Here is a 142,817-nt window from a genome sequence, read left to right on the forward strand (position 1 = left end):
TGGCTCAGAAGCTCCCCCACTGAGCACCTTGTGACCCCCGCACCTGCCTGCAAGAGAAATACCCCCTTTGACTGTAATTTTCCACTACCCACCCAAATCCTATAAAACGGCCCCACCCCTATCTCCCTTCACTGACTCTCTTTTCAGACTCAGCCCAGACTCAGCCCGCCAGTACCCAAGTGAAATAAACAGCTTTATTGCTTACACAAAGCCTGTTTGGTGGTCTCTTCATACGGATGCCCGTGACATTTGGTGCTGTGACTCGGATCAGGGGACCTCTCCTGGGAGATCAATACCCTGTCCTCCTGCTCTTTGCTCCATCAGAAAGATCCACCTACGACCTCGGCTCCTCAGACCAACCAGCCCAAGGAACATCTCACCAATTATAAATCAGGTAAGTGGCCTCTTTTTAGTCTCTTCTCCAACCTCTCTCACTATCCCTCAGTCTCTTTCTCCTTTCAATCTTGGCACCATCCTTCAATCTCTCCCTTCTTTTAATTTCACTTTCTTTCCTTTTCTGGTAGAGACAGAGGAGATACGTTTTATCCGTGAACCCAAGACTCCGGCGCCAGTCACGGACTCAGGAAGACAGTCTTCCCTTGGTGTTTAATCACTGTGCAAATGCTTGCTTGATTATTCACCCACGTTTCAGAGGTGTCTGGTCACTGCGGGGATGCCTGCCTTGATCCTTCACCCTTAGTGGCAAGCACCACTTTCCTGGGGGGGGCAAGCACCCCCACGCTTTCTCTTCATGTCTCTACCCTCTCTTTTCTCTGGGTTTGCCTCCTTCGCTATGGGCAACCTTCCACCCTCCATTCCTCCCTCTTCTCCTTTAGCCTGTGTTCTCAAAAACCTAAAACCTCTTCAACTCACACCTGACCTAAAACCTAAACACCTTATTTTCTTCTGCAACACCACTTGGCTCCAATACAAACTTGATAATGGCTCTAAATGGCCAGAAAATGGCACTTTTGATTTCTCCATCCTACAAGACCTAGATAATTTTTGTCGAAAAATGGGCAAATGGTCTGAGGTGCATTACATCCAGGCATTTTTCACACTTTGTTCCCTCCCTAGTCTCTGTTCCCAATGCAATTCCTCCCAAATCCTCCTTCTTCCCCTCCCGCCTGTCCCCAGTCCCAACCCCAAGCGTCACTGAGTCTTTACAATCTTCATTTTCTACAGACCCATCTGACCTCTCCCCTGCTCCCCAGGCTGCTCCTCGCCAGGCTGAGCCAGGTCCCAGTTCTTCCTCAGCCTCTTCTCCTCCACCTTATAATCCTATCACATCTCCTCCTCACACCTGGTCTGGCTTACAGTTTCATTCCGTGACTAGCTCTTCCCCATCTGCCCAACAATTTCCTCTTAGAGAGGTGGCTGGAGCTGAAGGCATAGTCAGGGTACATGTTCCTCTTTCTCTATCAGACCTCTCTCAGATGAGTCAGTGTTTAGGCTCTTTCTCAACAGACCCCACTAAATACATACAGGAATTCCGATATCTAACTCTGTCCTACAATTTAACCTGGAGTGATTTAAATGTCATCCTAACTTCTACTGTCTCCCCAGATGAACGGGAAAAAGTTTTTTCTCTGGCCCAATCTCATGCTGACAACCGCCGGCTCCATGAGCCAGACCTCCAGGAAGGCATTAGAGCAGTTCCCCGAGAGGATCCCCAATGGAACTATCAGGCAGATTCCCCAGGTATAGCTAGGCAAGATTACATGATTTCCTGCCTAGTTGAAGGGCTTAAAAAGGCAGCTTACAAAACTGTTAATTATGACAAACTTAAAGAAACTACCCAAGGTGGCCAGGCGCGGTGGCTCAAGCCTGTAATCCCAGCACTTTGGGAGGCCGAGACGGGCGGATCACGAGGTCAGGAGATCGAGACCATCCTGGCCAATACGGTGAAACCCCGTCTCTACTAAAAAATACAAAAAAACTAGCCGGGCGAGGTGGTGGGCGCCTGTAGTCCCAGCTACTCCGGAGGCTGAGGCAGGAGAATAGCGTGAACCTGGGAGGCGGAGCTTGCAGTGAGCTGAGATCCGGCCACTGCACTCCAGCCTGGGCGACAGAGCAAGACTCCGTCTCAAAAAAAAAAAAAAAAGAAACTACCCAAGGTAAAGACAAAAACCCAGCCCAGTTCATGGCCCGTTTGGCAACAACCCTTAGACGCTTTACAGCCCTAGACCCTGAAGGGTCAGAAGGCCGTCTTATTCTCAGCATGCATTTTATTACCCAATCCGCTCCCAACATTAAATAAAGCTCCAAAAATTAAATTCCAGCCCTCAAACCCCACAAAAGGACTTAATTAACCTCGCCTTCAAGGTGTACAATAACACAGTAGAGGCAAGCTAGTAGCAACATATTTCTGAGTTGCAATTGCTTGCCTCCACTGTGAGAGAAACCCCAGCCACATCTCCAGCACACAAGAGCTTCAAAATGCCTAAGCCACAGCGGTCAGGCATTCCTTCAGGACTTCCTCCCCCAGGATCTTACTTTGAGTGCCAGAAATCTGGCCACTGGGCCAAGGAATGCCCGCAGCCTGGGATTCCTCCTAAGCCATGTTCCATCTGTGTGGGACCCCACTGGAAATCAGACTGTCCAACTCACCCGGCTGCCACTCCCAGAGCCACTGGAACTCTGGCCCAAGGCTTTCTGACTAAATCCTTTCCAGATATTCTCGGCTTAGTGGCTGAAGACCGATGCTGCCCGATTGCCTTGGAAGCCTCCTGGACCATCATAGACGCTTTCGGTAACTCTTACAGTAGAGGCAAGTCCATCCCCTTCTTGATCAACACAGAGGCTACCCACTCCACATTACCTTCCTTTCAAAGGCCTGTTTCCTTTGCCTCCATAACTGTTGTGGGTATTGATGGCCAGGCTTCTAAACTCCCCAACTCTGGTGCCAACTTGGACAATATTCTTTTATGCACTGCTAAAAAGTTATCCCCACCTGCCCAGTTCCCTGATTAGGTCTAGGCATTTTAATTAAATTATCTGCTTCCCTGACTATTCCTATGCTACAGTCACACCTCATTGCCACCCTTTTCCCCAGTTCAAAGCCTCCTTGGCATCCTCCCCTTGTATCTCCCCACTGTAATCCACAAGTATGGGACACCTCTACTCCCTCCTTGGCAACAGATCATGCATCCCTTACCATCCCATTAAATCCTAATCACCCTTACCCTGCTCCTCAATGCCAATATCCCATCCCACAGCATGCTTTAAAAGGATTAAAGCCTGTTATCACTCGTTACAGCATGGCCTTTTAAAGGCTATAAACTCTCCTTGCAATTCTCCCGTTTTACCTGTCCAAAAACTGGACAAGTCTTACAAGTTAGTTCAGGATCTGCACCTTATCAACCAAATTATTTTGCTTTTCCATCCCATGGTGCCAAACCCATATACTCTCCTATCCTCAATACCTCCCTCCACAACCCCTCCACAACCCATTATTCTGTTCTGGATCTCAGACATGCTTCCTTTACTATTCCTTTGCACTCTTCATCCCAGCCTCTCTTCACTTTCACTTGGACTGATCCTGACACCCATCAGGCTCAGGAAATTACCTGGGCTGTACTGCCGCAAGACTTCATGGACAGCCCCCATTACTTCAGTCAAGCCCAAATTTCTTCCTTATTCTATAAGTATTTTGGCATAATTCTTCATAAAAACACACGAACTCTCCCTGCTGATCATGTCTGGCTAATCTCCCAAACCCCAACTCCTTCTACAAAACAACAGCTCCTTTCCTTCCTGGGCATGGTTAGCTACTCTGCCTTTGGATACCTAGTTTTACCATCCTGACTAACCATTATATAAACTCACAAAAGAAACCTAGCTGACCCCCATAAATCCTAAATCTTTTCCCCGCTCCCCTTTCCATTCCTTAAAAAACAGCCCTAAAGCTGCTCCCACACTAGGTCTCCCCAACTCATCTCAACCCTTTTTCATTACATACAGCCGAAGTGCAGGGCTGTGTGGTCAAAATTCTTACACAAGAGCCGGACTGTGTCCTGTAGCCTTTCTGTCCAAACAACTTGGACTTCCTGTTTTAGGCTGGCCATCATGTCTCCATGCAGTGGCTGCTGCTGCTTTAATGCTTTTAGAGACCCTCAAAATCACCAACTATACTCAACTCACTCTCTACAGTTCTCATAACTTCCAAAATCTATTTTCTTCCTCACATCTGATGCATATACTTTCTGCTCCCTGGCTCTTTCAGCTGTAATCACTCTTTGTTAAGTCTCCAACAATTACCATTGTTCCTGGCCCGGACTTCAATCCAGCCTTCCACATTATTCCTGATACCAAACCTGACCCCCAAGACTGTATCTCTCTGACCCACCTAACATTCACTCCATTTCCCCATATTTCCTTCTTTTCTGTTCCTCACCCTGATCATACTGGGTTTATTGATGGCAGTTCCACCAGGCCTAATCGTCACTCACCAGGAAAGGCAGGCTATGCTATAGTATCTTCCACATCTATCATTGAGGCTACCACTCTGCCCCCTCCACTACCTCTCAGCAAGCCAAACTCATTGCCTTAACTCGAGCCCTCACTCTTGCAAAGGGACTATGTGTCAATATTTATACTGACTCTAAATATGCCTTTCATACCCTGCACCAGCATGCTGTTATATGGGCTGAAAGAGGTTTCCTCACTACGCAAGGGTCCTCCATCATTAATGCCTCTTTAATAAAAACTCTCCTCAAGGACGCTTTACTTCCAAAGGAAGCTGGAGTCATTCACTGCAAGGGCCATCAAAAGGCATCAGATCCTACTGCTTAGGGCAATGCTTATGCTGATAAGGTAGCTAAAGAAGCAGCTAGCTTCCAACTTCTGTCCCTCATGGCCAGTTTTTCTCCTTCTCATTGGTCACTCTTACCTACTCCCCCACTAAAACGTCCATCTATCAATCTCTTCCCACACAAGGCAAATGGTTCTTATACCAAGGAAAATATCTCCTTCCAGCTTCACAGGCCCATTCTATTCTGTAGTCATTTCATAACCTCTTCCATGTAGGTTACAAGCCACTAGCCTGCCTCTTAGAACCTCTCATTTCCTTTCCACTGTGGAACTCTATCCTCAAGAAAAATCACTTCTCAGTGTTCCATCTGCTATTTTACTACTCCTCAGGGATTGTTCAGGCCCCCTCCCTTCCCTACACATCAAGCTTGGGGATTTGCCCCTGCCCAGGACTGGCAAATTGACTTTAGTCACATGCCCCGAGTCAGGAAACTAAAATATCTCTTGGTCTGGGTAGACACTTTCACTGGATGTGTAGAGGCCTTTCCCACAGGGTCTGAGAAGGCCACCACGGTCATTTCTTCCCTTCTGTCAGACATAATTCCTCAGTTTGGCCTTCCCACCTCTATACAGTTCTATAACGGACCAGCCTTTACTAGTCAAATCACCCAAGCAGTTTCTCAGGCTCTTGGTATTCAGTGGAACCTTCATACCCCTTACCATCCTTAATCTTCAGGAAATGTAGAATGGACTAATGGCCTTTTAAAGGCATACCTCACCAAGATCAGCCTCCAACTTAAAAAGTACTGGACAGTACTTTTACCTCTTGCCCTTCTCATAATTAGAGCCTGTCCTCGAGATGCTATAGGGTACAGTCCTTTTGAACTTTTATGTGGACACACTTTCTTGCTCTGCCCCAACCTTGTCCTAGACACCAGCCCTCTAGGTGACTATCTTCCAATCCTCCAGCAAGCTAGACAGGAAATTCACCAGGCTGCTAATCTTCTCTTATCTACTCCAGATTCCCAGCCATGTGAAGACCCCTTAGCTGGACGATCAGTTTTTGTTAAGAACCTGACTCCTCAGACTCTACAACCTCGAAGGACTGGACCCTACTTAGTCATCTATAGTACCCCAACTACCATCCGCCTGCAGGATCCCCCCCACTGGGTTCACCGTTCCAGAATAAAGCTGTGTCCGTTGGACAGCCAGCCTAATCTCTCTTCTTCTTCCTGGAAGTCGCAAGTACTCTCCCCTACTTCCCTTAAACTTACTCGCATTTCTGAAGAACAGTAATAACCCTCATGAGTCTAATACATCCCTGCATTCTATTAAGTCTATTCATGCTTACTCTACTTTTTGCAACAGGGCTTTACACAGTTACCCCCACTACTTGAACTGTGCCCCAAAAACTTGTCATCCCTACTAACTTCTGTCTAGTCATACTCCTATTCACCATTCTCAACTACTCATAAATGCCCTGCTCTTGTTTACACTGCTGGTTTACATTGTTTCTCCAAGCCATCAAGCTGATATCTCCTGGTGCTATCCCCAAAATGCCACTCTTAACTCCCTCTTAGAGTGAACAGACGATCTTTGCTGGTAGGGCACCCTCCAATACTTTCACCTGATGAAGTTCTATTCTTTACTTTTATACTCACTCTTATTCTCATTCCCATTTTTATGCCACCCTCTATCTCTCCCCAGCTATCTCCACCACACTGTCAATCTTACTCACTCTCTCTGAGCTGTTTCTAATCCCTCCTTAGTGAACAATTGCTGGCTTTGCATTTCCCTTTCTTCCTGCACCTACACAGCTGTCCCGCCTTACATACAGACTGGGCAACATCTCCTGTCTCCCTCCACCTCCAAACTTCTTTTAATAGTCCTCACCTTTACCCTCCTGAAGAACTTCTTTACTTTCTAGACAGGTCCAGCAGGACCTCTCCAGACATTTCACATCAGCAAGCTGCTGCCCTCCTCCGCACTTACTTAAAAAACCTTTCTTCTTATATCAACTCTACTCCCCCCACATTTGGACCCCTCACAACACAAACTACTATTCCTGTGGCCGCTCCTTTATGTATCTCTAGGCAAAGACCCACTGAAATTCCCTTGGATAACCTTTCACCTTCTTGATGTTCTTTCACTCTTCATCTCCAAAGCCCAACTACACACGCCACTGAAATAGTTGGAGCCTTCCAGCTCTGTAGTACAGATAAGTCCTCTATCAATACAGGCAAACTTAAAAACATTAGCAGTAATTATTGCTTAGGAAGACACTTACCCTGTATTTCACTCCATCCTTGGCTACCTTCCCCTTGCTCATCAGACTCTCCTCCCAGGCCCTCTTGTTTATTTATACCCAGAACCATAAATAGCAGTGAAAGGTTGCTCGTAGACACTCAATGTTTTCTCATACACCGTGAAAATCAAACCTCTCCCTCTACGCAGTTACCCCATCAGTCCCCATTACAAGCTCTGATGTCTGCCGCCCTGGCTGAATCCCTAGGAGTCTGGGAACAAGACACCTCTTTTAGTACTCTTTCTCATCTTTTTACTTTGCATTTCCAGTTGTGCCTCGCATAAGGTCTCTTTTTCCTCTGTGGATCCTCTGCCTACATGTGTCTACCTGCTAATTGGACGGGCACATGCACACTAGTTTTCCTTACTCCCCAAATTCAATTTGCAGTGGGACCGAAGAGCTTCCTGTTCCCCTCATGGCACTGACATGACAAAAAAGAGTTATTCCACTAATTCCCTTGCTGATCAGTTTAGGACTTTCTGCCTCCATTATTGCTCTCGGTACTGGAATAGCAGGCATTTCAACATCTGTCACGACCTTCCGTAGCCTCTCTAATGACTTCTCTGCTAGCATCACAGACATATCACAAACTTTATCAGTCCTTTAGGCCCAAGTTGACTCTTTAGCTGCAGCTGTCCTCCGAAACTGCTGAGGCCTTTACTTACTCTCTGTTGAAAATGGAGGACTCTGTATTTTTTTTTTTTTTTTTTTTTTTTTTTTTTTTTGAGACAGAGTCGCTCTGTCGCCCAGGCTGGAGTGCAGTGGCCAGATCTCAGCTCACTGCAAGCTCCACCCCCCGGGTTTACGCCATTCTCCTGCCTCAGCCTCCAAAGTAGCTGGGACTACAGGCGCCCGCCACCTCGCCCGGCTAGTTTTTTGTATGTTTTAGTAGAGACGGGGTTTCACCGTATTGGCCAGGATGGTCTCGATCTCCTGACCTCGTGATCCGCCCGTCTCGGCCTCCCAAAGTGCTGGGATTACAGGCTTGAGCCACCGCGCCTGGCCGACTCTGTATATTTTTAAATGAAGAGTGTTGTTTTTACCTAAATCAAACTGGCCTGGTGTATGACAACATAAAAAAACTCAAGGATAGAGCCCAAAAACTCTCCAACCAAGCAAGTAATTATGTCAAACCTCCTTGGACACTCTCTAATTGGATGTTCTGGGTCCTCCCAATTCTTAGTCTTTTGATACCTGTTTTTCTCCTTCTCTTATTCGGACCTTGTGTCTTCTGTTTAGTTTCTCAGTTCATCCAAAACTGTATCCAGGCCATCACCAATCATTCTATACAACAAATGCTCCTTCTAACAACCCCATAATATCACTCCTTACCACAAAATCTTCTTTTAGTTTAATCTCTCCCACTCTAGGTTCCCACGCTGCCCCTAATCCACTAGAAGCAGCTCTGAGAAACATCCCTCATTATCTCTCCATACCACCCCCAAAAATTTTCGCTGCCCCAACATTTCACCACTATTTTGTTTTCTTCTTATTAATATAAGAAGACTGGAACGTCAGGCCTCTGAGCCCAAGCTAAGCCATCATATCTCCTGTGACCTGCACTTATACATCCAGATGGCCTGAAGCAATTGAAGATCCACAAAAGAAGTGAAAATAGCCTTAACTGATGACATTACACCATTGTGATTTGTTCCTGCTCCACCCTAACTGATACATATATTCTCCCCCACCCTTAAGAAGGTATTTAGTAATATTCTCCCCCTCCCTTAAGAAGGTACTTTGTAATATTCTTCCCCACCCTTAAGAATGTACTTTGTTGCCTATCCCAAACCTATAAGAACTAATGATAATCCCACCACCCTTTGCTGACTCTCTTTTCAGACTCAGTCCGCCTGCACCTAGGTGAAATAAACAACTTTATCACTTGCACAAAGCCTGTTTGGTGGTCTCTTCACAGGGATGCCCATGATGCCTCCCACCTCAGCCTCCCAAGTAGCTAGGACTACAAGTGTGCACTACCACACCCGGTTAATTTTTGTATTTTTAGTAGAGATGAGGTTTCACCATGTTGGCCAGGCTTATCTCAAACTCCTGAGCTCAAGTGATCTGTGTGCCTTGGCCTCCCAATGTGCTGGGATTACAGGTGTGAGTCATCATCGCACCTGGCCATTGGCTCCAGTTCTATTTTGCAATGGTTCTCATCTTTTCCTATCCTTAGACTAAGTTTTTGAGGGCAAAAGATATTATGGAACCACCCACTATAGCTTATGTAGGCTTACTTGGTATTTTTATGACCAGGGAATGGGGTTTTCAATGTGGGCTAAAGAGCTAGGAGCTAGATCAATAATATCTTCAATCCTTCTCTCCATTCTTTCTTTTTTTCTTTATTACCTCTGCTTTACTCTCAAAACCAGTGGAAGGCATTCTTTGTCTTTTGTCTTTTTATTTTTGTTGAGATGGAGTCTTGCTCTATCACCAGGCTGGAGTGCAATGGCACAATCTTGGCTCACTGCAACCTCCACCTCCCGGGTTCGAGCAATTCTCCTGCCTCAGACTCCTGAGTAGCTGGGATTACAGGTGCCCACCACCACGCCCGGCTAATTTTTGTATTTTTTAGTAGAGACAGGGTTTCACCATATTGGCCAGGATGGTCTCAATCTCTTGCCTTGTGATCCACCCGCCTTGGCATCCCAAAATGTTGGAATTACAGGCATGAGCCACCGTGCCCCGGCAGCATTCTTTGTCTTGTCCACAGCTGAAGTTTCCATTATTTATTAAACCAACCTTCATTAAACTCCTTTTAATGTAGCACATACCATGCTCAAACTTGGGAGTATGCATTTGGATGATTCAAAATTGTTGCCTTCAAAAAGCTGTAGTGAGAGAAATTACCTCATAAACAATAAGATCACAGTGTGAGGACTGCTAATTGAGCCATGTGTAACAGAGCTTGGGGCTAAGCAGGAAAATTAGGGCAGGCTTCTCAGAAGAGGTGACAACTTGAGTTGGCCCTTGGAGAGCAAGTAGGAGTTTCTAAGGAAAACAAAAAGAAGCAGAAGGATGGTATTCCAGACATGCCCAGTAGTAAATTGTGCTATTAGTTTGATGCAAATGTCTGTGGTTTTGGCCGTTACTTTAATTACATTTGCACCAACCCAATACTTATCTGAAACTGCGTGACAAATGACCCTAAGCTTAGAAGTTTAAAACAACAGTAATCATTTCTTATCTCCCATGATTTCTTTTCTTAAATTTAAAAAAATTTTTGGCCTGGTGCAGTGGCTCACATCTGTAATCCCAGCACCACAGTAGTAAAAATAACTGCAGTGGTTCCAGGTTTTAGATCACACTGGGAAGAGAAAAAGAATCTTTGTCCTGAGATTCACTTTGATTAGTCGCATGCCCACACTTGAACCAACCACTTATGTCAGGGCGATAGAATACTTGGATTGTCTTAGTGTAGTTCACATGCTCCACCCTCAGACCTGGGGGCAAAGTCAGTTCTTCCTGTTTGGATGAACGGAGGCAAGATGGCACACTTCCGGGTTCTTCATCACCAACTTTTCCCGCATGTGTGAAAATGCAGCCGGTGCCCGGGAAGGTGCAGATCAACCGGGCATGCGCCAGGTGACATCAATCCGAAGAGACCAAGATTTACCTGGTCGCACCTACGGAACGCCCCCCCCCCACGACACGCCCGTGCCCCGCCTATTGCCCTCCCACTCCCAGAAAAGCTGCTCTCGGCCAGCGCGCCACGCGGACTTCCTCAGCCCCTACTCCTGTCCGGATTGCATCAGGAACTCCGCCCGAGAGCTCCACCAGGCGACTCTCTCGGCCTCCTTTGCCGGAGGCCGACAGACCTCACCCTCCACACCTTCTTCCCTGAAGCTAGGTGACCAAAAAATAAATTTGCAGTTTTGTTCCTAGCCTTGCCTACTCGCTGGTTCTTTAGTACTCACTCTGGTGGTCTTAGAAAAACAAATCACTTCCCCCAACACGTAGTGCTCCAAGTGGAAATTGAGAGTCACTAGGAAGGGGGAAACTGGATGCTAGGGAGATAACCACAAGTGTCCAACACAAAATCAATTGTGATATGGTTCATCTAAATAACATTCAGTGAGCCCCAGCCAGAGAAGGTATTGGGTCCTGGGATAAAGCCATGAGCAGGACATAGTCACTGCTCTAGGGAAAGCCATTTTTTATCACCTCCCAAGAATGTAAGCTCCTTAAAAGTAGGGAGGTTTCCTCTCTTGTTCGCATCCATTTCCCCAAGCCTGGAGCAGCACCTGGCACATAGCTATTACCTGTTGAATGAACAGTCTAGTGGAAAGATGGGCATAATCTCCAAGTCATCACACCATATACAGTTTAATGGTAGCTCTAGGTACTTTGAGGGGCCAGGGGTGCGATCCACTCTTTTACTTCTCCTTCTCCTCTTTCTTCTGTTTGTGGCTTCCCCACTGTGAGAGATTGAGAGGAAATAATTGGAGGGATGGCAGGGGTTCCACATGCCTGGTGCCAATTTGTGGTTGGAAATGCCCTGACTCTCCCTAGACTCCAAGCTGGGTACATCTTTTGCTTGTGGTCCCCAGCAGCTGAAGTACAGCTGAGGTGTTCCTGGGGGTGCTATTTAGCTTTACCATGGCTCTCTCCTCTGCTGAGGGCCACTTGGAGTGAGGGATGCCTGCCTCTCCTCAGGGCTTTGCCTTCACCCTTTCTCCAACCTCTGTGTTCCTTCCTGTGGAACTAGGAAGCCCCTTTCTCCCTCAATTTCACCACCTTATTTAAGGCACATAAAACTTTTCTGGAGGAAAGCTCTTGTTGAATCTGCGGCCTCTCCCCAAATCCTGAGGCCTGTAAAGCTCTGAATAGAGAGACCCTGAGCTGAGTGTGACAGTAATGATACTTATATCAGGTCAAGGATGCCTAAGGACCATGGTTACTTTGTCAAATTGTACAAGATGTTTCATCCAGAGCATGTTTAGAGTAATGGTAATGATGTTGTGGCAGAGAGAGCTGGTTGCCCCCATGTGCTTTTCTCTTCTTCTTTTAGTAATGCAACCCCATTAATTAGCACGTAGATACTTAGGATGACACTACATTTCCCAGTTGCCATTGCAGTTATGTGTGGCCATGTGACTAATTCCTGTGAGATGTGAGAGGAAATGATGCGTGTAACATTTGGTTTCACCTTTAAAGGAAAGGGGCCTTCCCACCATTTTTTTTCTTTGTTATGAGACAGAGTCTCACTCTGTCACCCAGGCTGGAGTGCGGTGGCATGCTCTTGGCTCACTGCAACCTCTGCCTCCCAGGTTCAAGTGATTCTCCTGCCTCAGTCTCCTGAGTAGCTGGGACTACAAGCGCCCACCACAATGGCTGACTAATTTTTGTATTTTTAGTAGAGGTGGGGTTTCACCATATTGGCCAGGCTGGTCTTGAACTCCTGACCTCATGTGATCCACCCACCTTGGCCTCCCAAAATGCTGGGATTACAGATGTGAGCCACTGTGCCCTGCTTTTTTTTTTTTTTTTCCCCGATACAGATTCTTGCTCTGTCACCCAGGCTGGAGTAAAGTGGTGCAATCATGGTTCACTGCAGCCTTGACCTCCCAGGCTCAGGTGATCCTCCCACCTCAGCCTCCCAAGTAGCAGGGACCACAGGCACACATCATCATGCCCAGTTAATTTTTTTTTAAATAATTTTTATAGAGACAAGGTTTTGCCATGTTGGTGGGCTGGTATTGAACTCCTGGGCTCAAGTGATCTGCCTGCCTCAGCCTTCTAAAGTGCTGGGATTACAGATGTAAGCCACCGTGCTTGGCCTCAATTCTTTCTTTCTTTTTCTTTTTCTTTTTTTTTTTTTTGAGTACAGTGGCTTGATCTCAGCTCACTGCAACCTCTGCCTCCTGGGTTCAAGTGATTCTTCTGCCTCAGCCTCCTGACTAGCTGGGATTGCAGGCATGTGCCACCACACCCAGAAAATTTTTGTATTTTTAGTAGAGACAGGGTTTCACCATGTTGGTCAGGCTGGTCTTGAACTCCTGACCTCAGGTAATCTGCCTGCCTTGGCCTCCCAAAGTGCTGGGATTATAGGTGTGAGCCACCATCCCTGCTAGGCACCACTTCTTTTTATCCTTCCTGTCAGCCCGAGGGTGGACTTGACGGTGGGCTGTCTTTGACTAGGCAGATGAGGACAAAACCCTCAGGATGACAGAGCAACCTGCTGGAGGGAGCCTGGATCTCCAACACCACGGAGCCTCTGTAAACTCCAAATGCTGATGCTGGGGCTGTCACAGGACAGTCTAGGCTAAGCCTCTGTGATTTTGGGTCTTATTACAGCAGTTGAACCTTACTCTCCACCAATACAAATAATCATCTTTGTGGGGAGGGGGCACATCTTACATGCCTGGCACTGTGCTAAGCTTTTCACATGCATTATTTAATTTAACCCTTACAAAAACTCTTAAGTCACACATCAGTTAGGGCCTTTTGGGGACAAACAACAGAACAAGTAGAACATGAGATTTACTGAGTACCAAGTGGCCTAATCCAGGAATTAGCGGTTTTGTTTCCTGCCCTGCTCGGGTCAGGCCCTGAGCAACTTCTGCTTTCAAGGTTTGGAGGCAAGAGCAACTGTTTTAGAGATTGTGAAATGGCTGTCCCTGCCCTGCAAGTCACCTCTGGCCAACCGTGCTCTTTGTGTGACCTCGGTGGAAACACCTGGTACTCACAAAGCCTGTGGCAGAGCAATTTCCTTGGCCTGCCAGACGTTTGGCCCACTGCGTGTGCAACTGAGGCGGCAGGGGAAGCATCCAGAATGCTTCCATCCATCAACCCAGCGCGGTTGGTAGAATGATTACAGAGAATGTTGACTACATGCACTTTGACATCTACTATTATCTCATTTAACTATCACAATCACCCCAAGATGTTAGTACAATTATTGCCCCATTTTCCAGATGAGGACAGTGAGGTTCAGAGAGTAAGTTGTTCAAGGGCATACTTACAGAATTAGGGTATTTTTATTTATTTATTTATTTATTTTTTTGAGACGAGACCTTGCTTTGTTGCCCAGGCTGGAGGGCAGTGGCGTGATCTTGGCTCATTGCAATCTCCGCCTCCTGGGTTCAAGTGATTCTCTTGCCTCAGCCTCTTGAGTAGCTGGGATTACAGGCATGTCCACCATGCCCAGCTAATTTTTGTATTTTTAGTAGAGACAGGGTTTCACTATATTGTCCAGGCTGGTTTCAAACTTCTGACTTCAGGTGATCTACCTGCCTTGGCCTCCCAAAGTGCTGGGATTACAGGTGTGAGCCACCGCGCCCAGCATAGACCTAGGATTTTAGTGCCCTTAGTCTGACTCCAGACCCAAAGACTTAACCAGATGGCTGAGGATGACATTCAGGTGGAACTTTTCTTCCTTTTTTTTTTTTTTTAAGACAGTATCTCTCCCTGGGTTGCCCATGCTGGAGTGCAGTGGTGCAATCATAGCTCACTGCAGCCTCAGTCTCCTGGGCTCAAGTGATTCTCCCACCTCAGCCTCCTGGGTAGCTGGGATTGTCTCACGTGTCCATGTGAAGAGACTACCAAATAGGCTTTGTGTGAGCAACAAAGCTGTTTATTTCACCTGGGTGCAAACGGGCTGAGTCCGAAAAGAGAGTCAGCAAAGGGTGGTGGATTATCCTTAGTTCTTATAGGTTTTGGGATAGGTGGTGGAGTTAGGAGTAATGTTTTGTGGGCAGGGGGCGGATCTCACAAAATACATTCTCAAGGGTGGGAAGAATTACAAAGAACCTTCTTAAGGGTGGAGGAGATTACAAAGTACATTGATCAGTTAGGGTGGGGCAGGAACAAATCACAATGGTGGGATGTCATCAGTTAAGGCTATTTTCACTTGTTTTGTGGATCTTCAGTTGCTTCAGGCCATCTGGATGTATATGTACAGGTCACAGGGGATATGATGGCTTAGCTTGGGCTCTGAGGCCTGAAGGATCACAGGAATTTTTCTTGACAGTCCAGTGGCATGGAAAAACAATATTTTGTTCTTGTTGTTGCCACAACTTTCTCAGGAGGGCGGATCCTGTAGCAAGTTTCTTCGAGTGTGATGAGCGAAGCAAATTGGAGGAGCTCGGACAGAGATAAGTTGTCTGTGTAGACAAGGAAAGCAATTTGGAGAGGTGGGACTGGGAGATTTTGTTGGGAAGAAAGAAACTGTGACCCTGGGTGCTGTGCAGGAAAGGTGAAGATGAAGGCCTGATACTTTCATTCCCTTGAGAGCAAAGCTGGAAAATGTTGAGGAACGTGGCAAAGAAGGTTTGCGAAGTTGAGTATACAGAGTCATGTGATGCAAAACCCACTTGTTTGAAGGAGCTGGGGCAGTGAGCCTGCAGGTCCCTGAGGGAAGAGTGATCCCATCAGAGGGAACAATCAGTGCCATGGCCTTCAGGTGGCGGCGTGCCTGGCAGGTTTCAGGAATGGCAAGGAGGCCAGGGTGACTGCTGTCCCAGAAAATGAGATAAGCTCAGAGAGTTAAGGGTTGGGGTTGTGATGACAGGTCATGCAGGTCCTTGTAGGTTGTAGAAAGGACTGGCTTTTACTATCAGTAATATGGAAGCCTTCTCAAGGTTTTGAGCAGAGGAGTGGCATGATATGTCTAATCCCTCTGGCTGCTGTACTGAAAATTGACTTTGGCTGGGCGCGGTGGCTCACGCCTGTAATCCCAGCACTTTGAGAAGCTGAGGTGGGAGGACAGCTTGAGGCTAGGAGTTTGAGACCAGGCTGGGCAACTTGGTGAGACAATCTCTACAAAAAGATTGAAAAATTAGCTGGACATGGTGGTGTGTGCCTGTGGTACCAGCTGTTTAGGAGGCTGAGGTGGGAGGATCATTTGAACCCAAGAGTTGGAAAAAAAAAAGGCAGTCAAAGGACTGAGCTCTGAGATCCTTCTGAAGAGGTTGGGAGAAGAGGAGAATCAGTAAGAGAAAATGGGAAGGAAGGTCCAGGGCAGTAGGCGGGAACCAGGAGCGTGTGGGGTCAGAGGACAGATGTAGAAATTGGTTCCAGGAAGCGAGGGCTGAGTGTCAGAAGCTGCTGCTGAGTCACTCAACATGAAGACAGAACTGATCACTGGAGTCACACAGGCAGCCTTGGTGACCTTGATAAAAATAGCTTAGGTGGAGTAGGTGCCAGGCTGTGGCACAGGCTTGGTCGGAATGGGGTTAAGGGAGGATATGAGTAGTAGAATAGGGTGCAGCCAACACAGACAACTATTTTGGAGAAGTTTTGCAAAAGGGAAGTAAAAAATGGGTGGTGGCTGATGAGGGGAGCGGAATCAAAGAAAGTCTTGTTTGCTTTTTCAGTAGGAGAAATGTATTGTTTCTGATGGAACACCAGATTTCTATATATGTATTTCGTATTCTTTCTGAGGGTCTTATGTACTTATTCCAGAGCCAACGCTGTACTTTTACCTACTGTGGCTTTAGAATATTGCTTTGATAGGGCACTGGTTATGGAATAACATGACATCGTAAGGTATGTCCCATTGCTTTATAGGCTGTTGCTGTGTGTTTTCTAGTCCAGTCAATTTTTGAATCAGCATGTCAAATTCTAGAAAAATTCTACTGGGTGAGATTACAATGAATCTGAGTAATTAAATGGAGAACCAACATCTGTACTGACATCTGTGGTCTTGTCATCCATGAAGATGACATCTCTCTCTCTCTCTCTTTTTTTTTTTTTGGGATGGAGTGTTGCTCTGTTGCCCAGGCTAGAGTGCAGTGGCATAATCTCAGTTCACTGAAACCTCTGCTTCCCGGGCACAAGCAATTCTCATGCCTCAGCCTCCCAAGTAGCTGGGATTATAGGCATGCACCATGAAGCCCAGCTAATTTTTGTATTTTTTGTAGAGATGGGATTTCACCATGTTGGCCAGGCTGGTCTTAAACTCCTGGCCTCAAGTGATCCACCCACTTCGGACTTCCAAAATGCTGGGATTACAGGCATGAGTCACCGTACCTGGTCAATTATCTTTTTTTTTTTTTTGGACGAACTCTCGCTCTGTTGCCCAGATTGGAGTGCAGTGGCGTGATCTCAGCTCACTGCAACCTTTACCTCCTGGGTTCAAGCAATTCTCCTGTCTCAGCCACCCGCGTAGCTAGGACTATAGGTGCACGCCACCATGCCTGGCTAAGTTTTGTATTTTTTAGCAGAGACAGGGTTTCACCATATTGGTCAGTCTGGTCTTGAACTCCTGGCCTTAGGTGATCCACCTGCCTCGGCCTCCCAAAGTGCTAGGATTACAGGTGACAGCCACCATGCCCAGCTGGCCAATTATCATTAATGATACCAACTAACTCACGGCTTAAGTGTGGGTATCAGAAGAGATCATACCTATGACAGTGAATTCTAAAGCACTAGGCAAATGGTGTTGCTTTTACCCTTGAATACCCCACAAGTTGCATTTTGTTCTATTTAAGTTGATTTGATGTTAGGAACACTGGTTCACTTAAAATCATTTCAAGTTAGGGATATTTTGCTGTTAGGATTTGATGATAGGCTTCACCACTTCATGATTGTACTTTCTGCCCCCTAAAGTTAGATGTGGACTGGTGACTTCTTTGGCTGATTAAATGTGAGCAGAATGGTATGTGTCACATCAGGTAGAGACATTTAAGAGGCTGAGTGTGGTCGCTCGTGCTTGTAATCCCAGCACTTTGGGAGGCTGAGGTGGGAGGATCACCTGAGGTCAGGAGTTTAAGACCAGTCTGGCCAACATGGTGAAACTCCTTCTCTACTAAAAATACAAAAAAATTAGCCAGGTGTGGTGGGGTGAGCCTGTAATCCCAGCTACTTGGAAAGCTGAGGCAGGAGAATCTCTTGAACCCGGGAGGCAGAGGTTGCACTGAAGTGAGATTGTGCCGTTGAACTACAGCCTGGGCAACAAGAGTGAAAACTCTGTCTCAAAAAAAAAAAAAAAAAAAAAAAAAAAAAAAGAAACATTTAAGAGCCTCATTGCATGGCTTTCTGTGTCATTGCTCTTCCAGAAGATTGGAGGCCAGCACAGAGGCTCACACTTGTAATCCTAGACTTTGGGAGGCCAAAGCAGGAGGATCACTAGAGCCTCATTTTGAGACCAGCCTGGGCAACAAAGTGAGACTCTGTCTCTAAAATTAACAAAAAAAAAAAAAAAAAAAAAAAGACTGGAATTCTGAGATAACACATGGAGGATAGCTGCCTAGAAATTTCTCAGACCTGCAGTGAATTTTGGACAAAGGAGAAGTGAACTTTTGTATTAGGTACTGAGACTTTGGTATTGCTTGTTACTGCAGTATAACCTAGCCTATCCTTACTGATATGGAAATCCACAATCCAGATTGAAAACTCATGTGAATCAGAGGCAGCTGCAGGTCACCTTTGTGCGTCTCTCTTCTGGGGATTATACTGTCTGTCACGCTGAGTGTCTTCATCTCTGCAAGTAGAGTCTGATCTTTTCTCACTAATAACTAGCTTCTCCTGCTTATAATTTTAGTTTATACAAATCCTCTCCAGCCCCAAATCCGCATCCCAAGATTTTAGCCTTAGTTCCCACTGCTAACTGGGTGTCTTCCTTTCAGTCTTGGTTTTCAGTCCAGATTCCTAAAGTAGGAAACCTGAATGGGTCCAGTTTATCTTTTTCATTCCATGTCACCTCATTCCTTCATTCAATTACTATTTTTTTCCAAATTTTGTTGTAGCAAAATATATATAACATACAATTTACCCTTTCAACCATTTTTTTTTCTTCTGTTTTTGAGACAGAGTCTTGCTGTGTCATCCAGGCTGGAGTGCAGTGGCATGATCTTGGCTCACTGCAACTTCAGCCACCCGGGTTCAAGCAATTCTCCTGCCTCAGCCTCCCAAGTAACTGGGATTACAGGACCACACCACCACACCCAGCTAATTTTTATATTTTTAGTAGAGACGAGGTTTCACCATGTTGGTCAGGCTGGTCATGAACTCCTGACCTCAAATGATCAGCCTGCCTCGGCCTCCCGAAGTGCTGGGATTACAGGTGTGAGCCAGCATGTCTGACCCATTTCAACCTTTTTTTTTTTTTTTTTTTTTTTTTCAGATGAGTCTCTCTCTGTCTCCAGGCTGGAGTGCAATGGCACCATCTCGGCTCACTGCAACCTCCACCTCCTGGGTTCAAGTGATTCTCCTGCCTCAGCCTCCTGAGTAGCTGGGACTACAGGCACACACCACCACACCCAGCTGATTTTTGTATTTTTAGTAGAGATGGAGTTTCACCATGTTGGCCAGGATGATCTTGATCTCTTGACCTCATTATCCACCTGCCTCGGCCTCCCAAAGGGCTGGGATTACAGGCATAAGCCACCGTGTCTGGTCTCAACCACTTTTATATTGAGATAGGGTCTTGTTCTGTCACTCAGGCTGGAGTGCAGTGGTGCAAGCAAGGTTCACTGCAGCCTTAACCTCCCAGGCTCAAGCAGTTCTCCTGCCTTAGCCTCCCAAGTAGCTGAGACTACAGGTGTGCACCACCATGCTTAGCTAATTTTTAAAGTTTTTGTAGAGATGGGGTCTCACTATGTTGCACACGATGACCTCCAACTCCAGGGCTCAAGTAGTCCTCCTGCTTCAGCCTCCCAAAATGCTGAGATTACAGGCATAAGCCACCATGCCCTGTCTTGTCTTAAGTATTTGCAAGTGTATAGTTAGTGGAATTAAGTTTAAGTATATTTAGTGGAATTAAGTACATTAATATTGTTGTGTAACAATCACTATCATCTATCTCCAGAACTGTTTTTATTTTGCAAAACTAAAACTTGATGCCCATTAAACCATAATTTTGCATTCTCTCCTCCTTCTAGCCCCTGGCAAACACCATTCTACTTTTGATCTCCAAGAATATAACTACGCTAGGTACCTCATTAAGTGGAATCATATGGTTATTTGTCTTTTGGTAAATGGCTTCACTTAGCATAATGTTCACTCATGCCTTCTTTAATGTCTTTCAGAAATGTTTTTGTAGTTTTAATTATATAAGACTTTAACATTCTGGTGGAGGTTAGCTCCTAAGTATTTTATTGTTTTTGATATTCTTGTAAGTGAAATGATTTTCATTTACTTTCTTTACTTTTTTTTTTTAGAGACATGTTTTTGTTCTGTCACCCAGGCTGGAGTGCAGTGGTGTGATCATACTTCACTCCTGCCTTGAACTCCTAGGCTCAAGTGATCCTCCCACTTCACCCTCCCCAGTAGCTGAAATTACAGGTGTTCCTTTATATATGTGTGTCCAAAAACATAAACTAATAATTTTAAAAAGTGTTTGTCTCTTAAATCATGTATTAAAAAAAGCGGAGTTATACACCATTATTGCAATAGTAGTAGCTTTTATAATTGCCCTTATATTTACCTTTATTGCAATTTTTTTACTTCAAATGACTTTGACGCTGTCTGGTGTCCTTTCATTTAAATCTGCCAGACTCCCTTTACCATTTCTTGCAGAGTAGGTCTAGTGGTAATGGATTATCTTAGCTTTTGCTTATCTGTAAAGTCTTAATTTCTCCTTCACTTTTGAAGGGCAATCGTGCCAGATACAGGATTCTTGGTTGACAGTTTTTTTTTTTTTTTTTTTTTTTTTTTTTTAGCACTTTGAATATATCAGCCTACTGTTTTCTAGTCTTCAAAGTTTCTGATAATCTTATTGAGTCTCTCTAGTAGGTGACAAGTTGCCTCTCTCTTGCTTCTTTCAAGATTCTCTGCCTTTCAACAGTTTGATTATAATGTATCTCAGTGAGGGTCTCTTTGAATTCATCTTACTTGTGGGTACATTGAGTTTCTTGGATGTTTACCTTCATGACTATCAAATTTGGGTTTTTTGGCCATTATTGTTTCAAATATCTTCTTTGCCCCTTTCTCTCCTCCTCTGAGACACTCACAATGCATATGCTGGTCTCTCCAATAGTGTCCCACAGGTCCTTTTAAGAGGTGAAGCCAGCTGGACTTCTGGGTCGGGTGGGGACTTGGAGAAATTTTCTGTCTAGCTAGAGGATTGTAAACGCACCAATCAGCACTCTGTAAAAATGCACCAATGAGCACTCTGTGTCTAGCTAAAAGATTGTAAACGCACCAATCAGCACTCTGTAAAAACACAGCAATCAGTGCTCTGTGTCTAGCTAAGGATTGTAAACGCACCAATCAGCACTCTGTAAAAGGGACCAATCAGCACTCTGTAAAATGGACCAATCAGTGCTCTGTAAAATGGATCAATCAGGAGGATGTGGGCAGGGCCAGATAAGGGAATAAAAACTGGTCACCCCAGCCAGCAGCGGCAACCTGCTCAGGTCCCCTTCCACCCTGTGGAAGCTTAGTTCTTTTGCTCTTCACAATAAATCTTGCTTCTGCTCACTTTGGGTCCACACTGCCTTTATGAGCTGTAATACTCACTGCAAGGGTCTGCGGCTTCACTCCCGAAGTCAGCGAGACCATGAACCCACCAGAAGGAAGAAACTCTGGACACATCTGAACATGTGAGGGAACAAACTCTGGACACACCATCTTTAAGAGCTGTAACACTCACGGTGAAGGTCCACAGTTTCATTCTTGAAGTCAGTGAGACCAAGAACCCACCGGAAAGAATAAATTCCGGACATACTTTAGGTTCTGTTCACTTTTTTCTAATCTTTTTCTCTTTTTGTTCTTCAGATGTAATAATTTCTATGGTCTTATCTTCAAGTTTGCTGATTTGTTCTTCTGCCTACTCAAATCTACCTTTGAATCTCTTTAGTGAGTTTTTCGTTTCAGTTGTACTTTTTAGCTCCAGAAATCTCTTTTGGTTTCCTTTTAGGTTTTATACCTCTTTATTGCAATTTCTATTTTGTTCACACATTGTTTTATTGACTTTCTGTATGTCTTCCTTTAGTTCTTTGGGTATCTTTAGGACTGTCATTTTAAAGTCTTTGTTGAGTAGGTCTACTATCTGGTATTTTTCCTATCAGTTTATTGTTTTCCTTTGAATGGGCACAGTTTTCTTTTAACTTGTATGCCTTATGATTTTGTTGTTGTTGTTTAAAACTAGGCACTTGAATCTAAGAATATGGTAACTCTGGAAATCAGAGTCTCCCCCTTCCTGAGAGTTTTCTGTTATTTTCTGGTCTTATTGTATTTCTTGATTGTGGTAAACTGTCTCTGTGCCAGGAATCAGCCTAGCTATAAACTTAAGGTCTTCTCAGGTCTTTTTTGTGCCTTTCCCTGGGCTTGTGTGGTGACTTTCTAAGTTTCTCTGTAAATTCAGTTGCTTTTGAATGTCCTAGTCTTTAAATATTTGGCTACCAAATGGGGAAAAAGAGAAAAATGAAGGAAGAAAAAGGCTCTGGCCCTTTAAGTCCTCTGGACAGTTGCTTCAGCCAGAGGAGGAAGGGCTTGCAATGATGGGGAGGGGCTGGTCCAGCAATGGCCGGCGCCTCCGTGTCTGCACCTGTGATATCAGAGGCAGCAATCAACAATCAGGGCACCCATCTCTGATATTTGGAGGATGGCATCTGATTGCACATCCTGGCTCCTGTAAGCCATATAAGCTGCTCCTGGAACGCATGCACAGCTGCCTGCCAAGGGCTGGGGGCTGGGGGATGGGTAACCGTTACTGTTCTGAGAGCTGAGATGGACGAAAATCAGCCACAATTTACCATTCGAGTCTTCCTCAGGAAGTTGTGAGCCTTGAATAGAATCCAGAAATCTAGAATAGTTACATTGGACAGATTCTGTCACTGTAATTGCAGTCCAGGTGAGGAGATGGAATCCTGGTGCCTCCTACTTTGCCATCTTCCCAGAATTCTCTCTCTCATCCAATTAATTTGTATTGACTGTCTACTATGAACCAGGTACTATCTGTCCCCTGGGGATAGATTTATGAGCAAGACAGACAAGAATCTCTTCTCTCACAGATCTTATTTTGGGGAGTCAGATAACAGACAACTAAGGCTGGGCAAGGTGGCTCACACCTGTAATCCTCATGCTTTGGGAGGCTGAGGTAGGAGATCTGCTTAAGGACAGGAGTTCAAGACCAGCCTGGCCAACATAGTGAGACCCCTGCCTCAAAAAAATAGACAACTAAAATAGATAATATAATTTCATGTAATGATAAGTGCTATAAAAAAAATTTGAGTATCTGTAGCAGACACTGCAGTTGTTCCATCCATGTCCTGTCAGCATTTAACACTCTCATGTGAGCTGGCTTGGTTCCTGCTGGCAGCACCTGCAACTACTCACCTGAGGGCTCTCTCTTGCTTCTCAGAGATGAGGATGGCAGAGTAGGAGGCACCAGGATTTCATCTCCCCACCTAGACCACAATTGTAGTGGCAGAAACTGTCTAATGTAACTATTTTGAATTTCTGGAGTCTATTCAAAAGCTCACAACTTCCTGAGGAAGACCTGGATGGTAAATTGTGGTTAATTTTGGTCAATCTCAGCTCTCAGCACTGTTACTCAGCCCCCCAGCCCCCAGCCCTTGGCAGGCAGCTGTACATGCGTTCCAGGACCTGCTCGTGTGGCTTTCAGGAGCCAGGATGTGCAGTCAGACTCCTGGGTGCAGGACAAGCTGGCAGCATCAGAGAATTGAGACAGCCCTAGAGAGCTGAAATAACACGTACTGATATGAGTTGTGGATAAGAATCTCGTTTCCTTCCTCCGCAGGCAGGTAGCTCTGAGGCACGTTCTGCACCGGCTTCCAGAGTTCCTCAGTGTCTTGAGTGCCAGTTATCTACAGTGGTAATTTATTTATGTTTTTGATGGAGCTGGAGTACAGTAGTGCAATCTCAGCTCACTGCAACCTCCACCTCCCGGGTTCGAGCAATTCTTCTGCCTCAGCCTCCCGAGTAGCTGGGACTACAGGGGTGCGCCACCACGCCCGGCTAATTTTTGTACTTTTAGCAGAGATGGGTTTTGCCATGTTGGCCAGGCTGGTCTCAAACTCCTGACCTCAGGTGATCCACCTGTCTCAGTCTCCCAAAGTACTGGGATTTCAAACGTGAGCCACCATGCCCAGCCAGTAATTTGTTTAATTACATATATTTTATAATCTCACTCTGTTGCCCAGGCTGGAGTGCAGTAGTATGATCATGGCTCACTGCAGCCTCCAACACTTGGGCTCAAAATGTCCAAGGGACATTTTACAAAGTGTGTTTTCAGGGAGATAGTTTGATCTCCCATGCCTGTTTGATACATATTAATGTTTAATTAATTAATTAAAAAAATTTAAGAGATGGGGTCTTATTATGTTGCCCAGGCTAGAGTACAGTGTATAGTGGCATGATTGTAGCTCACTGCAACCTCGACCCCTTGGGTGCAAGTGATCCTCCTGCCTCAGCTTCCTGAGTAGTTGGGTCTACAGGTGCACACCATCACACTAGCTAATTAAAAAACATTTTTTTAAGAGACGGAATCTTTCTATGTTGCCTAGGCTGGTCTTGAACTCCTGGGCTCAAGCGATCCTCCCACCGTGGACTCCCAAAGTGCTGGGATTACAGGCAATGAACCATTATACCTGGCATTCGCTCCTTTTCCTCACTTTCCTGCCAGTGTTTCCGGGATCACCTTCCAGATAAATTACTTACACGTGAAGCCTTGTCTCAGAGTCCACTTATAGGGGAAACCAAGCTAAGATTTTATCAAGAGTGGGGATGGGGGACAGGTGGGAGGGAACAGCCAACAGCTCTATAGATATGTCCCCACCCACAGTCACCAGGTCAGGTGCACACGGTGGTGGCTCATTGAGAAAGGCTCTGCAGGTTGGACAGCCAGTCTGAGATCTTGCTTATATTTTTACAGAGAGTGGACCCTTGGCCACTGTTCAGGGCAAGGAGGGGCCTCCCTGTCTGAGTTCGAGCAGCCCCCATCGTGGCCAGAGTGTGAAAACTTTTCCCAAAGCAAACCCAGCTGATCAACTAAACTCCTCCCCCAGCACCCTGGTTGGTATCTTTTCATCTTGGACTCATGACTTAGTTCTTCCTTTCCTCGGCCTCTATACCTGCTAACAAATACAGGTAACCTGTTGTTTTAAATTATCTATTTTTTTTTTATGATTATAAAAGTCATTTTTTTTTTTGTATAAAGGTCTTTTTTTTTTTTTTTTCCTCTTTGAGACAGGGTCTTGCTCTGTTGCCCAGGCTGGAGTGCAGTGTTGAGGTCATAGCTCACTGCAGCCTCAAACTCCTGGGCTCAGGTGATCCTCTTGTCTTGGCCTCCCAAAGCACTGGGATCACAGGCATGAGCCACTGCACCTGGCCTGTATAAATGTTTTAAGTACAAATAATATAGAAAAGAAAATTAAAGTCGTCTTATAGAAGATTGAATACAACCACAGATTCCTCCCATTGGGAGGTGGGATCTGTGTCCCCTTTGCTTGAACGTGGATGAGCTCTGTGACTGCCTGATCAATGGAATGTGGTACAGATGACTTGGTGCCAGTTTCCAGATCAAGACCTTAGTAGTCTGGAAATTTCTGCTTCCTGTCTGTTGAAACACTTGCTCTTGAAGCCCAGCCACCATGCTGCGAGAAGCCCAACCCACATGGAGAGGGCACATGGGGGTGCCCAGGTGATAGCCCCAACTGAGCTCCTAGCCCACAGCCAACTGCCAGCTGTGGGAGTGACCCATTTTGGAAGCCCAGCCCAAATGAGCTTTGGATTACTCTAGCCCTGGTCATGATCCGACTGCAATCATGTGAGACCCTGCTGAGAACTGCTGAGGCCAGGCGATTCACAGATACGGGAGAGATTATAATACGCTGCTGTTTTTAACTACTAAGTTTTGGAGTAACTCACTCTGCAGCAATAGATACTGGAACATACCTGTAATCCTTCCATCTTGGAGATAACGACTATTAACATTTGGTTTTCCTGCATATATATATATATATATGATTTATTTTTGTATATATATACTTATTTATTTAATTTTAATTTTTTATTTTTCGAAATTGAGTCAAGCTGTATTGCCCAGGCTGGAGTGCAATGGTACAATCTCAGCTCACTGCAACCTCCGCCTCCCAGGTTCAAGAGATTCTCCTGCCTCAGCCTCCCAAGTAACTAGGATTACAGGTGCCCGCCACCACACTTGGCTAATTTTTGTATTTTTAGTAGAGATGGGGTTTCACCATGTTGAGCAGGCTGGTGTTGAACTCCTGACCTCTGGTGATCCTCCCACCTCGGCCTCCCAAAGTGCTGGGATTACAGGCGTGAGCCACCATGCCCTGCCTATATATATTTTAGAGACAGGGTCTGGTTCTGTTTTCCAGGCTGGAGTGCAGTGGTGCAATCATAGCTCACTGCAGCCTTGACCTCCTTGGCTCAAGCGATCCTCCCACCTCAGCCTCTTGAGTAGCTGGGACCACAGGTTGCACCATTACAACCAGCTAATTTTTAAATTTTTTTTGTAAAGTCAGGGTCTTGCTGTGTTGCCCAGGCTGGTCTTGAGTTCCTGAGCTCAAATGATCCCCCTGCCTGGGCCTACCAAAGTACTGAGATCACAAGCAGGAGTCATCATACCTGGCTAGATATAAAAATTATAAACATAATTTTTAACCAAATGTACATAATTTTAATTGCTTTTTTTTTTTTCCAGCCAGCAAGCATTTTTTCCCATCTAGTTATCAAGAAAGTAGAACTAGAGGCAAAAGAAAATGTGTTGAATGGTGAAAACCTGTCTCCACTGAAAATGCAAAAAATTAGCTGGGTGTGGTGGCACATGCCTGTTGTAATCCCAGCTACTTGGGAGGCTGAGGCAGGAGAATCACTTGAACCCGGGAGGCAGAGGTTGCAGCGAGCTGAGATCACGCCACTGCACTCCAGCCTGGGTGACAGAGGAAGACTCTGTCTCAAAAAAAAAAAAGTGTTGAGAAAGAGTGAAAAAATCGTTGGCTTGAGAATCACATTGGCGGTCACATAAAGGTGAGGTCTGTGTTCCATGTATGTGTGGAAGGATACCTATTTTCCTGTGCCTTTGAAAACAGAATTAAAAGTGACAGACACAGGGGAGGGTAAGGATATATGACAGAGTGAAGTATCATTGAACCATATATATCTTGCTTTTTTTTTTGGAGATAGAGTCTTGCTCTGTTGCCTAGGCTGGAGTGCAGTGGCACAATCTCTGCTTACTGCAACTCCACCTCCAGGGTTCAAGCGATTCTCCTGCCTCAGCCTCCCAGGTGGGATTATAGGTGCCTGCCACCACGCCTGGCTAATTTTTTTGTCCTTTTAGTAGAGGTGAGGTTTCACGATGTTGGGCAGACTGGTTTCAATTGCTGACCTCAAGTAATCTACCCGTCTTGGCCTCCCAAAATGCTAGGATTATAGGCATGAGCCACCGAGCTCAGCCAAGCTTGTACATATACTTTTGACTATACTTCTTAACTATTTCTTAGGATACATTACTAGTAGTGAAAATTCTTGGGTGAAGAGCTTGAGCCTTTTTTAAAAAAAAACAAAAACAAAAAAAACACACACACAAAATAAGCTGGATGCAGTCGCTCACACCTGTAATCTCAGCACTTTGGGAGGCTGAGGAAGGAGAATCACTTGAGTCCAGGAGGTTGAGAACAGCCTGAACAACATAGCAAGATCTTGTCTCTACAAAAAAAAAAAAAAAAAAAAAAATTAGTTGGCCATGGCATGTGCCTGTAGTCCCAGCTACTCAGAAGGCTGAGGTAGGAGGATCACTTGAGCCCAGGAGGTTAATTGAAGCTGCAGTGAGCTGTGATTATACCACTGCACTCCAGCCTGGGCAGCAGAGCTACACTCTGTTTCTAAAAAAAGCACAAAATACAAAATAATATTTAAAAAGCACAAGGTATGCCTGTACTTGAGTTGTCCTTGTTGATGGCTACAAATGAGGACAGCTCTGGCTGAAGGGCGCTCCCATTTCCATGGGCTGAAGGAGGGACATTTTGCAAAGTGTGTTTCCAGGAAGACACAGAGTTTGACCTCCTACACTTGTTTGATCTGTATTAATGTTTGCTTATTTATTTATTTATTTATTTTGAGACAAGGTCTCACTCTGTCACCTGGGCTGGAGTGCAGTGGCATTATTGAGGCTCATTGCAGTCTCAAACTCCTGGGCTCAAACAATCCTCCTGCCTCAGCCTCCTGAGTAGCTAGGACTACAGACGTGTGCCACCATGCCTAGCTAATTTTTTAAATGTATTTTTTTGTAGAGACGGGGTCTCCCTATGTTGCCCAGGCTGGAGTTCAGTGGTATGATCATAGCTCACTGCAGCCTGGACCTCAGGCTCAAGTGATTCTCCCACCTCAGCCTCTCGAGTAGCAGAGAATACAGGTGCGCACTACCGTGCCCAGCTAATTAAAAATATTTTTTTGTAGAGACAGGGTCTCTCTATATTGCCCAGGCTGGTTTCAAACTCCCAGGCTTAAGCAATCCTCCTGCCTTGGCCTCCCAAAATGCTGGCATTACAGGCGTGAGCCACTGCACCTGGCCCGTATTAATGTTTAGAACATGAATTCCAGGAGGCAGGCTAAGTCTATTCAGCTTGTTCATATGCTTTGGCCAACTAAAGAAACGAGTGTGTGACAAATGGCACCTTTTGGACAGTGGTAGTGACTTTGATGGTTTGAGCCAGGAAGCTGGGGAGGAAGGGTGGGCAGGCTGTGGGCAGTCCTGGGAGGACTGGGAGGAAGACCAGGCAGGGCTGTGTGCTCACTGAGCCTCCGCCCTCTTCCTTTGAATCTCTAATAGACTTCTGCCTCCTACTTCTCCTTTTCTGCCCTTCCTTGCTTCGGTGGCTTCCTTGGGGTTCCTCAGTGGCGCCTGCAACCCCTGGTTCACCTCCTTCCAGGTTCTGACTCCTTCCAGCCATGGCTCTCAGAGTCCTTCTGTTAACAGGTGCATGGGGGTGGGGCGGGGGACTCTGGGTGGGGAGGAGGGGAACTTTTGGGTCTGTCATAAAGAGACGGCCCAGAGTATGTAGGATTCAGTCTGGGGAGAGGCAAAGGGGATTTGGGGAAGGAGAAAGTGTTCAAGAAGAAGCAGGGAGAACAGCTAGACCCAGACAGGCTGGCCAGGGAAGCCTTGATGAATGACCACATTCATGGACTGTGCAAGGCTGCTTGGTTGGTCCCCTTGCTTCACAGATGAGGAGACGGAGGCCCAGAGAGGAGAAGTGACATGGCCTAGGGTGCACAGCAGGTGTGAGACCCCTTTCCTGAGTACTTCCTCCTGGATCCCCTCTCACCATCTCCAATTTGCCTCCGGTTCCCTTTTCCAAGGAGCCGGGTGCAAGTGTTTGTTGAATGACTGATGAATCAAAACGATTTGAGTTTGTTTCCTTTTATGCTTATATGTTGTGGAAAATGAAATTCTCCACAAAAGGGAAGGAAATGCTTGAGAGCTGCATAGGAAGGAAATTATCGAATTGAGAATGCATAGAAACTTCACTGTTGGGCAAACCATCATTGTGGTGACACTGGGGGAAGAGACCATTTGGGTGCTCAGAAGGGAGGCTGGAATTCAGAGCGGGACTGGATGTACCCCATGACGGCGGTTCTTAGGTCAGGAGTCAGCAAACAGTGGCCTGGGGGCCCGATATGGCCCACCACCTGTTTCTGCACAACCTGCCAGCCAGAGGTTGAAGATGAACACTGACAATCAATTTGATGATAGAATTCTATTTGTCCCATTCATAAACCTGTATTACAAACAAATTGTACTTAATCATTACGTTTGGAATTTCCCTAATGACAAATTTGTGGAAAAGTATTTTCTGTCTTGTTGTATGAGTACTTGTGCAACATATTCTATCAGCCTCTTGGCCTGCAAAACCTAAAATTTACTATCTGGCTGTTATAGAAAAAGTGTGTTAATCCCTGCCCCAGGCTATCAGAGCTGTACCGGAGAGGCAGACATCTGGATGCTGGGTTAGTTAGGGTGACCGAATGGACGGGAAAGGGAATGGAGCAGGAAGACATGCTGCTATCTCTTTTTTTTTTTTTTTTTTTTTTTTTGATACAGGGTTTTGCTCTGTTGCCCAGGCTGGAGTTCAGTGGCATGATCATGGTTCACTGCAGCCTTGACCTCCTGGGTTCAAGCAATCCTCCCACCTCAGCCTCCTAAGTAGCTGGGACTACACGCACGTACCACTACACCTGGCTAATTTTTTATTTTTTGTAGAGATGGGGGTCTCACTGTATTGCCTAGGCTGGTGTTAAACTCCTGAGCCCAGGTGATGCTTCCATATCAGCCTCTTAAATTATTGGGATAGCAAGCGTGAGCCACCACGGCCAGCCATTGCTTTCTTTTAAATTATTATTATTATTTTGTGTGTGTGTGTGTGTGTGTGTGTGTGTGTGTGTGTGTGTGTGTGTGTATGTGTTTTATTTTGAGATAGGATTATCTCTCTGTTGCCCAGGCTGGAGTGCAGTGGCACAATCAGGGCTCACTGCAGCCTCAAGTTCCTGGGCTCAAGTGATCCTCCTGCCTCAGCCTTCCAAAGTGCTAGGACTACAGACGTGTGCCCCTGTCCCCGGCTGGCATGCTACTTTCCTCTGCTTCACTTTTCCCCCATTCTCCCTTTAGCCTTGACCTTATGTCATGGGTTCAACCTGGACACTGAAAACGCAATGACCTTCCAAGAGAACGCAAAGGGCTTCGGGCAGAGCGTGGTCCAGCTTCAGGGATCCAGGTGAGACCCTCAGATGGAGCCCCCTTTCTCAGTGCTTTCTCTCCAAGACTTACATACCTGAAAAAAATCAGTGATTTCATTGAGTGATTTTTTTGAATAGATAAATCAATTCAAAAGATACAATAAATTTATCTTTTGAATTTACAGTGTTCTAAATTCAAAAGATGCAAAAGAGTATAAGAGTAAAACTCTCTTCCTCACTCCCTTCCCCCAGTTCCCTTCCCAGGAGGGACCTCACAAATGGTTTCTTGTGTGTTCCTTCGGGGAGACCCTGTGTGTACATAACACATACACATTCCCTCCCTCAGCCAACACACCATGTACTGCAATTAAGGCCTGCCTGCAGACTGCTGCCTATTTTTGTGAAAAAATTTTATTGAAAACAACCCCGTTCACTTGTCACTTACTGTTTATTGCCCCCCGCCTCCCTCCCTCCCTTCCTTCCTACCTCCCTCCCGCCCTCTCTCATTCCCTGCTTCCCTCTTTCCCTCTTTCCCTCCTTCCCTCCCTTCCCTACCGCCCTTCTCTCCCTTCCTTCCCTCCCTCCCTACTTTCCTTCCTTCCTTCCTTCCTTCCTTCCTTCCTTCCTTCCTTCCTTCCTTCCTTCCTTCCTTCCTTCCTTCCTTCCTTCCTCCTTCCCTCCTTCCCTCCTTCCCTCCTTCCCTCCTTCCCTCCTTCTTTCCTTTATTTCTTTCCTTTCTGACATGGTCTTGCTCTGTCACTCAGCCTGGAGTGCACTGGTGCAGTCATAGCTCACTGTAGACTCAAACTCCTGGGCTCAAGCAATCCTCCCAGCTTACCCTACCGAGTAGCTGGGACTACAGGCATGTGCCACCACACCTAGCGAATTTTTTGATTTTTTTGTATAGACGAGGTCTCACTCTGTTGCCCAATCTGGTCTCAAACTCCTGGCCTCAAGTCATCCTCTTGCTTGGGCCTCCCAACTTGCTGGGATGATAGGCATAAACCACTGTGCCTGGCTATGGCCACTTTTGAGCTGTAATAGCAGAATTCAGGAGCTGTGATAGAGACTGTATGCACCCCGAAGCCTAAAACATTTACCTTTACAGAAATAGTATTTGTGGAGGTGATAGTACCTTTCCAGAAGGAGGGGGCTGTTCTCTGCTCTTTGCTTTATCTCCCATAATGCAGCCTGGCAATTTGACCAGATAAGTCCATTAATTCCATGTTATGCTTGCATTGCATGCCATACATTTGGAGGTACTATAATTGACTGTTTTATTTATTTATTTATTTATTTATTTATTTATTTATTTATTTTAGAGACTCGCTCTGTCGCCCAGGCTGGAGTGCAGTGGCACGATCTTGGCTCACTGCAACTTCCGCCTCCTGGGTTCAAGCAATTCTCCTGCCTCAGCCTCCTGAGTAGCTGGGATTACAGGCTCCTGCCACCATGCCCAGCTAATTTTTGTATTTTTGTAGAGACGGGGTTTCACCATGTTGGCCAGGTTGATCTTGAACTCCTGAGCTCAGGTGATTCACCTGCCTTGGCCTCCCAAAGTGCTGGGATTACAGGCATGAGCCATGGTGCCCAGCTTGAATTGACCTATTTTTACTTTTAAAATTTATTCATTTATTTTTTGGGACAGAGTCTTGCCCTGTCGCCCAGGCTGGAGTGCAGTGGTGCTATTTCGGCTCACTGCAACCTCTGCCTCCCGGGCTCAAGCAATTCTCTTGCCTCAGCCTCCCGTTTAGCTGGGATCACAGGTACGCACCACCACACCTGGCTAATTTTTTGTATTTTTAGTAAAGACGGAGTTTCACCATGTTGCCCAGGCTGATCTTGAACTCCTGAGCTCAGGCAATCTGCTCCCCTCGGCCTCCCAAAGTGCTGGGATTACAAGCATGAGCCACCGCGCCTGGCCCTATTTTTACATGACTTCTGGTTTTTGTGTCATTCTTAGGAAGACCTTTTCTCATTCTGAGTCTTAACATTTTCCCATTTTTTTTCTTTTCTAATTCTTCCTCCTAGTCATGGGAATTCAGGAATCCAGGTACGGGCCCCCACCTTCCTCTGGGTGGCAGAACTTCTTCTGTGGTCTCCTTCTCTCCCCACATGGCGGAGTTTTCTCTATTTCCACTTCTCCCCACAGGGTGGTGGTTGGAGCCCCCCAGGAGATAGTGGCTGCCAACCAAACGGGCAGCCTCTACCAGTGTGATTACAGCATAGGCTTATGCGAGCCCATCCGCCTGCAGAGTGAGTCACCGCCCCGCCGGGCTGGGACTGGGATTCCCCCTGTGAACACATAGGGACTTGCCAGGCACTCCTGTGTCCTGGAGGATCTGTGGTGGGGGCACAGGTGGCTGCCTCCCTACCCTCTCCTCTGCCTGCAGTCTCTCCCCTAGACACCCCCAGGCAATCCCTCCATGTTCCTTTCTTTCCCAAGATCTAGGATCCCCCTTCACTGTCAGACCTCCTTGTCTCCCGCATGGAGGTGATCCCTGCCCAGCTCTTCCACAGCCTTCTCTGTCCCCCCTGAGGGTAACCTTGCCCATATCTGTCCCCGCAGTCCCCGTGGAGGCCGTGAACATGTCCCTGGGCCTGTCTCTGGCAGCCACCACCAGCCCCCCCCAGCTGCTGGTGAGTGGCCCTGGATCAGAGGAGCATCCTAATGGGGGTGTTTGGGGGCCCATGCATGGTGGGGCAGCGGGTCTTGTGGAGGGTGGAGGTGCTGGGGTACAAGGACAGGAGGCAGGGGCAGCCCCTTCCACTGGCTCCTGCCCCCTAGGCCTGTGGCCCCACCATGCACCAGATTTGCAGTGAGAACACGTATGTGAAAGGGCTCTGCTTCCTGTTCGGATCCAACCTACGGCAGCAGCCCCAGAAGTTCCCAGGGACCCTCCGAGGTGGGTTGCATTTGGCAGAGGGAACAGATGGGCAGCAAAAGACCAGGGGAGGGGGCAGGACTGAGGTGACATCTGCTCAAGGTCTAGGCTCTGGGTGCAGAAGGGTAGGGGAAGTGGGTCCCATTGGAGAGGGAGGCTAAGGAGGTGCTAGGGTCTTGTACTTCAGGAAAACTCCTTGGCTAGGCACAGTGGCTCACACCTGCAATCCCAACACTTTGGGAGCCCAGGAGTTTGAGATCAGCCCGGGCAATGTAGCGAGACCCTGTCGCTAAAAAAAAGAAAAAAAATTAGCTGAGTGTGGTGATGACCACCTGTAGTCTTAGCTATTTGGAGGCCAAGATGGGAAGATTGCTTGAGGCCAGGAGTTCAAGACAAGCCTGGACAACATAGGGAGACTCCTGTCTCTACAAAAAAAAAAAATAAATAAATAAATAAAAAAATTAGCTAGGTGTGGTGGCACACACCTGTAGTTCCAGCTACTCAGGAGGGTCACTCGAGCCTGGGAAGTTGAAGCTGCAGTAAGCTATGATTGCACCATTGTACGCCAGCCTGGCTGACAGAGCAAGACCCTATCTTTAAAAAATAAGTCCAGGTCACACTGCAGAGGAGGGAATGGCGCAAGGTGTCATTGGCAGGAGGTGGGAATTTTGGGAACCATCTTGGGGGGCTGCCTTCCAGACCCCTGTTCCCCAAACCTCCATTGATTGAGATTCTGAGCGACTGTATGGACCTTTTTTTTTTTTTTTTTTGAGGCAGAATCTCGCTCTGTCACCCAGGCTGGAGTGCAGTGGCACTATCTCGGCTTACTGCAACCTCTGTCTCCAGGGTTCAAGCGATTCTCCTGCCCCATCTTCCCAAGTAGCTGGGATTACAGGTGCCCGCCACCACGCCGGACTAATTTTTGTTATTTTTAGCAGACATGGGATTTCACCATGTTGGCCAGGCTGGTCTTGAACTCCTGAGCTCCAGTGATCTGCCCACCTCGGCTTCCCAAAGTGCTGGGAATGAGCCAGGGAATGAATGGTGGGCATGAGCCACCGTGCCTGGTCAGGGTGCATGGATCTTTCCAGCTGCTTTTTCCCACTGCTTTGTCCAATGGCTCTGCCATCTTTTTGCTTGTCTTCATGTTGATTCTGGCACCATAGGCGAATGTTTCTCCCTTGCATGTTTTTCTTTTTTTTCTTTCTCAAGCCCTGTTACTCTATCCTTCACCCTCCACAGATAATCCTCCTTTCTCCACAGAGAAAACAAAAGCTTCAGGCATGGACTCCCTCCACTTTCCCCTTCTCTTATTTTATTTTAATAAACAGTTTTCCAGTCTTCACTGGAATTTGTTAGACAAATTCTGAAGGAGCTATAACACTGCACTTTCTCCTTTTTCTCAAATTTCCATAATGACAGCACTCCTGGCAGTGACTCAGTGGTTTTAGAGGAAGACCTGTGTCTCCTCCGTTCTATGACTAAATTCTTCCATCTGGACTTTTGAGAGTCTCTCATGTACCAACTAAGGTGATCACCTGTCTTCCTTTTTTCTTTTTCTTTCCTTTTTCTTTTTGAGACAGGGTCTTGCTCTGTCACCCAAGCTGGAGTGCAGTGGCACAATCTCAGCTCACTGCAGCCTCTGCCTCCCAGGCTCAAGAAATTCTTGTGCCTCAGCCTCTGGAGTAGCTGGGATCACAGGTGTGCATACACTGATTTTTGTATTTTTTGTAGAGATAGGGTTTCACCTTGTTGCCCAGGCTAGTCTCAAATTCCTGGGCTCAAGAGATCTTCCCATCTCAGCCTCCCACAGTGCTGGGATCACAGGTGTGAGCCACTGTGCCTGGCCCAGCATCTCTTGAATCACTCTAGGACATTTAACTTCTCCCTTCCTCTGACTGTAAACATTCTCATTCTACCTGTATCTGAAAAACGATCAACCACCACAATTGATAGCCATGAAAATGATCTTCTCTCTTCCAATCTCCTCCTCATCTCCTGCCATCTCTCCCCACCTTCACCACCCAAACTTCCTGAGTGCATTCTCTTCACCCCCGGCTGGCCTCCACCTCCCTCTCCACCTAGGGGCACTGGGTTCTGGGTTCTCTTTTCACTCACGTGTTCTTCTTTCCTGAAATCACCCAGTTCTGTGGCTTCAGCTAACACCTCTACCTCTTTAGACCTCACTCTCAGGGTTCAAGACTACTTATTTAAAAATGTTTTCATTTATTAAAAAATATATAACACATTCACTTGGTTCAAAATTCGAAAGGGTGTGGTAGCTCACACCTGTAGTCCCAGCACTTTGGGAGGCCAAGTTAGGAGCATTGTTTGAGGCCAGGAGTTTGAGACCAGCCTAGACAACATAATAAGACACTATCTCTACAAAAAAAAAAAAAAAAAACAAAACAAACAAAAAAAAAAAAAACAAAAAAACAAAAAAAACAATCAGCCAGGTATGGTGGCATGTGCTTGTGGTCTTAATTATTCAGGAGGCCTCCCAAAGTGCTGGGGTTACAGGCATGAGCCACTGTGCCCCGCCAGTCTTTCTAAAATACAAAACAAATCATCTCACTTCCTTTTCTAAGAACCTTCCATGGCTCCCCATTGCCTACAGATAAAGTCAAACTCCTTATTGGAGTAGAGAGGCCCTTGCCTGCTGTTCTTTGCTTGATGCCACTGCTGGGTTTCCATTGCCATCACATATGTTTGCCCCTGTAGTGCTGTTTCTATCGAACGGCATTCCTGGATTCTGCCAGAATCCTTTTTAGGCCCTTGTCCCATGTATCAGTAGGAGTCTCAGCTGGGACCAAAAGCACATTCCAGTAATGTAACTGCCTAAGGGGTTCTCCTAGCCTGCTGCCTAGACAGAGCCGATTCATCAAGACAGCAGAATTGCAATAGAGAAAGAATAATTCACACAGAGCCGGCTGTGCAGGGGACCAGAGTTTTATTATCAACTGAAATCAGTCTCCCTGAACATTTGGGGAGCAGAGTTTTTAAGGATAACTTGGTGGGTGCGGGGAGCCAGTGAGCCAGGAGTACTGATTGGTCAGGGATGAAATCATTGGGAATTGGAGCTGTCTTCTTGCGTTCAGTCGGTTCCTGGATGGGGGGCACATGATCACATGAGCCAGTTTATTGATCTGGGCGGTGCCAGCTGATCCATCAAGTCCAAGGTCTGCAAAATATCTCAAGTGCTGATTTTAGGAGCAGTTTAGGGAGGGTCAGAATCTTGTAGCCTCCAGCTGCATGACTCCTAAACCATAATTTCTAATCTTGTGACTAATGTTAGTCCTACAAAGGCAGTCTAGTCCCCAGGCAAGAAAAGAAGGAGGTCTGCTTTGGAAAAGGGCTGTTATGATCTTTGTTTAAACTATAAACTATAAACTAAGTTTCTCCCAAAGTTAGTTCAGCCTACACCCAGGAATGAACACGGACAGCTTGGAGGTTAGAAACAACATGGAGTCGGTTAGTTTAGATCTCTTCCACTGTCTCAGCCATAATTTTGCAAAGGCAGTTTCAGTAAGATTTATTTACAAAGAGGGGGGTTTATTTATAAAGGGAGTAATTATAAAACTGTGAGAGTTCTAAGGGAGCCATCAGGGACTTTGCAAGCCTTGGGCAAGCAGGTCTGTTTTCACCCCTGGGCTTATGGGTTGAGGGGAGGAAGAGCTCACGAGGGTCCGGAGAGAGTCATGTGGGGCTGGCCTCCTTCTGAGGAACAGTTGGTCTTTTGTGAAGGACATAGCTGTCCCCAAGCAACCTCAATGGGAGAACACCCGGACCTCACTGTCCTCCTCCCTCCAGTCTTCTGTTGAGCCCCCTCATCCACCAAATCCAATGGGAATCCAGAGGGCAACAGAGTCCTGGTGATGGGGTCCCTGCAGGTTGACCTCCCAGGCCACAGAGCTGAGTGGCGATGGGTAGAAAGTGGATTTGGGGATGGGGTAGAAGGCAGAGGAGCACATTCCACATCGCTTTATGTGTGTGTGCCATTCTCTTTTCTAGAATCTATTCCTTTTGTATATCTGGCAAATCCTTCCTTCCTTCCTTCTTCCTTTCTTCCTTTCTTTTTTCCTTTCTTTCTTCTTTCTTTTCTTTCTTTCTTGTCTTGCTCTGTGACCCAGGCTGGAGTGCAGTGGTGCGATCTCAGCAACTTTTTGTATTTTTAATAGAGATGGGGTTTCACCATGTCAGCCAGGCTGGTCTCGAATTCCTGATCTCAAGTGATCCACCTGCCTCAGCCTCCCAAAGTGCTGGGATTACAGGTGTGAGCCACTGTGCCCAGCTGGGCAAGTTATTTTCTGTTCTTCAAGATCCAGTCAAACATCACCACGTACCCTGATTCCCTTGGGCAGAATTAACAAAAAATTTCCATACTACTTTGTCCTTGTTTGTTTACTTACTTATTTATTTTTTAGAGACAGGGTCTTTCTCTGTGGCCCAGGCTGGAGTGCAATGGCGTGATCATAGCTCACTGCAGCCTCAACCTTTTGGGCTGAAGTGATGCCCCAGTCTCAGCCTCCTGAGGAGCTGGGACTACAGGTGTGTGCCACTGTGCCCGGCTAATTTTTAACATATATGTTATATTATATATATATTATAGAGACCCCATCTCTATAATATATATGTTTATGTATATATTATATAACATATATATGTATTTTATAGAGACGGGGGCCTATATTCTCATTGTTCAGCAGAGAGCTGACATACAAAAAAGCCCAAAACACCAAGTGTCAAATTACTTGATTCATACTCTTTTTCCCCTTCCTCAGGGTGTCCTGAACAGGACATCGCCTTCTTGATTGACGGCTCTGGTAGCATCAACCCACATGAATTTCAGCAGATGAAGGAGTTTGTCTCGATCATGATGGAGCAATTAAAAAAGTCCAAAACCTTGGTGAGGGCCCATGGGTAGGTTAGGGAAGAGCCCACACAGGGCTGGAAGATACATGGCAACTGGGCCACCACGTTCTCCTCCCAGTTCAACTGCAGACATTGCCAAATTGACAATCGATTGTGGTTTGCCTTCCTGAGTCTCTTTTCTGCTCTGTTGGATGCAGTCTCAGCATTCTTTCAGCCTTTTATAAAGCGGGCAGCTCTAATTGTTAAGGGTTGGCATGGCAGATGAAGCCCACATGTCATTGCTGGCTGAGTTCTATTTTCATTTTTATTTCTTATTTTTTTGAGACAGAGTCTTGCTCCATCTCTCAGGCTAGAGTGCAGCGGCGCAATCTCGGCTCACTGCAACCTCCGCCTCCCGGGTTCAAGCAATTCTCTTGTCTCAGCCTCCCAAGTAGCAGGGATTACAGGCACTTGCCACCACGCCTGGCTAGTTTTTGTATTTTTAGTAGAAATGGGGTTTCACCATGTTGGCCAGGCTGGTCTCGAACTCCTGACCCCAGGTGATCCACCCATCTCGGCCTCCCAAAGTGCTGGGATTACAGGTGTGAGCCACTGCTCCTGGCCGCTGGCCATCTTCTAGTATTGAGGAGAGATGGGAGCTGCTGGCAGCTCTCTGTCCTGGTGAGGCAGGGGATTAGGGGCAGTACAGAGGAGGAATTTGGAGACTGGAGTGTTTAAGATCTTTGTGGAGCTTGCTGGGAGATGTCTGAGAGGTGGGGGCACCTTCTCCAGCATCACACCAGCCACCCCCTCCGCAGTTCTCTTTGATGCAGTACTCCGAAGAATTCTGGACTCATTTTACCTTCAAAGAGTTCCAGGGCAACCCTAACCCGAGATCACTGGTGAAGTCAATAACGCAGCTGTTTGGGCGGACACACACGGCCACGGCCATCCGCAAAGTGGTGTAAGCTTCCCTTTTTCGCTTAGGATGGAGGGAGGAGGAGACACTTTTAGTTGGGCTTTAATGGATGAAGGGAGCCGTTCAGACAGGCGTGGTAGAGGATGCTTCCCCACGGGCAGAGGTGGGGAGGAGGGGCTGTGCGTGGTGTATTCATCAAAGAACAAGTCATGAGTGAAAGGTGGGAGTGGAGTGGGGAAGTGAGAAAAAGTGTCTGGAGGGAGGGTAGAAAGATCGGCTCAGGCCAGGGAACCAAAGGCGGCTTTATAGCCCGTGGTGAGACATCACCATGTCTCATTTTGGGAAGTTCGCTCTGATTTTGGGGTGTGTGTAGAGGCAAGGATGGGGTTGGGACAGAAGTACAAGAAGCACTGTAGAGTCCTAGAGGGGCTGGGGAGCTGGTGCAGCGCTCTGGGAGAGGTTTCCTGAAGGTCAATTAAGTGTGTGTGTGTATATATGTATGTGTGTGTGTGTGTGTGTGTGTGTGTGTGTGTATATTTATTTATTTATTTTTTGAGACGGAGTAGGCTGGAGTGCAGTGGCCTGATCTCAGCTCAGTGCAACTTCCACCTCCTGGATTCAAGCAATTCTCCTGCCTCAGCCTCCCGAGTAGCTGGGATTACAGGCGCCCACCACCACCATCAGCTAATTTTTGTATTTTTAGTAGAGATGAGGTTTCACCATGTTGACCAAGCGGGTCTTGAACTCCTGACCTCAGGTGATTCACCCAACTCGGCCTCCCATAGTGCTGGGATTACAGGCGTCAGCCATAAATATATATGTTTTTTAAAATTCAAAAGTAATAATACTCAGTTGAAAAATCCAAATTATGCGAAAGTATAAAAACAAAAACTGTGAAGGCTTCCTTTCCCTTCCCTGCTGCTTTTCCAGGTCCTGGGGCAGTTGCATCTCAGTGCTAAGTCTCAGGGGAGATGGAGCCCCTCCGAGGCCTCACCCAGCTGTATCTGTGTCTGGGACTCTGCTGACATTTCCTTTCTGACGTTAATAGCATCTCTGGCTAGGTGCGGGGGCTCACACCTGTAATGTCAGCACTTTGGGAGGCTGAGGTGGGAGGATCACATGAGTCCAAGAGTTTGAGACCAATTGGCAACATAGTGAGACTCTATCTCTAAAAAGCTAAAAAAATAAACCAGGTGTGGTGGTACATGCCTGTAGTTCCAGCTACTCAGGAGGCTGAGGCAGGAGAATCGCTTGAACCCAGGAGTCCAAGTCTGCAGTGAGCTATGATTGTGTCTCTGCACTCCAGCCTGGACAACAGAGTGAGTGTCTATTTCTTAAAAAAAAAAAAAAAAAAAAAAAATTAGCATGTCATCTGCTTGCATTTGACTTTGTCCCTCCTCTTTCCTGCACAGACGAGAACTGTTTAACGTCAATCAGGGAGCCCGAAAGAATGCCCTTAAGATCCTGGTTGTCATCACAGATGGAGAAAAGTTTGGCGATCCCTTGGGATATGAGGACGTCATCCCTGAGGCAGACAGAGAGGGAGTCATTCGCTACGTCATTGGGGTATGGAATGCCGCTCTCAGGGTGATGCTTCTGTGGAGGGTTTCTACGTGGATCCATCCTCCCTTCAATTTGCAAATATTAATAAAATCAAAGTGACATGAGAGCTATTGCTAGCTCGTATACACCGTATCAGCTATCTGTTGCCACATCAATGCTGTGTAATAAACTATCCCAAAATTCAGCAGCTTAAAATAATAAGTAAGCCTGTGGGTCAGCCGGCCAAGAGTTCTGGTTTCAATGGCCTTCCTCAGTCATTAGCTGCAGGTTGGTAGGCTGCCCTGCTGATCTTGGCCAGGCTCTCTCTGCTTCTGAGGGTTGCCAGCTATGTCATCTGCTGGACCTGATGGCCTTGGGTGGAACCACTGGGGTGACTTGGCCCTTTGGCAACCTGGCTCTCATTCTCCAGGGCTAGCCTGGGCATGTCCTCATGGTGAAAATGGGAGCAAGAGAACAGTGGAGATGTTGCAAGTGCTTTTTCATGCCTCTGCATCATGTTTGATAACATCCATGGGTGTCATGAGCGGTGCAAGGTTAGAGATAACCAGGTCCGTGCAGGTTTGTGTCTTTCTGCAACATCAGCCTTTCGTTGATCCTATTTCAATCACAAACGCCACGAGCTGCATGGAATTCCCAAGGAGGCAGTTCTCCTTAGTGCATCCTGTTCACTTGGACACTCTGGCTCAAGCCACCCACGAATCAGTCAATACTGCAAACCGTATATAATAGTATACTTAATCAATATATAAAAGTTATAGGTTAAACATTCCACAGCAAACAAAGTAACGTTTGACATCAGAAGAAAAAGAGGAGAAAGGATGAATGAAAAGGACTCCTGGTCTGGGCCCAAAGGTCCTAGTCACATTATTCTTGCAAGGCAGAATCTTTGATGCGGCAGAGTCCTTGGTGGCAAATGCCAGGCTCTCATCATGAGCAGCTGCGAGGTGTGAGTTCCAGCGGCTGCTTTGAGCTGGTGAAGGCTAGATTTCTTCTAGTCACAGAGCCCTCTGGTGAGAACAGACAGGGAAGAATGTGCTTTTTTGTGTCCTTATCTGGTTGGATGTAGTCTTTATTTGTTTATTTTATTTATTTATTTGTTTGTTTATTTATTTATTTATTTTGAGACTGAGTCTCACTCTATCGCTCAGGCTGGGGTGCAGTGTCATGATCTTGGCTCACTGCAACCTCCACCTCCCGAGTTCAAGCAATTCTTGTGTCTCAGCCTCCTGAGTAGCTGGGACTACAGACATGCACCACCATGCCTAGCAAATTTTTTTTTTTTTTTTTTTGTATTCTTAGTAGAGATGGGGTTTCACTATGTTGACCAGGTTGGTCTTGAACTTCTGACCTCAAGTGATTCGACCGCCTCAGCCTTCCAAAGTGTGCGATTATAGGAATAAGCCACCGTACCTGGCCTATTTAAAAAATTTGTTTAAAACAACCTTATTCTTGTTGGCAAAGTGCCCTGTGAAATATACAATGGAGCCTTTTTCTAAGATGAAGTCAGTTATGTCAAGGGTGCTCTATATACAATGGGCTAAAGCAAGACTCATGCCTGAGCCCAGAGGTAATGAAGTGGGCATATGACTCCACCAAGAGCAGGAGGGCACAGCAGAGCGCTAGGGGAAAAGGCTGGATACAGGAAGAGGCAAGGAGTCAGGATCATCAGTGTAACCAAACTACGACAGCACCTGCGTGACCCAGAAAGCGATATAACCATGGATACATGCCTTGGCATGTAGGAAATACCTTCATATAAAGAAAAAGCCTCCCCTTCCTCTAGGGGGAGGTCAATTCCACACCAGGAGACGTGGCACAGCACATGGATCAGCAGCTGGGTTTCTGCCCCAACTTGCTTCCTTAGCACAGTGCCTTGTGCAATGTACAACCTGCCCAACTATACCTGGCAACCCTGTCCCAAGGACTTTCTGATGCATTTCTTCACTTGATAAATAATAGTTCAGACTAGTTTCCTGCAGAATTGTCTTTGTCAGATGATACTGCTACCCTCAGACCATGACTTGGCCTCTGTTCCTTGGTAACAGGTGGGAGACGCCTTCCGCAGTTTGAAATCCCGCCAAGAGCTTAATACCATTGCATCCAAGCCACCTCGTGATCACGTGTTCCAAGTGAATAACTTTGAGGCTCTGAAGACCATTCAGAACCAGCTTCAGGAGAAGATCTTTGCAATTGAGGGTGAGTCAGGCATCTGTGTTCCCAGAGCAGCTCCTTAGGCAGCCTCCCACCCCAGAACACATAGTCCCCTCTAGAATCCAGACCTTCCTAACCCTTGGTATCCCCCAGTATCAACTCTCTCCACTTCCTTCAGCTCTCAGTCCCAGACTCACTTGGTCAATTCCTTTGAAGTCAAAGAATCCATACTTTTACCTCTAATTTTGCAAATCTTGGCTATAGACTGGTAAATTGGAGTATGGGGGAGTCAAATCCCACCCAGTATTTTAACAGAAATTTGGATGTGTTGCCAGCAGTCGTCTGTTTGGTTCACTATTATATCCCAATGGCCTAGAATAGTGCCTGGTACTCAGAAGGTACTCAGAAGGTGCTCAATAAATGTTTGTTGAATAAAAGGAATTTAGAAATTGGGGGATTTCATATACAGTCTGGGTTTATGGCTTATCTTGAAAAGCTGGAAGATTAGACACTTTGAAGACCTTGAAGACCACATTCCCACTTGGCAGGAAGTGGCTGGAGGTGAATGGCTGCCACCCTTCTAAGAGGGACATATGCTGTCCAGCTTGACACAGATCCTGTCGGGGTCTCCTTTTGTCTGGCCACAAAAGCATTTGGGTTTTCAGTACCTATTCTAGGTTCTTCTGCTTTCTTTTCTTTTCTTTTTCTTTTTTTAGAGACTGAGTCTTGCTCTATTGCCCAGGTTGCAGTGGAGTGGTGCGATCTCGGCTCACCGCAACCTCTGCCTCCCAGGTTCAAGTTAATTCTCCTGCCTCTGCCTCCCGAATAGCTGGGATTACGGGTGCATACCACCACGCCCAGTTAATTTTTGTATTTTTAGTAGAGACGGGGTTTCAACATGTTGGCCAGACTGGTCTCTAACTCCTGATCTCAAGTGATCTGCCCATCTCAGCCTCCCATTATAGGCGTGAGCCACCGTGCCCAGCCTTCTGCTTTCTTCAATGTAGAAAGTTCTCCTCTTCACAGGTACTCAGACAGGAAGTACCAGCTCCTTTGAGCATGAGATGTCTCAGGAAGGCTTCAGTGCTGCCATCACCTCTGTAAGTGGCCCTTCATTAAATTGCGGGGGTGGGGCAGGGGGTAGCAAAAAGAAGAGATAGGAGAGATGCAGGGGTTTGGGGACTCTTCTCTGTGATAGGTACTTGGGAGGTAGCTCTGTGAGGGGCAGCGGTGGTCCCTTCTTCCTTCCTCATCAACCCTGTTCTACCCCTTTCCCAGAACGGCCCCTTGCTGAGCACTGTAGGGAGCTATGACTGGGCTGGTGGAGCCTTTCTATATACATCAAAGGAGAAAAGCACCTTCATCAACATGACCAGAGTGGATTCAGACATGAATGATGCTTACTTGGGTAAGTGGGGAGGGCAAGGGTTGCTCTAAGAAGGGGTCAGGATTTGGCATAAGTCAACTAGCATAGATGTCTGGGTCTTTCATAGGTTCTTGGGATAGCTTTAAAGACAGAAACTTCAATTTTTTGTTTGTTTGTTTTCGAGGTGGAGTTTCTTTCTTGTCGCCCAGGCTGTAGTGCAATGGCACAATCTTGGCTCACTACAACCTCTGCCTCCCGGGCTCAAGCGATTCTCCTACCTCAGCCTCCTGAGTAGCTGGTGTTACAAGAATGCACCACCACCCCTGGCTAATTTTTTTTTTTTTTTGAGATGTGGTTTCGCTCTTGTTGCCCAGGCTGGAGTGCAATGGCACGATCTTGGCTCACCACAACCTCCGCCTCCCAGGTTCAAGCGATTCTCCTGCCTCAGCCTCCTGAGTAGCTGGAATTACAGGCATGTGCCACCATGCCTGGCTAATTTTGTATTTTCAGTAGAGACGGAATTTCTCCATGTTGGTCAGCCTGGTTGCAAACTCCCAACCTCAGGTGATCCACCTGCTTTGGCCTCCCAAAGTGCTGGAATTACAGGTGTGAGCCACTGTGCCCGGCCTTTTTTTGTATTTTTAGTAGAGACCGGGTTTCACCATGTTGGCCAGGCTGGTCTGGAACTCCTGACCTCAGGTGATCCGCCTACCTCAGACTCCCAAAATGCTGGGATTACAGGTGTGAGCCATCTCATCCGGCCAGAAACTTCTAAATTGAATTGTAATTATGTTCATAAAGAGAAATATAGTGTAGGGATCAGTTACCCCAACACAGCGAGCATGGGGCTGCCCCAGTGCCTACTCAAGGAGTGGGTCTGCATGGTGGATGAGGGGTCAGGGAATGCACTTCACTTCTCAGACCCCCACCTTCAGGTTATGCTGCCACCGTCATCTTGCGGAACCGGGTGCAAAACCTGGTTCTGGGGGCACCTCGATATCAGCACGTCGGCCTGGTGGCAATGTTCAGGCAGAACACTGGCATGTGGGAGTCCAACGCCAATGTCAAGGGCACCCAGGTGAGTGTGGTTTGTGGAGCATGAATGTGCAAACAGAAGCGCCCTGGGGGCTTAGAGATTCCAGGAGGGGCATTCAGATGACGTGCATGGCCCTCTTGTAAAGGAGCCTTTGGAGGCTGTGAGCTGGGAAATTGTGGGATCAGCTTAGCATTTGAGAAAGCTGTGTCTTCAGCTTTTTAACAACGATAAATAACAATGCTTGCCTGTACAGAGCTCTCTATGGGTCTTCCTGTACTCAGAGCTGGTATTCCACCCATATATAACCAGGATAGCCCTGTTAGTTAATAAAATATTGAACTAATTACGTATTCATTGATGAATGGTGGATTCTCCCTCACCCATGCACTCTGGTGCTTCCCCAGTCTCTGTGGGCTTCCCCATGATCCAGCAACTATGAGGTCAGGAAGAACACTTCACAGACCCTCTAGGATCTGCTCCAGCTATGCCCCTGCTCAGTATCTGTGCAGCCCCAGATGTTCATTATTTTGAATATCACCCCTGCAAAAGCAGCATGGTCACATATTATGTGAGAACTGGTGAGTGAGGCAAAACTCTGTAGTCAAAATCATTCTTGCAAATTCCTGAAATAGGACTGCACCCATGATATGATGCCTATAGTTTTTTATTTTATTTTTTAAATTATACTTTAAGTTCTAGGGTACCTGTGCACAACGTGCAGGTTTGTTACATATGTATACATGTGCCATGTTGGTGTGCTGCACCCATTAACTTGTCATTTACGTTAGGTATATCTCCTAATGCTATCCCTCCCCAGTCTCCCCACCCCACGACAGGCCCCGGTGTGTGATGTTCCCCACCCTGTATCCAAGTGTTCTCATTGTTCAATTCCCACCTATGAATAAGAACACTTGTGCCAGTTTTCAAAGGGAATGTGGTGTTTGGTTTTCTGTCCTTGTAATAGTTTGCTCATAATGATGGTTTCCAGCTTCATCCATGTCCCTACAAAGGACATGAACCATCCTTTTTTATGGCTGCATAGTATTCCATGGTTTATATGTGCCATGTTTTCTTAATCCAGTCTATCACTGATGGACATTTGGGTTGGTTCCAAGTCTTTGCTATTGTGAATAGCACCACAATAAACATATGTGTGCATGTGTCTTTATAGCAGCATGATTTATAATCCTTTGGGTATATACCCAGTAATGGGATGGCTGGGTCAAATGGTATTTTTAGTTCTAGATCCTTTAGGAATCGCCACACTGTTTTCCACAATGGTTGAACTAGTTTACAGTCCCACCAACAGTGTAAAAGCATTCCTATTTCTCCACATCCTCTCCAGCACCTGTTGTTTCTTGACTTTTTAATGATTGCCATTCTAACTGGTGTGAGACAGTATCTCATTGTGGTTTTGATTTGCATTTCTCTGATGGCCAGTGATAATGAGCATTTTTTCATGTGTCTATTGGTTGCATAAATGTCTTCTTTTGAGAAGTGTCTGTTCATATCCTTTGCTCACTTTTTGGTGGGGTTGTTTGATTTTTTTCTTCTGAATTTGTTTAAGTTCTTTGTAGATTCTGGATATTAGCCCTTTGTCAGATGGGTAGATTGTAAAAGTTTTCTCCCATTCTGTAGGTTGCCTGTTCACTCTGATGATAGTTTCTTTTGCTGTGCAGAAGCTCTTTAGCTTAATTAGATCCCATTTGTCAATTTTGGCTTTTGTTGCCATTGTTTTTGGTGTTTTAGTCATGAATTCTTTGCCCATGCCTGTGTCCTAAATGGTATTGCCTAGGTTTCCTTCTAGGGTTTTTATGGTTTTAGGTCTAACATTTAAGTCTTTAATCCATCTTGAATTAATTTTTGTATAAGGTGTAAGGAAGGGGTCCAGTTTTGGCTTTCCACATATGGCTAGCAAGTTTTCCCAGCACCATTTATTAAATAGGGAATCTTTCCCCATTGCTTGTTTTTGTCAGGTTTGTCAAAGATCAGATGGTTGTAGATGTGTGGTATTATTTCTGAGGGCTCTGTTCTGTTCCATGGTCTATATCTCTGTTTTGGTACCAGTACCATGCTGTTTTGGTTATTGTAGCCTTATAGTATAGTTTGAAGTCAGGTAGCATGATGCCTCCAGCTTTGTTCTTTTGGCTGAGGATTGTCTTGGCAATGCAGGCTCTTTTTTGGTTCCATATGAACTTTAAAGTAGTTTTTTCCAATTCTGTGAAGAAAGTCATTGGTAGCTTAATGAGGATGGCATTGAATCTATAAATTACCTTGGGCAGTATGGTCATTTTCACAATATTGATTCTTCCTATTCATGAGCATGGAATGTTCTTCCATTTGTTTGTGTCCTCTTTTATTTTGTTGAGCTGTGGTTTGTAGTTCTCCTTGAAGAGGTCCTTCACATCCCTTGTAAGTTGGATTCCTAGGTATTTTATTCTCTTTGAAGCAATTGTGAATGGGAGTTCACTCATGATTTGGCTCTCTGTTTGTCTGTTATTGGTGTATAGGAATGCTTGTGATTTTTGGACATTGATTTTATATCCTGAGACTTTGCTGAAGTTGTTTATCAGCTTAAGGAAATTTTGGGCTGAGATGATGGGGTTTTCTAAATATACAATCATGTCATCTGCAAACAGGGACTATTTGACTTCCTCTTTTCCTAATTGAATACCCTTTATTTCTTTCTCCTGCCTGATTGCCCTGGCCAGAACTTCCAACACTATGTTGAATAGGAGTGGTGAGAGAGGGCATCTCTGTCTTGTGCCAGTTTTCAAAGGGAATGCTTCCAGTTTTTGCCCATTCAGTATGATATTGGCTGTAGGTTTGTCATAAATAGCTGTTATTATTTTGAGATACATCCCATTCATACCTAGTTTATTGAGAGTTTTTAGCATGAAGGGCTGTTGAATTTTGTCGAAGGCCTTTTCTGCATCTATTGATATAATCATGTGGTTTTTGCCTTTGGTTCTGTTTATATGGTGGATTATGTTTATTGATTTTCGTATGTTGAACCAGCCTTGCATTCCAGGGATGAAGCCAACTTGATCATAGTGGATAAGCTTTTTGATGTGCTGCTGGATTCAGTTTGCCAGTAATTTATTGAGGAATTTTGCATCGATGTTCTTCAGGGATATTGGTCTAAAATTCTCTTTTGCGTGTGTGTGTGTCTCTGCCAGGCTTTGGTATCAGGATGATGCTGGCCTCAAAAAAAGTGAATTAGGGAGGATTCCCTCTTTTTCTATTGATTGGAATAGTTTCAGAAGGAATGGAACCAGTTCCTCTTTGTACCTCTGGTAGAATTCAGCTGTGAATCCATCTGGTCCTGGAATTTTTTTGGTTGGTAGGCTATTAATTATTGCCTCAATTTCAGAGCCTGTTATTGGTCTATTCAGGGATTCAACTTCTTTCTGGTTTAGTCTTGGGAGGGTGTATGTGTCCAGGAATTTATCAATTTCTTCCAGATTTTCTAGTTTATTTGCATAGAGGTGTTTATTGTATTCTCTGATGGTAGTTTGTATTTCTGTGGGGTTGGTGGTAATATCCCCTTTATCATTTTTTATTGCATCTATTTGATTATTCTCTCTTTTCTTCTTTATTGGTTTTACTAGTGGTCTATCAATTTTGTTGATCTTTTCAAAAAACCAGCTCCTGGGTTCATTGATGTTTTGAAGGTTTTTTTGTGTCTCTATCTCCTTTAGTTCTGTTCTGATCTTAGTTATTTCTTGCCATTTGCTAGGTTTTGAATATGTTTGCTCTTGCTTCTCTAGTTCTTTTAATTGTGATGTTAGCATGTCAATTTTAGATCTTTCCTGCTTTCTCTTGTGGGCATTTATTGCTATAAATTTCCTTCCACACACTGCTTTAAATGTGTCCCAGAGATTCTGGTATGTTGTGTCTTTGTTCTCATTTTCAAAGAACATGTTTATTTCTGCCTTCATTTAGTTATGTATCTAGTAGTAATTCAGGAGCAGGTTGCTCAGTTTCCATGTAGTTGAGCGATTTTGAGTGAGTTTCTTAATCCTGAGTTCTAGTTTGATTGCACTGTGGTCTGAGAGACAGTTTGTTATAATTTCTGTTTTTTTACATTTGCTGAGGAATGCTTTACTTCCAACTATGTGGTCAATTTTGGAATAAGTGTGATGTGGTGCTGAGAAGAATGTATATTCTGTTGATTTGGGGTGGAGAGTTCTGTAGATGTCTATTAGGTCTGCTTGGTGCAGAGCTGAGTTCAATTCCTGGATATCCTTGTTAACTTTCTGTCTCATTGATCTGTCTAATGTTGACAGTGGGGTGTTAAAAGTCTCCCATTATTATTGTGTGGGAGTCTAAGTCTCTTTGTAGGTCTCTAAGGACTTGCTTTATGAATCTGGGTGCTCCTGTATTGGGTGCATATATATATATAGGATAGTTAACTCTTCTTGTTGAATTGATCCGTTTACCATTATGTGATGGTCTTCTTTGTCTCTTTTGATCCTTGTTGGTTTAAAGTCTGTTTTATCAGAGACTAGGATTGCAACCCCTGCTTTTTTTTGTTTTCCGTTTGCTTGGTAGATCTTCCTCCATCCCTTTATTTTGAGCCTATGTGTGTCTCTGCATGTGAGATAGGTCTCCTGAATACAACACACTGATGGGTCTTGATTCTTTATTCAATTTGCCAGTCTGTGTCCTTTAATTGGAGCATTTAGCCCATTTACATTTAAGATTAGTATTGTTATGTGTGAATTTGATCCTGTCATTATGATGTTAGCTGGTTATTTTGCTCATTAGTTGATGCAGTTTCTTCCTAGCATCGATGGTCTTTACAATTTGGCGTGTTTTTGCAGTGGCTGGTACTGGTTTTTCCTTTCCATGTTTAGTGCTTCCTTCAGGAGCTCTTGTAAGGCAGGCGTGGTGGTGACAAACTCTCTCAGCATTTGCTTGTCTGTAAAGGATTTTATTTCTCCTTCACTTGTGAAGCTTAGTTTGGCTGGATATGAAATTCTGGGTTGAAAATTCTTTTCTTTAAGAATGCTGAATATTGGCCCCCTCTCTCTTCTGGCTTGTAGAGTTTCTGCCAAGAGATCCGCTGTTAGTCTGATGGACTTCCTTTTGTGGGTAACCCAACCTTTCTCTCTGGCTGCCCTTAAGATTTTTTCCTTCATTTCAACTTTGGTGAATCTGACAATTATGTGTCTTGGAGTTGCTCTTCTCAAGGAGTATCTTTGTGGCATTCTCTGTATTTCCTGAATTTGTATGTTGGCCTGCCTTGCTAGGCTGGGGAAGGTCTCCTGGGTAATATCCTGAAGAGTGTTTTCCAACTTGGTTCCATTCTCCCCGTCACTTTCAGGTACACCGATCAGACGTAGATTTGGTCTTTTCACATAGTCCCATATTTCTTGGAGGCTTTGTTCATTTCTTTTTACTCTTTTTTCTCTAAACTTCTCTTCTCACTTCATTTCATTCATTTGATCTTGAATCACTGATACCCTTTCTTCCACTTGATTGAATCGGCTACTAAAGCTTGTGCATGTATCACGTAGTTCTTGTGCCAAGGCTTTCAGCTCCATCAGGTCATGTAAGGTCTTCTCTATGCTGTTTATTCTAGTTAGCCTTTCGTCTAATCTTTTTTCAAGGGTTTTTGCTTCTTTACGATGGGTTTGAACATCTTCCTTTAGCTCGGAGAAATTTGTTATTACTGATCGTCTGAAGGCTTCTTCTCTCAACTCATCAAAGTCGTTCTCTGTCCAGCTTTGTTCCATTGCTGGTGAGGAGCTGCGTTCCTTTGGAGGAGAAGAGGCACTATGATTTTTAAAATTTTCAGATTTTCTGCTCTGGTTTCTCCCCATCTTTGTAGTTTTATCTACCTTTGGTCTTTGATGATGGTGACGTACAGATGGGATTTTGGTGTGGATGTCCTTTCTGTTTGTTAGTTTTCCTTCTAACAGTCAGGACCCTCAGCTGCAGGTCTGTTGGAGTTTGCTGGAGATCCACTCCAGACTCTGTTTTCCTGGGTTTCACCAGCAGAGGCTGCAGAAGCAGCAAATATTGCAGAATGGCAGATGTTGCTCCCTGATCCTTCCTCTGGAAGCTGTGTCTTAGAGGGGCACCCAGCCGTATGAGGTGTAAGTCGGCCCCTACTGGGAGCCTCCCAGTTAGGCTACTCAGGGGTCAGGGACCCACTTGAGGAGGCAGTCTGTCCATTCTCAGATCTCAAACTCCATCCTGGGAGAACCGCTACTCTCTTCAAAGCTGTCAGACAGGGACTTTTAAGTCTGCAGAAGTTTCTGCTGCCTTTTGTTCAGCTATGCCCCGCCCTTAGAGGTGGAGTCTACAGAAGCAGGCAGGCCTCCTTGAGCTGTGGTGGGCTCCACCCAGTTCGAGCTCCAAGGCTGCTTTGTTTACCTACTCAAGCCTCAGCAATGGCAGACGCCCCTTCCCCAGCCTCACTGCCACCTTGCAGTTCAATCTCAGACTGCTGTGCTAGCTGTGAGTGAAGCTCCATGGGCATGGGACCCTCTGAGCCAGGTGCAGGATATAGTCTCCTGGTGTGCTGTTTGCTAAGACCATTGGAATAGTGACACTTCCCCATTGGGGGAGTGTCCTGATTTTCTGCATGCCATCTGTCATGGCTTCCCTTGGCTAGGAAAGAGAATTCCCTGACCCCTTGGACTTCCCGGGTGAGGCGATGCCCTCCCTTCCTTTGGCTCACGCTCCATGGGTTGCACCCACTGTCTGACAAGCCCCGGTGAGATGAGATGAACCCAGTACCTCAGTTGGAAATGCAGAAATCACTCATCTTCTGCGTCGCTCATGCTGTCAGCTGTAGACTGGAGCTGTTCCTATTCAGCCATCTGGGAACCTCCTCTTCCTGTAGTTCTTAAAAAAAAAAAAATTGCAGGCGGGGCATGGTGGCTTATGCCTGTAATCCTAGTGTAGCAGGACAAGCCATAGACAAAACCCCTCAAACACCGAGTTAAAGAAAGAAGGGCTTTATTCAGCTGGGAGCTTCATCAAGACTCATGTCTCCAAAAACTGAGCTCCCCGAGTGAGCAATTTCTCTTCCTTTTAAGGGCTCACAACTCTAAGGGGGTCCACGTGAGGGGGTTGTGATCAATTGAGCAAGCGGGGGTACGTGACTGGGGGCTGCACGTACCAGTGATCAAAATGGAACAGAACAGGACAGGGATTTTCACAACACTTTTCCATACCATGTCTGGAATCTATAGATAACATAACTGGTTAGGTCAGGGGTCGAACTTTAACCAGACCTAGGACCCAGTGCTGAGCTGTCTACCTGTGGATTTCATTTCTGCCTTTTAGTTTTTACTTATTCTTTCTTTGGAGGAAGAAATTGGGCATAAGACAATATGAGGGGTGGTCTCCTCCCTTATTCCCCTCCTTTGAGACTCTCACTCAATAGTGGGAGTTCTCACTTTTATTCTCACTACCCATGTCTTCTTGCAAGACAGATCGATAGTGATTTATATAGTACACTTGTGCTGAAGCATTTTGGTGAACTAAGGTAGTGATGAAGCTTTTTATCATTTGAAGAAGTACAGGTAGCAAACAAGGGAGCAGTAAGCAGGTTTCTATTACTATTATAACTCCTATTATAAGAGTTTTAAATCTTATTAGCAATGGGAGTAATTTTCTAAACATGGCCCCAGGATCAAATCCATGCCACACTTGCACGGGTACATGTGCCAGTTTTATCATATTTCTAACTATGTCTTCAACTACTTGCCCTTGATCATCTATATGTAGACAGCAATTAGTAAGCTTAAATTTCCTACAGACCCCTCCTTCAGCTGCTAGCAAGTAGTCGAGAGCCAATCTATTTTGATAGATAACATTTCTCATCTGAGTTTCTTGCCAGGCCAGAATAGTCAAGGCTCTGCCAGTCTTATTAGTGATTATTCTTAAGAGAGCTTGTAATTGTATGATTCAGTTGAGCATGTAAATGGGGGTTCGGTATCCCCATAAGCTGTCTTGTGCCTGAGTAGCAGGCCCATAATATTGTATCATTAGGGGGGCCATTCATTATTTTTCCAATTTCCTATAGCTATGCTTTTCTTTTCATGGGAAGCATAGACAGGGAAGCTCAGGAGTTCTCCTGTGGGCAGTAGGAAGAAAGATGGTTTAATAGTGCCAATAACAATTAGCTGCCCACTGGTCAGGTAATTTGGTATAAACTCTATGCCCACATACCCTGTATAATCCAGTGGGGGCTGTCCAGTCCCAGTGGGACCCCGGGTGGGTCCACATGGTTTGCAACTTTAGGAATTTACTAAATGGGTTTTTCTTAGTGTGGTTTGAACTCCACTAGGTGGCTGTTTTTGTCATACTATTACACAGTTTTTGCCCAAGACAGCTGAGTCTTCCCACAGGAAGGGTGAAGTCCTTCCCCACTCTTGCTATAGAGTATTGTGTAGTGACTGAGGCTTTTAGGACCCAGAAGTTATCAGGGTGATTCTTTTGAGCTGGGAATTTGTCAGGAACTGGATCTTTAGGTACTAATTCTCGGGCTTCCCATGGCCATTGATCTCCCATTACAGTTCCTCCACATACATAACATGAAGTGATATTGAGAGACTGGGCTACATGCCCAGCTAATTGCAAAAACAAATTTCTTGTTTTTCCTGGAATTTCTGGTACTGGCACATTCAGTTCATAATAGAAGGTTTGAAATACTGGCTCAGGAGAGTGTTTATAAACTTCTCCTTAAACAATGATACTTACTCAAGAATCCAGTCCAGCCCCATAGATTCCTAGGGTTACATGCTCCCCCTTTTTCCAGTGAGAATCAAGGGGGTTGGTTATTACTAGTTATAAAGGGTTACACTGATTACTGGTACAGGAAGGACCACTTTTCCCTTTCTGAAGGTAGACATGATTCTTTTTAATTTTGTATCCAAGTAGCCTAAATGACACAAGACCAGTATCCACATTTATTTCCACACAGTCCTAATTCATGACAAATATACTTATTTTCTGCCATATAGCCTCTTTCTTAATTAAGAGAACCACATCCTATTCCCAACTTATTACTATTAATGACAGTGCAGGCAAAATCAAATTTCAAGGTCACTTGTTTGGGCACCCCTTTTTCTTCTGTTTTAGCTAACACTTTACTCGTGTCATTTATGAGCCCCCATCAGTCCTCAGTCCTTAATCTCATTTTAAAAACTGTGGTCATGGGAGGTTCAGATGGGTCATAACACACATCAGGTTGGTCATTTCCTGGGCTACATACCTTGTATAGAATAGCATTATACAAGCAAGTTCTTTTTAGAGTCCCTGTACACTTATAATAACCATAAAATAATAGGACCGTAGCAACTTTTGTCCTACCTCAGTGATTTGATGTATACGCTGGGAACAGTGCTCAGTCTGAGGAAGGTCATTTGAAGTCCTTACTGTACAAGTCCAAATTTTAAGGAAAATGAGTCCCGTGATGAGTTTCCTCATGCTTTGGCCATGTGTGGACCAGTCAGCTTCTGGGTGTGACTGGAGCAGGGCTTGTCGTCTTTTTCAGAATCACTTTGCAGGAGTTGGTGAAGCTGCTCCCGTCCACGTACAACTCACAGTCTACTGATGTTCAAGGATGGTCTTGGAGGTTGGGCCCACTGGAATAAACTGAGTCCAATACCTCTACACAGTTATGTTCAACTGGGCTCTCTGATACTGGGAGCAAGGTGGTGGGGTTTAGGGTGTTGCAGACTTCAATGGTTATGTGGGAATTTTCACATAACAAGCTTTGGTACTTGGTTAATCTAGCCTTTGTTAGCCAGTGATGTCCTTTGGCATTCATCAAAGTTACCACAGCAAGGGGAGCCTTTATATTCAGGTTTTGCCCAAGGGTTATTTTATCTGCTTCTTGTGCTAACAGGGCTGTTGCTGCCAGGGCCCTTAGACTTGGGGGCCAGCCTTTGGAAACCCTGTCTAGTTGTTTTGAGAGATAGGCCACGGGCCTTGGCCAGGGCCCCACAGTCTGGGTTAAAACTCCAACTGCCATTTTTTCTCTGTCTGACACATAGAGTGTAAAGGGTTTTGTCAGATCAGGTAGCCCCAGGGCTGGGGCTGACATGAGTTTTTGTTTTAACTCACGAAAAGCTTGTTGCTGTTAGTTGTAATAAATGTAGTTTATCCAATCTACATTTTTATTAACTGTCACCCACCAAAATATTGACTCAAATCCTGCAGCTATTTGATTTCAAGCTTTAAATTGATCTGGTATTCCCCTTGGGACTCCAATTGTGTCTAAATAGATGTGAGAGTCGAAAGACCCATAAGGGGCTTCTCTCACTTTATGATGGCTTATTTTTCCTCCCTCTGGTTGATGAAATGCCAGGGTGAAAGGAATAGACAATTGGACTAAGGTACAAGTGCCACTCCAGTTATTTGGGAGAGTGCCCAGTAAAGGTCCACCACAATACCACCACACATCTGCTCGGGGATGAACAAGGGCTGACTAATTGATAAGCTCTTGAAAATACTTAAGCTCACTGCATCCCTTCAGGTCTCCAAGGAAAGCTAAGTTTCCTCCCTGTTGTGAGAGACACGAAATGAACTTAGTGTTGGGGGATGGAAGTTGGATGCCCCTCGGGGGCTGACCCGCAGGGTGCTGGACTTTGGGATATAGCCAAGAGAACTTGACACGACTTATTTTTTTTTTTTTTTTTTTTTTTTTGAGACGGAGTCTCGCTCTGTCGCCCAGGCTGGAGTGCAGTGGCCGGATCTCAGCTCACTGCAAGCTCCGCCTCCCGGGTTTACACCATTCTCCTGCCTCAGCCTCCCAAGTAGCTGGGACTACAGGCACCCGCCAACTCGCCCGGCTAGTTTTTTGTATTTTTTAGTAGAGACGGGGTTTCGCCGTGTTAGCCAGGATGGTCTCGATCTCCTGACCTCGCGATCCACCCGTCTCGGCCTCCCAAAGTGCTGGGATTACAGGCTTGAGCCACCGCGCCCGGCCGACACGACTTATTGCTACAGGTTGTAGAATCCTGGAAAAAAGCTACCATGCAGCCCACGCCTGGTCGACTGGAGGACCACCTTAGTGGAAAGAGGACAATCTGGGCCTCTGGCCTGCCATGTGCACAAGCATAACAATTGCTTTTGTTTAACGTGCCAATGGAATATTTGATCGATTCCATCCAGGCATTTGCATCTTGGTATCCTGTCTTAATTGCCAAAGTTTAAGTCTTTAATTTCTATGATCCTTTAGAAAAATGAATGTATGATTTTAGGAAATTACAAAAACCAGTTGGGGCAGTCCATCCTTGCTCTTTCGTGGTCCACAGAACTTTGGACCAACTACAGCATAAAAGCTCTACATTGCAGGGCAAGACTCCTGGTTGACACTGGAGTCTTTACCAAAATTTCCCCAGATTAAATGGTCTTAATTTACTAATGCCCAGTCTGAGGAGAGTCAGGAGTGACAGAGGTACTTTTTTGAAGTAGAGAGCTGTCTTTGACTTGGCGTGTCCCTACGGGGTATAACAAGGCAAGCATTAATTGCAGTAGTTTGAGGCGAAATTGGCTTGGTTATGTTAACAACTAGATGGTGAGCAATAGAGCGAGGAAAGAAGAAAGAGTAATAGAATGGATGAAAGAGTTAAATTTTTCTTAGCTTTAGTTTGGTAGGGTTTTCCCCTGGGACTATGGCCCACAGCTCTGGAGAGGATGGCACTTTCTTGACTCGGTTGTGATGAGTCCATCCTTTCTTCGTTGTACGAACAGCAGCCTCGGTGGTTAGCAGCACAAGGTAGGGTCCTTCCTAGGCTGGCTCGAGTTTCCATTTTTTTCAGCTTTTGATGAGAATGTGATCTTTAGGCTGGTGGTGGTTTACCAGAAATTCTAGGGGTGGTACATGTGCTAAAAGATTTTTGGTTTTGAGGGAAAGGAAAGTGGAAGATAAACCAAGTATATAATTTTTAAGAAATTAACCTTTTGTTTTAAATATGGGGACATCAGCAGTGGACTTCATAGTCCTCAGTGCCTTTCTACTGAGAAATTTCCTTTAGCACCTATTTTTATTAGTTTTTAGACCAAAGAAGCCAAACACCATTTTATATTCGACAATGCTTCCTATATGATTTTTATACCAGATAAGCTGAATTTCACCTTTATATTAGTATGTTTTTAATGTTAAACTTAGTTTTAATAAAACTTTGTAGACATATTTATTCAATTTTTAAAGTCTGACCATAAGGTAAGATTTTTGTAGACTTTTTTTTAACCTTTTATAACCTTTGTTACAGAGCAGGTTAGTGCTTTAAGAAAAACCCATTGTGTTTTTATTTTAATGTTCAGTTCACAGAAAAACTGGATGATACCCCTTTAACTTTAGCTAATATGTTTACACACAGCGTTTTCTTTACAATTAACATTTTAAAACTTGCTTAAGCCTTCAAAACAAAAAAAATTTTTAACCTTTTAATGTAGGTAAAAATTTACATTCTTATGCCTCTTTATAATCTTTTTACCAAAGATATATTTTACTTTCCTTATACACTTTGGACATAAACTGTTTTTTAAATAGTACTCAGGAGTACTGTTTAAATTATACAACATTTCCTGCATAAATTTTTTATAACTTTTTTTTCTCTTTCATGACTTTCATAAACAATTCTTTGACTTGCCTCAACTTTCAGACTTATTACAAACATTTCTTTCTTTAAACAACCAGTTAATTTATTTCAGGACAAGAATTTACCATATAACATTCTTTTTACATAAATTCTGCCCCCTCCTCCAGTTCCCCCCCTCCGTTTTTTTTTTTTCGAAGATAACCATTCTTTTCCAAAGCGAACTTCTTTTATGTCTGTGGACTAGACTGTCTAGGGCCACAAGATTAGAAGTTACTATAATACATGTTAAACTTTAACTTTTAGCAAACTTTGCTTTTGTTGAAAACCTTGTAAGTTTGGGATTTCAATTATCCTTTGCTATTAATAAGACCTTGTTTAGTTCAAATTAACTTAGAATTGGTATAGATGGCTTTTTTTTTTTTCTTCAGTTACCCAGGAGGAACCATCTACAGTTCTGTCCTGAAGGAAGTTCCTCCTAGGTCTTGTCGGACCTTTGTATGGTAATTAAGATTTAGATCCCCTGTTAGGAAACCTGCTGGGTTGAGGGAATTTTCAGTGCTTAATGTTAAATCATCTTTTTTTTTTTTTTCCTTAGGATACTTCTGAACTGGTGAGCTGTGCTCACAATGAGGTTTCCTCTAAAAGTTATTTTTTTTACTTTCTTCTGTTAGCAAAGCAGTTGCCACTACAGATTGAATGCATTTGGGCCATATGTGGGTTACTGGGTTAAGGATTTTTGATATGAAGGCCTCAGTGCTTTTGGGATACGCCCTTGTTTACACTGACAACAAAGTGGTGTGGCGTGTTATAGGGTTACTGAGAATACCTTTAATTATCAATTATAGGTTTTAAATTTACCTTGGCTTTTAAAGGAATAGGGTACACTGTTTTATTCTTAACTACTTACATCTCTCTCTCTTTCTTTCTTCCTTTCTCTCTTTGACTTTCTATCTCTCTCTCTTTGACTTTCCTTTTGCCTCTGTCTCTTCCTTTCTCTCTCTGCCTCTGTCCTTCTCTCTCTCCCTCCTTGACTCCCTCTTTGTCTCTCTGTCTCTTCCTTCTATCTCTTCCTCTCTCTCTTTGCCTCTTTTCCTCTCTGTCTCTTTCCTTTCTGTTCTCTGCTGGTCTTTCCTTGCCTCTTCCAGCTGCTTATGCTGCTGTTCTCTCAACCATTGTGGTGGGGGTAGGGGGAGGTCTAAAACTAGCTGTAACCAAGTGTCTGTGTATGGGAACTGGTCTGGATGCCCTGGTTTACAGGTTATCTTGTGCCATACCTTTGAAACAAGGGGCCTGTCCAGGCTTCCTTCTGATGGCCAACCCACCTCTAATGCTGGCCAGTCTGTCTTACACAAAGTTTTAAGTTTTCCTGGTGTCATAGTACTCCATATGATTTGTTTTTCTAAGACCACCAGAGCGGGCACAAAAGAACCAGTGACTAGGCAAGTGTAGGAGCAAAACTGCAAGTTTATTTTGGTCACCTAGCTTCAGGGGAAGAAGGTGGGTAGGGAGAGGTCTGTCGGCTTCCGGCAAATGAGGCCCACAGAGTCGCCCGTGGAGCTCTCGGACGGAGTTCCGACACTCCCGACCGCAGTGGGGAAGCTGGGAAGTCCGTGCGTGGCATTCGTCCGGAGCGACTTTTCTAGGAGTGGGAGGGCGATAGGCGGGGCACGGGCGTGTCGGGGGGCGTTCTGCAGGTGCGACGAGGTAAATCTTGGTCTCTTCAGATTGACATCACCTGGCGCATGCCTAGTTGGTCTGCACCTTCCCGGGTCGCCGGCTGCATTTTCGCGCGTGCGGGAAAAGTTGGGGGGATGAAGAACCCGGAAGTGCACCATCTTGCCTCCGTTCATCCAAACAGTCCAACCTTTTATTGATAATAGTGATAAAGGGGCGCCGTGGTCTGTCTGGCTACTTCCTGCTGTTAAGGGGCGCTGTTAAGGTCGGGGCCCATGGTTGGCATTTGGACGTACAGATGAAGAATAAAATAAGGCACAGTATTAGTATAGGAACGAGGTATGGAAGCATTTGTTGGAATATGGGCAAAACCCAGAAGGAAGGTCCTGGCAAGGTTGGGGTATTAAGGTTCTGTATCTCAGTTTTTTCTTTTATTGAGGGTTTGAATGTTAGTGTCTACTAGGCCTGACTTGCTAACATAATAGCAGCACTCTTCTCCAAGGAAGAGACAAGTGCCTCCTTTTTCAGCTGTAAACAAGCCTAGGGCTCGCCTGTTTTGGGCAGCTACTTGGGCTATTGAGGTAGTTCGGTGCTGCAGGGAGGCCAGGCTTTCAGCTGATTCCAATAACTAGAGGGAGGAAAACAGCCCGTTTTTGACGGAAGTGGCGTAGTGACACGGAAAGTTGCTGGAAAAGCTCTGCTACTTCTGCCTGGCTGTATAAAGTTAGACTGGGGACCAAGGACACGGGGACATAGAGGGATCAGTTAATGGCTGTATGGTTAAGAGTTTTAGAGAGAGACCAGTTGCACCAGAAATAGCCTCCAATGGGGGCTGTTTGGCCTCCACTGGGTGCCTGAGTATGATTACCTCAGGATGAATTTGGAGTTGAATAATGGAAAGGAAGGATTGGGCTATTTGGATTTTGGTATAGTGGCGCCTGGAGTGTGAGTGAATTGTGGGATGTTTGACCAGTTGTGTTGAAGGCCCTGGGCAGGGGGCTGCCACTAGGCGGGGGCCTTCTAAAGCCTCACAGAGGAAGCAGTGGGAGAGATTGGTTATATTCACAGTGTAGGTTAAGTTTAGCCTTTGGCGGATAAGTGTGAGCCATGAGAAAGGGGTCTCTATTGTGCGGAGAGAAGTTTGATAGCCTTAAGGAAGACAACTGGCAGAACTATGTACTACTGAGTGTGTTCGGCTGTCTTGTGGCCAAGTTTCAGTGATGAGAAAAAAATTGCCATACAGTAGGCGGACTAGCAAAGGTCTGAGTGTATGAGTGAAACAGCAATATAAGTATAAAATGAGACTTCATTTTCAGTGTAGTCACGGAGTGTCCCTTGCCACTGGAGATGTTCGATGAAGGTTAGGAGACGGGAGAACCACTGCTCTGGACTATTGTCTGGAGGTAGATATGGGTCTGGGGTTATGTATTGAAAGTCTGATAGGTTTATGTAGAGGATGGTTAGAAAGCGAGCTAAGCACCAGGGGTCAGGGAGCATGAACTAGTTAAGAAAGTTTAGTAAGTTTGAGGCGAGTGGGGGAAAGTTGAACTGATGTCCACTGATTGTTCCCAGTGGGGGCCCTTTTTAGCTGGGAAGTATGAATCCAATGCGTGTGTCCTAGGAGTTTTGCTGCTGTATGTGTAGACAGGAGGACAATGTATGGGCCTTTCCACCTGGGCTGTAAGTCTTTGGCTTGGATATCTTTTATGTATACTTGGTCTCCGGGACTGAGGGAGAGATGTGGGTTGTAGGCGTCTGTTGGAGGAGGGTGTGCTAACTCAGCGTGTTGTCTTAGGAGTTGTCTGAGAAGAGTGAGATATGGGAGGTAGTTCGCCAAAGGGGCTGGCAGGGAAGGTATTTGTTGGAGGGTTAGGGGCCGTCCGTAGACTAATTCGAACGGACTGAGGCCTGTTGGGCTTCGAGGTGCTGCCCGCAGCCGGGTCAGGGCTAAGGGAAGGAGAGTTACCCACGACTGCCGGGTTTCAACTGAGAGTTTGGTGAGCTGCTGTTTGATGAGTCCTTTTGCCTTTTCTACCTTACCAGAAGACTGAGGCCTATAAGGGATGTGGAGTTTCCAGGTGATGTGTAGGAGGGCTGCCACCTGTTGGACTACCTTAGAGATGAATGCTGGACCATTGTCGGATTGAAGAGTGACCGGGAGGCCAAACCTAGGAATAATATGTTCAGTGAGTATAGAGGCAACAATGTTAGCGGTTTCTCCTGTGGTAGGATAGGCCTCGATCCACCCTGAAAAGGTGTCCACAAGGGTTAAGAGGTATCTGAATTTTTTATGTCTTGGCATATGTGTGAAATCAATTTGCCAATCTTCACCTGGTTGGTGTCCTCTGAGTTGATGGCTGGGATGGGGATTACACAATGCGCCTTGAGGATTTGCCTTTAGGCAGGTAGAGCACTGCTGGTTGATTGTAAGTAAGTGTTTTTGTAGTGTTGGACAGTGGAGGAGGGGATTTAGGAAATCATATAAGGCTTTGGGTCCTATATGTAAAGAATTATGTATGTCTGTTAGAATGGTATGGAGTTGTGTTTCAGGAATAACTAGTTTGTTATCAATATATATCCAGTCACCTGTAGTTAGTTTGGCTGTTGGATTTTGTAATAGCTTAGCCTTTTCTTCCTGAGTGTAATTAGGGGCATACTGAGGGGAGAGAAAACAGGCAGAAGGAGGCTTAGGGGTGGAAAATCCGGTGGCTGACTTGGCAGTGACGTCAGCGAAATTGTTGCCAGCTGCTACCGGGTTAGATGAAGTTTGGTGCCCTTTACAATGTATAATGGCTACCTTGGAAGGTGCCGACAGTGCATCTAGTAGTTTGAGTATTTGGTTTTTGTTAATAATAGGGGTACCGCCGGTGGTTAAAAACCCTCTCTCTTTCCAGATGACTGAATGGGTGTGTGCGATTAGAAAAGCATATTTAGAATCTGTGTATATGTTTACTGTTTTTCCTTTTGATAGTAGGAGTGCCTTGGTTAGTGCAGTGAGTTATGCCTGCTGTGATGTGGTTCCTTGTGGTAGGGGTTTTGTCTCTAAAACTGTGGAAGAGGTAACTACTGCATATCCTGCCTGTCTGTTTCCTTGAGGGTTGATAAAGGAGCTGCCATCCACAAATAGGGTTAGTTGTGCATTCTGAAGGGGCTGGTCATGCAAGTGTAGGTGGCTGGGGGGTTGAGCCTCCAGAACCTTAGGACAAGAATGTTTAGTATGGGGTGGTTTAAGAGAGTCTGGCAGTAAAGTGGCTGGATTTAGAGAGGAGCAAACTTCTAAAGTAACAGTGGGGTCTTCTATGAATAAGAGATGGAAAAGTTGGAGCTGGGTTGGAGTTAAGTGGCTAATACTTTTATGAGAGATGAGATCCTGAAGACGGTGTGTGGAGAGGACTGTTAGATTACTGCCTCTAATGAGCTTTTTTGCTTCCTGGGTCAGGCAGGCTGCCGCTGCTAGCGCACGCAGACAGGGTTGCCAGCCTTGTACAGTTGGGTCTAGCTGTTTGGATAGATAGGCCACAGGACGGTGGGTGTTACCGACAGGCTGGGCTAAGAGACCAACTGCCACTTTCTGCCTTTCATCTGTAAAGAGTTGGAAGGGACGCTGGAAATCAGGCAGTGAGAGAGTGGGTTGTGAGAGAAGGCAAGCTTTTAAGCGGGTGAAATGAGTCGAGATTAACTTGGGGTTGGACAAAGGCCCATGTGGGGTTTCTTTAACTGCGGCGTATAAAGGTTTGGCTAGGATTCCAAAATTGGGGATCCAATGTCTGAAGAAACCTATTAGACCTAGGAAGGATTGAATTTCTTTTGCATCTTGAGGGGGAAGAAGGTTATGTATTAGGGCCATGCGGTCGGTAGTTAGAGACCGGGTTGTTGGGGTGATTTCAATTCCTAAGTATATGACGGTTTGGCAAGAAATTTGGGCCTTGTGTTTAGATACTTTATAACCTAATGAGCCTAAATGGTTGAGGAGAGTTGCAGTGTCTAGAAGAGAGTCTTGCTTGGTAGGGCTACAGATTAGGAGATCATCTACATACTGCAGAACTTTGCTATTAGTGAGAGGGCAGGAGGCAAGGTCTTTTGCTAAGGCCTGACCAAAGAAATGGGGGCTGTCCCGGAACCCTTGTGGGAGGACTGTCCACGTCAGTTGAGTGGAGGTATGTGTGTCTGGGTCCTCCCATGTGAAAGCAAAAAGGAACTGGCAGTCTGTGTGTAGGGGTATGGTAAAGAAAGCATCCTTAAGGTCTAGCACAGTAAAATAAGTAGAATTGGTGGGGATATGGGACAGAAGGGTGTAAGGGTTGGGAACTACAGGGTGCGTGGGACGGGTGCCTTCATTGACTAGCCGAAGATCCTGTACTAACCTATACGTTCCATCTGCCTTTTTAACTGGAAGTATTGGAGTGTTACAGGGGGAATGTGTGTGGACAAGAATATGTTGGCTAAGTAGTCGCGTGATAATTGGCTTTAAACCTTGTAGATGTGTCGGAGAGAGAGAGAATTGGGGGCGGTTTGGGAAACGAGTGGGATCTTTGAGCTTGACGAGAACTGGTGGGTGGTGGGCAGCTATGACCAGGGTGGAAGTGTCCCACACTTGAGGGTGTACAGAAATAGGGAAGATGGGGGGTGGGGGTGACATAGGAGGAGCGTGTGCGCTTGCACAAAGCATGAGCAACAGGTCATGAGGGGGTTGAAGGGGAGTGGATGGGTTGGTGGGAATGTATATGGAGGCCTTTAAGGTGCTCAGGATGTCTCGGCCTAGTAAGGGGGTAGGGCATGAGGGTATGATGAGGAACGAGTGCGCAAAGTAGTTGTTGGCCAGGCAGCAACTGAGGAGTGGAGTTTTTCGTGGGGTGGATGGCTTTCCGTCTACTCCTACTACAGAGATATTGGATGGAAGGCTAGGTCCAGAGAAGGACGGCAAAACAGAATAGGTAGCCCCACTATCTATTAAAAAATTAATTGTCTTACCTGCTACCAGGAGAGTTACCCGCGGCTCGGCGAGGGTGATGGGGGTCCCCGAGTCTCGGCACCTTCAGTTGTAGTTGTCGTCCAGATGTAGGAGCTGGAAGGAGCTCCCAGGATCCTGGGAAAGGGGGTCACGTGGAGACGCAGCACCTATTCTCAGGGTGGGGCAATCAGACTTCCAGTGTCCTCCCTGCTGGCAAGCAGGGCAGGGGGCTGCTGGTGGACGAGGGTTAGGACATTCATTGGCCCAATGTCCTGACACCTTGCACTTATAGCAAGGCTGCGTTGGGACTCGGGGACCTTGCAGACACCTGTTGGCATAGTGTCCTGCCTTGCCGCACTTATAGCAGGCTCCTTTCGTGGCCTTGGAGTCTGTGGGGTGTGTGCTCTCTGGTCTGGGGTTACAACTGGGCTGTAAAGCCGCTGCTAGGAGCTGGACCTTCTGTTTGAGGCGTGCCTGTCGCACTGCCTCAGCCGTCTGCTCTCTGGAGTTATAGACCTTAAAGGCTAATTTAACCAGGTCTTGTATTGGTGCCTGAGGACCATCCTCTACCTTTTGAAGTTTCTTACGAATGTCAGGAGCTGATTGAGAAATGAAATAAGACGCCAAAATGGTGGCCCCTGTGGGGGAGGCCGGATCTAACTGGGTATATTGGATTAGAACCTCAGTCAGCCTATTTAAGAATGCGGCTGGATTTTCTTCTGGATTTTGAATAATTTCTTTTAATTTGTTAAAATTTACAGTTTTGTTTGAGGCTGTTTGCATACCAGCCAACAAACACTGAACCATTATGTCTCACCTACGGCGCCCAGGCTGGTTTGCTTGATAGTTCCAGTCCGGGTCTGCCGAGGGGACTGCTTGCTCCCCTAGTGGGATGGCGGCATCAGTTAAATGTAGTTGGTTGGCGTGCTGCCTGGCGGCTGCTAGGATGCGCTCTTGCTCCTCAGGGTTTAGGGTGGAGGTTAGGATAACCTGGAGGTCATGCCAAGTTAAGTCATAGGCCTGACAAAGGTATCTAAATTCCTTTATGTAGATGGTGGGATTAGCTGAGAAATCCCCTAAACGCTTCTCAATTTTGGAAAGATCGGCCAATGAAAAAGGGACATGTACTCTGACTACCCCCTCCGCCCCAGCCACCTCTCGCAAAGGCGCTAACACTGTGGGAGGGTGTGGGGCAGGAGTGGAGGCATCAGCAGGGCACTTAGAGCGGGTGTGTGCAGAGATAGGAGACTCAAGACAGCCAGTTGGGGGCCCTGAAGGAAGCACGGGACTGAGTGGATTACTAGTAGGTAAGGAAGAGGAAGGAGGAGTCCAGGCGGAGGGAGGAGAAGTATAGGGCGGAAGTGAGGGAAACCCTAGATCCTCCGGCTGCACAGAAAGGAATGAAGACTCCTCTTTTTTGGGTTCCTGTGAGCCGGCGTCCTTGGCTAGCATAACTTGGGCCGAAGAGCACTGGCTACACAGGTCGGGACGAGAGCATAAGGCCCAAAAGCCTTGTATGTACGTAATTTCAGACCACTTGCCTAACCGCTGGCAGAAATTGCTGAGGTCGGTCAGAAAATTGCGATCTAGGGTGCCCTCTGGTGGCCACTGAGACTGATTGTCTAGTTTGTATCGGGGCCACGCCACAGTGGAAAGGAAAATTAACCGCTTCCTCCTAAGGCCTTGTTCGAGCTGTAAGGTTTTTAAATTGGCTAGGAGGCACCCCAAGGGGGTGCTCTTTGGAAATTTGGACTGGGGGTTTCCCATTTGTTTCCTCTTTACTTACACAATGGACACAGTGGAAATGGAAGTGGATCTCTGCCTGGCTTCAAAGCGTCCTTTGGAACCAGCAGAGACAGACTGGAGGCTCATGGAGCCAAAGTGGAGATTACCTTCAGGCGGACGTCTCCATCCTGAATGGGTCTCCCAAGCCACTTGGTGGCTCAAAAGTGGGCCTCAGACCTGCGCAGGATTTTTGGCTGAGGGAGGTAAAGAGGAGACAAGGGCACTTACCCCAGAGAGGCCGGTGCTCTTTGGAAATTTGGACTGGGGGTTTCCCGTTTGTTTCCTCTTTACTTACACAATGGACACAATGGAAATGGAAGTGGATCTCTGCCTGGCTTCAAAGCGTCCTTTGGAACCAGCAGAGACAGACTGGAGGCTCTTGAAGCCAAAGTGGAGATTACCTTCAGGTGGACGTCTCCGTCCTGAACGGGTCTCCCGAGCCACGTGGTGGCTCCAAATGGACCTCGGACCTGTGCAGGATTTTGGCCGAGGGAGGTAAAGAGGAGACAAGGGCACTTACCCCAGAGAGGCCGTGAGAGTGAGGGAAGCGGGTCTCAGGTCCTGGTCCGTCTGTGGCGTGGAACGAGGAGGAGGAGGAGGCTCCCCAGACCCTGGGGGCCCTGAGGAGGGGTCTCCTCCGGGGTTCGGCACCAACTGATTTGTTTTTCTAAGACCACCAGAGCGGGCACAAAAGAACCAGCGACTAGGCAAGTGTAGGAGCAAAACTGCAAGTTTATTTTGGTCACCTAGCTTCAGGGGAAGAAGGTGGGTAGGGAGAGGTCTGTCGGCCTCTGGCAAATGAGGCCCACAGAGTCACCTGTGGAGCTCTTGGACAGAGTTCTGACAGTCCCGACCGCAGTGGGGAAGCTGGGAAGTCCGTGCGTGGCATTCGTCCGGAGCGGCTTTTCTAGGAGTGGGAGGGCGATAGGTGGGGCACGGGCGTGTCGGGGGGCATTCCGCAGGTGCGACCAGGTAAATCTTGGTCTCTTCGGATTGACATCACCTGGCGCATGCCTAGTTGATCTGCACCTTCCCGGGTCGCCGGCTGCATTTTCGCGCGCGCGGGAAAAGTTGGGGGATGAAGAACCCGGAAGTGCACCATCTTGCCTCCGTTCATCCAAACACCATAGTCTCCCTTAAATCCTTTCTTGAAAATTTTCAACATAGTTCCTAGTGGGGTGGGCTTACTTTGTGCCTCGCCCATGCTTCCTTGAGACAAAACACCACGCTCACAACACACACACACCACAAAACAAAGAACGAGTAAAAAGGGCACACACACACACTTTTACAGTTTACACCAAACCAGAATCAAAACCAAAATCAGAGTATCAAGAAATCCAAGCCAGGTCAAAACCAAAACCAAAGTATCAAGCAATCCAAGTCAAGTTAAAAACAAAAACCAAAATGCCAGTACAGGCACATCATGGGTGATCAGGCCACGCTTCCACTCAAATGGAGTGGGCAAGTTCCAAAGACCAGTCTTACCAAGTTTCAGATGTCTGGACTCCAAGTGCCAATTCCTTCCTGGTGTTCAGCCACTGCGTTGATCCTCTGTGGGGGCCTGCCACACAGTGCTCTGGCAAAGCATTCCACCAGGGCAGTTGCCTACCCAGGAGTGCTGTCAGCATCTGCATTGCTCAAGCTGGCCAGAGTCCCCGCAGGGATGCTCCACAGGGCAAGCCTAAAGGGCCGCCCTGACTGTCCATTAATCACCTCACTTCATGGTCAGGGAACCAAGAAATATAGCAGGACAAGCAATAGACAAAACCCCTCAGACACTGAGTTAAAGAAGGAAGGGCTTTATTCGGCGGGGAGCTTCAGCAATACTCAGGTCTCCAAAAACCGAGCTCCCAGAGTGAGAAATTCCTGTCCCTTTTAAGGGCTCACAACTCTAAGGGGGTCCACATGAGGGTGTCATGATTGATTGAGCAAGCAGCGGGTACGTGACTGGGGGTTGCATGCACTGGTAATGAGAATGGAACAGAACAGGACAGGGATTTTCACAATGCTTTTCCATACCATATCTGGAGTCTATAGATAACATAACCGGTTAGGTCAGGGGTCAATCTTTAACCAGACCCAGACCGTGGTCCCGGACTGTCTGCCTGTGGATTTCATTTCTGCCTTTTAGTTTTTACTTCTTTCTTTGGAGGCAGAAATTGGGCATAAGACAACATGAGGGTTGGTCTACTCCCTTACTAGCACTTTGGAAGGCTGAGGCAGGCGGATCACCTGAGGTCAGGAGTTTGAGACCAGCCTGGCCAATATGGTGAAACTCCGTCTCTACTAAAAATAAAAAATAAAAAAATAAAAAAATAGCCAAGCATAGTGGCGTGTGCCTGTCCCAGCTATTCAGGAGGCTGAGGCAGGAGAATCGCTTGAACCCGGGAGGCAGAGGTTGCAGTGAACTGGGATCATACCACTGCACTCCAGCCTGGGCGACAGGGCAAGACTTTGTCTCAATTAAAAAAAAATAATTTCAATGTTTAGATTCAGGAGTACGCGTACAGGCTTGTTACATGCAGCATTGCATGTTGCTGAGGTTTGGGCTACAGATCCCATCACCCAGGTAGTGAGCATAGTACCTGTGGTGTTTTTTCTTTTTTCTTTTTCTTTTCTTTCTTCCTTTTTGTTTTTTTTTTTTTTTTTTTTTAGAGACAGGGTCTCACTATGTTGCCCAGGCTGGTTTTGAACTCCTGAGCTCAAGCAATCCTCCTGCCTTGGCCTCCCAAAATGCTGAGATTACAGGCGTGAGCCACTGAGCCTGGACCAATAGGTGGTTTTTCAACCCACCTCCTGCTCCCCCATCTGGTAGTCTGCAGTATCTATTGTTCCTATCTTTATGTCTATGTATACCCAATGTTTAGCTCCCACTTATAAGTGAGAACATGCAGTAATTGATTTTCTGTTCCTGTGTCAATTCACTTAGGATTATAGCCTCCAGCTGCATCCATGTTGTCACAAATCATGTGATTCATTCTTTTTTGTGGTGGCGTAGTATTCCATGGTGTATATGTACCACATTTTCTTATCCAATCCACCATCGATGGACACCTAGGTTGATTCCATGTCTTTCTATTGTGAATAGTGCTGTGATGAATATATAAGCATGTATCGTTTTGGTAGAACAGCTTATATTCTTTTGGATATATGGCCAGTAATGAGATTGCTGGGTTGAATAGTAGCCCTGTTTTATATTCGTTGAGAAATCTTCAAACTGCTTTCCACAGTGGCTGGACTAATTTACATTCCCACCAGCCAAAAATGTATAAGCATTCCTTTTTCTGCATAGCCTCACCGGCATCTGTTACTGTCTTTTTAATAATAGCATTCTGACTGGTGTGAGATGGTATCTCATTGTGGTTTATGATTTGCATTTCTCTGGTGATTAGTGATAATGAACTTTTGTTTCAAATGTTTTTTGACTACTTGTATGTCTTCTTTTGAGAAGTGTCTGTTTATGTCCTTTACCTACTTTTTAATGGGGTTATTTGTTTTTTGCTTGTTGATTTGTTGAAGTTCCTTATAGATTCTGGATTTCAGACCTTTGTCAGATGTGGTTTGCAAATATTTTCTCCCATTCTGTAAGTGTTCTGTTTACTCTGTTGATAGTTTCTTTTGCTCTACAGAAACTTTTGAGTTTAATTAGTTCCCACTTGTTGCTTTTGTTTTTGTTGTAGTTGCTTTTGAGGACTTAGCCAAAAGTTTTTTGCCAAGGCTGATGTTGAAAAAGTATTTCCTAGGTTTTCTTCTATGATTTTAATAGTTTGAGGGCTCACATTTAAATCTTTAATCCATGTGATTTAAGTCTTTAATCACATTTAAATGTTTAGTACACCTTGAGTTGATTTTTGTATAAGGTGTAAGGAAGGGATTCAGTTTCATTCTTCTGCGTATGGATAGCCAGTTATCTCCACAGTATTTATTGAATAGGGAGTTCTTTCCTCATTGCTTGCTTCATAGTCTTTATTGAAGATCAGGTGGTTGTAGGTGGGTGGCTTTATTTCTGGGCTCTCTGTTCTATTCCATTGGTCTATGTGTCTGTCTTTGTACCTATAGCCTCATACTATAGGTACAAATACCTATAGTTTTGGTTACTATAGCCTCATATTTGGGTGGTGTGATGCCTCCAGCTTCGTTATTTTTGCTTAGGATTGCTTTGGCTATTCAGGCTCTTTTTTTTGTTCCATATTAATTTTAGAATAGTTTTTTTCTAATTCTGTGAACAATGGCATTGGTAGTTTGATACAAATAGCATCGAATCTGTAAATTGCTTTGAGCAGTGTGGTCATTTTAACTATATTGATTCTTCCAATCCATGAGCATGGAATACTTTTCCATTCATTTGTGTCATCTCTGATTATTTCAATGGTGTTTTGTATTTCTCTTTGTAGAGAGCTTTCACCTCCTTGGTTAGCTGTGTTCCCAGGTACTTCATTTTTCGTGTCTGCCTGTAGTTCTGTGTGTTTTTAAAATTTTTGTCAGTGGTTCTCTTTGACCTGTAATTAACACATTGTATGAAGATGAAATCAGTTTGTCCTGATACCTGAACAACTTGCCATAATTCTTTGCCAATAGTCAAATTCTTCACGTGTCTCTCTATGTGTCTCAATATGTCTCTCAATATGTCTCTCTAAACACATATTGGTCATTGATGGTGTCAATGCCTGATATGTATAAGGGATGGGGTGGGGAAGAAAGTGTAGAGGAATTATGGGAAGTCAAGTGTGGATTGGATGCCATTTCTCTGTTTTGGGTGTGTGGTCAGGACCACGTGAGGAAGGCTGGCTGGTCAACTCCCCCACCCCACACAAGTACACGCACATTACCATCAAGAGTAATAGATGCTTAAACTGGGTCAGTCTGGGAGTTATGAGAACAAGTGGGAGGGACACCCACAGAAAGGCAGTAGGGAAGTCTTCTTGGAGGAAGTGGCAGCTAAGCCAAGGCCTGAGACAGAAGCAAAAGAAAAGTGAAAGGGATGTGGGGAAGCAAGGGGCCAGAGGAGGGAGACAGAATGGAACGGAGGGACAGAATATGGGTGTATGGAGGTGGGAGGAGTGGTGGGAGAAAACGGGAAGAGGGGTAGGTGTGGTTTATCCCAGACATGCAGGGCTTGTTCAACATCCCAAATATCAATATTGCAGAAATGGACAAGCTGATCCTGAAGTTCATATGGAAACAGAAGGGACCCATATGTTAGACTTATACCTAAATATTTCATGGCCTTTGGCACTATTGTAAATTGTACTGGTTTTTAAATTTAAATTTTCAATTGTTCAATGATATAGAAATACAACTGGCTGGGCCCAGTGACTCACGCCTGTAATCCCAGCACTTTGGGAGGCTGAAGCAGGTGGATCACCTGAGGTCGGGATTTTGAGACCAGCCTGACCAACATGGAGAAACCGTGTCGCTACTAAAAATACAAAATTAGCCGGGTGTGGTGACACATGCCTGTAATCCCAGTTACTTGGGAGGCTGAGGCAGGAGAATTGCTTGAACCTGGGAGGCAGAGGTTATGGTGAGCCGAGATCATGCCATTGCACTCCAGCCTGGGCAACAAGTGCGAAACTCCATCAAAAAAAAAAAAAAAAAAAAAAAAAGAAGAAGAGATACAACTGATTCTTACATATTGATCTTGTATTCAAAACAATCTTAGAAAAGGGGAACAAAGTTGGAGGGTTCACACTTTACAATTCAAAACTTACAAAGCCATAGAGCCAGAAAATAAATTAGTGGTTTCCAGGGGCTGGGGGTTGGATTGGGGATTGGAAGTACTGCTAACAGATACAAAATTTCTTTCTGGTAAGATGGAAATGTTCTGGAGGTAGTGGTGATGATTACACAACATTGTGAATGTACTAAAACCCAGTGAACCTTATACTTTAAAATGGTAAAGTTTATGGTCTGTACATTTAATCTAAATTATAAAAGCTACTTTGAAGAAAACAATGTGATTCACCATAACAGCAGATTAAAGAAGAAAAAACATGTAACCACCTGAACAGTTATAGAACTAGAATTTGACAACATACAACATCCTTTCATGATTAAAAATACTCTCAGCGAACTAGGAACTGAAGGGAACTGCCTCAACCTGAAAAAAGAGCATTTACAAAAATTCTCTAGCAAGGATTATACTTAAAGTGAAAGAGAATGCTTTTCACCTAAAATTGGAAACGAGGCAAGAATATCTACTTTTGTAATTCCTATTCAACATTGTACTGGAAGACCTAGCCAATGCAATAAAGCAAGACAAAAAAATACAGAGAGGAAAGGAAGAAATAAAACCATCTCTATTTGCAGATGATACAATTGCATGGAAAATTCCAAAGAATCTATAAAAAAGCTATGATAATTCAGTAAGTTCTCAGGATATAAGAGCAACATATAAAAATCAGTTGTATTTCCATAATATAATTGAACAATTGGAAATTTAAATGAAAAAGTACCATTTACAATAGCATCAAATACCATGAAATATTTAGGTATAAATCAAATGAAACATGTATGATAACTTTATGCTGAAAACTACAAAACACTAATGAGAGAAATAAAAGACCTAAATAAATGGAGAGATACACTGTGGCCATGCATTCGAATATTGGAGTTCCAATATTGTTAAGGTGTCAGTTCTTCCTGAGTTGATCTACAGATTCAATGCAATAAAAATCCTGGATAATATTCCATTGTGCACATGTACTACATTTTCTTTATCCATTCATTTGTTGATGGACACTTAGGTTGATTCTATATCTCGACTATTGTGAATAGTGCTGTGATAAACATGGGAGTGCAGTTTATCTCTTCAGTATACTGATTTCCTTTCCTTTGGCAATATACCCAGCACTAGGATTGCTGGATCATATGGTAGTTCCATTTTTAGTTTTCTTGAGGAGCCTCCATACTGTTCTCTATAGTGGCTTTACTAATTTACATTCCCACCAACAGTGCATGAGGGTTCCTCTTTCTCTGCATCTTTGCCAGCATCCATCATTATTTGTCTTTTCGATAAAAGCCCTTTTAACTGGAATGAGATGATATTTCATTGTGGTTTTCATTTGCATTTTTCTAGTACACAAAGGAATATTATTCAGCCATAAGATGAATGATGCCTTGTGATCTGCCATAACAGGATTGGAACTCGAGGACATTATGTTAAGTAAAACAACCCGGGCACAGAAAAACAAATATTGCATGTTCTCATTCATGTGTAGGAGCTAAAAAAAAAAATGGATCTCATGAAGGTAGAGAGTAGAATGATGGTACTAGAGACTGGGAAGGGTAGTGAGGAGGATGGGTTAAAGTGGGGATGGTTAATGTGTACAAAAATACAGTTAGGAAAAATAAGACCTAGTGTTTGGTAGCACAGTAGGGTGACTACAGTTAACAATAATTTATTGTATATTTCAAAATAACTACAAGAGTGGAATTGGAATGTTCCCAGCAAAAGATATGATAAATAATTGAGGTGATGGATATCCCAGTTACCCTGATTTGATCATCACACATTGTATGCTTGTATCAAAATATCACATGTTCCCTATAAATATGTGCAATTATTATGCATACATGAAAAAGTAAAAATCCTGAAAGTATAATCTGAAGAATTTAGCCAATTCTAAAATGCATATAAAAATAAAAAAGTTGAGTATCCAAAAGAATTTTGAAAAGAATCTTGATACATACCATTAAGTAGCTGTCACTTTTTATTTATTTATTTAATTTAAAAAAATTAGATTTATATTTTATTATTTTTTAACTTTTACTTTAGGTTTGAGGGTACACGTGAAAGTTTGTTACGTAGGTAAACACGTGTCATGGGAGTTTGCTGTACAGAGTATTTAATCACCCAGGTATTAAGCCTAGTACCCAATGGTTATTTTTTCTGCTCCTGCCTCCTCCCAACTTCCACCCTCAAGTAGACCCCAGTGTCTGTTGTTTCCTTCTTTGTGTTCATAAGTTCTTATTGTTTAGCTCCCACTAATAAGTGAGAACATGCAGTATTTGTTTTTCTGTTCCTGTGTTAATTTGCTAAGGATAATGGCCTCCAGCTCCATCCATGTTCCCACAAAAGACATGATCTCGCTATTTTTTATGGCTGCATAGTATTCCATGGTGTACATGTATCACATTTTTAAAAATCCTGTTTGCCATTGGTGGGCATTTAGGTTGATTGCATGTTTTGCTGTTGTGACTAGAACTGCAATAAATATTCAGGTGCATGTGTTTTTAATGGTAGGATCATTTATATTCCTGTGGGTATATCCCCAGTAATGGGATTGCTGGGTGGAATGGTAGTTCTGCTTTTAGCTCTTTGAGGAGTTGCCATACTGCTTTCCCCAAGTGGTTGAGCTAATTTACCACTCTCACTAACAGTATAAGTGTTCCCTTTTCTCCACAACCTCACCAGTATCTATTTTTTTTACTTTTACTACTAGCCATTCTAACTGGTGTGAGATGGTATCTCATTGTGGTTTTGATTTACATTTCTCTAATGATAATGATATTGAGCTTTTTTTATATATGCTTGTTGGCTGCATGTATGTCTTCTTTTGAAAAGTGTCTGTTCGTTTCCTTTTCCCACATTTTAATGGGGATGTTTTTCTCTTGTAAATTTGTTTAAGTTCCCTCTAGATGCTGGATATTAGACCTTTGTTGGATGCATAGTTTGTGAATATTTTCTCTCATTCTGTAGGTTGTCTGTTTACTCTGTTGATAGTTTCTTTTGCTGTGCAGAAGCTCTTACATTTAATTAGATCCCATTTGTCAATTTTTGATTTTGTTGAGATTGCTTTTGGTGTCTTTGTCAGGAAATCTTTTCCTATTCCTGTGTCTAGGATGGTATTGCCTAGGTTGTCTTTCAGGGTTCTTATAGTTTTGGGTTTTACATTTAAGTCTTTAGTCTATCTTGAGTTTATTTTTGTATATGGTGTAAGGAAGGGGTCCAGCTTCAGTCTTCTGCATATGGCTAGCCAGTTATCCTAGCACCATTTGTTGAACAGGAAGTCTTTTCCCCATTGCTTATTTTTGTCAAAGATCAGATGGTCATAGGTGTATGGCCTTATTTCTGGGCTCTATATTCTGTTCCATTGGTCTATGGGCCTGTTTTTGTACCAGTACCATGCTGTTTTGGTTACTGTAGCCCTGTAGTATAGTTTGAAGTCAGGTAATGTTATGCCTCCTTCTGTGTTCTTTTTACTTAGGATTGCCTTGGTTATTCAGGTTCTTTTTTGATTCCATATGAATTTTAAAATAGTTTTTCCTGGTTCTGTGAAGAATATCATTGGTAGCTTAATAGTAATAGCACTGAATCTATAAATTGCTTTGGGAAGTGTGTCCATTTTAATGATATTGATTCTTCCTATCCATGAGCATGAGATGTTTTACCATTTTTTTGGTGTCATCTCTGATTTCTTTGAACAGTGTTTTGTAACTCTCACTGTACAGATCTTTCACTTCCCTGGTTAGCTGTATTCCTAGTTATTTTATTCTTTTTTGGGCAACCGTGAATAGGATTGCCTTCCTGATTTGGCTGTCAGCTCTTGTTGTTGTATAGGAGTGCTAGTGATTTTTGTACATTGATTTTGTATCCTGAAACTTTGTTGAAGCTATTTGTCAGCTGAAGGAGCTCCTGGGCCAAGACTATGGGGTTTTCTAAATATAGAATCATGTTGTCTGCAAACAGGGATAGTTTGACTTCCTTTCTTCCTATTTATATGCCCTTTTTTCTTTCTCTTGCCTGTTTGCTCTGGCTTGAACTTCCAATACTATGTTGAATAGGACTAGTGAGCAAAGGCATCTTTGTTTTGTGATGGCTTTCAAGGGGAATGCTTTTGTCCATCCAGTATGATATTGGCTGTGGGTTTGTTGTAGATGGCTCTTATCATTTTGAGGTATGTTCCTTCAATACTTAGTTTATTGAGAATTTTTAATATAAAGGGGTGTTGAATTTTATTAAAGCCTTTTCTTCATCTATTGAGGTAATCATGTGGTTTTTGTCTTTAGTTCTGTTTATGTGATGAATCATATTTATTGATTTGCATATGTTGAACTAACTTTGCACCCTGGGGATGAAGCCTACCTGATCACAGTGGATTAGATTTTTGATGTGCTGCTGGATTTGGTTTGCAGGTATTGTGTTGAGGATTTTTGCATTAGTGTTCATCAAGAATATTGGCCTGAAATTTTCTTCCGTTGTTAAGCTGACACTTTTTAGTTTGATGCCACCCCATTTGTCTGGTTTGCTTTTGTTGCCTGTGCTTTTGGGGTCATATCCAAAATATCATTGCTCAAAAGCTTGATGGTCAAGAAGCTTTTCCCTTTGTTTTCTTCTAGTAGTTTTATAGTTTCAGGTCTTGTGTTTAAGTCTTTAATCCATTTTGAGTTGATTTTGTATATGATTTGGGATAAAGATCCAATTTAATCCTTTTGAATATGAATATCCAGTTCTCCCCACACCATTTGTTGAAGAGACTGTCCTTTCTCCTTTGCATATTCTTGGCATCATTATTGAGGATCAATTGACCACAAATGCATAGTTTTATTTCTAACCTCCCTGTTCTGTTCTGTTGGTTGATGTGTCTGTTTTTATGCCACCACCTTGCGGTTATGATTACTAGAGCTTTCTTGACACAGTATGTTTTGAGATCAGGAATTGTGATGCCTCCAGTATTTTTTTCCTGAGGATTGCTTTGGGTATTTGGGGTCTTTTGTGGTTCTATATAAATTTTAATATTTTTTTCTATTTTTGTTAAAAAATGCCATTGGGATGCTGATACGGATTGTACTGAATCAGAATATTGCATTAATATTCCAATCCATGAACATAAGATATCTTTCCATTTATTTTTGCCTTGTTTAACTTCCTTCATCAATGTTTTATCGTTTCAGTGTATATGTTTTTCACTTCTCTGGTTAAATTTACTCTTAGGTATTTTTTTTTTGATGCTATTGTAAATGAGATTGTTTCTTGATTTCTTTTTCAGACAGTTCATTGTTAGTGTATAGAAGCACTATTGATTTTTGACATTGATTTTGTAACCTGTAACTTTACTGAATTTATTCATTAGTTCTAGTAGTTCTTTTTTGGGGGAGTCTTTAGGGTTATATATATATATATATTTATATGTATATCATTTTAAGTGTAAACAGATACAAATTTCCTTTTTTATATCTGATTTGGGTCTCTTTCATTTATTTTTCTTGCCTAATTGCTGTGACCAGGACTTCCAGTACTGTATTACATAGAAGTAGTGAGAGTAGGCATCCTTGCCTTTTTCCTCATTTTAGTGGTAAAACTTTCAATTTTTCACCATTGAATATGATGTTTGTTGTGGGCTTGTCATATATGGCCTTTATCATATTGAGGTACATTCCTTCTGTAGTGAATTTATTGAGAGTTTGTATCATAAAATAATGTTGAATTTTGTCAAATGCTTTTTTTTTTTTGGTGTGTGTATATTGAGATGATCATGTGGTTTTTGTCCTTCATTCTGTTACTGTGATATGTCACATTAATTGATTTGCATATGTGGAATCATCCTTGCATCTTGCATCCCAGAGATCAATCACACTTGATCATGGTTATTATCTTTTTTTTTTTTTTTTAACAAAGTCTCGCTCTGTCGCCCAGGCTGGAGTGCAGTGGTGCGATCTCGGCTCACTGCAAGTTCCACCTCCTGGGTTCACACAATTCTCCTGCCTCAGCCTCTTGAGTAACTGGGACTACAGGCGCCCACCACCATGGCTGGCTAATTTTTTTTCTTTTTTTGTATTTTTAGTAGAGATGGGATTTCACTGTGTTAGCCAGGATGGTCTTGATCTCCTGACCTCATGATCCACTCATCTCAGCATCCCAAAGTGCTGGGATTACAGGTGTGAGCCACCGCGCCTGGCCAGTTATTATCTTTTTAATGTGCTATCAAATTCAGTTTGCTAGTATTTTGTTGAAGATTTGTCCGTCTATGTTCATCAGGGACATTGACCTATAACTACGTCTTGTAGAATTTTTGTCTGGCTTTGGTATCAGGGTAATGCTGGACTCATAAAATAAATTTGGAAGTGTTCCTTGCTCTTCAATTTTTTTTTTTACATGAGTTTGAAAAGGATTGACATTAATTCATTTTTTTTTTTTTTTTTTTTTTTTTTGAGATGGAGTTTTGCTCTTGTAGCCCAAGCTGGAGTGCAGTGGCACAATCTTGGCTCACTGCAACCTCTGCCTACTAGGTTCAAGTGATTCTCCTGCCTCAGCCTCCCAAGTAACTGGTATTACAGGTGCTCACCACCATGCCTGACTAATTTTTGTATTTTTAGTACAGACAAGGTTTCACCATGTTGGCCAGGCTAATCTCGAACTCCTGACCTTAAGTTATCCACCCACCTTGACCTCCCAAAGTGCTGGGATTGCAGGCATGAGCCACTGCGCCTGGCAACGTTAATTCTTTAAATGTTTGCATTCACCTATGAAGCATCAGGTCCTAGGCTTTTCTTTGTTGGGAGGTTTTTTATTACTGGTTCAATCTCTTCATTTATTACTGGTCTTTTCAGATTTTTAAATTTCTTCTTGACTCAGTCCTGGTAGGTTGTATTTTTCTAGAATTTTATCCATTTCTTCCAGTTTATTTAATTTTTTGGTATTAATTTGTTCATAGTTATCTCCCATGATCCTTTGTATTTTGGTGGCATCAGTTGTAACGCCTCCTCTTTCATTTCTGATTTTATTTACTTGAGGTTTTTTTTCTTTAGTTTAGCTAAAAGTTTGTCAATTTCATTTATCTTTTTAAAAAAGCAACTCTGGCTGGGTGTTGTGGCTGACATCTGTAATCCCAGCACTTTGGAGGCTGAGGTGGGGGGATCGCTTGAACCCAGGAGTTTGAGACTAGCCTGGGCAACATAATGAGACTGCACCTTTATAAAAAATAAATAAAAAAGTAACGCTCTGTTTTATTGATATTTTCTATTATTTTTCTAGCCACTATTTGATTTATTTCTGGTTTGATCTGTATCATTTATTTCTTATGCTGACTTTGAGTTTAGTTTTTTTTCTTTTTCTATTTCCTTGATGTGTAAAGTTGTTTCCTTCCTTCCTCCCTCCCTCCCTCCCTCCCTCCCTCCCTCCCTCCCTCCCTTCCTTCCTTCCTTCCTTCCTTCCTTCCTTCCTTCCTTCCTTCTTCCTTCCTTCCTTCCTTCTTTCCTTCCTTCCTTCCTTCCTATCAAAATTAAAGTAAAAGTGTGTTTTTTATTTTTATTATAAATGGAGTGCAACATCATGTAGAAATCAGAAAACACAAACATGTTATAAGAATAAAACAAAAAATTTCCATACCACCAGAAACGACCAATCAATATTTAGGTGATTTTTAATGTAGGTGTTTAACTCTATGAACTTCCCTCTTAAATCTGCTTCTTCTGCATCCAATAAGTTTTGGTATGTTGTGTTTTCATCATCATTTTTCTTAAGATATTTCTTGATTTATCTTTTGATTTCTTCTTTGACCCACTGGATGTTCAGCAATGTGTTGTTTAATTTTCACCTATTTTTGACTTTTAAAATTTTCCTCTTGTTGATTTCAAGTGTCATAACCATTGGGTCAGAAAAAAATACTTGATATGATTTTTTTATCTATTTATTTTTTTAAATTTATTTTTGATAGAGTCTTGCTCTGTCACCCAGGCTGGAGTGCAGTGGCAAAATCTTGGCTCACTGCAACCTCTGCCTCCCGGGTTCAAGTTATTCTCCTGCTTCAGCCTCCTGAATAGCTGGAATTACAGATGGCCACCACCAAGCTTGGCTAATTTTTGTATTTTTAGTAGAGACAGGGTTTCACCATATTGGTCAGGCTGGACACCTGACCTCAGGTGATCTGTCCACCTTGGCCTTCCAGAGTGCTGGGATTGCAGGCATGAGCCACTGTGCCTGGCCAATACTTGATATGATTTAAATCTTGAATTTCTTAAGACTTGTTTTGTGGCCTAACATATGATCTACTTAGAAAATGTTCCACATGTGCTTGAAAAGACTGTGTATTCTGCTGCTACTGAATGGAGTGTTCTATAAATGTCTGTTAGATCCATCTGGTCTATAGTATTGTCCAAGTCTGTTGTTTCTTTATTGATTTTCTGTCTGTCTGAACTATTGTTGAAAGTGGGATATTGAAGTTCCCTACTATTATTAGAATATAATAATGATAATACTATTATTGTATTGCTGCCTACTTCTCCCTTCAGTTCTGGTAATATAGCTTTATGTATTTAGGTGCCCTGATGTTGAGTACATATATATTCACAATTGTTACATTCTCTTGATTAATTGACTTATTTATCATTATATGATGACTTTCTTTGTCTCTTGTGGCAGTTTTAAGATAAGATCTATTTTTTCTGATATAAGCATAGTTCTCCCTGATCTCCCTTGGTTATCATTTGCATGGAATATCTTTTGCCATCCTTCCACTTTCAGCCTATGTGTGATCTTAAATCTAAATTGAGTTTCTTATAGGCAACATATAGTTGGATTTTACAAGATCCATTCAGCCACTCTGTGTCTTTCGACTGGAGAATCTAATCCATTTACATATAAATTAATGATTGGCAGGTAGGGACTATTATTACTATTTTGTTTATTGTTTTCTGACTGCTTTGTAGTTCCTTTGCTCCATTCTTCCTTCCTCTCTTGCTGTCTTCCTTTGTGATTTGATTTTTTGTTGTTGTTGTGATATGTTTTGATTCCTTTTTCATTTGGTGTATCTACCACAGTTTTTTTTTTTCTTTGTGGATACCATGAGGCTTACATAAAACATCTTACAGTTATAACAGTCTATGCCAAGCTAATAACAACTTTGACCACATACAAAAATTCGACCCTTTAACTTCTCCTCCCCACACATTTTACATTAATGTCACACTTTACCAATTAATTTGCAATAAAGGTGCAAAGATAGTTTAAGAGTTTTTCACCAAATGGTTCTCGAACAATTGGACATTCATAGTAAAAAAATAAAAATAAACCTCTATTCACACGTCACGCAATATAAAAATTAATTCAAAATAAGCAATTTCTTTAAAAGTTTAACATATGGTTATCATACCAGCAACTCCCCTCCTAATGATTTTTTTTTTTTTTGAGACAGAGTCTCACTCTGTTGCCCAGGCTGGAGTGCAGTGGCATGATCTTGGCTCACTGCAAGCTCCGCCTCCTGGGTTCACACCATTCTCCTGTCTCAGCCTTCCAAGTATCTGGGACTACAGGCGCCCGCCACCATGCCTGGCTAATTTTTCTATATTTGTTAGAGACAGAGTTTCACTGTATTAGCCTGGATGGTCTCAATCTCCTGACCTCGTGGTCAGCCTCCCAAAGTGCTGGGATTACAGGTATGAGCCACTGCACCCAGCCTCCTAAGCCTTTAGTTAAGAGAAATGAAAACAGATGTCCACGTGAAAACCTGTATGCAAACGTTTCTGGTCGCTCTATTAATAATCACCCCTTAGAATAAACCAAAATGTCCTTCAAATAAGAAATGGATAAACCAACTGTGGCACACCTATACAATGGGAATACTAATCAGCAATAAGAGAGAGCAAATTACTAATACATGCAACAACACAGATGAATCTTAAATGCATTATTGTAGGTGAAAGAAGCCAAATTAAAAAGGCCACATACAATATAATTCCCTTTATATGACATTCCAGAAAAGCCAATAAGGGCAGAAAACAGTTGAGTGATTGCCAGATGTTGGTAGTTGGAGGGGAGAGATCGACTATGATGGGGCAGCAGGGAATATTTTGGGGATGAAGAAGCTATTGTCTGTTTTGACTGTGGTGTTGGTTACATGACTTTATTGTTTTTGAGACAGAGTCTTGCTCTGTCACCCAGGCTGGAGTGCAACCTTCACCTCCTGGGTTCAAGCAATTCTCCTGCCTCAGCCTCCCAAGTAGCTGGATTACAGTCACCATGCCCAGCTAATTTTTGTATTTTTAGTAGAGACGGGGTTTCACCATGATTTCCAGGCTAGTCTCAAACTCCTGACCTCAGGTGATCCACCCGCTGGCCTCTCAAAGTGCTGGGAGGCATCCGGCCAGTTATATGACTTTGTATGTTTGTCAAAACAGATAAAACTATGTACTAAAAGCCTGAATTTTATTGTATGTAAACTCTTCCCCAATAAATCTGACCTAAAAAACAATCAAAATTCCATTGACTTTAGGATAAAGCTTAAATGCCTGTATTGAATTATCAGTGAGTCATCCCTCAATGGTGTATGAGGCAGAAATCACGTTGCAGAGCCGTGGCATGATGTCCCCTGCACATCCCCTTCCTAGAACTTGTCCCAGTTTGAAATTGCTGCACACATCTCCCTGTTAATCCATCGATTACTCTCCTCCCCTCCACCTGGCTGCACTGAGCTCAAGCCCTGGCAGGCGCTGTTTCTCTATTACCCAGCTGTGTGCTTAGCAATAAGAAACACGTTTGTTGAATGAATGAATAAATGAATGAATGAATGGGTGATTAAATAGGTGAATTTTATGGATGAATTCTACATATTGACCTTGAAGATATTCGAAACATCTTTTTACTTGTAGGTAAACAGCATTTCTTAATATCACAACAAATATTCCTGGCTAGCAATAGTTATTTTTAATCTAAGCCAGTTATTAGCCTTATTAGAGTGCCAACTTTGACTTTTTACCCCCCTAAAGATTCCTAATATATTGAAAGGGTGGTATTCTGTCTGCTCTTCTAGAATTTTCTATCTGTATTTTCCAACCCAAATCCTTCTTTGCTGCCTTAATAATCTCCCAGGAATACCATCTGGGGTAAATCCTCACACATTGCTCATTGACTCTACTATAGGCTTCTTTATTCTTTATCTTTTAAATTATTAAAAACATATGTATATATATATACACACTTAGAGACTGGGGTCTTGCTCTGTTGCCCAGGCTGGAGTGCAGTGGTGACAAAGCTCACTACAGCCTTAAACTCCTTGGCTCAAGGGATCCTCCCACTTCAGCCTCCCAAGTAGCTGGGATTACAGGCAGAAACCACTCTGCCAGGCTTATTATATAGGTTCCTTTAGCTGGTAGCACATTCAAATGATAATTTATCATGAACCATATAGAAGATCACATCTTCTCCAGAGGGATTCTCCAGCAGACATAACTTTTCTTCACAGAGAGAAAACCCCCACATCTGCTTTAGGTGGGAAGAGGTGTGTGATTATGGCCCTGTCTCTTTCAGATCGGCGCCTACTTCGGGGCCTCCCTCTGCTCCGTGGATGTGGACAGCAACGGCAACACCGACCTGGTCCTCATCGGGGCCCCCCATTACTACGAGCAGACCCGAGGGGGCCAGGTGTCTGTGTGCCCCTTGCCCCGGGGGGTGAGTGGCGATGGGACCTGGGCTGGGTGGGGCCCGGTGTGGGTGGCAGGGTCGCCTGGGTTTGGGCCTGATACTGTTTGTGTTTAGCAGAGGGGTCGGTGGCAGTGTGATGCTGTTCTCTACGGGGAGCAGGGCCAACTCTGGGGCCGCTTTGGAGCAGCCCTAACAGTGCTGGGGGACGTGAATGGGGACAAGCTGACGGATGTGGCCATTGGGGCCCCAGGAGAGGAGGACAACCAGGGTGCTGTTTATCTGTTTCATGGAACCTCAGGATTTGGCATCAGCCCCTCCCATAGCCAGGTGAGACCCGATCACTGTCCTTGTCATGACGGTAGCCTCTTTGTTGATCTTTCTCCTTCTCATTCAGTGTGCCCGCAGCTGCTGGGTAAGTCCTCACAGTGCGCCTTTCAGAACCTCCAAAAATAATAACATGTGACTGGGCCTGGTGGCTCATGCCTGTAATCCCAGCACTTTGGAAGGCTGAGTTGGGAGGATTGTTTAAGCCCAGGAGTTCAAGACCAGTCAGGGCAACATAGTGAGAACCCATCTCTCCAAAAAAAAAAAAAAAAAAAAAAATTAGCCAGGAGTGGTAGCACACACCCATGGTCCCAGCTACTCTGGAGGCTGAGGCCAGAGGATTGCTTAAGCCTGGGAGGTTAAGGCTGCAGTGAGCCCTGGTCACACCACTGTACTCCAGCAGCCAGAGTGACAGAGTCAGACTTGCACGTGCATGCACGCGTGCATGCACACACACACACACACACTTCACAAAAATCTCTTAGTTCCAGATTGATTATTTCTACAGCAATAGGAGGTGCATGATAGCCTCATCACTCCCACTTTGCAGATGAGTAGAGCAAGGCCCAGCGATGGCACATAGCAAGCTAGCAGTATTGGGATGCAGGCATTCCTTTCTTCTGAATCTTGGTCGTGGTAAGGTGACCAAGAGCTCTAGTTTGCCTAGCTCTGTCCCAGATTTAGTGCTGAAATCTCACATCCTGGGAAACCTATGAGGTTGGCCACCTTACAGTATTGCACACTTCACAGATGTGGAGTTGTGCAGTCACACGTGCCGCTCTTTCAGAAGGGCCCTGTGCTTGGCTTCATGCTCTGCTATTGCCATCTTCAATTCTTAATAATTTTTCAACAAGGGGTCCTACATTTTTTTGCACTGAGTCTTGCAAGGCATGGAGCCCATTCTGATGACTTGTCACCCTATATTCTGGCCCTAACAACTGTTTTCTTCTGTAAGTTGGCTTTCTGTCTCCTGCCAGGTGGAGCTCACTGTCTAGAGGGACCCTTACAGTCTGGTTCCATCTTCCCTGTGTCATACTCTTTCCCACCATAGCCACCTGAGACCGTCTAGTCTTCTGGCCTCTGGTCTCTGAGTTTTTACCAGCCTCACGTTTTTCTTTCTTTATGTTTAAAAATTTTTTTATTTAAAATCTTAGCAGATTTTAAAATGTGCAATGTAATACTGTCATCTATTGGTGCAATGTTGTACAGCAGACCTCTTGAACTTCATCTTGCATACTGAAAATGTATACCCATTGATCAGCAACTCCTCATTGTTCTCCAGCCCCTGGCAGCCACCATTATATTCTTTGCTTCAATGAGTTTGGTTGTCTTATTTTTTTATTTTTTGAGATGAAGTTTCACTCTGTCACCCAGGTTGGAGTGCAGTGGCACAATCTCGGCTCACTGCAACCTCTACCTCCTGGGTTCAAGCGATTCTTCTGTCTCAGCCTCCCGAGTAGCTGGGATTATAAGCATACACCACCATGCCTGGCTAGTTTTTGTATATTTTGTAGAGACTAGGTTTTGCCATGTTGTCCAGGCTGGTCTTGAGCTCCCGGGCTCAAGTGATCCACCTGCCTTGGCCTCCCAAAGTGTTGGGATTATAGGCGTGAGCCACTGCACCCGGCCAGTTTGGCTATTTTAAATAACTCATATAAGTGAAACCATGCCATATTTATCCTTCTGTGACTGGCTTATTTCACTTAGAATAATGTCCTCCGGGTTCATCCATGTCATCGCAAATGAAAGAATATCTTTCTTCTTTTTCTTCTCCTCCTCCTTTTTTTTTTTTTTTTTTTTTTTTGAGACAAAGTCTTGTTCTGTCATGCAGGTTGGAGTGCAGCAGTGCAAACACGGCTCCCTGAAGCCTCAACCTCCTGGGCTCAAGCGATCCTCCCACCTCAGTCTCCTGAGTAGCTGGGACTGTGGGCCCATGCCACCATGCCTGTCTAATTTATTTTTATTTTTTTGTAGAGATGGGGTCTTCCTATGTTGCCCAGGCTGATGTCTTTCTTTTTTAATGCTGAATAGTATCCCACTGTATGTATATACCACATTAAAAAAATCCATCATTTCCTGGTAGAGAGGGAAGGAAAAAATCCCTCATCTATTGATAGTCATTTAGGTTGTTTTCACATCCTGGTTATTGTGAATAGTGCTGCAATGAACATGGGCATGTTCATATCTCTTTGAGATCATAATCCCAATTCCTTTGGATAAATAACCAGAAGGAAGATTGTTAAATCATATGGTAGTTCTATTTCTAATTTTTTGAGGAACTTACATACTGTTTTCCCTAGAGGCTGCACCATTTTGCCTTCTCACCAACAGTGTGCAAAGATGCCGATTTTTCCATGTATTTACTAACACTTGTCTTTTTTTTTTTGACAATAGCCAGCTAGCAGGTGTGCAAGTGATATTTCATTGTGGCTTTGATTTGCATTTCCCTGATGATTACTGATGTTGAGGATCTTTTCACATATCTATTGGGCATTTTTGTGTCTGAAAAAAATGTCTCTTCAAGCTCTTAAGCCTATTTTTAAATCAAGTTATTAAGGCCAGGCGCGGTGGCTTATGCCTGTAATCCCAGCACTTTGGGAAGCCGAGGCGGGCGGATCACCTGAGGTCAGGAGTTTGAGACCAGCCTGGCCAACATGGTGAAACCTCATCTCCACTGAAAATACAAAAATTAGCCGGGCTGTGGTGCTGTGTGCCTGTAATCCCAGCTACTCAGAAGGCTGAGGCAGGAGAATCACTTGAACCCGGGAGGCGGAGGTTGCAGTGAGCCGAGATTGTGCCACTGCACTCGAGCCTGGGAGACAGAGGGAGATCCTGTCTCAAAAAAAAAAGTTATTAGATATTTTGCTATTGAGTTGTATGAGTTCACTATATATTTTGGATACATAGTTTGCAAATACTCTTTCCCATTCTGTAGGTTATCAGATACATAGTTTCCCATACTGTACCTTTATCAGATACATAGTTTGCAAATACTCTTTCCCATTCTGTAGGTTATATTTTACTTTGCTTATTGTTGCCTTTGCTCTGTAGAAGTCTCACTTGGTTTGATGCAGTCAGATTTGCTTATTTTTGTTGCCTGTACTTTTGGTATCATAGCCATAAACTCATTGCTCAAACCACCATCTTTACAGCTTCTCCTCTGAGTTTTATTCTAGATGTTTTACATTTTCATTGAAGTCTTTAATCCATTTTTAATTGATTTTTGTGTATGATATAAGAGTCAAGTTGCATTCTCTTGCATTCGTATATCCAGTTTCCCAGTACCATTTGTCTAAGAGAGTATCTTTTACCCATTGTGTATTCTTGGTATTATTTTGGAGAATCAGTTGGACCCATATGGATGGGTTTATTTCTGGGCTCTCTATTCTGTTCCATTGGTCTATATGTCTATCTTTGTGCTAGTACCATACTATTTTAAGTACTATAACTTTGTCATTTATATATAAAAATCTTGCATTTTATTAGAGTCAAATAACATTAAATGAAAGACACTTACATTAGTTTTAGAAAATCCGTTGATGTTGCCCAATTTGGCACATACTTGTAAAAGCAAGGTTTATTAACTCATATATTTGGAACTAAAAAGTATTTGAAGTTGATCACAGCATAATGAATCCTCAATTTCCAGAGTACTAGAGATGATTATGTACAAAAATCCAGTAAAACTTATTTTACTAATTTACCAGTTCCATATCACTCCTAAATATCCCTAAAAATATGGTTTTATAAAAAGTAGTGTTCTATAATTCACAATTATGAAGAGCTTTATTATAATCCGAGTATGAACTGTGTATCACCCATATCATGGCTTCAGAAAACTATTGCTTTTCTTACTAACTTATTTAAGGTTTCAGTACATTAGTCAGTATGCAGAACTCACTATGTCGTGACTGTGATCTGTAATGATAAAAATATAGAACCTCTTTGACTTTAATCTAAAAAAGTCACCTTGTCATAAAACAGTGTTAACATAATCAAGAATTAACCCTGACAAATAAACAAATCACTTCTTATGGCTTTTAAAAATAGCTCATGCTCATGGTTCTTTCAAAATGATGTTGTAGCTACTGTCTTTTCTAACAAAGGAATATTTTCATCATAGCAACTATTTCTGAGCCAAAAATAAACCACACTAAAAACAGAAGAAAATTCTCAGTGTAGAAAGGAAAATGCTCATCTGTTGTGCAATAACAGGCACTGCACTCTGTGAGCGCTTTTCAGACATCCTCAATCAACCCAACTAGAGGCACTATTGAGTTTATCCAGTAAGTGCACTGTGTAATCTAGTGCTGTGAGGGCATTACTTAATTAGCCAAAGGAAGAACAGTCTTTTCTTTTCTTTCTTTTCTCCTTTCCTTTCCTTTCCTTTCTTCTTTTCTTTCTTTCTTAAAAGAAGAACAATCTTTTCTTTCTTTCTCTCTTTCTCTCTCTTTCTTTCTTAAGAAAGAACAATCTTTTCTTTCTTTTTCTCTTTCTCTTTCTTAAGGAAGAACAATCTTTTCTTTCTCTTTCTTTCTCTCTCTTTCTTTCTTTCTTTCTCTTCTTTCTTTCTTTCTTTCTTTCTTTCTTTCTTTCTTTCTTTCTTTCTTTCTTTCTTTCTTTCTTTCTTTCTTTCTTTCTTTCTTTCTTTCTTTCTTTCTTTCTTTCTTTCTTTCTTTCCTTCTTTCTCTCTCTCTCTCTCTCTTTCTTCTTTTTTTTTTTTTGAGACGGAGTCTCGCTCTGTCGCCCAGGCTGGAGTGCAGTGGCCGGATCTCAGCTCACTGCAAGCTCCGCCTCCCGGGCTCACGCCATTCTCCTGCCTCAGCCTCCCGAGTAGCTGGGACTACAGGCGCCTGCCACCTCGCCCGGCTAGTTTTTTGTAGTTTTTAGTAGAGACAGGGTTTCACCGTGTTAGCCAGGATGGTCTTGATCTCCTGACCTCGTGATCCGCCCGTCTCGGCCTCCCAAAGTGCTGGGATTACAGGCTTGAGCCACCGCGCCCGGCCTCTCTTTCTTTCTTTTTCTCTCTCTCTCTTTCTCTCTGTCTCTGTCTCTGTGGCTTTCTTTTTATTTTTTTGAGACAGGGTCTCCCTCTGTTGGCCAGGCTGGAGTGCAGTGACGAGATCACAGCTCACTGCAGCCTTGACACCTGGGCTCAAGCAATTCTCCCTTCTCAGCCACCCAAGTAGTTGAGAATATAGGTGTGCACCCCCACGCTTGGCTAATTTTTCAATTTTTTGTAGAGATGAAGTCTCACTATGTTGGCCAGCCTGGTCTTCTGGTCTTAAGCCATCCTCCTGCCTCGGCCTCTCAGAGTGTTAGGATTATAGATGTGAGCCACTGCGCCCAGCCAGAGCAATCTTCAAGTTATGTACCAGTAATTTATATAGCTTTTCTAAAATTTAAGCAAGTACTGAATGGACTATAGTTATTATCTAAAATTTAAGCAAGTACTGAGTGAACTATAGTCATTATATGATTTTTTAAAAAAATGCAGTAGCTTTTGGTAGTACAAGTGTTTTTTGGTTACATGGATGAATTCTATAGTGGTGAATTCTGAGATTTTAGTGCACCTGCTATCAAAGCAGTGTACACTGTACCAAATATATAGTCTTTTGTCTCTTACCTCTTCCCAGACTCCCCTTCTCCAAGTCCTCAAAGTCCGTTATATCACTCTTGTCTTTGCATCCTTATAGCTTAGCTCCCATTTTTAAATGAAAACATATATTTAGTTTTCCATTCCTGAGTTACTTCAATAATGGCCTCCAGTTCCATCCAAGTTGCTGCAAAATACATTATTTCGTTCCTTTTTATGGCTGAGTAGTACTCCATGGTGTGTGTGTGTGTGTGTGTGTGTGTGTATTTATGTATATATATAGAAAATGTTTTCTTTATCCACTCATTGGTCGATGGGTACCACAGGTTGGTTGGTTCCATATCTTTGCAGTTGTGAATTGTGCTGCTATAAACATTCATGTTCATGTATCTTTTTCATATAATGACTTCTTTTCCTTTGGGCAGATACCCAGTAGTGGGATTACTGAATCAAATGGTAGATCTACTATTAGTTCTTTAAGGAATCTCCTTACTGTTTTCCATAGAGGTTGTGCTAATTTACATTCCCACTGGCAGTGTAAAAGTGTCCCCTTTTCACCACGTCCAGGCCAGATCTATTGTTTTTTGACTTTTTAGTTGTGGCCATTCTTGCAGGAGTGAGGTGGGACTGCGTTGTGGCTTTGATTTGCATTTCCCTGATCATTAGTGAGGTTGAGCATTGTTTTCATATGTTTGTCGGCCATTTGTATATCTTCTTTTGAGAATTGCCTATTCATATCCTTTGCCCACTTTTTGATGGGATTATTTGTTTTTCCTTGCTGATTTGTTTGAGCTTCTTATAGATTCTGGATAGTAGTCCTTTGTTAGATGCGTAGTTGGCAAATATTTTCTTGCATTCTGTGGGTTGTCTGTTTACTCTGATGATTATTTCTTTGCTGTGCAGAGCTTTTTAGTTTAATTAGGTCCTATTTATTTATTTTTGGTTTTGTTGCATTTGCTTTTGGGGTCTTAGTCATGAATTCTTTGCCTAGACCAATGTTCAGAAGAGTTTTTTCAATGTTATCTTCTAGAATTGTTATGGTTTCAAGTCTTAGATTTCAGTCTTCGATCCATCTTGAGTTGATTTTTGTATAAGTTGAGAGAAGGGGATCCAGTTTCATTCTTCTACATGTGATTTGCCTGTTTTCCCAGCAGCATTTACTGAATAGGGTGTCCTTTTCCCAATTTCTGTTTTTGTATGCTTTGTAAAAGATCAGTTGGCTGAAAGTATTTGGCTTTATTTCTGGGGTCTTTATTTTGTTCCATGGATCTAAGTGCCTATTTTTATACCAGTACTATGCTGTTTTGGTAACTATAACCTTGTAGTATAATTTGAAGTCTGGTACTGTGATGCCTCCAGATTTGTTCTTTTTGCTTCATATTGCTTTAGCTATTTGGGCTCTTTTTTTGTTCCATATGAGTTTTAGGATTGTTTTATTCTAGTTATGTGAAAAATGATGTTGTTATTTTGATGGGAATTGCATTGAATCTGTAGATTGGGCAATATGGTCATTTTCACAATATTGATTCTTCCTATCCATGAGCATGTGTCCATTTGTTTGTGTCATCTATAATTTATTTCAGCTGTGTTTTGTAGTTTTCCTTGTATGGAGCTTCATCTCCTTGGTTAACTATATTCCTAGGTATTTTATTTTATTTTTGTAGCTGTTATAAAAGAGATTGAGTTCTTGATTTGATTCTCAGCTTTGTTGTTGGTGTATAGCAGTGCTACTGATTTGCATACATTGATTTTGTAACCTGAGACTACTGAAATTGTTTATCAGATCTAGGAATCTTTTGGATGAGCCCTTAGGATTTTCTAGGTAAACGATCATATAATTGACAAACAGCTCTAGTTTGACTTCCTCTTTTCCAGTTTGGACCCCTTTGTTTCTTTCTCTTGCCTGATTGGTTTGGCTGGGACTTTCAGTACTGTGTCGAATAGAAGTGCTGAAAGTGGGCATCCTTGTCTTGTTCCAGTTCTTAGGGGGAATGCTTTCAACTTTTCCCCCTTCAATCTGAAGTTGGCTGTGGGTTTTTCAGATATGGCTTTTATTATTTTGGGATAAGTCCCCTCTATGTCTAATTTACTGAAAGCTTTATTTTTTATCATAAAGGGATTTTATCAAATGCTTGTTCTGCATTTGTTGAGATGATTACATAGTTTTTGTCTTTAATTCTGTTTATGTGATATGTCACATTTATTGACTTGCATATGTTAAACCATTCCTGCATCCTTGGGATGAAACCGACTTGATCATGATGTATTATCTTTTTCATGTACTGTTGGATTTGGTTAGCTAGTATTTTGTTGAGGATTTTTGCTTCTATGTTCATCAGGGATATTGTTCTGTAGTTTTTTTTTGTTATGTCCTTTTCTGTTTTTGGTATTAGTGTGATACTGGCTTTATAGAATGATTTAGGGTGGATTCCCTCTTTTTCTGTCTTTTGGAATAGCATCAATAGCATTGGTACCAATTCTTTGAATGTCTGTTAAAATGCAGCTGTGAAACCTTCTGGTCCTGGGCTCTTTCTGATTCAATCTCTCTGCTTGTTATTGGTCTGTTCATGGTATCTATTTCTTGCTATAGCTATTATACGACTAATCCAAGGTACCAAAAAGCATTTTGCATGATTTAGCAGGCCATCCTTTTTCCTTGTGTCCTAATGAGGAAGTTTTTTGACCCTTCATAATTCTCTTAACAAGGATTTTTAGCTCCTCCTCCATCATTTTGTAAAATAATGATGATAATTTAAAACTTCCATCAACGTATTAAATTTTCAAAATGAACCAACTAAAAACTACAAAAATCTCAAAGTTTGAGTTTTAAACTGAATATTTGAAGCTAATATAGAAATTTTTGATAAGAATATCGGTGCGGACATATAAAACTCAAACCTTCACAGCTAATAGTGATGTCTATTAGCATTTTTAAGAGTGCTAATGCAAGGTAAGCTCTCTTTTTTTTTTTTTTGAGATGGGAATTTTTGCCCTGTTGCCCACACTGGAGTACAGTGGCATGGTCTTGGCTTACTGCAGCTTCTGCCTCCTGGGCAAGAGATTCTTTTGCCTCAGCCGCCTGAGTAGCTGGGATTACAGGCATGTGCCACCATGCCCAGCTAATTTTTGTATTTTTAGTACAGATGGGGTTTCACCATATTGGCCAGTCTCGTCTAGAACTACTGACTTTGTGATCTGCCTGTCTCAGCATCCCAAAGTGCTGGGATTACAGGTGTGAGCCACCATGCCTGGCTGCAAGGTACTGTTAATGGCTTTTAAATAATATTTAACAGAGAGTTCACACAAGTTAGTCCAATGTAGTTAGTGTTAGTGTCCAATAATATATGAACATACTTCAAGACAATTGCTGCTACATTTTCAATGTAATTATTAATTGTGGTCTGAAAAAAACACATAAATGCAAGTGAGACTAAAAGTTGTGTCACAAAAAGAAAAAAAAAAAGAAAATAAATCCAATGGATCAATTAATGCTGTCAACAGAACAGGCAAGAATGTAACATTACATGTAATTTTTGTTTTCAAAAAAGACACTAAAATGCCACTGGATTAAAATGTATTTATGATGATTATTATTATTTTTGAGACAGGGTCTTGGTCTGTCACGCAGGCTGGAGTGAAGTGGTGCAATCATGGCTCACTGCAGCCTTGAACTCCTAGGCTCATGTGATTCTCCTGCCTCAGCCTCCTGCCTCAGCCTCCTGCCTCAGCCTCCTGACTGTGACTGCAGGTGTATGCCGCCATGCCTGACTGATTTTTAAATTTCTTTTGCGGTGACAGGGTCTCCCTATGTTTCCCAGGCTGGTCTCCAACTCCTCGGCTCAAGTGATCTTCCCACCTTGGCCTCCCAAAGTGCTGGGATTCCAGGTGTGAGCCACTGCACTCCACCAGACTGTAATTTATTCAGAACATCTTTAGTGTTCATTCGCAGAGATCTTGATCTGCTCAGTAATGCCTTCACAAGATCGATTATAGCCATCTTTTGCAGTGAATGGGTAGGCTGGTCTTCCTATGGTAGTAGGGGGCAGTCTTTTTTTTTTTTTTTAAATCTTCACGTTTTATTTACTTATTATTTGCTTTTTAAGTTATACATTGAACCAGGAGCGGTGGCTCATGCCTGTAATCCCAGCACTTTGGGAGGCCGAGGCAGTCGGATCATGAGGTCAAGAGTTCAAGACCAGCCTGGCCAACATGGTGAAACCCCATCTCTACTAAAAATACAAAAATAAGCTGGGCTTGGTGGCACGTGCCTGTAATACCAGCCAATTGGGAGGCTGAGGCAGGGGAATTGCTTGAACCCAGGAGGCGGAGGTTGCCATGAGCCAAGACTGGGCCACTGCACTCCAGCCCGGCAACAGAGCGATACTCCGTCTCAAAAAAAAAAAAAAAAAAAAAAAAATTAAATTATACGTTAAGCTCTGTGATACATGTGCAGAACGTGCAGGTTTGTTACCTAGGTATACAAGTGCCATGGTGGTTTGCTGCACCCATCAACCCGTCATCTAGGTTTTAAGCCTCACATGCATTAGGTATTCGTCCTAATGCTCTCCCTCCCCCTTGATCCCCACCCCACAACAGGCTCCAGTGATGTTCCCCTCCCTGTGTCCATGTGTTCCCTTTGTTCAGCTCCCACTTATGAGTGAAAGCATGTGGTGTTTGGTTTTCTGTTCCTGTGTTAGTTTGCTGAGAATGATGGTTTCCAGTTTCATCTATGTCCCTGCAAAGGACATGAACTCATTCTCTTTTATGACTGCATAGCATTCCATGGTGTATATGTGCCACATTTTCTTTATACAGTCTATCATTGATGGACATTTGGGTTGGTTCCAAGTCTTTGCTATTGTAAATAGTGCTTCAATAAACATACGTGTGCATGTGTCTTTATAGCAGGATGATTTATAATCCTTTGGGTATATACTCAGTAATGGGATTGATGGGTCAAATGGTATTTCTGGTTCTAGATCCTTGAGGAATCACCACACTGTCTTCCATTATGGTTGAACTGATTTACACTTCCACTGACAGCGTAAAAGCATTCCTATTTCTCCACATCCTCTCCAGCATTTGTTGTTTTCTGACTTTTTAATGATCACCATTCTAACTGGCGTGAGATGGTATCTCATTGTGGTTTTGATTTGCATTTCTCTAATGGCCAGTGATGATGAGCTTTTTTTTTTTTTTTTATATGTTTGTTGGCTGCATAAATGTCTTCTTTTGAGAAGTGTCTGTTCGTATCCTTTGCCCACTTTTTGATGGGGTTGCTTGTTTTTTTTCTTGTAAATTTAAGTTCCTTGTGGATTCTGGATTTAGACCTTTGTCAGATGGATAGGTTGCAAAAATTTTCTCTCATTCTGTAGGTTGCCTGTTCACTCTGAAGATAGTTTCTTTTGCTGTGCAGAAGCTCTTTAGTTTAATTAGATCTCATTTATCAATTTTGGCTTTTGTTGCCATTGCTTTTGGTGTTTTAGACATGAAGTCCTTGCCCATGTCTATGCCGTGAATGGTATTGCCTAGGTTTTCTTCTAGGGTTTTTATGGTTTTAGGTTTTACATTTAAGTCTTTAATCCATCTTGAGTTAATTTTTGTATAAGGTGTAAGGAAGGAACCCAGGTTCAGCTTTCTGCATATGGCTAGCCAGTTTTTCCAGCACCATTTATAAAATAGGGAATCCTTTCCCCATTGCTTGTTTTTGTCAGGTTTGTTGAAGATCAGATGGTTGTAGATGTGTGGTGTTATTTCTGAGGCCTCTGTTCTGTTCCATTGGTCTATATATCTGTTTTGGTATCAGCACCATGCTGTTTTGGTTACTGTAGCCTTGTAGTATAGTTTGAAGTCAGATAGTGTGATGCCTTCAGCTTTGTTCTTTTGCTTAGGATTGTCTTGGCTATATGGGCTCTTTTTCAGTTGCATATGAAATTTATAGTAGTTTTCACAAGATAAATTACAGCCAACTTTTGCAGCAAATGGTTAGGCTGGTCCTCCTGTGGTAGTAGGGGGCAGTTTTGTTTTTCTTTTATTTTGAGACAGTCTCACTCTATCACCCAGGCTGGAGTGCAGTGACATGAACTTGGCTCACTGCAACCTCTGCCTCTGGATTCAGGTGATTCTCCTGCCTCAGCCTCCTGAGTAGCCAGGATTATAGGTGCCCACCACCACACCCAGCTAATTTTTGTATTTTTAGTAGAGATGGCATTTCACGATGTTGGCCAGGCTGGTCTCAAACTCCTGACCTCAAGTGATTCACCTGCTTCAGCCTCCCAAAGTCCTGGGATTAGAGGCGTGAGTCACCGAACCCGACCCTCTTTGCCCATTTTTAAATTGGGTTATTTATTATCTTGCTACTGAGTTGTTTATATGTTATGGATATTAACCATTTATCAGTTGTATGGTTTGCAAATATTTTCTTCCAGTCTGTAGGTTGTCTCTTCACTCTGTTAATTATTCCTTTATTGTGCAGAAGCTTTTTAGTTTGATGCAATTCCACTTGTCTGTTTTCGTTTTTGCTGCTTGTGCTTTCAGGATCATATAAAAAAATAATTGCCCAGACCAATGTCACAAAGCTTTTCCTCTATGTTTGCTTCTAATAGTTTATAGTGTTGGCTCTTACATTTAAGCCTTTAACTCACTTTTTAATTTTTTTTTAATTTTTAATTTTTATTTTATTTTAGACAGAGTCTAGCTCTATTGCCCAGGCTGGAGTGCAATGGTGCAATTTCGACTCACTGCAACCTCTGCCTGCCAGGTTCAAGAGATTCTCCTGCCTCAGCTTCCCGAGTAGCTGGAATTACAGGCATCTGCCACCACGTCCAGCTAATTTTTTGTATTTTTAATAGAGACGGGGTTTCACCATGATGGTCAGGCTGGTCTCGAACTCCTGATCTAAGGTAATCCACCCACCTCAGTCTCCCAAAGTGCTGGGATTACAGGCATGAGCCACTGCTCCCAGCCCAACGCTTTTGATTTTTGTATTTGGTTTGAGATAAAGGCTCATTTATTCTTCTGCCTGTGGATATCCAGTGTTCTTAACACCATTTGTTAAAAAGACTGTCCTTTCCCCATTGTGTGCTCTTGGCACCGTTATTGAAAATTTGTTGATTGTAAATGCATGGGGTCATTTCTGAGCTCTCTATACTGTTCCATTGGTCAATATCTCTGCTTTTATGCCAGTGTCATGCTGTTTTGCTGACTATACCTTTGTAGTGTATTTTGATGTCAGGTAGTGTGATACCTCTACTTTTATTGTTTATGCTCAAGATTGTCTTGGCTGTTTCAGGTCTTTCGTGACTTCATAATTTTAGTATTGCTTTTCCTATTTCTGTAAGAAATGCCATTGGGATTTTGGTAGGAATTACATTGACTCTATAGATCACTTTGAGTAGTATGGACCTTTAAAAAATATTCTTTCAATCTATAATATGAGATATCTTTCCCTTGATTTTTGTCTTAATTTTCTTTCATCAATGTTTTATAGTTTTAGTGAGCATATTTTTCACCTTCTTGGTTATATTAACCTGTAAGTATTTTATTTTTTGATGCCATTGTAAATGGGATTAATTTCTTTTTCAGATAGTTTGTCATTAGTGTATAGAAATACAACTAATTTTTATATGTTCATTTTGTATTCCGTAACTTTACTAAATTTGTTTATTAAATTTAATAACTTTTTTGTAGAGTATTTGTAACAAGTTTCTTATGTATATGATCATGTCAATTGCAAACAGGGACAATTTTTTTCTTTATTTTTAACTTGGATGCGTTTCTTATCTTTTTCTTGCCCAATTGCTCTGACTTGGACTTTCTGTACTGTGTTGAATAGAAGTGGTGAGTGTGGGCATCCTTGCCTTGTTCCTAATTTTAGTGGTAAAATAAATTTTTCACCACTGGGTATGATGTTAACCAGATACTTTTTATTTATGTTCTTTATCATGTTGATGTAATTTCCCCGTATTTCTAGTTTGTTGAGGGTTTTTAATCATGAGTGGCTATTCCTGTGGCCTGAATGTTTGTGTCTTGCTATTCATATGCTGAAGCCATAAGTTGAATTCATATGTTGAAGCCTAATTCTTTGTGTGATGGTATTTGTAGATGCGACCTTTGGAAGGTGTTTAGGTCATAAGAGTGTGGCCTTCATGAATAGGATTACTGCCCTTAGACAAAGCAAAATGATGGTTGCTTATGAACCAGAAAATAGGCTCTCACCAGATATTGAATCTGCTTGCCCCTTGATTTTGGATGTCACAAGTCTTCAGAACTATGAGAAATAAATTTCTATTGCTTGTAACTCATCCAGTCTATGTTATTTGTTATACCAAATAAGCTAAGACAGATGTTTAATTTTATTAAATGCTTTCTTTTTTTTATTGATATGATCATGTTATTTTTATTCCTTATTCTGTTAATGTGGTACATCACATTTATTGATTTGCATATGTTGAGCCATCCTTGTGTGCCAGGAATAAAGCCCACATGGTCATGGTGTATGATCCTTTTGTGCTATTGAATTTAGTTTGCTAGTATTTTATTTAGGATTTTGGATCTATGTTCAATAGGGAAATTGGCATGTAGTGATCTTTTCTCATGGTGTGTTTGTTGGGATTTAGTGTCAGGATAGTGCTTGCCTCATACAATAAGTTTGGAAGTATTCTCTCCTCTTCAATTTTTTGGACGAGTTTGAGAAGAATTGATATTAATTCTTCTTTAAATGTTTGGTAGAATTTGCCTGAGAAGCCATCAGGTCCTGGGCTTTTCTTTGTTAGGAGGACTTTGATTACTGATTCAATCTCCTTACTCATTATAGATCTGTTTAAACTTTCTATTGCCTTATGATTCAGGCTTGGTAGGTTGTATATTTCTAGGAATTTATCCATTCCTTCAAGGTTATCGAGTTTGTGAACATATAATTGTTCACAGTAGTCTCTTATGACCCTTTTTATTGCTATGGCATCAGTTGTATGTTCTTTAATTTATAATTTCACTTATCTGTTGTTTCTGTTGTTTCTCCCTTTTTCCTTGGTCTACCTAAAAGCTTGTCAATTCTTTTTTTTTTTTTTTTTTTTTTTTGAGGCAGAGTCTTGCTCTGTTGCCCAGGCTGGAGTGCAGTGGCATGATCACAGCTCATTTCATTCTCCACCTCACAGATTCAAGTGATTCTCCTGCCTCAGGCTCCTGAATAGCTGGCATTACAGGCATGTGCCACTACACCTGACTGATTTTCATATTTTTAGTAGAGACAGAGTTTCACCATGTTGGTCAGGCTTGTTTTGAACTCCTCACCTCAGGTGATCCACCTGCCTCGACATCCCAAAGTGCTGGGATTGCAGGCATGAGCCACCGCGCCTGGCCAAAGCTTGTCAATTCTATCTTTTTGAAAAATCAACTTAATTTCATTGATTTTTTTCCTATTCTCTATTTGATTTATTTTTCTGTGATCTTTATTATTTTCTTCCTTCTACTAACTTTAGGTTTAGTTTGTTCTTTTATTTCTCATTCCTCGAGGTGTAAAGTTAGGTTTTGTAATTGAAATCTTTCTTTTTGTTTTAAAGTTAGGTGTTTATCACTCTGAACTTCCCTTTAGTACTGCTTTTGCTGCCTCCCAGTAAGTTTGGTATATTACGTTTTTGTTTTCATTTATCTCACATTATTTTCTAATTTCTTTTTTTATCCACTGGTTGTTCAAGGGTGTATTGTTTAATTTTTACATATGTATGTTTTTTCCAGTTTTTCTTCTGGTATTGAATTTTAGTTTCATTCCATCGTGGTTGGAAAAGATTCTTGATATAATTTCAATCATTTTAAATTTGTTAAGACTTGTTTTGTGACCTAACATGTGGTCTATCCTGGGGAATGGTCCATGTGTGCTTGAGAAGCATGTATATTCTGCAGTAGTTAGCTTGTGTATTTTGTGTATGTCTGTTAAGGCTGTTTGGTCCATAGTGTCATTCAAATGTACTATTTCTCTCTCTCTCTCTCTTTTTTTTTTTTTCCTAGTTGTTCTACTTGCTATTGAAGGTAGGATTTTGAAGTTTCTTACTATTGAATTGCTGTTTATTTCTCCCTTCAGTTCTGTCATTATTTGCTTTATATATTTAGATGTCTGATGGGTGTGTATATAATTAGTTGTTACACAATATAAATAACCGATGGGTGTGTATATAATTAGTTGTTACAACTCCTGGTGAAATGGCCATTTCATCATTATATAATATCATCATTTGTTTCTTGACTTAAAGTCTATTTTGTCTGATATTAGCATGTCATTCTGCTCCCTTTTGGTTGCCATTTTCATGGAATAGCATTTTCTGCTCCTTTACTTTTAGCCTAAGTGTCAGTAAATACAAAGTGGGTATCTTGTAGACAGCATATAATTGGATTTTGTATTTTTATTAATTCTGCCACTCTGTTTTGAGAGTTTACTTCTGTTTACATTTAAAGTAATTATTGACAGAGCAGGATTTACTACTGCCATTTTGTTAATTGTTTTCTGTTCGTCATGTAGGTCTTTTGTCCCTCTTCTCTTGCTGTCTTCCTTTGGGTTTTATTGTAGTTAATTTTTGTATTAATATGCTTTCATTCTGTTCTCTTTTTGTGTATACAACTTCTAAAGGTATTTTCTTTGTGTTTTCCACAAAACATCTTATAATTATCATGGTCTATTTTAAGCTGATAACAACTGAACTTAAATCACATACACCCTATACTTTTATTCCCCATTACATGTTTTATGTTATTTGCAGGGGCCATTGAAAGCAATATGCTAAGAATAGATAAGGCTCAAGGACAGTATCTCTAGCTAGTTGCACTTTTAATGAACTCCAGTAGTCAAGGACAGTATCTCTAGTTGAACTTTTAACGAACTCTAGTAGGCGCCAAGAAGGCAGACAAATAAGAAAGAGCTTAGAGACAAGGAACTAAGCAGAAAGTTACATCTGGGTGCAGAAAGTTTGTTTTACATTGTGTTATTTTTGCTGACGTGGGGTTTATGGAGTATAAATAAAGTGAGGCGGAGGCTCTAGGCGCGGCCGCCATGTTCTCTGTTTGTCTTTGTCTCTTGTGTCTGTTCATTCTCCACCACCACCACCGCGGTCCTCAATAGTTATTGATTCACAATTTACAGTTATTTATATTGTGTATCCAGTAACATAATTTTAGCTATATTTTTAATATCTTTGTCTTATAACTTTTATATCATACCTGGCATTAAGGACATGACAAAATCACTTTTAAAATTTCTTTAAAATTTATTATTTGGCTGTTAGTTTTTCAGTATTACTCCTGCACATACTTTAAAGAGTCAAAATAGTTCCAAAAAGCTCACTGTTAAAAAAACAACAATTTCCACATACACTATGGTTTTGGCTTCATTTCCCCTGCTCTTGACAGAACCACTTTCAGCTCTTTCAATTCTCTATCTGTTCAAATTACGTAATAATAATTTTGCTACTTTTTGATTTTTGTTTTAGCACTGACTTCCCACCATGGAAGGTGGAGATTGATCTCTTTTTCAGTTTTCCTTTTGCCACATAGTAGCACTCTTTTACCCCCATTCACTCCTCATGTTTACGTGATCATTTTGGTTAGATCAACATTCAGTATTTGCATTATTCTGACTACATAAATGAAATTCAGCTGAGCTGAATAATATACTTTTACTTTTCCCTGTACCCAGGGAAATGCAGGTAATTAATAGAAACTTGGGGTTGGGTGTGGTGGCTCACACCTATAATCCTAGCACTTGAGAGGCTGATAGGGCAGAATTGCTTGAGCCCAGGAGTTCAAGACTGGCCTGGGCCACAAAGTGAGACCCTGTTTTTATTTTTAAAGTTTTTTTAAAAAAGAAATTATGGGTATCCTCTTGAGGTTGTGGTCTAAAGGTGAATAATTCCTTGATAAGGTCTAAGCTGCCCTAGTCCTTGGTTAGTTGCAAGAGATGAGACTTGAGTAGAGCTTAGAGAACCTCTGTCTGGGTCATGCTGGATGACTGAGTTATATATCTCCTGTCTTTCCTACCCCCTCTCTCTCCACCTCTTTTTTGCCCTCAGCGGATAGCAGGCTCCAAGCTCTCTCCCAGGCTCCAGTATTTTGGTCAGTCACTGAGTGGGGGGCAGGACCTCACAATGGATGGACTGGTGGACCTGACTGTAGGAGCCCAGGGGCACGTGCTGTTGTTCAGGTGAGAATGCCTTTTGGAGTCAACCAGACATTCTCCTTTGAAGGAATGTTTCTTGTTTGAAGGTCCCTGATGGTTTTCTGGTGTCCCTGCAGGTCCCAGCCAGTACTGAGAGTCGAGGCAACTATGGAGTTCAATCCCAGGGAAGTGGCAAGGAATGTATTTGAGTGTAATGATCAGATGGTGAAAGGCAAGGAAGCTGGGGAGGTCAGAGTCTGCCTCCGTGTCCAGAAGAGCACACGGGATCGACTAAGAGAAGGTGAGTCTCAAGAGGTTAAATGACCGAGGACATGAATGGGTGCTGCAATCCACTCTGCCCAGCCTTCTGGTTGTCCTGAACTGAGTTCTCATAGGCTCTGACAACTTTCTCCAAGCCTTACCTGAATGAGCAGGCTGTTGCCCTGCTGGGTGGGGAAGTCCAGTGGACCTCCCTAAAGAGGTGGGCATGTGGCACTTTCTTACTCCCTCAGTTCTCCGGAGAACTGAGGTCCCCATGCCTGTGAACAAACCATGTTTTTGTTTTTTAATAAATGGAGAGAAAACCTATTTGGGGAGATTGAATTGATGAAGCTAAACAGAAATTTACAAAGCACTCACATACACATTTTATCACTGGTGACTTCTTCCCTTGTTCCTATTCTCAAAGAGTAGAATTGTGTTTGGGGTAGGAGAATAGTGATGACAATACTAAGAATAACTATCTCTAGTAGTGACAGTAGTAGGAATAACTGTCTCTAGTAATGACAGTACTAGAAAGAATTGTATCCTCTTTAAAGGTAAAATTATTAGCTGGGCATGATGGCAATTTCTTGTAGTCTCAGCAACTTGAGAGGCTGAGGTGGGAGGATCATTTGAGCCCAGGAGGTTGAGGCCAGCCTGGGCAACATAGAAAGACCCATCCCTAAAAAATAATTACCTTTCTAGGAGCAGTTTTTCTGGGCTGAGGAGATAGCATTCCAGATATGAGGGCAGCCAGCATGGCTAGAAATTAAGAGCAAAATGTTAGAGAGTAGGGAATTGAAGAAGAGTTACCCCCAAACCTACATAGAAATCCCCCTCTACTCTTTGGCTGACTCCTAAGACATGAATGCCCAGGTCAGTACTCCAAGAAACCCAGTAGAAAACAGCAACTGAAAAGCCAAAGAGCTGATCAGAGAATTTGGCAGCTCCCCAGTGCTGGTGGGACAGAGATTTGAGAGGCCTTGGTAAATGCCTTGGTTTTTCCATTGAGACAACTGACTAGCAACCAAGAGAAACAATATACAATAGAAACAGACCCACAGGTGATTCAGAAATTAGAGTGATTGGATAGGAATTTTAAAAAGGTAACTATAATTAATATCTTCAAGAAAAAAGGGAAAGGATGAGAACTTCATCAAAAACCTGGAATTCATAAAATAGAGTCAAATGGAAACTCTAGAACCAAAAAACGCAATGACTGAAATGAAGAATTCAGTAAATAGATTTATAGCAGATTAGAAGCAGAACAGAGAATTAGTGAACTAGAAGACAAGTCATTTGAAAGAACGAAAAATACAGAAAAACATCATAAGAGATGTGTGGGTTATGGTGAAAGATCTAACAAACATGTAATTGGAATTACAGAAAGTGGTGGTGGGGGAGGAGAGAGAGAGAAAGAGACAGAGAGAGAGAGAGAAAGAAAATAGGAAAGATGGAATAGGAAAGACAGAATAGGAAAGATGGAATAGGATGGAATAGGAAAGATGTTAAAGAATTTCCAACTTCACTTGGGAGTCGCCCCAGGCCAGGGGGCGACACCGCGTCCCCTCCCTTAGCCTAGCCGCCACCCAGCTTTAGGGCCTAAGGGCAAATCAAGCGCCCGGTCCTCCCGGCGCCGAGTGCGCGGCCCGCCCAGGCCCTTGGCCACCGTCGCCGCGGGGACAGGCCGCGAGCCACAGAGGCCTGGTGCGCGCCCCACCCCTGAGCCCGCAGTAGGAGCGGCCTCAGCCCGTGAGCGGGGAGTCGTCCCCTTAGTCCTCCCTCGCACTCAGAGGGCCGCTGGGGCGGGGCAGGCCTTCGGGCCGAGGGCCACCCGGGCGGTCGAATCCCTCAACTCCCGCGGGTGGCCGGGCGAGGGAAGGAGCCGAGTTCGGTTTCCTCAAAATCATAAAAGCAGGAAAACGCAAGACAAAGAAATCCAACAAGGCTAGTGATTTCAGCGATATGGAGAATTGGCCAACGCCAAGTGAATCAGCAAACACTGGATTTCAGAGTGTCCTCAGCCAAGGAAATAAAAAGCCACAAAATAGAAAAGAAAAAGAAGAGAAGGTTGAAAAGAGAAGTAACAATGAGAGCAAAGAAAATCTGGAAACAAAGTTAAATGGTCCTGGTGAAAATGTCAGTGAGGATGAGGCTCAGTCAAGTAATCAATGAAAGAGAGCTAATAAGCACAAGCGGGTACCACTCCACTTAGATGATGTAAGATCAGAGAGTCAAGAAAGACCTGGATCCTGGAACAGCTCAAGATGTCAACCTGAAGCAAATAAACCAACACATAACAATAGGAGAAATGATACACAAAATTGGAGGTGAGACAGAGAAAAAAAGAGATCAAGATGAAGTTTCTAGTGTGAGAAGTGAGGGTGGTAATATCCGAGGTTCCTTTAAAGGTCGAGGAAGAGGCCGAGGACAGGGAAGAGGACGAGGCGGAGGAAATCCTCGACTGAACTTTGACTATTCATATGGTTATCAAGAACATGGTGAAAGGACTGATCGACCATTTCAAACAGGACTTAATACCAGCATGATGTATTACTGTGATGATGGTACAGGTGTACAGGTGTATCCTGTGGAAGAAGCATTGCTTAAAGAGTATATTAAGCATCAAATTGAATATTACTTCAGTGTAGAAAATTTGGAACGAGACTTCTTTCTTCAGGGAAAGATGGATGAACAAGGTTTCTTGCCTATTTCCCTGATTGCTGGTTTTCAGCGTGTTCAGGCTCTCACTACAAACCTTAATCACATCTTAGAAGCACTGAAGGATAGCACAGAAGTAGAAATTGTGGATGAGAAAATGAGAAAAAAGATAGAACCAGAAAAGTGGCCAGTTCCAGGCCCTCCTCCACACAATGTGCCACCAACAGACTTCTCTCAACTGATTGATTGTCCAGAGTTTGTACCAGGCCAAGCCTTTTGCTCATATACAGTCAGGGTGATGATCTTCTTAAGCTCTTGGATGTCATTTGATCAGAATATGCAGTGAAACAGGTGACTCATTGAAATGCCATTATAAATACTGGAACAAATCCTGCTGCAAAAATGAAAGTGATCAGACTGTCTTCTGTTCAAGAATGTCTATTCCCACCTCCTGGTGGAGGAAGTTGGGCCAACACTGCAGTGGAGATAACCACCTTTGTGATAATGAGAGACAGACCAGAGGACTGCTACTCTTTTTATAGGAGCTGCCTATTTCTGTGTAATTGGCCTGGGCTGCATGGGCTGCTTTTATTCATGGTGGAAAAGTTAATTGTTATTATTCTGGAAATACCGCAAGAGTATGTTTTCTGTTTCCAGAAAACAAACTTGCGTCCAGATGAATAAAGCAGAAAAAGGGGATTGAGTAGCATTTCCCAGATTCTTAAGTACTTTGCTATTTGATTTGCCTTTCAGTGTCCTGTACATTGCAAAACTCAGATATTGTCATGATGTTTCACTTGGACATAAGACTTATTAATGTGGACACTTAAGGGGTAAGGAATTTAAGAACTGGATGAGGATATTTCTTCCTTTACTCTTCAAAATGTATTTTTGATACATCAGTATGAGAGAACGTCCCATCAACAAAGCATCGATGATGGACAGTCTCACAGTATTTTTATCTTATGCTTCTTTGTCAGGCTTCTGCTTCTAATCCCAGTAAGCAAGTTGGACAGGCATTTTAAAAGCTGAAGGAAAGTGACATTATTTTAGCTAATGGTTTTAAATTTATTTTTTGTTAAGATATAATGGGTGATTATATCAGTTAGATTTATTTATTGTATCAACTTGGGTCCAAGATGATAGTTTTAGCCAGCTTGTGAACAGGCATTGGGTATGTTAGCTAAAATAACATATACTTTCTCTACAGGGTAGGTAAGATAGGTCAGTCAAGTTGGTAACCGTTTATGCATACTAATCTGTCCATTAACCGTCCATTAACCATTTATGCATACTAATAAAATTATAAGAATAAAAAAAAAGAATTTCCCCAAACTGGCCAGTTGCAGTGGCTCACACCTGTAATCCCAGCACTTTGGGAGGCCGAGGCAGGTGGATCACCTGAGGACAGGAGTTTGAGACCAACCTGGCCAACATGGTGAAACCCCGTCTCTACAAAAAATACAAAATTAGCAGGTGTGGTGGCACACATCTGTAATCCCAGCTACTCAGGAGGCTGAAGCAGAATCGCTTGAAACTGGGAGGCAGAGGTTGCAGTGACCTGAGCTCGCCCCATTGCGTTCCAGCCAGGGTGACAAGAGCGAAAGTCCATTAAAAAAAAAAATTCCCCAAACTGATGAAAGACATCAAGATTCTTTACAAAATCAAAGCAGGATAAATATGAAGGACATTATATCAACGTATGTTATAATCAAACTGCTGAAGACCAAAGACAAAGAGAAAAAAAATTTAAAGTAGCCAGAAAAATACAGTAAATTTTTTATTGAGTAACAGAATAGCTACCATTTAGTGAGCACTTATTGTATAAAAGGCACTGTGCTAAATAGTTGATAAGCACTGTTTCATTTCCTTTTTACCATTGGGAGGGTGTCATTATTATCATTATTATCCTCACTTTAAAAATAAAGAATGGAGGCTAGGCGCAGTGGCTCACGCCTTTTATCTGAGTGCTTTGGGAGGCTGAGGCAGGTGGATTAGTTCGAGACTAGCCTGGCCAACATGGTGAAACCCTATCTCTATTAAAAATACAAAAATTAGCAGGACGTGGTGGCATGTGCCTGTAATCCTAGCTACTCGGGAGGCTGAGGCAGGAGAATTGCTTGAACCTGGGAGGCAGAGGTTGCAGTGAGCTAAGATTGCACCCCTGCACTCCAGCCTGGGCAACAGAGCGAGATTCTGTCTCAAAAAAGAAAATAAAAAATAAAAAAGAAAGGAAGGAAGGAAGAAGGGAAGGAAGGAAAGGAAGAAAAGGAAGGAAGGAAAGAAAGGAAAGAAGGAAAAAAGGAAGGAAGGAAAGGAAGGAAGGGAGGAAGGAAAAGAAAGAAAGAGAAAGAAAGAAGGAAAGAAAGAAAGAAAAGAAAAGAAAGAAAGGAAAAGGAAGGAAGGAAGGAAGGAAGGAAGGAAGGAAGGAAGGAAGGAAGGAAGGAAGGAAGGAAGGAAGGAAGGGAGACTCAGAGAGTTCAGACAACATACCCCAAGTTACACAGCTGAGAAGCAGAGGAGCTGGGCCTCGAGCTCCCATCTGCCAGGCTCCGAGGTGCAGGCCGCTCACCCGCTGTGCCACCCTGTCCCTTCAGGGCAGATCCAGAGTGTTGTGACTTACGACCTGGCTCTGGACTCCGGCCGCCCACATTCCCGCGCTGTCTTCGGTGAGACAAAGAACAGCACGCGCAGGCAGACGAAGACCTTGGGGCTGACCCAGACTTGTGAGACCCTGAAGCTACAGTTGCCGGTGAGCAGGAGAGTGGCCAGAACCCTGTGTTCTCCAAGCATGGGGTGGGCTTGGGGAGCTAAGGAGGGCAGATCCCCAAATCCTGGCTATCTCTTAGGATTGCATCGAGGACCCAGTGAGCCCCATTGTGCTGCGCCTGAACTTCTCTCTGGTGGGAACTCCCTTGTCTGCTTTCGGGAACCTCCGGCCAGTGCTGGCTGAGGATGCTCAGAGACTCTTCATAGCCTCAGTGAGTCTGGAGTTGGGGTCCTGCAGGGGTGTGGAAGAGACCAGAGGCCAAGGTGGTTGAAATTCATTTTATTTGATTGCATCTAATTTTATTTCAACATTTTATTTTATTGTTTAATTTCACAACATTTGGTTATTTCCTTTCCTTTCATTTGATCATACTCATTTTTTAAAAGTTTCCCTTTGAGAAGAATTGTGGCAATGACAGCATTTGCCAGGATGACCTCAGCATCACCTTCAGTTTCATGAGGTGAGTTTCCTTTCCTTTCCTCCTTGCCTCCTCCAGAGGAGGACCCGTACCATAACCCGCTGTGTTCTCCTCCTGGCCCCCAAGGGAGCCGGGTGTTCCTGGGCTCTGAGGTCCCGTGTGGCTGCCCCTCTACTGTTGTCTCTCATCCAGTGCCTGAGTCTCCGTTCCGCTGAAGCAGGCTTTGCCACAGGGAAGCCCCCAGTGCCCCACCCCCGGCCTGTCTTCTTCCCACAGCCTGGACTGCCTCGTGGTGGGTGGGCCCCGGGAGTTCAACGTGACAGTGACTGTGAGAAATGACGGCGAGGACTCCTATAGGACACAGGTCACCTTCTTCTTCCCGCTTGGCCTGTCCTACCGGAAGGTGTCCAGGCTCCAGGTAACCACATCCTTCTCAGACTCCATCTGACCTTTGCTTCACCGTCCTCATGGCTGGAGGTGGACATCACCGCCTTTGCCTCCCTTGCCTTCCAGAACCAGCGCTCACAGAGATCCTGGCGCCTGGCCTGTGAGTCTGCCTCCTCCACCGAAGTGCCTGGGACCTTGAAGAGCACCAGCTGCAGCATAAACCACCCCATCTTCCCAGAAAACTCAGAGGTCAGAACTCCTGGCTCCTCCCCTCCTTTTTTCTTTGATTTCTTTGGGGATTCTTTTCTTCTTCTTCTCTTCTTTAGTAGTGATTCCTTTTTGTACAAAACAGCTTTATTGAGATATAATTCACATACCATCCAATTCACCTATTTAAAGCATACATTTCAAACTCAGCACAGTGGCTCATGCTTGTAATCCTAGCACTTTAGGAGGTCGAGGCAGGAGGATTGCTTGAGTCCAAGAGTTTGAAACCAGCCTGGGTGACATGGCGAGACCCTGTCTCTACAAAAACTGTAAAAATTAGCTGGGGGTGGTGGTGCACACCTGTAGTCCCAGCTACTTGGGAGGCTGGGGTGGGAGGATCTTCTAAGCCTGGGTGGTTGAGGCTGCAACGAGCTATGATAACACCACTGCACTGTAGCCTGGGCAACAGAGTGAGACCCTGTCTCAAAAATAAATAAAATAAAATAAAATAAAGCATACAGTTCAGTGGCTTTGAGCGAATTCACAGGGTCTTGCATCCATCATCATGATCCATTTCAGAACATCTTCATTACGTCACAAAGAGCCTCTGTTCCCGTTGGCCATCAACCCCAATCCTCCCATCTCCCCCAGCTCTAGGCAACCACTAATCTACTTTGCGTCTATAGATTTGCCCATTCTGGACATTTCATATAAATGAAATAATACCGTATGTGATCCTTTCGCTAGCATAATATTAAGCAAGGACTTAGCAAGGATCATTCACATTGTTGTATGTGTCAGTACTTCATTGCTTTACATTTAAAAAAAATTTTTAATATATTTTTTGAGATGGAGTTTCACTTCGTCACCCAGACTGGAGTGCAATGATGCAATCTTGGCTCACTGCAACCTCCGCCTCCCAGGTTTAAGCGATTCTTGTGCCTCACCCTCCCAAGTAGCTGGGGTTACATGCGCCTGCCACCATGCCCGGTTAATTTTTGTATTTTTAGTAGATACAGGGTTTCGCTATGTTGGCCAGGCTGGTCTCGAACTCCCAACCTCAGGTGATCCACCTGCCTCAGCCTCCCAAAGTGCTAGGATTACAGGCGTGAGCCACCATGCCGGGCCTTCATTGCTTTTTATTTGGTGAACAATATCCTGTTGTATGGATGGACCATATTTCATGTCTCCATTAATCAGATGACGGGCATTTGGGTTATTTCTTCTCTCCTATTTCTATCATTGCTTCTCCTTTCTCCCATTCCAGGTCACCTTTAATATCACATTTGATGTGGACTCTAAGGCTTCCCTTGGAAACAAACTGCTCCTCAAGGCCAATGTGACCAGGTGCTCTCTGCCAGTCTTCTGCATGCAGTTGCCCTTCTGAGGCCCCAGCTCCTGGCCCAGGGTGGGCCTTTGCCCTTTGCCCACTGGTTCTCCCTTCAACGCATTTGTTCACTTAGCAAACACTCACTGAGCACCTACCACGTGCTGGGTCTTGTGCTGAGTGCTGGTGGGACAGTGGTGGATCACACGTTGGTAGTTCCTGCCTTCTCAGAGATGATAATTTAGTGGCAAAGACAGGCAAGAAAACTAGCCATTAATCTTGCATCTCAAATCCAGTATGAGATGCAAGATTAGATGGCGGATGGCCAGTGTTCTTGGGAGTCTGGTGTTCAGAGAAGATTCCTAAAGAAAATATATTTAGGAGCTGGATGTGGTGGCTCAGCCCTGTAATACCAGCACTTTGGGAGACTGAGGCAAAACAATGACTCGAACCCAGGAGTTCAAAATCAGCCTGGACAACATATCAATACCCTGTTTCTACAAAAAATACAAAAATTAGCCAGGCATGGTGGTGCATGCCTGTAATCCCAGCTACTCAGGAGGCTGAGGCACAAGAATTGCTTGAGCCTGGAAGATTGAGGCTGTAGTGAGCTGAGATTGTGCCACTGCACTGCAGCCTGGGCAACAGAGTGAGACCCAGTCTCAAAAAAATAAAAAATAGATAAAATAAAAATAAAAATAAAAGAAAATGAAAGGGGGAAAAAAAAGAAAATATATTCAGACAAAGCAAAAGCATGAACTGAGGGCGGGCATGAAGATGGAAGGCAGGAAGCAGATACCAGGGATGGGAAGATCAAGGTGTGTTTAAGAGTGGCTTCAGCATGAAATGCAGGGTTGAAGGAGCTGGTGGTGGTTAGATACAGGCCATGTCCCAAAATGGCTGATGGGTGTTGCTAGGGATTTGCAGTTTCGCCTCTGGGAGTGACATAATCATATTGGCATGTTAGAACGATCACTCTTCAGGAGGGCTGACCATTGGGGTGGGAGCAGGTGTGAATTCAGGGACCAGTTAGAGGAAGGTGGCTGTAGACATCCAGGTGGAGAGGGATGGGCCTGGGCTAGGCAGGGGCAGGAGTTGGAGAACAGCGGGGTTTCAGACCCAGAGATAACAGGACTTGGTGGCTGATTGGAGGCAGGGAGTGAGGGAGAGGGAGGAGGAAAGACTGTCCATTCTCAAGAGCTTGCTGGAGCTCTCTCTTTCCCTCCAGTGAGAACAACATGTCCAGAACCAACAAAACCGAATTCCAACGGGAGCTGCCGGTGAAATATGCTGTCTACATGGTGGTCACCAGGTGCTGGCTTCAGGACTTTAGCTGAGCCTCCCTTCTGGGCTGGACATGACTGATCTGTGTGCATCTGTGCATGTCTGTGTGTGTGTGAGTCTGAGGATCTATGTGCATGTGTATGTGTGCATGGTGTGTATGTGTGCATGGGTGTGTGTGAAGATCTATGTGCATGTTTGCGTGCATGGATGTGTATTTGTGCATGTGTGTGTCTGAGGATCTATTAGCATGTGTGTATGTGTGCATGGGCATGTGTTTGTGCATGTGAGTGGGATCTATGTGCATGTGTATGTGTGCAAGGGTGTGTATTTGTGTGTCTGAGGATCTATGTGCATGTGTGTATGTGTGCATGGGTGTGTATTTGTGTGAGAATCTATGTGCATGTGTATGTGTACATGGGTGTGTATTTGTGCATGTTTGTGAGTGTGAGGATCCTTGTGCATGTATTTGTGCATGTGTGCCTGAGGATCTGTGTGCATGTATGTGTGCATGGGTGTGTATTTGTGCGTGTGTGTGAGGATCTATGTGCATGTGTGTGTGTGCATGGGTGTGTATTTGTGCATGTGTGTGTGACAGGATCCATGTGCATGTATGTGTGCATGGGTGTGTGTCCATGGGTGTGTATTTGTGCATGTATGTGTATCTGAGGATCTATGTGTGCATATGTGTGTAAGTGAATGAGTGTGTATTTGTGCATGTGTGTGTCTGAGGGTCTATGTGCATGTATATGTGCATGGGTGTGTATTTGTGCGCGTGTGTGTGTGTCTGAGGGTCTACGTGCGTGTGTGTATGCGTTCGTGGGTGTGCATTTGTGCATGTGTGTGTAAGTGGCCCAAATGGACACGCACTGTGTGTCCAGCACACATTGCTTCCCCCATCCCCCTGCACCCTACCACATCTCCACCCCCCAGGCCTTCATACCCATTACCCATGTGCCTGTTCGCTCCTTACACACTTAGCCTGAGACACCCTCCCAGGGCACCCATCATGTTTTGTCACCTCCTGTCCCTTCTTTCTCCCTTCAGCCATGAGGTCTCCACTAAATATCTCAACTTCACGGCCTCAGAGAATACCAGTCGCGTCATGCAGCATCAATATCAGGTGGGGAGCTGGGGCATCTTGGTCCCGAGAAGGAGGCTGGGGAGGAAAATCGATGGTAGACAATGCAGAAACAGGGATGGGAAATGTGCGCAAGGCGCCTGTGGTGTGCCAGACTTGGTCCACGCTGCTGTCAGTATGCACACATGCACGCACGTATGTATGTGACATGCACGCACGTAATTATCTTGTGTTACCTTCGTAACGACTCTGTGGGGCGCTGTCATGATCCCCAGTTTACAGATGAAGAAACTGAGGCTCAGAGAGGTTTACAGAACACGCCCGAGGTCTCCCACCGAGTAAGTGGGAGACCTAGGACTGGAGACCAGGCCATGTGGCACTGGAATCAGGAAGGGGCAGGACGCCTCGGCCTGTGGCCTGCCCCGTAGGGAGGGGAGGCTGATTTTCCAGGCTGGTGGGGGAGGAAGGCCAGAGCCCTGACCCCGCCCTCCCCGGTGCAGGTCAGCAACCTGGGGCAGAGGAGCCTCCCCATCAGCCTGGAGTTCTCGGTGCCCGTCCGGCTGAACCAGACGATCATATGGGACCGCCCCCAGGTCACCTTCTCCGAGGTGAGCGGAGCTCGGCCTGACTCCCACAGCGCCCTGCGCCTTCCTCTCACCTCTGTCTCCGCTGTTGGGTTTTGGAGCCGCTCCCCCTCCCTCCTGGACCCAAGCCATCTCACCTCTTGCGAGACGGGCCCTGGTGCCTTCATCTCTCCCCTTTCTCAGTGCGTCTCTTTCCTCAGAGCCTCTCGAGTACGTGCCACACCAAGGAAAGATTTCCCACCCCTCACACCGACTTTCTGGCTAAGCTTCGGAAGGACCCAGTGGTGGTGAGAAGCTAAATCAGTCCCAGGGCCATATGGAGACCCAGCGCGCTTCCCTGCTGCAACCTGTATGGTCTCTGAGCACACGGGGAGGGGTGTTCTTTGCTTTCTGCTTCCTTACCCGTCCCCTCCTCTCCTGCGTTCCCCAGAACTGCTCCATCGCTGTCTGCCAGATAATCCGGTGTGACATCCCGTTCTTTGGCATCCAGGAAGAATTCAATGCCACCCTCAAAGGCAACCTCTCGTTTGACTGGTACATCAAGGTGTGTGGGGTCCTGATGCTTCGCCGGGCACAGGCGTGGTGCTCAGGGGCCCAGGTGCAGTGCACACCCGCTCTCTTCCACAGACCTCGCATAACCACCTCCTGGTCGTGAGCACAGCTGAGATCTTGTTTAACAATTCCACGTTCACCCTGCTTCCGGGACAGGGGGCTTTTGTGAAGGCCCAGGTACCTGTCTTGGATGCTGAGGAACTATTGGAGGGAGAGGGGTGGGCTTGTGGAGATCTCTGGGGGAGGGGAGAGAGAGACACAAAGAGAGAGGGAGAGAGAGACACAGCAACAGAGAGACATAAGGAGAGAGACAGACATAAAGAGAGACAGAGACAGAGAGATAGAGACAGAGGGAGCAACAGATACAGAGACAGACACAAAGGAGAGAGAGAGAGAGACAGAGACAGTGAGAGATGGAGATAGAGACAGATAGAGATAGAGACAGAGAGATACAGAGCGAGACAGAGACAGTGAGAGATGGAGATAGAGACAGATAGAGATAGAGACAGAGATACAGAGTGAGACAGAGACAGAGACAGGGAGAGATGGAGATAGAGAGGCAGAAAGAGAGAAAGATAGAGGACAGAGAAACCGAGGGAGGAGGGAGAGGAGGGAGAAGAGGTGGGGGAGGAGGACTGAGGGCTGGGATTCTGGGGGACTTGAGGAGGGGTTCCCCACTTGATTCAGGGGTGCACACGGTGTGAATGGGGAACCCCCAGAAATCCGGAGTCGTCTCCCCTGACTTCCCTCCTTCTTCCCCCAGACGGAGACCAAAGTGGAGCCGTTCGAGGTCCCCAACCCCTTGCCGCTCATCGTGGGCAGCTCTGTGGGGGGGTTGCTGCTCTTGGCCCTCATCACCGCTGCGCTGTACAAGGTGCTCCCCTCCGTTCCCCCACCCCTCCCTTCCTCCTCTCGGGCCTCGCACTGCAGCGCCGTGCCTCGGTGTCTCCAGCGGGGCTGCCAGCTCTGTGACTGGGGCGAGTCCGGGAGTCTCTCTGCGCCTCAGTCTCTTAGGGAGGGTGGCCAGGTTCATGCGCAGGGCGCGCTGAGAACGCCCCAGGTACAGACTCCACCAAATGCGTAGTCGCCCTCCTTGTTGTAGTTTCTGTTTCTCTCCAGGCCGTGAAGCGGATGTCACTCTCCTCCCGCCCCGCCCTCCTGGGTCCCTTCTGTCTCCGCTGCGCGCTCTGGGACCCGTGCTGGCCCTCCCGCCCCCTCCCCCTGGTCTGCGGAGTCGCCCGCTCCCTGGCTGTTGTCACCCTCACTGCCCTCCTCTGCCCCGCAGCTCGGCTTCTTCAAGCGGCAGTACAAGGACATGATGAGTGAAGGGGGTCCCCCGGGGGCCGAACCCCAGTAGTGGCTCCTTCCCGACCGACCGAGCTGCCTCTCCGTGGCCAGCAGGACTCTGCCCAGACCACACATAGCCCCCAGGCTGCTGGACACACCGGACGGTGAAGTCTCCCCGAGACAGGACCAGCTCGGGCTTACATTTGTGTGTGTGCAAGTGTGTATGTGCATGTGTGTGAGTGTGTGCAAGTGTCTGTGTGCAAGCGTGTGCACATGTGTGCGTGTGCGTGCATGTGCACTCATGTGTCCACGTGTGTGTGCAAGTATGTGTGTCCAAGTGTGTGCAAATGTGTGTAAGCGTATGTATATGTGTGTGCATGTGTGTGAGTGCATGTGTGTGCTCAGGGGTATATGGCTCATGTGTGTGACTCAGATGTCTCTGGCGTGTGGGTAGGTGGTGGCAGCGCAGCCTCTCCGGCAGAAGGGAACTGCCTGGGCTCCCTTGTGCGTGGGTGAAGCCGCTGCTGGGTTTTCCTCCGGGAGAGGGGACGGTCAATCCTGTGGGTGAACACAGAGGGAAACGCAGCAGCTCCTCTCCACTGAAGGAAGTGGGACTTCCTGTCGCCGGAGAGCCTGCGGGGCCTGCGGGAGCCAGCGCAGCTTGGATGGAGATTCCGTGAGAAGCCGTGGGTGGAACCAGGAGCCTCACCAAACCCACTCCACACCAGCGCTGATGCCCAGTAAAGATGTCCACTGAGGAATGATGAATCTCCCTTTATGGATTCATTTATTATTTCAATGTGACTTTAATTTTTTCAATGGATAAGCCTGTCTACGGTACAAAAATCAAAAAGCATTCAAGAGTGTACAGTGAAAAGTCTCCCTTTCCAGATATTCAAGTCACCTCCTTAAAGGTAGTCACGCTTGTGTTTTGAGGTTTCCTTCAGATTCCAGGTGATGTGCAAATGTACGCACGTGTGCACACACACACACCACACATACACACACACGTTTTTTACACAAATGGTAGCATACTTTATATTGGTCTGTATCTTGCTTTTTTTCACTAATGTTTCTCAGACATCGGTTCATAGTGACATAAATTACTTTTTCATTCTTTTATACCGCTGCATAGTATTCCATTGTGTGAGTGTACCATAGTGTATTTAACCAGTCTTCTTTTGATATATTATTTTCAATCTCTTGTTATTGCATCAATGCTGAGTTAATAAATCAAATATATGTCATTTTTGCATATATGTAAGGATAATTTATAGGATATGTTCCTGGAAGTTTGGGTTCTCCCAGAAGCAAACCCAAAATTTGAGTGAAACAAGCATATTTAAGAGGTGGCAGGCCAGGCACGGTGGCTCACACCTGAAATCCTAGCATTTTGGGAGGTGAAGGTGTGAGGATTGCTTGAGCTCAGGAGTTCAAGACTAGCCTGGGCAACATATTGAGACCCTGTCTCCTGAAAAATTTAAAAAATTTAGCCAGGCCTGGTGTTACGTGCCTGTAGTCACAGCTACTTTGGAGGCTGAGACAGGAGAATTACTTGAGCCCAGGAGGTCTAGACTGCAGTGAGCCATGATCACACCACTGCACTCCAGCCTGGGTGACAGAGTGAGATCTTTTCTCAAAAATAAACAAAATAATAAAGGCCGGGCATGGTGGCTTATGCCCCTGTAATTCCAGCACTTTGGGAGGCTGAGGCAGGTGGATCACCTAAGGTCAGGAGACCAGCCTGTCGAACATGGTGAAACCCCGTCTCTACTAAAAATACAAAAAAAATTAGCCAGGCGTGGTGGCAGGCGCCTGTAATCTCAGCTACTTGGGAGGCCGAGGAAGGAGAATTGCTTGAACCTGGAAGGTAGATGTTGCAGTGAGATATGATTGCATCACTGCACTCCAGCCTGGGCGACAGAGCAGGACTCCATCTTAAAAAAATAATAATAAATAAAAATAAAATAAAGAGATGGCTCCAGGAAATACCAAGGAAGGGAGGGCTGCCAATAACAGGTGTATCATCCACAGAGAAGCTGCTGTGAGTTCCTGGAGCTTCATCCCACTGGGCAGTTCTGGGAGGCAGTGCAAACACGCGCCTCAGTATCACCCCACCCAAGGGAGAAGACTGGAGAACGTAGACACCGCTTCCACTTAGCTATTGGATGAGGGCTGCTCTTGGTGGGTGGTGTTAATTTCATACCACTCTGGCCTGCCCTGAGTGTGAGCAGAGCGGGCTCTAGTGGCCAGAGAAAGCGATACCAGTGCTGCCGGCTCCGTGTCTGACAGGTGAACACAGCCCCTGGCACTGTCTTTTTGGTTCAGGTCAGGGCACCAGCAGCACTTGCTGCCAAGGTGTGTACAAGTGACGTTTTGGTGGGTGCTTCCTCAGAGGGAGGACGCCCAGTGCCTGTCTCTCATACTTTGCAAACACAGTAAACACTACCCTGGCTGAACATACATCCTCTCTAATCCTCACACCAGTCCTTGGTATTTATATGAATTTCACTTATGAGGAAACCAAGGCTTAGATAGATCATACCGATTGCCTGAGTTCATACAGCTGAGAAGGAATGGAGCTAGGAATTGATCCCAGCTCTGCCTAGCTCTAAAGCTTTTCTTTTTTACTGTCCTGACAGCCTCAGAGGAATGGCCCAAGAGCAGGCATGAGGGAGTGTGGGGAGAGGGTGGCTGTTATTTAACTGTTATGATATTAGGTTAAAGCATATGAAATTGATGACATGTTTTTGGACTAAAATGGTTCTTTCTTCCTTTTTCTTCTTTCTTTTTTTCTTTCTTCCTTTCTTTTTCTCTTTCTTTCTCTTTCTCTTTCTTTTCTTTCCTCTCTCTTTCTTCTTTCTTTCTTTCTTCCTTTCTTCCTTCCTTTCTTTCTTTCTCTCTCTCTCTCTCTCCTTCCTTCCTTCCTTCCTTCCTTCCTTCCTTCCTTCCTTCCTTCCTTCCTTCCTTCTATTTTCTTTTCTTTGCTTTCTTTTTGGTGGAGTCTTGCTCTGTCACCCAGACTGGAGTGCAGCGGCGTGATCTCAGCTCACTGCAACCTCTCCCTCCCCGGTTCAAGTGATTATCTTGCCTCAGCCTCCTGAGTAGCTGGGATTACAGGTGTGCACCACAATGCCCGGCTAATTTTTTTTTTTTTTTTTTTGCATTTTTGGTAGAGATGGGTTTCCGCCATGTTGGCCACACTGGTCTTGAACTCCTGACCTCAGGCGATCCACCTGCGTCGGCCTCCCGAAGTGCTGGGATTACAGGTGTGAGTCGCTGTGCCCGGCCAAAAAATGGTAATTTCATGATCTTCATTGAAATACAAGAAACTCACGACTTAGAGGGACACTTGTTCCACATGTGGCAGGAGGAGAGAGGGCTTACTCCTTAGGGAGGTGAAGGAAGGGTCCCCAAGGCAGGTGACACCTGACTGAAACAGGGACAGAAGTCCTCCAGGCAGAGGGGAAGGCAGGGGAGGCTGGGAGAGTGGGCAGGGCTTGAGCACAAGTGCTTTACAAGGTGGAGCGAGGAGTCTCAATTTCACTCAAAGTGCAGTGAGATGCCCTCAAAAGGTGGCTGATGAGACAATGGCCCTTTGTATCTGGGGGTGACACAATACATGGTCACCTTTAGATGGTTCTTTCCTATTTCCTCGCCTGACTTAAATAAAATCTGTTAAGAATTTCTCTCTTTCCTTATGTTGAAAGATAAAAGTCCTCAATATCTCCAGAAGTCCTGAATTGCTCTAGGAACAAGAGTGCTCCGTACCTCCAGTCGCCTGTCCTTTCACCCTCCATGTCTGTAGTCGCCTGTCCTTGCAGCCTCCGTGCTGGTCCTTGCAGTCTTTGTACCTAGTTGCTTGTCCTGGCAGCCTCCATACCTGTAGTTACCTGTCCTTGAAGCCTCCGCACCTGTAGTCGCCTGTCCTTGCAGCCTCCATACCTGTAGCCACCTGTCCTTGCAGCCTCCATGCCTGTAGCCGCCCGTCCTTGCAGGGTAGTTAAAGTCACGTGAGCTCAGAGTTCACCTCGGTGTCTTCGAATGAGAAGCTTATGTTGAATTCAGCCAGATAGGAGCTTTATGACGGGTTAGAAAAGTAAATCATTTCCAGTGACGAATTGCCCTAGCATGACCACAAAGTGACTAATACACAGGACCATAAATCTGGTAATAAGTGGCCAAGTCCAGGAATGTCTGTTTGCTTTTATTTTTTGGGATTTCTCGCTTCAGAGTAAATGAATCCCTTCAGTATCCACCCTCCTTTTCCTACTTAGAGTAGAATCTTAATCTGGGCCACCATGGGAGATGGTTACAGTTCTGACCCCCAGTGAGTGGTGCTTCCTGGCCCCACACCCTTGCAGTGTGGCATTGCTGCCCCTAACACCACATGGTGTGGCCTCTCTACCTCCTTGAATCTGGGCTGGTCTTGTGGTTTGCTTTAATTAATAGAATACAGTAGGAGTGTGGTCATGTGAGTTCTGGAGCCTAGACCTTTAGGAGCACAGCAGCTCCTGCCCTGCACCCCTCGGAATGCTGAGGCCACCACGCCGTGATCCATATGGCCCACTGGAGAATGACTGGCCTTATGGAGGAGACAGCGGAGGCCACTGCCACTGTGCACGCGTGAGGCCACTGTGGTCCTTCCTTCCAGCTGTCCAATACCTGCAGCCACTGGACAGTCCCATAGAACTGCCTGGATTGTCACCTCATGCAACTGTGAGAAATAATCAACTGCTGATGTCTCAGTCCTGCGTGGTGGTTTGTTATACTGCAATGGATATTGCATTTAGCCCCTTAGTTACAGGGCACATCTCCCCACCTCCTGTGCAGCTGGCATGGCTGCCTGGTGAGGTTCAGGCTGATGGGATGTGAGCAGCAGTGAAGTGAGCAACTTTGGAGTCAGGTCCTTTGAGGAAAGAAGTGTCCTTTCTTTTCACCATCTTCCCACTGGCTGGAGTGTCGGCATCACAGTGCACCATTTTGGACCTCGAAGATGAGTTTGACATTGAAGAATGCAAGAGTGGAACAGAGGAGGCTGGGTCCCGCCTCTGCAGAGGCACCATGTCAGCCCTGGACTCCATATTCTCATGCCATTATAGGAAAGAGACGAGAACACTGGTCTTGTTGAAAACACTATTACTCAGAGCCTCTGATACAGCGTTCATCTGTGTTGTAACTGATATCACCACCTTCCCAAAGATTCTGTTCTCCTACTTGTGGTAAAGCCTGAAGTCTTCTTCTTGTTCTTCTTTTTCTTTTTTTAGACAGTGTCTCACTCTGTTGCCAAAGCTGGAGTGCAGTGGCATGATCACAGCTCACTGCAACCTCGAGCTCCTGGGCTCAAGTGATCTCCCACTTCAGCCTCCACAGTAGGTGGAATTCTGTAGTTCCATGTGCCACCATGCCTGGCTGATTGTTTTATTTTTTTGTAGAGACAGGATCTTGCTATGTTGCCCAAGCTGGTCTTGAATTCCTGGCCTCAGGTGATCCTTCCTCCTTGGCCTCTCAAAGCACTGCGATGACAGGCATGAGCTGCCACTCCCAGCCTCTGAAGGCCTCTTGATGGTGCAGCTACCCCAGCTCCTAGCATTTCAATACCTTTCCTCTCATGATAAGGCCAGCACTCAAAATAGAGAGTCCCCAAGATGGTCACAGGCGCAGTTTTGTTTTCTCCATGTGTAGGACCTTCTGTGATGAGCCCTGTGGCTTGGTCTCTAGGGATTTACCCTCCACCTCTGAGAGCACTGTGGGGTAGGTCCCCCATCTTCATCCCTTCCCACCTGGTGGCAGGATGACTTGATAGAGAAATAGGCCATGATCTGTCCCCCTGCAGATGCATGAGAAAGCTACTAGAAAGGTACTTCCCTCCCTCTCTGGAGTGATTCCCGAGAGATGTATGCCCGGATGGTGTGGATTTCCCTTTCCCAGGGAAAAAACCCAGGCTTTGCTTTTGGAGATTCTTAACTCGTAATCACTTCCAGTTCAGAAAAGAGATTCTAAACTCGCAGCCTTTGGGCCAAATCCAGTTCTCAGGTTTTATTTGACCCACACAGTCTTGTTTGTTTGTTTTTGATTAGTTGTTGACATTTTAAAATTGAGGGATTTCTGAGAGGAATCTGTATTTATAGCTTTTCTTGAAAAAGTGGAGGCCAGTCATGGTGGTGCAGTTCTGTAATTTAATAAGTTCTGCATTTGGGAGGCCAAGGAGGGTGGATTGCTTAAGCCCAGGAGTTCAAGACCAGACCAGCCTGAGCAACATAGCAAGATCTGTCTCTTAAAACAAACGAACAAACAAAACAAACAAACAAACAAAAAAGGGCCAGGTTCAGTGGCTCACACCTGTAATCCCAGCACTTTGGGAGGCTGAGGCTGATGGATCACCTGAGGTCAGGAGTTTGAGACCAGTCTGGCCAACATGTCAAAACCCCATCTCTACTAAAAACACAAAAAATTAGCTGGGCGTGGTGGCAGGTGCCTGTAATCCCATCTACTCAGGAGGCTGAAGCAGAAGAATTGCTTGAACCCAGGAGGTGGGGACTGCAGCGAGCCAAGATCACACCATTGCACTGCAGCCTGGGCAACAAGAGTGAAACTCCATCTCAAAAACCAACAAAAAAATTTAGCCAGGTGTGCTGGTGCACACCTGTGGTCTCAGCTACTCTGGAGGCTGAGGTGGGAGGATTGCTTGAGCCCAGGAGGTCAGTGTTGCAGTGAGCTATGATGGCACCACTGCACTCCAGCGTGGACAACAGAACAATACCCTGCCTCAAACGGGGGGGAAAAAAGGAAACAAAGAAAGAAAAAGAAAAACTGAAACATTTGGCAATATGAGGCTACAACAGAACCGCCCTATTAGGCAGGACACGGCTCTCTAATCACTCCGGTCCCCCAAAGCCACATAGCACTCTGGCCCCTGAGCCTGGGCAGTTGTTTTTGAGGTGACTTTTGAGACCCTGGCTTCCTCTGTGGCTCAGCTTCTGCTCCAGCCCGCCCTCCCCATCTTGAACCTCGCATTTCCGAGGTGAGCCACACTTCGGGTGACCAACGCCCTTCTGAAAGTGAAAGCATTGTGATTAGTAATTGCCGGAGAAGTCTGGCTTCAGCATGGCCTGTCTGGGAAGGTCGGGACCTGTCTGGTTCCCCTAACTCCCTCTCACCTCTCAACCTTTGTCTATGCTGTATCCTCTGCCCAGAACTCACTTCCTTTTCTCGTTCACCTGACCCCTGCCTCAGCTGAAGTGATCTTCCTCCAGATCCTCTTGATCCCCCAGCTGGGAGAAATTCTGCCTCTTGCTTGCTGCCATGGCAACCTGCATTTCTTTCCCTGGAGACTGTACATTCCGAGGGAACAGGAAGCCCCATTGCACCCCTAGACCCTAGGACAATACCTGGAACATGTAACAAACAATTGCTGAGAAAGGGAATGAATGAATGAACAGACTTGGGTTTCCCCAGCTTCCTATCCTCTGTGCCCTCTTTGAGGAGAGACAGCTCTCAGACATCTGTTTCCCTTCATCCTAACACATCTTTATGACCATATAGTACCCAACTGGGCCATTTCACATTTTCATTTCTTTTTTTTTTTTTTTTTTTTTGAGACAGGAGCTCTCTCTTTCACCCAGGCTGAGTGCAGTGGTGTGATCACAGCTCACTGCACCCTTGATCTCCTAGGCTCAAGGGATCCTCCTGCCTCAGCCTCCTGAGTGATTGGGACTACAGGCCTACATTACTGTGCTAGTCTAAATTTTTATTTATTTTTTTGAGACGGAGTCTTGCTCTGTCATCCAGGCTGGAGTGTAATGGCGCAATCTCAGCTCACGGCAACCTCTGCTTCCTGGGTTCAAGCGATTCTCCTTCCTCAGTTTCCTGAGTAGCTGGGATTACAGGCACCCGCCACCATGCCTGGTTAGTTTTTGTATTTTTAGGAGAGACAGGGTTTCACCATGTTGGTCAGGCTGGTCTCGAGCTCCTGACCTCGTGATTTGCCCACCTCGGCCTCCCAAAGTGCTGGGATTGCAGATGTGAGCCTGATTTTTAAATTTTTGTAAAGTCAGGGTCTCGCTGTGTTGCCCAGGACGGTCTCGAGCTCCTGAGCTCGAGTGATCCTCCTGCTTCTGCCTCCCAAAGTGCAGGGATTACAGGAGTGAGCCACTGCGCCTGGCACACTTTACATTTTCTAGAGCCCAAGAGACTGAATATACAAAGGGATAGTGGCCAGACTAGACATAAAAATAGACATCTGCCCCAAAGCCTGCCGCAACCAGCCCAGAAGGCCTATCAATAACTAACTATCAGCCCCATGTCCAGGACTTAATCAATAACTGATGGCTTCCCTAGTTTTTGTCCCTGCTTCTAACTTAGGACCAACCAGACAAAGCCAAATATGTCCCCCAGTCAATTGCACAGGATGCCCGCTTCCAGTGAGCAACGTACAGCCTCCCAGGCCAGCAGCTTCTACTTGGGGCATCCCTGAAGCCTTCCCATTTTCCACTACAAAGCTTTCCTACTGTGCTGCCCATTTTTCAGTCTCTGCCAAAACACAAGTGATGGCGACTGACTCCCTTGCTAGAGCCAGCTCTGAATGAATAGGCTTTGCCTGCTCTCGTTTGGTTGATCTTTGTGTCTTTCTGCAATCATCTGGTCCAGCTACTGTGATAAACAGATCAATAGAGCAACTTCCTTTCTGCTTCCTCTGTGGGCATTCCCATCTTGGTGCAGACTTGAACAATTGCTAGAATCCTTCCCCTTATCTGCCCCCATCCCCCACTGCCATTAAAGGATAAGATCCCTCTGCAGGCTGGGCTGAGTGAACGTGAACAGGCTGCATTGGTTGCCAAGTTCTGCCATATACGCATTTGCCTGTTGAGACCAATTGTGCTAACATGTCAGGGCCAGGAGAGAGAAGCTGAGTGGGATGACCCCGCCTTACTCCTCCTCTTTGAAATTCTCCCTCTCTTAATTCACACAGTTGTCTCCAGCCCAGCCCCTCCCAGGCATGGCCCCACTGACTCAAGTTCTCGCAGAAACCCTGGATGTCTGCCCTGTTCTGTTCTCTCACCCCACCTTCCTAGGGATTCCCTTGCTACCCCCTTTTACCCTAAAAAGGGATTAAGATGAAATCATTCTGTGGTCACTAGATGTTGTCTGTGCCTGAGACAGAGCGGGGACCCCTCTTAGAGGCCTGCTGGCTTCCCCAACACATGGAAATAAAGAAAAATCTTGAGTTTCTTCAAGGAGAATTCCAGATGCCTTGCTAATCCGGAGAAGTATATGAGCAGCCTGGTAAACAGGAAGATAGCAGTCACTGCAAACAAGGAAGTGAGAGCCACAAGATGTGTGGTTTCCCAGAAAACCAAGGGTTTTAACATACATCCCTGAGTTGTTTTTCAGAAACCTGGACTCCCACTGTATTAGTCTGTTCTTGCATTGCTACGGAGGACTACCTGAGACTGGGTAATTTATAAAGAAAAGAGATTCGATTGGCTAATGGTTGGTTCCTCAGGCATTACAGAAAGCATGGCTGGGGAGGCCTCAGGAAACTTAGAGTCATGGTGAAGGCGAAGAGGAAGGAGTCATGTCTTACATGGCTGGAGAAGGAAAGAAGAGAGAGCAGGGCGAGATGCTACACACTTTTAAACAACGAGAACTTTTGATAACTCACTCACTATCATGAGAACAGCAAGGGAGAAATCCGCCCCCATGGTCCAATCACCTCCCACCAGGCCCCTCCTCCAACACTGCAGATTACAATCCAACAAGAGATTTGAGTGGGGACACAAATCCAAACCATATCACCCCCAAATGGAAAATGCCATCTGCTGGTATGTAGGCCACTGATAATGGAACTGAAGACTGAACTCTGATCACTATTCTTTGCTCTAAATTTCTTCCTGAGGGCCGTGGAGAGACAGTCACTTCCATAGGCCAGACCTTAACATTCCTTCCTGCTGACCCCAAGATTTTAGTCAAAGCCTTGCTTCCTTAACCAATTGCAAATCAAAGAATCTTTGAACTCATGTATGACTTGTAAGCCTTGCTTCAAGATATCCTAGCTTTTTAGGCCAAACTAATGTATAACCTCCAGGTATTGGTTTATGATTTTGCCTATATCTTCTGCTTTCCTGAAATGTACCTCGCCCTTAAAAACTCTTGCTTGGAGGGTTAACAGCAATTTCTCAGTTGCTGTGTTGGTACTCAAGGCTCACAAGTGTCCCCAGTCTCTGGGGAATGGTCTTGGCTGCAGGGGAGCCGCACCTTCTCCTGGGTGGCAGTAGGATAAGCTGGAGGAAGCGGGGAAGAATGACTGGTGGTCAATGACTGACCCACCCAGGGAGAACCAAGGGCCACACTTCAGCCTCAAGGAGGGACCCATTCATGCTCACAGCTTCCGGGAACCAGGCTGGAGTCAGGGTCCGGGGAGAGCTCCCTGTACTTAGCCTCTTTCCCCACTCCATCCTGCTTTCTTCTCCTCATCTCTCCAACAATGGGCATTGGACACTGAGCAGATACAACCAGGGGTCAGTTCCTGTCTGTGAGTGTAGGACGGATGGGTGACGGGAGGGTGGATGGATTTGTGTGTGGACAGGTGGATGGATGGAAGGATGGGATGCTGGGTGGATGGGCAGATGGGTGGGTGGATGGGTGAACAGGTGGATGGGTGGATGTAGGGGAGCCTCCACCTTCAAATGGAAGCCTTCAGATGGAAGGTATGGGTGTTGTCACCAACATTGCAAACCCAAGCCCCCTTCTATGACCACCTCTTTTCTATAATATTTCCTCTTCTCTCCCTTCTTCCCCAGTTTCTCAGTGACTTGTCTTCACTTCCCCTTTTCTCCTGTGTGTCTATTTCCCTGAATTTAAGTACAAATTAAATCCATATTCTTCTCATTCTGGTGAAATTGCTCGCCAGCGTGGGAGTCTGAGCAGGTACAGCCCTCATTTCTTCCTGGGCTTTGCCAGCAGGAGCTCCTTCCTCCTTTTTCCCTTTGCTTGTGACCCAGCATTTCCCTGTCCGCCAGGGATGCGTTGGCCACGTTCCCCAACTTCTCATTGCTTTCCTCTGCTTGACTTGTTTCCTGTTGCCTGTCACTCAAGTTAAATCCTTGTTTTATTCTAAATTCGCACCAATTCAACTTAGTTTACCTCTTAGGCGACTCCTGCTTTGCTCCAGGTGGCTTCTGATTCATGCAATTATTGAGCAGGTCTGTGGGTGAGGGGGCTGAGCATTTGGTCCATTCGCTTCAAACCTGTGCAGTCTCTCCTTCACCCACCCATCTACCTGTTCATCCACCCACCCATCTACCCATCCACTTAGCACCCCATCCTTCCATCCATCCACCTGTTCACCCACCCACCTACCCATCTACCCATCCACCCACCACCCCATCCTTCCACCCATCCACCTGTTCATCCACCCACCCACCCATCTACCCATCCACCCACCACCCCATCCTTCCATCCATCCACCTGTTCACCCACCCACCTACCCATCTACCCATCCACCCACCACCTCATCCTTCCACCCATCCACCTGTTCACCCACCCACCCACCCACCCATCTACCCTTCCACCCATCCACCTGTTCACCCACCCATCTACCCATCCACCCACCACCCCATCCTTCCCCCTATCCACCTGTTCACTCACCCACCCACCCACCCATTTACCCATCCACCCTCCACCCCATCCTTTCATCCATCCACCTGTCCACACACAAACCCATTCACCCTCGCATCACCTATCCATCCTACACCCACAGACAGGAACTGACCCCTGGTTGTATCTGCTCGGTATCCAATGCCCATTGTTGGAGAGACAAGGAGAAGTGAGATGCAGTATCTCCCTTCAATGAACTCTCATCTAGAGAGTGTCACCTTTTATTCTTCACTGAGAAAGACTGATTATTAACTTCCCATCCCCCACCCTTAGCTTAGAACAATTGCAGCAAATGCTGTTTCCCAGGCACATAACTGAGCTGCAATAGTGACTGGGACTGGAACTATCAGTCCTTGTGTTGCCTGGATAACACTCTGCCATTCTTTCACTTCATTCATGAGCCAAGTACGGATTGTGTGCCTCCCATGTATCATGCATTGTGTGAAGAACTGGGGATAAAAGGGTTAAAACTGCAGGGCATGGTGGCTCACACCTATAATCTCAACACTTTGGGAGGCTGAAGTGGTGGGGGTGATCGCCTAAGGCCAGGAGTTCAAGACCAGCCTGGGCAACATAGCAAGACCCCCAACTTCACAAAACATTTAAAAATTATCTAGGCATGGTGGTGCACACCTGTAGTCCCACCTACTCAGGAGGCTGAATTGGGAGGATCACTTGAGCCCAGGGAGGTTGAGGCTGCAGTGAGCTCTGATCACACCACTGCACTCCAGCCTGGGTGACAGAGTAAGACTTTGTTTCTGAAAAACAAAACAATAAAGGAAATGTTAGAAGGACACTGCCCCAGTGTGTGGAAGGCAGCAGTCCCTGCCCAGCCCCTGGCGCATCAGGCACTGCCTCATTCATCTCAGGCCTCTCCCTCTGCAATTCATCAAGCAGAGCTAATCACTTCCTTCCTTGGGTCACTCTACTGTCTAGTAAAACTTCTGGGGTGTAATCTCCTGCTGGGGTGTGACTCTGTGAGGGCTGAGACCCTTTCCTGTTTGTCTTGCTTCTCACAGTGGCCAGCACAGAGCCTGGGTCATGTGGGTAGCCCACGTGTGTGGGATGAGTGGTTGAGAGAACAAATATGACACAAGCAGCCTTTAGGGCAGAGAGGAGGAAGTAAAGTCATTAGCAAAATAGTCAAGACTCTAGCACCTTGAGTCCTGTCCTCAGCCCGCACTAGCTGGGTGACCTGAGGCAGATGACCCAACTTCTCAGGGCCTCAGTTTGTATCTGTTAAATAGGGGTGACAGCAGTCCCTGTCACAGGACTTCTGTGAGAGTTCGATTAGCTAGTATAAATAAAGCGCAATAGCAAAGACGTAGAATCAACCTGGGTGCCCATCCATGGTGGACTGGTTAAAGAAAACATGCTACACACACCATGGAATACTATGCAGCCATGAAAAAGAGTGAAATCATGTCCTTTGCTGCAACATGGATGCAGCTAGAGGTCATAGTCCTAAGTGAATTAACACAGGAACGGAAAACCAAATACTGCACATTCTCATTTATAAGTGGGAGCTAAACATTGGGTACACATATACATAAAGATGGAAACAACGGACACTTGGGTCTCCAGAAGGGAAGAGGGAGGGAGGGGAGCAAGTGTTGAAAAACCACTTGTCAGAAACTCTGCTCACTATTTGGGTGGCAGGATCAACAGAAGTGCAAACCTCAGTACCCTGCAATATACCTGTGTAATAGACCTGCACATGTACCTGCTGAATCTAAAATTTTATAAAAGAAGCTGAGTGAGGTGGCTCATGCCTGTAATCACAGAACTTTGGGAGGCTGAGGCAGGTGGATCACCTGAGGCCAGGAGTTCAAGACCAGCCTGGCCAACACAGGGAAACCCCATCTCTACTAAAAAAATTAATAAATAAAAAAGAGAGAAGAAAAAAATTGTTTTTACTAAGAAAATAAATAAAGTGCGTGGTGCTGTAAATGTCATCAGGGCAGCTCCTGTGTCGGCCGCCCGATATTGTTACCCCATCGTTACCCCATGCCTGCTTCTCCTTTCCGCCTCCCTAGCTTTCCAGACGGTGCTCCCAAACTGTCACCACACCAGAACGCCAGGCCTTCAGGGTGTTTTTGGAGCACAGCGTCTTCCCGAGTACCTCTGTTTGTGTGTATTTCTACACTTTAAAATTAAAATAAATTGTATTTTAAGAAAATGTGGGGGTGCAGCAGGGATTGTCCTTCTAAGAGAGAAGTGAGAGTGACTGCAGGCAGGTAGAGGAAGGGCAGAAACTTTAGGGTAACTCCACTTGGGCCTTGTGGGTGAACAAGGGGCAAAAACGGACCAGAAATCCGAGGGTTTCTGCCCACCAGGTTTCTGTTCTCTTCTTTCCACAGAAAACAAAGGACACAGGAGATAGACCCCAAATTTTTCAGTTCCACTTAGGCAAATCAGATCCGAATTAAGGCAGCAGCATCCGATCTGGCTTCTCCGTATCTACCTCCTCCCCTGTTTGTGTCAGAACCACACCCCCCTGACCTGCTGCCCTGCTGGAACCTTTTTCAACCAGCGTCCCTGGGTTCAGGGATGGAGCAGGGATGGTGAGGATCAGCCCAAGACAGGCTGGCTGCTCTCCAGACTCCCCCAGACCCTCCCTCTGCCCTTGACCTCTTGCCATGGGCTCAGTCTGGGCTCTGAGCACCCCAGGAGGCTAGATGGGGAACTGGGCTCTGCTGACTCAGAGCCCCACGGGGCTGAGGAGATGGGTGACGGGCAGCCCCCTCCTTCCTCGCTTACATCATTTCCCCAGCTGCCATCCTTTCTCTGGAAACCTCACAGTCATGATTCACTGAAGTGGGGCTATGAGTTTTAGACACCCTGAGGTCCTGACTGCAGCCCCACGGCTCTCACCTGTAAGAAGGGGGTGGGGTGAGTTGAGGACACGTCCTGTCTTCCTCTTTGCTGAACCTGAGTTGTCTGTTCCAAAAGCGAGTGATCTCACCATAGCTTTCTTCCAATTCAAGTTCACCTTGACTGAGCCCAGGGCATGGTGGAAGTCGGTGGGCAGCTTGAGAGGAGAGGGGGTCTTTCATGCGTCTGGGGTCCTCCTCTCCTGCCTCCTCCTCCAGAGGTGGACCTCAACCCAGGGAAAGGGGGTGTCGAGAAGGCTGGGATCATGGCCTCCTCAAAGGCGAGGGCTCTCTGGCCCTCATCCTGCCCACAAGCCCAGCCCTCCACATCCCCAGTTGCCAGTTCCTCTTTTATCCTCTCCAGAACTTGCACTACTTCTTCCTCTTTTTGGGGATTTTCTGTCTCTGTTTCCTTCTTGGCGTTCAACCCTCCATCTTCTCTCTCTGCAGTTTTCCTTGTCTTTCCCTTTCTCCAGGGCCTTCTCCCAGCCATGCTGCTTGGAAGTGTGTCCGAGGCTCTCACTCCAGGTGACAGCGCTGCCGCCTTCCTCGTGCCGGCCCCTCCTCTGCCCATGCCAGCCTGGCCTTCCTGCCATCCTGGCATGGCCCACTGTGGGATCTCTGATGGCCTCTGCTACCAGAGCCGGGGACCTCCTCATCTCCTGCCTCACTGGATGTTTGGCAGGCTGCGCCATGGTTCATGTCCCCCGTCCGGCCTGCCCATCTCTCTCCCGGCCTCCTCCTGCCTCTCTGTGGGGCCTCCTCAGTCTTCAGCATCTCCTGCTCTGCAGCCACCACTGCTGTTTCCGTGGCCTGCATGCTCCTCCCTCATCACCCTCTCACCAGGACCTCACCCAGCACTTCTGCTGATGGGCCCAGAATCCAAGGCTGTTTCTGAGGTCCAGACCCACACACCCAACTACCTCTGACCTCTCTCTCGGAGGCTCCACAGATGCCCTCTTCCACCAGGACGGCTGTCACAGCACAGCAATGATCACAGCTGCCAGCCCAGGTTCCCACCCGCTCTCCTGAGCCCTCCACACCACTCAACTCTCCCAGCAACGACAAGGGGTGTGGACTTTTGTGATCATTCCCATTTTGCAGATGAGGAAACTGAGGCACAGAGAGGTTGAAATAGTCCAAGCTCTTAAACACTACGCTCTATTTTCCTCAAAACTGAGATTGGCCTAACCCCCACGCTTCCTCCTCCATCACCTCTGTCCTCCCTGCAGTGATCGATCAGCCTCCAGCCCATCCCCACAGTCAGTAGTCTACCCACCCCGCAGACCCCCAACATCTCTCTCCTGACAAATCAGTTTCCAGCTGCTTCCCAAACAAACCATGCCCATATAACCCACTTTCTAAAATGAAAATGTGAAGATCTCAGTCCTCATGAATTCCCTTCAATGCTCCCCTCTACCCTCAGGACAAAATCAATGTATCCTCACTGGGTGCAGTGGCTCACACCTGTGATCCCGGCACTTTGGGAGGCTGAGGCAGGAGGCTTGACTGAGACCAGGAGTTTGAGACCAGCATGACAAACATGGGGAAAATCTGTCTCTACTAAAAAAAAAAAAAATATATATATATATATATATATGTATATATATATATACACACACACACACACATATACACACACACATATGTATGTGTGAATATATACACACACACACACACACTCACATATATATATTCAAGTGCAGTGGTGCAATCCTATAGTCCTGGCTACTTGGGAGGCTGAGGCAGGAGGATCCCTTGGGCCCAGGGGTTCGAAGCAGCAGTGAACTATGATCACAGCACTGCACTCCAGCCTGGGTGGCAGAGCAAGACCCTGTTTCTGAAATTAAAAAAAGAAAAAAAAAAATTGATGTATATTAGGAGGGCTTCCAGGGCCTGGGGCCTGCTTCCCCTTCCTTTCCTCCCAGTGGCCCTGACCTTATCTCTTACCACTTCCCACCCTGACTGTCTGGTTCCCATTGCTGATTTCACACACAGACCCTCCTGTCCCCTGCCTCATCCATGTCTGGCTGCCCTGTCACCTCCCGACTTCGGTTGCTTTCAGTGCTCAGCTCAAGTGCCACCTCTTCCAGGAAGGCTTCTCAGAAAACCATACCTTCTCAGCCTGGGTGAGGCACCCTGTGTTCTCTGTGCTTCCCCTCACAGCGGGGGGAACTTGCTGTTTATAAATTTGCCTCTCCACTGACCCCAGGGCTGGGGATTTGTGGTTTATATTTTCTTCCCCACCTAGCAGAGGGCTTGCGTCTCCAGGCTCAAATTAGGCATCTTGACTAAATGATGAATAAATGAGAGAATGAATGAATGAACAAATACTTGCTCTGTGCTCCTCTTAGGGACCCGGATGCCCCACTCCTTGGCCCAGATTTTCCAGGCCAGAGTGAAGGGCTCCCACCAGGGTTTCCTTTAGGGTCCTGAGGGGTTGGCATCTGCCCCACCCCCCTCCAGTCCGGCTGAAATTTCAAGGTCAAGGGGTGCCTTCTGGCAGTCAAGGGGGAGCCTGGGAGGGGCAGAGCAGGGATTTGCATCCACCCAAGCAAAGGGCATCAAGCCAAGTCATCTGATGAGAGACTGCGGTGGGGTTGGGGGTGTGTGGGCGGCCGGCCCATCCTCGGATCAGCTGGGTTCTCTGCCCGCCCCCTCTGACTCACGCTGACAACCTTCTTCCTGCCCCTGGCCACCTCTCTGCCCACTTGCTTCCTCAGTACCTTGGTCCAGCTCTTCCTGCAACGGCCCAGGAGCTCAGAGCTCCACGTCTGACCTTCTAGTTATGACCAGGACCAAGGCAGCGCTCCTCCTGTTCACAGGTAAGCCTAGGCCCCAGTGAAGTAGGGCTGGGGACCCAGGCCCAAGGGAGCCAGGGCCTTGAAATGGGGGCTCAGGCTGGGGGCTTAGGATCTGGGTAGGGAGAGAGACTGAGTCAAGCATGAGGGGGAGGCTGGCACATAGGGTTTGAGATTTGGAGTTTGTGGAGGGAGAGGATATTGATGAACCAACTTTGGGGGAGTTCCAGAGATGCTGGAAGGGAGAGGCCAGTTGTCTCGACACTCCAGAGATTTTAAAAATAGATAGAACGTGCCAAGCTTGTGCTCTGTGGACAGAATGCTTTGGTACCCAAGTTTTCCTGGAGTCTCTCTCATAGCACTTGAGGGGCACGTTGGGGAAAGATCCTTTTTAGAGCCTGGGTACTGCTCTGCAGAAATGGATAACTGAAACTCGATAGCGGATGGTGGGCAAGGGGCCTCCCTGGACCCTGGGAAGGAGAGAAGGGGATGAGTTGGGTGTCCAGAAGACCCAGGCACCCTGGGCATCAGGCTCAGAGGGGAGATTGGGGCACTGGGGCTGGGGGTAGAGGGCGGCCAGGCAGGAGGAAGACCCTTCTCCAAAGCTCTCTTCCCACCTCTTTCCCAGCCTTAGCAACTTCTCTGGGTTTCAACTTGGACACAGAGGAGCTGACAGCCTTCCGTGTGGACAGCGCTGGGTTTGGAGACAGTGTGGTCCAGTATGCCAACTCCTGGTGAGGCCCAGGTGGCGCTGGCCTTCGGCTCCATCCATCCTCTCCCTGCTCAGGGCCCCGTGCCCCTCGCCCTGCCCTGTTATTTGCAAACTCTCCTCTCTGTCCGGTGTAGCGACTGCCCTGGCTAATGAAGATTTGCCCTGAAAGCAGGCACGGCCTCACAGCTAACATTTACAGAGCAGTAAGTGCAGTGCCAGGCTCATCATAGGTGGACGCTGACTGAGTCCACACGACAACCTGTGAGTAGGAATCAGTCGTGCAACAAACACTTACCTGTTTTTTCTTTCTTTTTTTCTATACATTTAAAAATATAGAGAGACAGGGTCTCACTATGTTGCCTGCGTTGGTCTCAAACTCCCGGGCTCAAGCGATCCTCCCACCTCAGCCTTCCAAAGTGCTGGGATTCCAGGTGTGAGCCACCACACCCAGACTCAACAAATGTTTATTGTCTCCATAGGCCAGAGAATCCAACAGACAGAAATCCCTTCCACGTGGAATTTAAATGATGAAAATCCATCTTGCAGATGAGGAAGCTGAGGTTTAGAGAGGGAACACACACTCGCCGGAGCGGCAGCTGTGCCGCAGCGTCCACACTCTTACCTGAAGTGTTCTTTGTCTCCTCGCAGGGTGGTGGTTGGAGCCCCCCAAGAGAGAACAGCTGCCAACCAAACGGGCAGCCTCTACCAGTGCGGCTACAGCACCGGTGCCTGTGAACCCATTGGCCTGCAGGGTGAGTCACCGCCCCTCCTGGGACCCAGGGCAGGGCCACCAGGCTCCCCAGCTCCAGGGGCCCGTGGGGCTCACCGGAGTTTCACTTCCAACTTTTGCTGTGTCTGAGACCCTCACCCTCAGACATGCTTCCTGGCCTCTTAAGGCCTCCCCACTCATCACACCCCTGCAGCTCTGTCAAAACCGGACAGCTCCCTTCACCATCAGACCTTGCCTCCCAGGTGGAGGTGACCCCTGCCCAGCTCTTCCACAGCCTTCTCTGTACCCCCGAAAGTGACCATGCACATATCTGTCCCTGCAGTGCCCCCGGAGGCCGTGAACATGTCCCTGGGCCTGTCCCTGGCGGCTACCACCAGTCCCCCCCAGCTGCTGGTGAGTGGCCCTAGGGCACAGGAGGCCTCTAAGGGAGGGAGGAGCTGGGGCCGCGGGGGCTGGGAGTCTCTTGTAGGGTGGAGGTGCTGGAATTCGAGGGTGGGAGGGAGCAGGAGCAGCCCCCCAGCAGCCCGCTGTGTCCCCAGGCCTGCGGCCCCACCGTGCACCATGGGTGTGGGAGGAACATGTACCTGACCGGACTCTGCTTCCTCCTGGCCCCCACCCAGCTCACCCAGAGGCTCCCGGCGTCCGGGCAGGGTGAGTGTCAGGACCACCAAGTCTTTGAGGAGCTCACGCACATCCAATTGGGGGTGCGGTGGGCTAGAGACAGTCTTGCCAGAGTGGATCAGGAAGAAGGGATCTGGAAAAAGAGTTACCACGTGTCGCAGTGGTTCCCGACACTGCCGCCTGCACATCCTGCCCGTTCCTGGCCCGCCGCTGGACCTTTCCTGTGACCTTAACCTCTCCAAGCATCTGTTTCTTCATCTGTTGGATGGGGAGAATAACACACCCAGCACTGAAAGTAACATAGGATGATTCATGGCCAGGGGCTAGCACAGCAGCTAGTACCAGGTGACAGTCCCATGAAGGCCAGCTGCTGTTATTTTTAGAGAAGAGGATCTATTTTCATCCAGTGGGTCCTGGGATATGACCAATTGGTTTGTGCAGTAGTTTAGGAAAGGTCAGTGAAAGTGCAGTGTGAGCAACGTGTGTGTGTGTGTGTATACATATGTGTGTGTATACATGTGTGCATGCACACATGTACATACATGTGTGTGCATGTATGTGTGTGTGTGCATGTGCACATGCAGGTTGAGACGCAGGGCCTGGCTTCCCTGGTGCTGATGGGGAAGAAAGATAAGGAAGCAGAACAGTGGGCTTTTCAGACCTGGCAGTCTGAGGCCTCCCCTTGGTTTCACATTTGCTCTCAAGCCCTTGGTGAGACTGACATCTGGTTGCAAATAGGGTGCACCTTCCAGCACCTCCGTGGGTCCAGACTCCATCCACAGGGGCCTGGGCATTCATCAGAATGCCCAGGACACCTGTCTCTCCGGTGGAGGCCTCTGGGGCAGAGAGGATGCTGAGAGGTCGCATGGAAGGGGGTCTCCTCTCCAGGTGCTGTAAGAGTGTCCTCTTCTCAGGATAGACGCTGCCTTCACACAGGAAGGGAGTGGGGGCCTGTATTTAAGCTGAGAACAGAACAGGCCCAGTGTGTGGCTGTTGCCTGTGATGATTTGTTTAAAATATTAACAATCAAGGCAGGAGGGTCATTTGAGGCCTGGAGTTTGAGACCAGCCTGGGCAACATAGTGAGACTTCATCTCTACAAAAAATAAATATAAAATACAAAGTAGCTGGGCATGGTGTTACATACATATAGTACCAACTACTGGGGAGGCTGAGGCAGGAGAATCGCTTGAGCTCAGGAGTTGGAGGCTGTAGGGAGCTATGATCGCACCACTGCACTCCAGCCTGGGTGACAGTGAGATTCCGTCTCAATTAAAAAAAAAAAATTAACAAAACTACCATTCAGCACTGAGCAGTGAGGACATACACTGGTGCCACTTTGTATCATTGCTGGATGGGGTGACATTGAGGGAGGAAGGAGGAATGGGTCCAGGGAGGGGCACAGATATCCAGGGTGGAGCGGGAGGCCCTCTGCTTCCTACCATCTGAATTGGAGAAATCTTCCTGTTTTGTTTTTTTTTTTTTTTCTTTTTTTTTTTTAGAGACAGTCTTACTCTGTCACTGAGGCTGGAGTGCAGTGGTACAATCACAGCTCACTGCAGCCTCCAACTCCTGGGCTCAAGTGATCCTCCCACCTCAGCCTCCAGAGTAGCTGGAACCACAGAGAAGAGCCACCAGGCCCAGCTGATTTTTAACAATGTTTAGTAGATGTGAGGTCTTGCTATGTTGTCCAGGCTGATCTTGAAATCCTGGGCTCAAGCAATTCTTCTGTCTAGGCCTCCCAAAGTGCTTGGATTACAGGCGTAAGCCACTGCACCCAGTCTGACCTTCACTTTTTTTTATCGACAGGGCTGGCTGCACAGGGGTGAGCAGCTTCAACACAGCCTTTTTTTTTTTTTTTTTTGAGATGTAACCTCACTCTGTTGCCAGGCTGCAGTGCTGTGGTGTGATCTCGGCTCGCTGAAGCCTCCACCTCCTGGGTTCAAGCAATTCTGCCTCAGCCTCCCGAGTAGCTAGGACCACAGGTGCATGCCACCACACCCAGCTAATTTTTGTATCTTTAGTAGAGATGGGGTTTCACCATGTTGGCCAGGATGGTCTCGATCTCCTGACCGCATGATCCGCCCACCTCGGCCTCCCAAAGTACTGGGATTACAGGTGTCAGCCACTGTGCCCGGCCCATCACAGCCTCTTTATGCAACTTTAAGAGAATGAAGGGCCTTGTTCCAGGCAGGGGGTTAGGGAAGTCCTGCCCCCGATGAGGAGAGGAAGGGGAGAAAGGGTTTTGGGAGAGTGAGCTCCTGTGGCCAGGAGGCCATAGTCCTGCGCTCTGGGAGTGTCTCTTGGAGGACCGGTGCCACCTCCTTCCCCAGAGTGCCCAAGACAGGAGCTGGACATTGTGTTCCTGATTGATGGCTCGGGCAGCATCTCCCCCGGCAACTTTGCCACGATGATGAACTTCGTGAGAGCTGTGATAAGCCAGTTCCAGAGACCCAGCACCCAGGTGTGCCTTTGGGGCAGGAGGCTGCTGGGGGCAGGTGCTTGGATCCTGGTGAAATGGCCTCAGCCCTGGCCCTGTGTGCTTCTCCCAGTTTTCCCTGATGCAGTTCTCCAGTGAATTCTACGTACACTTCACTTTTGAGGAATTCAGGCTCACCTCAAACCCCCTCGGCCTGTTGGCTTCTGTTCACCAACTGAGAGGGTTGACACGCACGGCCACTGCCATCCAAAAAGTCGTGTGAGTCCTGACTTCTTCCAGGCACAGTCCCAAAGCACCCAGGTCTTCCCTTGGGCCTCATCTGTCTCCACGAGAAGGGGACAGGCAGGGACTGAAATCCAGCCCGTAATACCCTTGCCAAGCTTGGGCCTCTGGGTGGGACTAGGGCCTCCCAAAGGAAAAGGCATCTTCTCATTTTCACAAGGGCACCAGGGGCTAGTGTGGTTTTGTTCACAGGCCTCTAAGATCTCTTCTTTCCTGATAGGCGCCAATTGTTCCAGGCCTCACACGGGGCCCGTGGGGATGCCACTAAAATTCTCATTGTCATCACTGATGGGAAGAAAGAAGGCGACAGCCTGGATTATAAGGATGTCATCCCATGGCTGATGCAGCAGGCATCATCCGCTATGCAGTTGGGGTAGGGCATGGGACGGCTTCCCCCTTCTCCCACGGCTTCCTCTCAGGGCAACTTCCCTTTCTATTTATTTTCTTTTCTCTTTGAGACAGGGTCTTGCTCTATTACTCAGGCAGTGGTGCAATCCTAGCTCACTGCAGCCTCGAACTCCTGAGCTCCAGTGATCCTTCCACCCCAGCCTCCCCAGTAGCTGGGACCACTGGCGTGTGCCATCAAACCTGGCTTTTTAAAAAAATTTTTTTGGTTGAGATGGGGTCTTGCTATGTTGCCCAGGCTGGTCTCAAATTCCTGGCCTCAAACAATTCTACCACCTTGGCTTCCCAAAGCTCAGGGATTACAGGTGTGAACCACCGCCAACAACGTACCTTTCAAGGATAGAAACACCAGCTCTCTCGGCTCTTACTGCCTTCAGGATGAAAACTCTGCCCCAGACTGGAGACCATGATCCTTTCTCCTAAACTCCCTGATGCCGTCCGGGCCTCATGTTTCTCCTGTGTCCATGGGGTGTGATCATGTTGATCTTGTGGGGTTATCGGAGGATGTTGCACCCAGTGCACACAGAAACATTCGATTTATTATTTTTACTGAGTTGATCTTTTCTGGAGACAGGTTGGATCAGCTTTTAAAAACACAAACTCTTGGAAAGAATTAAATGACATTGCATCGAAGCCCTCCCAGGAACACATATTTAAAGTGGAGGACTTTGATGCTCTGAAAGATATTCAAAACCAGCTGAAGGAGAAGATCTTTGCCATTGAAGGTGAGTCTGAAGGGAGCTCTGAGCTTGGGGACTCCTCAGTCGTAACACTTTTCCACTTAGAACCCAAGGCTCCGTGAAACAGGTAGACAGCAGCCCAGTTCTCCTGCTTTCCCAGGACCCTGATAGCCACGTCCGTCAGCTTGTCCCCACTGATGTCCCCCAGCACTGTCAGAGCTGCCCCAAAGTGGCCCCAGGGATGGCCCTGCTCCCCACAGAGAATGATCTCACACCACCCACCGGCTCCACTGCAGAACAAAAAGCAGTGCCAGGCCCAGCCCAGGAGACCTTCCACCCACACTGGGACCTACCCAGCCCACGTCCCACCAGCCACTCACTCCCCTGGGCAAGGGCATGCGGACTCCTGGCCCCTCGGGTTGGCTCGTAGACCCGTGGGGGGCCCTGGTGAGGACCAGATCGGTGCTGCCATCGCTGTCCACATCCATGGAGCAAAGGGGGGCCCTGAAATTGGAGCTGATCTGGAGGGCAGAGCCTGTTCCCTGTCATAGGCATCAGCCCTCCCTGGGCCTCCAGTCTTAGCTTCTCCTAAAGCTGAAGTGTTCTTAGACCTGGCAAAGCTCATCTCCCTCCCTGGCACTCGAGTGTCATACTTTTCCCCAGGTACGGAGACCACAAGCAGTAGCTCCTTCGAATTGGAGATGGCGCAGGAGGGCTTCAGCGCTGTGTTCACGCCTGTGAGTGGGGCCCCTTAGGCCGATGATGTGCGGTGAGGGGAGGAGGGAGCAGGGAAGGCCAGGGTGGGTGTCAGGTGGGTAAGGGGCACGGGCGGCAGGCGTATCTCTTGTACATGCTGTCTTCCTGCTCCGGCCTCTGCTCAGTCCTGGAATCCTTTCCTCCCAGGATGGCCCCATTCTGGGGGCTGTGGGGAGCTTCACCTGGTCTGGAGGTGCCTTCCTGTATCCCCCAAATATGAACCCCACCTTCATCAACATGTCTCAGGAGAATGTGGACATGAGGGACTCTTACCTGGGTGAGAAATGACCAGGGGTTGGGGACAGGTGGGAGAATGCGCTGCCTAGGTGTGGGTCCAGGGTTCTGGGGAGGGGAGATGGGGGCTGTGCTGCCTGAGGTGGGGGTCCAGGGTTCTGGATGGGGGGAATGGGGGCCTTTGTGCTGAGACCTGGGCCCCTCAGGTTACTCCACTGAGCTGGCTTTCTGGAAAGGGGTGCAGAACCTGGTCCTGGGGGCCCCCCGCTACCAGCACACTGGGAAGGCTGCCATCTTCATCCAGGTGTCCGGGCAATGGAGGCTGAAGGCCGAAGTCACGGGGACACAGGTTGGGCGTGACAGGAGCCAGAGGGGAAGATGAGGGTGGGGACAGTGGCTGGGGCCAGGAAGAGGATGGAGGGGCTTTGGGGGCTCTTGGGGGAGGTCCTGGTACCTGGGGAGAGGTGGGACCTGGCCCACAGGGCTGCCTCTGGCGGGGACAGGCAGCATGACGCAGGCTCTGCCCTCCAGATTGGTTTCCTACTTCGGGGCTTCCCTCTGCTCCGTGGATGTGGATGGCGATGGCAGCACTGACCTGATCCTCATCGGGGCCCCCCATTACTACGAGCAGACCCGAGGGGGCCAGGTGTCCGTGTGTCCTTTGCCCAGGGGGGTGAGGGCTGATGGGGACCTGGGCTGGGTGGGGTCCAGTGTGGGTGGAGGGTTGCCCGGGTTGGGCCTGGCACTGCTTTCATTCTGCAGTGGAGAAGGTGGGTGGTGTGATGCTGTTCTCCACGGGGAGCAGGGCCATCCCTGGGGTCGCTTTGGGGCAGCTCTGACAGTGCTGGGGGACGTGAATGGGGACAAGCTGACGGACGTGGTCATCGGGGCCCCAGGAGAGGAAGAGAACCAGGGTGCTGTCTACCTGTTTCACGGAGCCTTGGGACCTAGCATCGGCCCCTCCCACAGCCAGGTGAGGCCGTGTCCCGCTTCTGTCATTAGAGCAGCCTCCTCCTTGCCTCTCCCGCTCTGTCATACAGGAAAACTGTCCCTTTTTACCTTTTCCTACCTCCCTTGCCCAGCTCTGAGCACCTTGTAGCAGTGGTGCAGTCTCAGCTCACCGCAACCTCCGCCTCCCAGGTTCAAGCGATTCTCTGCCTCAGCCTCTGGAGTAGCTGGAATTACAGGCATGCACCACCATGTCCGGTGCATTTTTTGTATTTTAGTAGAGATAGGCTTTCGCCATGTTAGCTAGGCTGGTCTTGAACTCCTGACCTCAGGGTGATCCGCCTGTCTCGGCCTCCCCAAGTGCTGGGATTATAGGCGTGAGCCACCATGCCCAGCCCCTCGCCAGTTTTACAAGGTACACAGGTCAGGCACAGAAAACCCATTTTACAGATGGAATGTGGGACACTGGGAAGACAAGAGCCTTGGTTTGCCAGAGGTTCAGAGTGGGTCCGGGATGGTGAAGGGTGCTCCAGCCTCCTGACCTCCAACCTGGCGTGCAGTCTCTGGGCTCCCTGCTGCTCACCACTTAGGTTCAGTCGTTTCAACCTACCCTTCCACTCGCTCCTCGCCTCCCTGGATGCTACATGATTTTATTCCCTTTCTGCCATCAAGGTCCCACCGTATACCCATCCCTGCAGCCGCCCTCCACCCAAGGGATCAGGGTTCCCTGAGAACAAGGGCTGCTTTCCTTGGCAAAAGTCAAGAAAGCCCTGTTAAAAAATAGGCAAAGGGGCTGCCCAGGTGGCTCACATCTGTAATTCCAACACTTTGGGAGGCTGAGGCAGGAGGATCACTTGAGGCCAGGAGTTTCAGGCCAGCCTGGGCAACATAGGGAGATCCCATCTCTAGAAAAAAATTTAAAAATTAGGCAGGCATCGTGGTGCTGTAGTAACTGTAGTCCCAATTACTCGGGAGGCTGAGGTGGGATGATCACCTGAGCCCAGGAGGTTGAGGCTGCAGTGAGCTATGATTGCGTCACTTCACTTCAGCCCAGGTGAAAGAGAAAAACCCTGTGTCAAAAAAAAAAAAAAAAAAAAAAAAAAAAAAAAAAAAAAAAAAAAAAAAAAGATTTGGATAGGGATAGACATTTCTCCAAAGAAGAGGTACAAAGGGCCACTGAGTGGATAAAATGATTCTCAACGTCATTAGTCATCAGAAATCAAAACTATAATGAAATGCCACTTCTCACCTACCAGAATGACTAGAAACAAAGACGGATAATGACAGGTGTTGGTGAGGATTGGGAGAACTGGGCATCCTCCCGCACTGCTGGGGATGATGTAAATCCACGCAGCTGCTTTGGAAATCAGTCTGGCAGATCCTCAAAACATTAAACATAGGCTGGGCACAGTGGCTGACACCTGTAATCCCAGCACTTTGGGAGGCCGAGGCAGGTGGATCGCCTGAGGCCAGGAGTTCAAGACCAGCCTGGCCAACACAGTGAAACCCCATCTCTACTAAAAATACCAAAAACAAACAAACAAACAAACAAACAAAAAAAACTACCTGGGCGTGGTGGTGGGCGCCTGCAATCCCAGCTACTTGGGAGGCTGAGGCAGGTGACTTGATTGAACCTGGGAGGTGGAGGTTGTGGTAAGCCGAGATTGCGGCACTGCACTCCAGCCTAGGCAACAAGAGCAAAACTCCGTCTCAAACAAACAAACAAAAAGTTAAACATAGAGGTGCCATGTGATCTGGCAATTCCACCTATAAAACATGCTAAGTGAGGGAAGCCAGACACAGAAGGCCACATGTATTCAGGCCAAATGTCCAGAACAGGCAAATCTGTAGAGACAGAAAGTAGATGAGCAGTTTCACAGGGCTGGGTGTGGGGGCAAGTCAGGGGCATGAGGGTGACTGAGAATGGGTATGGAGTCTCTTTTTGGGGTAGTGGAAATGTTCTAAAATTGATTGTGGTAGTGGTTTCACAACTCTGTAAACATACCAAAAACCACTAAGTCATATACTTTAAAGGGGTGAGTTTTGTGCTATGTGGTCTATAGCTCAAAAAAGCTGTTACCAAAAGAAAAAAGTGGCAGGGAAGGTCCCTGCAGTTCTGTCACACACCAGCTGTGTGATCTTTGACAGGTAACTCACTGTCTCTGTGCTCAGTTTTCTCATTGGTAAAATGGTGATACTAATAGAACCAACCTTACTGAACTGCTGCTGTGAGGATTAAATGAGTTAGTATGCATGAAGTGCTTATCACAGTGCCTGGCACACAATAGGTGTCATGTTGTTATAATCTGTTTTAATTATCATTAAGATAGTTTAACAACTGGCCAGGTGCAGTGGCTCCCATCTGTAATCCCAGCACTTTGGGAGGTCGAGGCAGGCAGATCACTTGAGGTCAGGAGTTCCAGACCAGCCTGGCCAATGTGGGGAAATCTCGTCCCTACCAAAAATACAAAAATTAGCTGTGGTGGTGGCGCATGCCTGTAATCCCAGCTACTCGGGAGGCTGAGGCAAGAAAATGGCTCGAACCCAGGCGTCGGAGACAGCAGTAAGCTGAGACTGAGCCACTGCACTCCAGCCTGGGTGCCAGAATGAGACTCCATCTCAAAACAAATAAACAAAAAACATATAGTTTAACAACTGAAGGGGAATCTAAAAAGAGGGTGAAAGACGGTTGAGAGTAACAAGGGCCCACATGTTGTCATGAAACCGCAAACAGTTCGTACCAACTCCCATGACCCATCACAAAGTGCATGTTTTATGCGCTTTGCAGATACTGCATTCTTTACACGTTGAAGGTGTGCAGCAACCCTGCACTGAGCAAGTCTATCAGTGCTGTTACCCAGCTGCACGCACTCACTTTGTGTCTCTGTGCTACGTTTGGTAATTCTCACAATGTTTCAAACTTTTTGAAATTATCATGTCTGTGATGGTGAGCTGTGATCAGTGATCTTCGATGTTACCATTGTCCTTGTTTTGGGGCACCATGAACCATGTCCATAT

General features: G+C 45.5%; 3 protein-coding genes and 1 pseudogene across 4 annotated transcripts; all 4 read left to right on the forward strand.

Moving 5' to 3' along the window:
* The first annotated feature begins 28,771 nt into the window (after positions 1-28,771).
* ITGAM (integrin subunit alpha M) lies at positions 28,772-115,907 on the forward strand. 2 transcript variants are annotated; one of them, XM_010362268.2, is made up of 30 exons: positions 28,772-28,910; positions 30,600-30,705; positions 32,820-32,923; positions 33,237-33,307; positions 33,456-33,573; positions 38,334-38,458; positions 39,222-39,367; positions 40,735-40,888; positions 42,931-43,081; positions 44,063-44,136; positions 44,315-44,444; positions 45,338-45,480; positions 83,669-83,809; positions 83,897-84,109; positions 101,759-101,889; positions 101,982-102,145; positions 107,364-107,518; positions 107,616-107,747; positions 107,923-107,996; positions 108,231-108,372; positions 108,468-108,590; positions 109,816-109,895; positions 111,104-111,187; positions 112,204-112,279; positions 112,738-112,845; positions 113,022-113,108; positions 113,252-113,365; positions 113,449-113,550; positions 114,137-114,247; positions 114,659-115,907. In XM_010362268.2, exons 1-30 carry the CDS (start codon positions 28,883-28,885, stop codon positions 114,728-114,730), a joined length of 3,459 nt encoding a protein of 1,152 aa, XP_010360570.1. In that variant the 5' UTR covers positions 28,772-28,882; the 3' UTR covers positions 114,731-115,907. The 2 variants fall into 2 exon arrangements, with proteins under 2 accessions (XP_010360570.1, XP_010360571.1); XM_010362269.2 differs by having other exon boundaries at positions 28,773-28,910; positions 83,900-84,109.
* LOC104661592 lies at positions 103,834-105,282 on the forward strand (annotated as a pseudogene).
* Positions 115,908-131,790: 15,883 nt separating the features above from the next.
* On the forward strand, positions 131,791-137,108 carry LOC115895276 (integrin alpha-X-like; the record flags this gene model as incomplete). Its single annotated transcript, XM_030925406.1, has 8 exons — positions 131,791-132,016; positions 132,621-132,726; positions 133,353-133,456; positions 133,757-133,827; positions 133,974-134,085; positions 136,388-136,518; positions 136,607-136,752; positions 136,997-137,108. Coding segments are annotated over exons 1-8 (819 nt in total), but the record flags the coding sequence as incomplete, so codon positions are not given.
* A 4-nt stretch (positions 137,109-137,112) lies between these two features.
* On the forward strand, positions 137,113-139,233 carry LOC115895277 (integrin alpha-X-like). Its single transcript, XM_030925407.1, has 5 exons — positions 137,113-137,149; positions 137,756-137,906; positions 138,525-138,598; positions 138,765-138,894; positions 139,058-139,233. Exons 3-5 carry the CDS (start codon positions 138,563-138,565, stop codon positions 139,231-139,233), a joined length of 342 nt encoding a protein of 113 aa, XP_030781267.1. The 5' UTR covers positions 137,113-137,149; positions 137,756-137,906; positions 138,525-138,562.
* Positions 139,234-142,817: the final 3,584 nt, after the last annotated feature.

This window comes from Rhinopithecus roxellana, chromosome 20 (genome assembly GCF_007565055.1).
Source record: "Rhinopithecus roxellana isolate Shanxi Qingling chromosome 20, ASM756505v1, whole genome shotgun sequence".
NCBI classification, from domain to species: Eukaryota; Metazoa; Chordata; class Mammalia; order Primates; family Cercopithecidae; genus Rhinopithecus; species Rhinopithecus roxellana.

Bases quoted from the DNA above. Each gene is read 5' to 3' on its own strand.
- ITGAM (XM_010362268.2), top strand. From the start codon at position 28,883: ATGGCTCTCAGAGTCCTTCTGTTAACAG. The intron at 32,924-33,236 runs GTGAGTCACCGC...CTGTCCCCGCAG, and splicing joins CGAGCCCATCCGCCTGCAGA to TCCCCGTGGAGGCCGTGAAC. The intron at 44,137-44,314 runs GTAAGTGGCCCT...CCCCTTTCCCAG, and splicing joins TCAGTGCTGCCATCACCTCT to AACGGCCCCTTGCTGAGCAC.
- LOC115895277 (XM_030925407.1), top strand. From the start codon at position 138,563: ATGGCGCAGGAGGGCTTCAGCGCTGTGTTCACGCCT. The intron at 138,599-138,764 runs GTGAGTGGGGCC...CTTTCCTCCCAG, and splicing joins TCAGCGCTGTGTTCACGCCT to GATGGCCCCATTCTGGGGGC. The intron at 138,895-139,057 runs GTGAGAAATGAC...TGGGCCCCTCAG, and splicing joins CATGAGGGACTCTTACCTGG to GTTACTCCACTGAGCTGGCT.